The sequence below is a fragment of the Ixodes scapularis genome, unplaced genomic scaffold (genome assembly GCF_016920785.2).
Source record: "Ixodes scapularis isolate PalLabHiFi unplaced genomic scaffold, ASM1692078v2 PGA_scaffold6__148_contigs__length_123643588, whole genome shotgun sequence".
NCBI lineage: Eukaryota > Metazoa > Arthropoda > Arachnida > Ixodida > Ixodidae > Ixodes > Ixodes scapularis.
This window is the reverse complement of record NW_024609881.1, coordinates 111,960,737-112,104,915: the sequence shown is the minus strand read 5'-3', so window position 1 is coordinate 112,104,915 and position 144,179 is coordinate 111,960,737. Positions and strand designations below refer to the sequence as shown.

The 144,179-nt window shown below is 46.3% G+C and overlaps 4 protein-coding genes across 5 annotated transcripts; 1 reads left to right on the top strand and 3 right to left on the bottom strand.

The window, feature by feature from the left end:
• Positions 1-74,036: 74,036 nt before the first annotated feature.
• LOC8032377 (40S ribosomal protein S11) lies at positions 74,037-77,835 on the bottom strand. Its single transcript, XM_029978159.2, has 3 exons — positions 77,769-77,835; positions 76,881-77,075; positions 74,037-74,345 (listed from the first exon to the last, which is right to left on the bottom strand). The coding sequence occupies exons 2-3, from the start codon at positions 77,062-77,064 to the stop codon at positions 74,059-74,061; spliced, it is 471 nt and encodes a 156-aa protein (XP_029834019.1). The 5' UTR covers positions 77,065-77,075; positions 77,769-77,835; the 3' UTR covers positions 74,037-74,058.
• Positions 77,836-78,073: 238 nt separating this feature from the next.
• On the top strand, positions 78,074-111,553 carry LOC8032376 (protein HID1). The gene is made up of 19 exons (XM_029978160.4): positions 78,074-78,297; positions 83,892-84,105; positions 85,207-85,331; positions 85,797-85,841; positions 86,619-86,672; positions 89,229-89,397; positions 89,545-89,599; positions 90,873-91,095; positions 92,303-92,503; positions 95,855-95,945; positions 96,761-96,912; positions 96,996-97,074; positions 97,574-97,635; positions 99,616-99,718; positions 100,263-100,562; positions 103,993-104,081; positions 104,566-104,831; positions 106,833-106,991; positions 110,728-111,553. The coding sequence occupies exons 1-19, from the start codon at positions 78,232-78,234 to the stop codon at positions 110,789-110,791; spliced, it is 2,517 nt and encodes an 838-aa protein (XP_029834020.2). The 5' UTR covers positions 78,074-78,231; the 3' UTR covers positions 110,792-111,553.
• Positions 111,554-117,162: 5,609 nt separating this feature from the next.
• LOC8032375 lies at positions 117,163-122,967 on the bottom strand. 2 transcript variants are annotated; one of them, XM_029978188.4, is made up of 3 exons: positions 122,507-122,590; positions 117,435-119,767; positions 117,163-117,325 (listed from the first exon to the last, which is right to left on the bottom strand). In XM_029978188.4, the coding sequence occupies exons 1-2, from the start codon at positions 122,548-122,550 to the stop codon at positions 117,439-117,441; spliced, it is 2,373 nt and encodes a 790-aa protein (XP_029834048.2). In that variant the 5' UTR covers positions 122,551-122,590; the 3' UTR covers positions 117,163-117,325; positions 117,435-117,438. The 2 variants fall into 2 exon arrangements, with proteins under 2 accessions (XP_029834048.2, XP_029834047.2); XM_029978187.3 differs by lacking the exon at positions 117,163-117,325 and having other exon boundaries at positions 117,393-119,767; positions 122,507-122,967.
• Positions 122,968-129,948: 6,981 nt separating this feature from the next.
• On the bottom strand, positions 129,949-136,850 carry LOC115318458. The gene is made up of 2 exons (XM_029978162.3): positions 136,604-136,850; positions 129,949-132,336 (listed from the first exon to the last, which is right to left on the bottom strand). Exons 1-2 carry the CDS (start codon positions 136,651-136,653, stop codon positions 130,041-130,043), a joined length of 2,346 nt encoding a protein of 781 aa, XP_029834022.2. The 5' UTR covers positions 136,654-136,850; the 3' UTR covers positions 129,949-130,040.
• Between the last annotated feature and the right edge of the window lie 7,329 nt (positions 136,851-144,179).

Genomic DNA, 144,179 nt, shown 5'->3' with positions numbered 1-144,179 from the left:
CACCCCGCAGATTACGGAGATCGCGATTCCAGCCACCTCAATGACCACCCAAGCGTCCACATGGACTGTTCCGAACAACGATAGATGAGTCGGGTGTGACTCTAACCTACCACTGACCAACCAGCAACACATCGAAAGACAAAAAAAATGGCGGGACCGGAAGTCCCAGAGCCTTTTCCAGGCCTCACCTTTTCGAAACGGCAAACACGAAAAGCGGCAGTGAACCTGATTAAAAGGGTTCGAACAGGGCTACTCTACGAGCCACTCCCAGATGACATTCCCCATGCATCGGAATAAAAAGAAAAACTTTAAAAAAGGGGAGGGGGAGGAGAGAGCAAGGGGGGGGGGGGGGGGCGAAAACGGATAACGAAGGAGTAGTATTAGCTCGAGCGGTAAGCGTGGGGAACGGAACATTCTTTGGTTTGGATGACCGGTAGAGCGCCACGGAAAAACCTAGATCTTGATATTGGTTTTGTGGTCTCCTCTCGGGTTAGTGACAAGCCTGGATTCTATAAACCCTACCCCTCCTACAGCGTTTCAACTCCTTTTGAGAAGACACCTCAACTTGAACGTGTTGGTCTATTTGTTCAGTAGTCGAGCTGGAGAAGTTTCCAGAATAAGTAGACCACCTGGTCATGAGACCACCACCACCCTACCGGGACTTAAGCGAATCTCCTGTTCCTCTTCTCCTCCAAAAGAAACGAGTTGTTAATTATCGTATGTGAATCAAGATTTCAATGGGCTCACTTCAGTTATTTGGAATGAGTACATGCACAGATCTAAATCACAGTGGTCGGGGAACCGTTGTTCAGGGTAATTAAGGTATGTTGGGCAGGGTAATGTGGTTGCACACTTACTCGGCTAATTAATTGCTTCTAGGCGAGGACAGAGGCCGTAAGTAAAGCCGTTCTCTAGCCCGTCCATAACACAACATGGCAGGAGAGCAGTGAGCATCTCGCTTAGTTTTATTTCACAGCGTTAATTGCGGGCACTTGCAAGAACTCAAGAGAAGCGGCAGGAAACGTGAAGGCTGTGATCCTGGCTACCTACCATTAGTTGCAAACGATAAGTCTCATGGTCGCTGTAAGAAGCACAGTGAATGCTTGAAGTCGTCGCATTTTCAAACCAGCAGCGTCGAAGTTGACCGTCTGACATTACAATTTTTTAACATAAGAAAACGAAATTAGTCCAAAGAGAGAAGAACTAGGGAGCGTTTTGCCCATCGTCGAAAGTTTTTCGTAGCGCATGTCTCGGAAGGATGGTTTACTAGACTTCTTTCGCCAGCTCCGGATTTTAGTCGAAATAACTGGCTTTCTATTACCCTACCGGGTTGCTTAGCCAATGAAATGGGTAATAACGAAGTCTCCCATGACAGCATTTTGGATATAACACTGTTTCGTACGAAAATTAATAACCTGTCTCGCGACCACAGGACTGGAGTGAGGCGTAAAAAATGAGAGGAAAGAGAAATCGAAGGTCAGTTATAGTTGGGCCCCCGCACAACTATTGAAACATTCCTATATATGGCAATAAAAACAATAAGCGTCACCCTAAGAATTGTTTCGAACAAGTAGTTCTTCAGGTTTCGTTACAACTGAACGATACGACAGCGGCCGTAAAGACCCTAAACAACCTGCATGTATGTTTATTGCTGAATTCAGACAAAACTGAACAGCGCTTTCTCATATAAGAAGGTGCTACATTTCTTATATGCTATAATAACCTCTCTTCTTTAAACAAACACGACCTATTAAAAGGTAAAACATGTTTTAAATTATTGTTTTTCTAGGGAAGTTGCATTTTCGGCTGTAATTTCAAACTTCCTTGGGGAAAACTTTGAAATCACAATTAAGAAAAGTCTTTCATGTGCACTCGATTGTACAAGGCGTTTATTTTAGGTGTGTCAAATTTTTAAGTAAAGGGAGTATAGGTATATGAATGATGTTTTAACTTTGTGTTTATTTTGCCCCGCGGACATTAGATGGATATATAACCATCACTAATATCAGAATAATTAACTAATATTGGTAAATTAACTTTTTTATTTACTGTAATTAAGATATCTATTTATATTAAGAAGTTTGTGGCGGTCGTATGGCACGACCGTTCCATTCTTTAGAATTCGCGCAACCAGCCCGTGTTTTGAGATATCTGCCCTCGAATTTTCTGCCTAATCCGGTTTCTTTTCAACCCAATCCAGCAAACCTACGAAAGTGGGTACTATAACCGAACTGCGCTACAGTATTCTTAGGATACGACAGCCTCAAAGTTTGTAATATAATCATATACCCTAAATACAGGAACTAAAAAATTAATTACCGAATTTGAGCTAACTCGCCTGATAATAGTGATGGTTATATTCCAATCTAAGGCACACCGACAAATAAATTTAAAGTGAAAACCACATTCATATAATTTCTTCCCTGTAAGCAAGCGGCCAAACGTTGTGAGGCTGCTTGCCTACAGGGACTTATGCGAAACACCTCTTCCTCTTCTGCTCCAAAAAAAACGAGTTTTTATAAACAAGCGTTTAATTATCGTTAGCGAAACAATATTGCAATCCTCACACTACACTTATTTCTGATGAGTATATCGGCACACAGTTTAAGTAACTATCGTCGGGGAACAGTTGTTCAGTGTAGTTCAGCCTGTGTTGGGCAGGTTAACGTGGTCCTGCCCCCACCCGGCTAGAAAACAAATCCAGTGGTTCTAGGTGAAAGCGCAGGCAAAGCCGCCCTCTGGCCAGGCCAAAACACAACATGCCAGGGCAGCACTAAGTATCTCCTTTAATTTTATTTCAAAGCACTGATTGCGGACACTTGCATGAACGCGAGAGAAACGCGAGAAGACATCACGGGTTGTGAATCTGGATGCTTAACGCTGGTTGCAACCGGTAAGTCCCATGGTGGGTGAAACGCAGTTTCACCCACCATGGGACTTACCATGGAAACGCAGTTTAAGCTTTGGAGTCGTCGCATTTTCAAACCAGCATCGTCAAAGTTGACCGTCTGACATTACCCTTATTTTAATCGATGAAATAAAATAATTCGAAGATAGTGAACCTAGAGAGCGCTTTGCCACCGTGCAATGCTTTTGGTAGCGCACGGCCGCCTATTCGTACTACCAAACCACGCACTGCCGAAAACGCCAGATTTCACGTGTTCCCACCAAGCAGATATTTTATTTTAGTAATATTTATTTTATACCGAGTTCAAAACAATTTCCTCGTCAATACAATCGTATATAATAACTTTTTTTATTATTATTGGGGGGGGGGCGTGCAAGCGTTCAAATTTCTAATATTTCAACTCTATAATTCGAAATAAAAATAAACTGGGACACTTAAATCATTTCTGTGTCAAGGTGTCATGCTATTGCATCATTTTCACTCCGACCAATCGGCGAGGAGCGTTTTTATCGCTAAATCACAACGTGATGCCATAGCAACCATCACGACAACAAATTATGATTTCGTATGCTCGCGCTTGATGTTATCTGATCTGGATTGAGGTCGGATCGATTACACATTACGCTCAGTGGACGGTGGGTAAGGACTTACTAGGAAAAACAAAAGGCCAGTGAGACGAAAGCTATAGATCACAGTTCTTGGTAGGCTACTGATTCTTGTAGTAGCATACTCAAGAACAGGTCTTGAGTATGCTAGTTTGAGTATGCTAGCTTGAGTTGAGTCCGAGGCTCCAAGAAGGCCATAAACAAAAGGGTGTTTGGCAGACAGGAGGGTTTATTAGACCACTTTCCCAAGAGTCAGATTTGACTCAAAATAACTGAGTTTCTGTTACCTTACCCTAGGGGGGGGGGGGGGGGGGGGGGGGGGTCCCTAGTTATTGAAATGGATAATAAAAAAGTAACCCCAAAACAGCTTTTCAGCATAGCACTGTTGCGTATAAATATCAATAACCTGTCTCGCGACCACAGGGATGAAATGAAGCGTACGAAATAAGAGGAAGTATATAATGAAGGTCAGTAATAGCTGCACGCATGCGCAGCTATTGAAAATTGTACATATGTGTACGTCCATAATAAAAAAGCGCCACCCTGTGAATTTTTCTGAACACGAAGCAATTCAGTTATGGTCGCAACTCAACAGATGCGACAGCGGCCATGAAGACCCTAAAGAACCTGCTAGTAGGTTTATTGCTGACTTCAGACAAAACTGAGCAGCGTTTACTCAAATGAGAGGCTGCTAATTCTTGTATGTGCGAGAATATTCTTGTTTACATAAACACCACCTATCAAAGGGTGGTGATAGTATTAAATTATTTTTTTTTGAGGGGGAGGACCTGGGGGGGGGGGATATGAACTAAACAATTATGAAAAGGCCTCGGTATCCTAACGAGTATATATTGAAATCCGTCTCCTGGAAGTTCGGGTACCTCGTGTTGACACCTAACGGTGGTGCATTTATACTACGAAACAAAATTTGCTTAGTATTGTTAGTTGTGTTCATTCCCTATTGAAAATTCTCATATGTATGAGAAATGGCTGTGTCCAATAAACACATATGAATCATACAAGATATATAAGAACATATAAGAACCATTTACGAACAATATAAGAACTATATAAGAACTATACAAGATATATAAGTACATACAAGCACCATATAAGAAACTTGGTAGAAGTTTCTTATAAGTTTCTTATATGGTTCTTGAATATCTTAGATGTTCTTATATATCTTGTATGATTCATATGTGATTATTGGACACAATAAATTTCTCGTACAAATTACTTTTTTTCACTAGGGTTTGCACGCAACCCTTACAAAATCAAATAAATTCAGCAGTAATATTTATGCGATTCAGCGCACATTTCGAATCTATACCAATAAATGAGGTACACGTTTTAGGCTTATACAATAGGCAAGTGTCGTAAAAATTGACCGTGTACTTTTTTACATGAAGACTGGATTGCAAGAAGTGTAACCCTCAAAATAAGGGGAAAATGAAAAAAAGACACTGATATGCGCAGCATATCACCACACCCCCTAGTAAAAAAAATCATTTGTATGAGAAATTTCTTGTGTCCAATAAACACATATGAATCATACAAGATATATAAGAGCATTTAAGAACATATAAGAACCGTATAAGAACTATATAAAAACTATATAAGAACTATATAAGCTATATGAGAACATACAAGCACCATATAAGAAACTATTGGGAAGTTTCTTATAAGTTTCTTATGGGGTTTTTATATATCTTATATAATTCTTATATAGTTCTCATACAATTCTTATATGGTTTTTATACGTTCTTATATGCTCTTATATATCTTTTATGATTCATATGCGTTTATTGGACACAAGAAATTTCTCATACAAATGATTTTTTTTACTAGGGCCTTGAATATAAAAACATATCTGTCCAACGTAAACCTCAACCTATTCGTACCACCTCACTATGAACGGCCGAGAACTCCACATTTTGCGTGTTGTCACCGAGCTCAATTTTTAATTTAGTCATATCTATTTTATATCAACATGAAAACAATTTCCTCTTGTATACAGGCATACATAACTTTTTCAGGAAGCAAGCAAGCCTTAAAATTTTTAATATTTCATCTCTAAATCTTGAGATATAAACAAAATCAAGCACCTAGAACCTTTCTTCTTCAAGTTGTCACGCTATGGGATCATTTTCACTCCGAGCGACCTGCGAGGAGCGTTTTATTCACATAATCATAATGTGATGCCATGGCAACCAAGACGGCAACACATTATACTTCCATCGTCTTGGGCTTGCTCTCATTTAATCTGGATTGATGTCAGATCGATTACACATAGCGCTTAGTGGACAACAATAAGGACGTGGTAAAAAACAGGAGGCCAGTCAGACGTGAGCTTTGGAGAACAGCGCTTGGTACACTACTGAGTCTTATGGAAGCAGATCTGAAAACTGGTATAATGTCCGAGTTTCCGTGGAGACCGATAGAACTGATTTTTTTGGCGAGTTGCATGCCCCTAGCAGTGGCGACCTGCTGCAGTGGGTCAAGTCAAGATATTAACTCCTTTCTCCTGAATTGGACCCAGGCAGGAAACGATGTGTACTTTGTGTGCTGTGGTGGAGCTTGGGACGCTCATGACATCAAATGGCAGAAGAGCGTTTCCGTGAAAGGGACACGCTGGTGCACAGACCGGGGCAATGTAAGGGCCCTCTTACAACAGATCCAAGTACGTGGCGTCCGAACGCTCTTTATGATGTATCGTCACCGCGGAACCCCAGGAGACTGTGTCGACAAGTTGGCAAGGTTCTGCAGCTTCTTTTACTCCACGAAATTGATTGTGTTCGGGCACTTCGATGGATGCCAAGCTTCCACAAAACCTTCTTTTAGTCAGCGGGAAGCCCTTTGTATCTGTGGCACCTCGCCACGTTTAGAAAAATCTTCAGCTAGAATCGAGGGTGTTAATTGGTCTGGTAAGTGCGCGCATTCTGGAACCGATAACTTCTTAAGATACGATCGTGACAAGAACAACCCGCGGAGTCTCCATTCCTTCTCGGGAAAGAGAGTAACGGTAGGCTGCAGGGTGTCGAACATGGTGTCTCTCACATGCACCGCTTGCAACGATCACATGAGCAAAATGTTCCTAGAAGGTTTGACGCAGCTCAATGCAACACTAGTGAAGACGTTCATCTCACCCGGAGATCCTCTGGAGCACCTCCTCGCTAAAAAAATCGATGTTTTTATGTTTTTACATTCAGTGCAGAACGAGATCCTCGTAAATCTCGATGTAGCGCTTGTCACGGAAGTACGTTCCTCCACGTTTTACGTGAAGAAACCTGAGACAAAGCCTATCAATGTTGGGTACATCCTCGAAGAGTCAAAGTTGTCGCTGTACTTCTTGACGCTATGTCTCGTACTTTGCTTTGTCGTGCTTCTCGTGGCTGATTTAGTGGACGCCACCATGTCTGGCATGACCGTGGCCAACGACATCATGCTCTTTCTGGTTGCGACATTCTACTCAACATCTTGCGACTTGCCAGCAACTTTTCGTTGCTGTACCAGTCGCCGCTTTGTCATCCTAGCTTGGGTCCTCGGCAGCTTCTCACTTTCCGTGTACTTCAGAGGTCAAATTACTTCGTGGCTGATTGCTCGCACACCAGAATTCATTGTCGATGATCCGATAAAACTGGAAACAGCCCTAGACGCCAACGCAATTCTACCATGTGTAACTGAGAACACGATGTCCTCCTTGAAAATTGATGCAGGCGGAACTAAACTCCTGAGTAAAATTAAAAAGTCCCTCGCTTCGCATACGAAAGACACCGTTAAGAGGACTGTGTTTGAATGCCTGAAATGCGCTACAAATAAGTCCCGATTTTGCGTCATAGTGAGGCAGCCTGAGTGTTATATGAAATCCATACATCTCGGACTCACCGAGTCGAAGGAGCCGATAGTAGTAGCGTACATGGCTGTGCATATTCGTAAACATTACAATCTGAGGATGGCTTTTCGGTCGCTTTCTCTAAGAATCTTCGAAACTGATTGGCGTCACATGACCGACATTCATTGTCTGGCTCTTCAAGAAAAACAAATAATCGATTCAATGCCGGAGTCACTTAATTTACTCGCGGTAGCGCAGTTTATATTGCCGTGTTTAGGTGTGTCGGTAGTTGTTTTCCTTCTGGAGGTACTCTTGGGACGATACATCATTCAACGTGCTGGGAGATTGACAAGAGTACGAGTTGCGTAACCTGTTTATGCAGGAAATAGAAACATTTCCCTACCCAGGAACAATTTTCACTTAAAAACTGCTCCGGTTTTTTGTGTATTTGTATGTATGTAATGAAATACCTTTCGATCCGCCTAGATGTACTCCGTTAATTAACCTGAAGAAAGGCCACGACTGTCCATATGTTGCTTTGCTGTTGTGTGCACTTGTACAACACATAGCGTACAAACCATCTTGTAGTTACGTCGTATAAGCTCTCGCGCTGGCTTTGGAAGTGACATGGTCACACGGATATAAAATAAACTTATCAAGCAATGCAAAAAACAGTTTTCTGTGTTGTTACTGCAATATCTTTACTTTCGCAGGGTATTAGTTTGGCACCGGCGTACGCCCCTTATCTCGCTTAGAATTTTCTCGATTGTTTCTGCCACCTAATACTCGCGTCGCGAATACGTCCACTCGTTGGGCATTTAAGAACACTATACGTTCGGCAAGGTGAAAGGTATTTAATTTAATTATTTAAACGACAGTTTAATACACAGGAATACCTTACCCTTACATTTTCTGTCTCCTCGTTCTTATTCTTGTGTGTTAAAACTTCAGTTGTTACTCAGCGCTCGTCCTGTCCACCTCTACTAGACCACGTCCTTAGCGCTTTTTCTGTGCATAAGGTAAAAGTTTGTAAAATCTGAATTGCTACGTGTTTTACTGAACGTTTCCTTTAAGGCCTTCGTTGTGGAGACCAGATCAGGCCGGATGTTTAAGGCCGGACCCGACCCGGTCTGAAATATTCCTGACTTGAAGGTCCCAGCCCGAGTTTGACATTGGTTTGTTAACGTCTTTCCGAGCCCGCGACTCAACCGATAAGTATTTTGACCCGAGCCCGGCCCGAGCCAGTTTGTTATTTGTAACCTGACCCCGACGCGAGCCCGCCCCGAACGTGTTTTATGGCTGGCTGGTAAGATTATCCTATATTGAATTACGCCATATTTGGGGATTGGAATGACCTTCGTACAAACATTAAGAAAAGTGAGAAATCCCAATCTGGAGATCGTTGCGAACTTGAGTTTGAAACACTGAGGTACCCCCAAAGGATAAGAAAGGAGGGTTCGTTTATTTTCCTTATCACATTTTTAAGTGTGCGCATATTTCTTGAAGGAAAATTGTAAATTCGAGAGTGGTTCTACGGTTCAGTCCTCGGCTGACGTTCGAAGCAACACACATTATATCGTGTGTCGGTACCTTTATAAGTGTGTTGCGTGTATGTTTTCTTTACAGGGGAAAATGAGTCAGCCATAATGGGCATCCACGATGTCACCTGGGCTGAAGTACCACCACCTTCTCCGCGCACCTATTTAACTTTTCGGTGCTCTGATGGCACTTGGTGTTCTTGGTAATGCACACTCTCTTCCCCTCACCAGCCTGAAGGACGTGTTTACGAAGCCGACGAACGAGTCAACTAGGCTAAACCCAGGAGACGACAGTAGGACATGTCCGCCATACCGATCGCTGCCTAGACTCACTAATGGCCTTTGCAACGGCGCCGCTCAGGTAGTCGGTGGGGCCTAAAGATTCCTCAACTTGTTTCTACTTAGCGCTTTTTATTTGGCATAACGACCTATCCCAGGGCAAGCCAAGGGCATTTTATTCGTGCCTGTCATAAGCTCTGCATACATACGCTGCGACCTCATAACTAAGGTGAAAGTTGGTATCTTCCACGTTTCGTTTTATGACAAATGAATGTCACGTTCAAGAAAAATTATGCGAGATTATGTATTCCTCAGTGCATAATCTCTCCCAGTTGGTCGTTTCCGTGGCCTTAGTGCATACTGGATTGCCTTTTGACCGTTCCTTGCCACTCAAAAATGTCCGGCAGCTTTTGCTTCGGCATTCGGTTGCGGCAATACCTTGTCACTGTATAAATTATCCGAGGCTGCGTTGACGACAGGAACATGAGAGGAATAAGAAAAGAGGCATACAGCACAGTGCGCTACTATTTAAAAAAAAAATATTGGCTTGCTCTGCATATTTATATAGCCTTGATGGAGCCTCAAAGGGTGATCGGTCTCTTAGCTGTAGATGAGAAATTTAGCCAGTGCAGTACAACCGTTAACCTGGGATTTTCGGCGTGCATCACGCAGTAGTGATTACACTAACGCGTGCCGGTACAAAACTCATCCAGATCGAAACGGACGGGGGCGGTGGGGATCGAACCCAGGAGGTTCCCAGCGCAAGCTTTCGCTCCACGCTCCGAGCTGAGATGCGTTCGCCCACTTGGCCACTTCCTCCCTCTGCCCTACTATTGCAAATAAATGGCTCATATTGGGTCTGAACTAAAGGGCTGAGCCCTAATAATTTGAATATGTGGACTAAATGAGCCTTGCACACACAGGACGGGTGCCCTCTTTCAAGACGTCTTGCTCTTCCTCTCCTTTTATAAAGCCTATTTCTAAGGAGAACACGCCCTTGTATTTCTGCAGTAGACCGCTTACTTTCTGTGTCACTTCTAAATTGAACACTTGGTTCTAGTTCAACTTCAACTCTGCAAGCCAGTACCCAACCAAAAGGCACGCTTTTGTTCCAGGCACGACAATCACTGGCAGAAACCTTTCCGTCCTTCGTACTCTACAACGACGGTCGCCTGTCCCCTTGTCGCTAGCGGTATGCTTTTAACTTGTTTTTAACGTTTTAAATTACGTTTTTAACTCTATCTTACATTACCTCAGCCCGTGTTGTCGTGGCAGTTTGGTGTAGCGTTCTTCGTTATTAATGAGGTACGGCTACCTTGGTATTTATGTGCATGCTGACCGGCCGTCCAGCAATCTGGACTTCCACTGGATAAGGCTGCTGCCGCTCCTTGTTTTCTCGAATGTGGAGCAGTTGCATATGGTCGTGCTCACGCTCTGCCCCTAACACGTTAACCGGCACTCCTTTCCCTTTCATTCATGCTTTGGCTAAGTCGCCGACGTTCTTGCACCAGTGACACCTTTCTTTTCAATACTTGCAGCTGCTGGCGTCGTGCTTTTTGCCGAATCTATAGCAGGTGCCGTTTGACACGGAACTTGAAGGTGTGCTCATCTTATTCCTGTACTGTGGCCGGCCCTTTTTGCTGACTGCGTGGACGCTCTCTGCTGGGACGCCATTTCCGACGATGTGAAGCCCTTGTAATCTTTCTCGGCGAGATGGTTGACTCCTGAAAGCTTGCAGGCGTTCTCGAAGTTCAGCTCTCTCTCCTTAGGCACTGCTGCATGAATTGTCAAATTCCTCAGACCCGTGACAAGCCTGTCGCGCAATGCGTCATCAAGGAAGTTCACGAATACGCAATTGGATGCCAGGTGCCGTAGTTCCACAGCAAACGTCGAAACTGATTCGGCTTTTAGCTTCTACCGAGGATCAAACATTTAAATTTCTGCAATTACTTGGCTTCCTACAGCGAAGTGTTTTTTCAAGACTTGTACCCGGTCCTCGAACGTCTTCTCCTCCGGGGTCATCGGCAGCGGCAGGCCCTTCAAGTTTTATACTGGTGTTTACCGAGGGCGGTGATGAATGCAGACTTCATGACGTTGTTGTTCTTGATCTGGGTCACCTTCCAGTAGTGCTCGAGCCGCTCAACATACGAGTTCAAGTCCTCGTCACCGCCTTCCACGCAGGTATCTAATTCTCAAAACTTCGATATACCCTGAAGCTTTGTAGCTCTTTCGACCCTTCACTTTTGATGGCAGCTATGTGTTTCCCTAATCTTCGTCGCCAGATAATGTGCATGAGACATGCAGCCAGCCGAGTTCCAGGGAACGAAATAAGCTTATTCTTAGAGTGCCGCGGCTTTTCTAGGTTTTCAAGAGGCGTACGATAGCAGCGCGTGCGATAGCGGTGCGTTGCGGCACCATGACACAAGAGTACCGACACACGATATCCTCTGTATTGCTTCGAACATCAGACGAGGGCTGAAACATAGAATCGCTCTCAGACGCGCAATCGTCATGCTTTCAAGCTTCCATCCAAAAGTATGCTCATGCTTACAAAATATGGCAAAGGAAGTATGTACGAACCCTTATTTCTTATCCTTCGGGGACAGCTAGTTACGTTTTGCAAAGTCAAATTCGCAATAAAGGAGTAACTGTTGTGATCTCCAACAAGAGCTCTCTCAGTTTTTTTATTGGTTGTACGAAGGTCCTTCCCATCCCTAAGAATAGAGTAATTCCGTTTAAAATAATCTTAGGAGCCATCAATAAAACACAATCAGGGTGGGCTCGCGTCGGGCTTATGTTACAAATAACAGTCCGGCTCTGATCGGGCTCGGGTCAAAATAATGGTCGGTCAGGCCGCGGGCTCGGAACGACCTTAGCAGACCATAGCTGGACGGGGGCTGGGTTTGGGTCAAGAATTTGTCACGTCGGGTCGAGTCCGGCCTTAAAATTCCGGCCCGATCTGGCCTCTAAAACAAACGTCTCACAGGAAACGTTTAGTGCAACATGTGGCCATTCAGACTCCACACGTTTTTCCTCATGGACCTAAACATCGCTAAGGACGTGGGCTAGTAGAAGTTGGCAGGACGAGCGCTGACTAACAAGTGACGCTTTAACACTCAAGAATCACAACGAGGAGAAAGAAAATTTAAGCGGAAGATATTTTTGTGTACGAAAATATAAATGTATGTTGTTAATCGGCACTCGCCCTGTCCACTTCTACTTCCTACAGTCCTTAGCGCGGGTTATGTCCAAAATGCTGAACCAACTAGCCCACCAGCTCATTTTGTTGCGTTTAACTTTGCCGAGCGTATATCACCACCATTTGTCCTAAAAACGACGCTAAACGTGAAGGCAATTTCAAAACATGCAGCAGCTCGCCGCCGCGGAACGTTATTGGTGGGTCGACCTGTGACGTAATAAAATTGACCAGGCGACCAACGACAGGCGTGGCGATAATTGCATCTTTCGCAAAACGATCAACTGGCAATCCTCCCCTTGTTTCGTCTCGTCTTCGTTTGAGCTCCTGAGATTCGCTGAGGTGCCTGCCTCTTCTGTAGAAAGATACTCGGAACTGCTGGACTAGCAACCATTTACTGAAGATAAACCTCTTCTTCCCACCCATTCGTTCCGAGATATCAAGCTAATGGGTGTGGAAGGAAATCTTCAGTAAATGGTTGCTAGTCCAGCAGTGTGTTTGTCCTCTTTTTTTCCCCTTTCTCTTTCTAACTCTTCGTGTATCTTCCAGCGTTCAGCTGGCATCTTTCAGAAGCATGAATCACCAGCTAGCTCAGTATCGACGACGCACGACGCTGGCTTTGCGAATCGGGGAGATCGTCCGAGGAACCCTTTCGGGACGCCATGTTTTCCCTTCTCTCGTCACTCCCCTTTCCCGCTGCAGCGGAGGGGCCTTGTTTCAACTCAAATTCAAAGGCGTTTTCTTTTTTTTTTTTCTCTCTCTCTTTTTTAAATGCAATAGGGCCATGAAAAAACCGACGTTTTGTTCTATTCGTGATGCTTGAGGTCGGATTAAAAATAGTCGAGGGTTTTTAATCACATTCAAAACCGCTTCAGGTTCCCTTTAACTTACTATATGGTATTCGCTTTCAGAGGTGGAAAGTGAACACCAATGTAAAACCACGTTATCTCACTGGCACTCTGAGAAACCGGGAGCGTTTACGTTCCCGCGAAGTACAGGGAAGAACCAATCTCTGCAATGTATGGGAGGAGGTCGGCGAATGTCGAGGCAAAATAATGGTTAGACCTAAAAACAATAAAAACAGCTTGCGTAGCGGGACTGGGCGTGGTGTTTTACCACGCTCAGTGCAACAGTGCAGGCAGTTTTTTTTTAGTATAAACATATTTTCGGCCTCGATATGTTCGCCGAGCTGCCCCCATATAGATTGCAGTCGTTGGCTCTCTACAAATGGTTCGCGGAAATGTAGACACTCCAGATTTTTCAGGGAGCATGTACTTATAAAAAGAGGATATAATTAATTATGAGCGATTAATAGTGATGTGGCTTAAACATAAGAGGGTTGAGATATCATTACTGGTGAGGAATAATTTTTTGAAAGAAGGTTCTGCTTGCTCGGAACAAATTAGTTGGAATCCTATATGAAACGCTCTCGGTAAAAGCGTTGAACAGACTGCTAAGAGGCACTGTAACTGTCTGAATTCCGATCACTGTGTTCCATCTTACGAGTGGAGTGCACCGCTGCCGATGCCACACACGCAATAGAGTACCACTTCAAGAAGATCTGTTTCCACGAGGAGGAGGAGGATAAGGAAAAATTTATTTAAAAGCTCGAGTCCAAGCCGCCTTAATCTTCTGCACCGGAGGAGGAATCGTCCTCTATAACTTAAGTAAGGGTTGTTCGTGGCGGAGGGTCTCTAAGGCCTCCCGCACATGAAGAAGTAGGAGAGGCCATAGCTCGTTTTGTAGGTCAGGAGGAGGAGCGGCCAAGTTTACCCAGGAGTAGGGGTGGTGGGCAGGGACGTTCAGAGGTGTGGGGTGATTTGCCGAGCTTGTGGCTCTCTGGCAGACTTAGTTGGTGGGCATCTTCGATGGGTATCCCCAGCATACCTGACACGAAGGCTGTCCGTGGCGGCCCTGTATGTCATGATTGTATCGATCGCAGGATAGGGAGTTAGTCTGTGCTTTGCGAATGAGGCTGGCGTCTGCTTTGTTGAAGATGGTGGAGGGTAATGAGAGGGTCCACTGCTGGTGTCGAAGCAACCAGAGATGTTCTCTTCGTTCCTTGTGATTGGAGGCACGAGCTTCTCGGGGGTTGTATGGTTCCGGCCAGGGCTTTGGAGGGCCCGGAGAATTGCTTGCGCGGGCCAGAGCGTCTGCACGCTCGTTCTCCGGAATGCCTTGATGGCCGGGAACCCATTCTAGACGAACGTGGAGTTGAGGGCGGGTGTCCCTGTAGCCCTCGAGGGTAGTGTGGGTGTGATCTGGCACGCCTTAACATTCAAACGATCGTAGAGCAGCCTGGCTGTCGGATCTGATAATGATAGTCGAGGTGGAGTGGTCATGAAGGGTGACGGCATCCTCGATCGCTTGGATCTCTGCCGCGGTGGGGGAAGGGACGCCGCAGTGTAGGCGGGTAGATGTGGAGTGGGGGCCGGTGACTGCAGTGATGACCCGATCTGGTTGGATATGAGCGTCTGTGTAGTATGTGTCTTGAGATAGCGTGGGGAGGTAGTGAGCATAGTTTCGACAGCGCGTCTTGTTTCTATCTGGATCCATGTTTCATAAAATGGGGCGTACTTCTATTCGTGGCATGCCGTCCCATGGTGGTGGGTGCGGAGGGATGGGGGGGGGGGGGGGGGGGGGGGCAGGTGCTCCGTAGGGTGGCCCAGGCTTTGACAGATTGCCCTTCCCTGTTTCGAGGTTGAGAGACGGTGTATCTGGGCCTGGTGATCGGCCGCTGTTTTCTCTCCAAGTATGTTGAAGAGTGCAGTGTCCGCTATTTTGGTATTGGCGGCATATACAGAAACTCCCTGGGGAGTACGGGTGAACTTGCGGAGGGAAGCCTCGATTTTGTTTTTCTGGGTTGTAGTGAAGGTTTTATATGAATAGGCATACATGAGTCGGGTCTACACAAGTGTCACGATCACTTTGCGAAGTTCGCGCTCCCGTAAGTCATGGCGCTGTCGTGTGATACGTCGGAGCCAAGGATGGGCAAAATACACGCAAATATGTATCGAAATACAAATACAAAATACTTCGTCAAAAATGTATTTAATTACAAATCTAATTACATTTCCAAAAAAGCATTTAAGTACAAGGTACAAATACAACAACATGTATTTGGTCTCCTCCAAATACTTTTCCAAATACATTTCTCGAAATTTGTGTCAGCGACTTCAGGGCACCTGCAATGGGTTTCTGGGTATTTCATTTTAATTTTGCATCGCACACTCGGCAGTTACTGTGTGAGGCTCTAGTGACGTAATAGAAATATAATTACAAAAAATGTAATAAGCTTGGACGTAATATGTGAAAAAAGTACACAGCTTCAAAGAGCTTTTTTTGTCGATTACATTTTGGTATAGACCAACAAAACCGAGACGACCAAGACGCGCAGCACTAGATAGAGAATTTTTTATTGTTGCAACTCGCACCAGTTACGAAAATCTGGAGGACCCGCGCACATAGAATGTTCCAGGCAAAAATATGGAGGAAAATCAGGCTGGAAAGCATCACAACTTGTCACAGGCACTTACTTAGCCAGTCTGCCTGTGAACGTCGATTTCGTCACTATTCTTGCCCTGGGCTAGCACCGTAATCACAATGTCACTAAACGCTTGTGCTTGATTGAGAAGCACTGCATTAGGTGCAGAACGTAGTTTTCTTCCTGCTCTGGACAGTGACAATAAATTTGAGAAATGTATTTTCGCCCACAAAATTGTATTTAATTACAATTGTATTTGAAATACCCACGTTTTAGTATTTAAATACACACATCAAATACATTACCCAATTTGTAATTAAATACAAGTGCAAAATGCACAAAGTATTTTAAATACGTATTTCAAATACTTGTATTTGAAATACTGCCCATCCCTGGTCGGAGCATAGGGAGAATTTGCTCCAGTTGTTTTAGAATGGCCTTTACCCAGACCGTGCTTCATCCGTCATGTTAAAAGACGAATCCCAGAATATTGATATGGTTGCGGTGGGGTATTGGGTTATTATCGATACGCAGTTGGGTTAGGTTTCGGTATGCTTCTCCTTTTTTGGTGTCATCGTTGGAGACCACAACATGAGCAGATTGGTCAGGGGAGCAGGTGAGGCCCACACTACGGGCGTGGCTTTGGATAATATCGAGTCTTGTCATGGATAGTTTCCTCTTGTTCTGCTGGGCTGCCAGTTGAAGACCATATCGTCACATCGTCTGCATAAATAGCCTTTTGGAGGTCAGGGAGTTTTGAGAGTTTGTGTGGAAGATCCTTCATGACGAGGTTAAATAGTGTTGGTGATAAGACAGAGCCTTGTGGTGTTCCCTTGGTGAGAGGGTGAGGATTGGATGGGTTACCGTGCGGGCCTATGATTCTAATCGTTCGATCCGTAAAGTAGTGCTTAATGTAATTAAAAAGTCTGGGAACAGGGCGAGTGTCTGCGAGGTTGGGCAGAATCCCCGAGTGGTCTACTCCATCCAAAGCCTTTTTAATGTCCACTGCACGAGCACTGGCGCGATGAAAACTCTTGTTCACCTTTTTACCCCAGGAACATGGACGCATATCAGAGGCCCTTCGTATTTGTTACTTCTTTTTTTCACTCCCAGCAATGGCAGGAAGTAAGGTGCGCCCTTGTTACTCTTCCAGGGCGTCGACGTCATGCTTGGACCCATGACTCACACACCGGGTCGCGCCGAAGCCACCGACTTCAGCGCGCCGTACGACGTGAACTACGTGAGCCTCATGACATGGAAACCCGTCAAGTTTGTAGATCCATTCAACTTTCTACATTCCTTCAGCCTCGAGGTAACTATAGACCGACATGCTGTCTATACAAACAAGTCAGCGTTTGACCACACCACATGTGGGCTCTGAATCTCAGCTGGTAAAGCATATATTAATGCTTTATTTGAGATATTCACAAGAACAAAGCAATATACTTGAAACCTTCGTTAGTGCACAGACGGTGATATGATGAATGAGCATCTTTTTTTTTTTGTTTCTGAGCATACCAAGAGGTGAAGGTGATAAAAAGGGGGCGTGATTGCTCTTTCGTGCGTGATTATTTTTTTACATACATGCATAAGTTTATTGCATATTGAACTAGTACATGAATTATCCAGGCCCACAAAAGCACTTTTGTGCTTGTGGGCGGGACACTGTTGCAGTGGATAGGATGTTATTACTCTTACAGAAAACTAAACAACGTACTGGAATGCTTTCGTCCTAAAAAAAATTTGTTACATGCTACAAAACTCAACAACTTACAAACTCTCTCAATATTATAATTTGAAAATCACAAGATGCAAACACGAAAAACAACGCACCAACTTAAAAAAAAAAACGACTAGAGGTTGCAAATTTGTAAACCAGCAAAGTTATCGCCCCACTCTCTCCGCTCTCTTTTAACAATCCTAAGTGACTGCAAATCCAAAAGTCGATCTAACGACAAGTTATAATAATGTGGAACATAAACCCCTTTACCGTAAATCGTGAAAACTCTTGGCAGAACGAAACTTTCTATTGTCCTCTGGACCCCGTGCCTTTTTAGTGGCTGCTTAAACGTGTATCTGTAGTAATTGTGTACTGAGATGGTATATACAGTTTGTAATCTGACAAGGTCAGTAGCGATCGGACCTCTAGGTCAGTTTTGAGTTCAGCGATTATAGTTCCATTCGCAATGTTTCTTTCTATGTCTCGCAGAATAATGCCTAATTTTCTTTTGTTATAATACGAGCAGAAACCATAAACCTTTATTCCGTATCGTAGTATAGACTCCCCAAGTGCCTGATATGTCTTATATCTAGTACGCGCATGTAATGCAACTCTCATATGCGCATGCGCATGTGAAAGCAGCATTAGGCCTGCTTGTTGCACCTAATGCAGCGCCCACACTAGGTTGGGGCACTATCCTTCAATCAGAGCCAATCAGAGGTCAGCGTTCTGGCGTCACCGCTACCCCTTCACAAGAAGCAGACGAACTTGCGGTCAGCATGGCTTCTTGCTTCGCGGTTCTTTCTTCTGCGTTCTTAATTACCGAGTGATGTCGCTATCTTTTGGCCTCCGAACTTATAATTAGATGCTGGAGACACGTCACGCTCTGTGTTTCTTAATCTCTCGGTGACAATGACCGTTTCCAGGTTTGGCTCGGCATATTTTTCTCCTGGACATTGCTCGCCTTCGCGACGACCCGATTGGACGCTCTTGTCAACCGAATGTCTGGAAGGCCAGACGAGGGCTCTTTCGCCGGATTCTTCTGGGTTTACTTTAAGCTCATGTTTCCCAACAGTGAGTACAATATTACACGATACTGTATCGTAAAGTGACATGACCGTTTCGTGTTTAAAGAGATGACGATCGTGGGTGTCCCAATGTTCTTTCTGGGGTATATCGCCACTTTTCGTGGAACCCAATGCCGGATTCGGGCCATCACGGGAGAAAAACAAGAAAATTGCGTGGGCCAAAATAGCGTACGACTAACTTTTAGACATAATTCGGGTTTTGTGTTCTTGTTGTTGTTTTTCGGTAAATAACGGTAAATTCAAAAATAGACCTGTTGCAAAACTTGCGGCGCCGCGACGGCAGGGGATTTTGGGAACCCTCGGTACAAATCACGGGCTTTCTCGTTGCGCCTCCGCGACCGCGCGCGAGTAGCACCAGCAACCGCCAGCAGCCATCCCGCCCATCCGCCGAAACGTCGTACGTCGTTGGCGGCGCAGTGGCAGCGTAAACGCATCGTGACGGGTGAAGCTAGGGTGCCTCAATGTCTTTCTGTTTAGGGTGATGCCACGCTTTGTAGTACCAGATGCCGACAGCACGCGCTCACGGGGAAAATACAAAGAAATCGACGAAAACAAAATGTCGCCATAGCACAGTCAGCGCCACAAGCCCGTGCAGAGACACGCTCGTTCACGCGCTTCTGAACAAAAAAGAAAAATAAAAGTGTGGGATAAAATGGCCACATGTCTCCACCCTAAGCAAAGCGCACATGAAGGCACCCTAGGTGAAGCTATTCAATTACAACTACAATTCAAGCTATTCACTTCTTTGAATACGTTGTTTGTCGTAGCTTACTTTGACGTCTGGCAATGTCACTTAATCGACTTACTTTTCACCGCAAACGTGGTAGGGTTCGGCTAGGTTCGACAAAGCGTTGGTGCAGCAGACGACAGAGCCGGTACAAAGGACATGGTTGAGATAGGAGCAGCCTCGCAAAATAGCCAACGCGATACCCTCTCTCTCATTTCCGTGTGCCCGTCGCTCGTCCGACTCGGTTCTAGGCCGCTCGAACGTTGTTGCCATGGTAACCTGCGCCTGCTTGAGTATAGACCTTTTCATTTCAGTAGTTGCCTGACCGGCGGGTAGAGGGCGCTGGCGCACTCGCCGCCATTAGGTTGCTTCAATTTGGTCGGTTTCAGTTTCAACGTGCACGCGATTGTGATACTGTTTCATGACACTTTCGATTGATTTTGCGATATAAATTTCTTTCTTGTAGCGCACAGCGAATGAAACAATAGTAGTGGGCCACTTGGCCAACCACGAAGTGGTTTCGAGCTTTGCGATCTTTTTTTACGAACACTATGTGCGTCTGATTCCGTCCATCGTTAATTTCGGCCAGGTTCGGCGGTGTAACAACTGCGCTGATGCACAGGTGGGAGTACCATTGTCCACGGCGTACCCGCAGACACTAATTTCCAGAAGAAAAAAATAATAATAAAGAGCAGGACAAGCTCCGCCTGCAGCGTGCGCTTGTTGCCTGCCGCTGTGCTTTGGCTGTGCGTGCACTGAGCGGTACGGAAGGTAGATAGCTCGCGCTCAAGTCAGAGCTGCTACTGATAACCTTATATTCTAACAGACTATATTTCATGAGTGCTTAGTGAAAAAGCAGGTCGATAAGATGATTAACGATCTGCTCAGTCACCAAGAGCAGATGAACTGACGAGTTTACTGTTCGATGTTTGGTTTCCGTACACCAACCTTTTCTAACTTCGAGACTGGAAACGTATTTTATAATGACTATAAAAGTTTCAAATGATCACGTAGATAGTATAAAAAAGTGATATTGTCTCGGCCTGTTTTATTTAAAGAAATTAAGCGCTCAAGAAATATTTTGATAGACCAGCCTAGGCTGACTAGAAAATTTCTTTAATCAAAGTACTCATTAACAGCATTTCAAAATATTGGCCTTATTAAATAAACGTTTTGTTATATGGACATTTGCTTACAACATTCTCAAGATATGAGAATGGTGGGATAAGTGAATGCCAGACTTCAAATAAAGTCTAATATATATATTCATCTTCCGTAAAATTTGCCGAAAAAAATTGAAGAGCGCAAAAGAAATGATCTCCGATAAGTTTGGCTGAAGTCGAACGCCAGGCGCCACCCAATGGACCTGTGTAGAAAGCTTTTCACTGATTTGAAACGATGCGCTTTGCACATTTTGACGTCGCCCAGCTACTGAAACTAAGCCCTATTCGCCGTCGACAACCGGCTGTACTCGGGTAATTTTCATGCTGAAGGATTCTTTTCGGCGTCACATTTTGTGAATCAAAGGCACTATCAAGCTGTCTGTGACAGTTTCTTACGCGGGGAGTCCAATTTTTTTTAATATAATGCTTAATATAACGTTATATTAAAAAAATGACTTAAGCAACTCAAAGACTATGGACATGGGACGAAGCACGATATACAATTCCGTGGAATTCATAAATAAACCGACAAAGCGAATGCTTATATCGCACACGCGATTAAGAACGTAAAACAGATATAGGTGTGATATTGCGAACAAACAAGTTGCCTAATGTTAAGGTACCATTATTTCTAGCATGAAAAATATGTCAAACTAAACATTTTTTCCTGTGTCTTGTCCACAATTTCCCTAGTGTAATCAAAAGAAACTGTTTTCGATCTGTTGTCAAAACACCATGCTTTCAGGAAAAAACACGCGGCTAATTACGCTGACTGTTTTTGTTTCCTTCCTTGACACCAATGCGCACTCATATATATAATAACATTGGGCTTCCTATTGCAAATGTTTCGCCCTTATTAGTAACCAAACCTGAGTTCTCATAAGTTATTGGCATTTAAACCCTCGAGGCTCTCTTCAAGTCATATATGTATTCAATGTGCGCAAGTGCTAACGCTGATTCCTGTCCCTATAAAGCCTTTTCCCACGTATCCCGCGCACGCCGACGGTAAAAAATTTTTCAAAACGTGTTACAAAATTAACTACAGAAGTTGCGCGCATAATGATGTAATGCAATTGCATGTTAAGTTTAGACGCTTTGCAGCAGCTGTGCATGGACGCCGCCATAACTGTCCGTCAGTTTTTGTTTCCTCTTATTTCGTTTATTTCACTTCATCATTACCATATAGCAGGCCAGGTTATTGCGACGTTAGATTCAACTGTGTCCTTATCTAAAGCATCGGCCTTTGTAGAGGATCATCAACTACCGTTTCAGTTGCTCGGCATCTCGGTAAGCCAAGAGTAGGTCAGCAATGGCGGCTGTAATTTGGCGCGTGTGTAAAGCGTCTATAAGTATCGGACGACACTTTACGGAGTAAGGCAAGAGACGCGGCGAAACGCGGTGGAAAACACGAATTCAACGCATCCGCCAAGGCGCGGACGGGAGAGCGGAGCAACAAGTTGAAGCAACCTAATGGCGGCCGCATCACGTGATTCCAAGATGGCAGCGCCCATGCGGCGGAGGGTGAAAAGGTCTATACTACGTGGTCGCAGGAGGAAAGGCGATGAGTGATTTTGGCAAAGGGTCTATTTAATCCTACCAAATTTTATCAAAATCAAGATTTTTTAAAAAAAACTGGGTTATATTTTAATAAGAAATCCCTTGCGCAACGCAACGAATACCTTTAACTACAGTTTAATTGTGTGTTGACCCGGACACAGCTCACTGAACTGTCGCTAGGCTGCTAGTTTCCTCGCAACCAGGCAATCTCTTGTTTTCTTCTCTGTTCGGTGCTGGGACTTTTTTACATTATTCGGGCACCGAGCTTAGGTTCCTTGAAGATGCGGGAATCCCATGGCCGTGTCCTATTTTCTTCAACATAAACTTTGATAAACTCCGAATTTTTTTATTGGCCTAAACCCAAAATTGATACCGAAAAACACCGAATGTGTGGGAACACTGAAAAAACACCCCCGATTGCAAAGAAAAATTAACCCCGAGAGCACAGGACCCTAAATATTCTGGCCAAATTAGATTTAGCGCCAGTTGTTTGGAACAACCTCGGTACTACTGCTGCGTCACCCTTATAAATAAGAGCAAACAAAAAAAAAGTTTCGCAAGAACGTTTTACGGAAGACAACTCCAGTCCGAGATCAGATTATCATTTCTTATTTTGGGTGCATTTATTGTGTAGAAGAGGTAGTAATGAACTCTTATTATTGTTTAAATGTTTGCATCAATACTATGACAGTAGAAGTATCATATCTTACAACGATATAAATGTTCTATTTCGGAGTTTCGGTACTAATCAGACATTCGCATTAAATTCTCTGCATTGTTTCTATCCGCTACTTTGCGTCCATAATTTCCCTAATCACCTTGATTACGACTCATCTCCTGTCTTCGTTTCTAACGAAGTAGTATTTTCTTATTTTTTTAACATAAGACGGCTATGTTGTGACGTTCAGTTTGACAAGTAATTTTGTGCACCACCCTTAAAGCCATCTGGCTCTTTGTGGGCACTGTAACTAAATAAGTAACTATAAAAATAAATAGTTCATTCTACTATAGCTCGTCCCTGGTGCCAGGTTCCTACATATTCAAGGCCCCTTGGAAATTTACTGATATACCATTATGCAAAGTAAAACTTCCAAATTGTAAGTTATCTAACACCTTTAACGCGTTCCGTTTTACGATGATGATCCTGAACCTATATTTCTTTTAGACTTGTTTGATAAAATGTATTAATGAACAAGTCTTCATCAAGAAAGTCGTAAACGTAGAAAGATGCTTGAACAGCAGTAGGGGCTTCATTACACAACGCTTCGGGAAGAGACTTCCCTTCTGTAAGTTAGATTCACTTGAAAGTGGCTAAAACCCGAAAGAAAAATCAGCATCAGCTTCCCTCGAACATCATATTTCACCTAAACCTCTCGAAAATTCCGAAGTTCACGCTGCAAAAAAAATAGTTCTTTTTTTTTTTTTTTGCGTTGCTTTAACTTTTTAGAAGCTGACGAAAACTATAAATCCTCTCTTCCAAAAATAGAAGGAAAAATCCAAATTATTTCCTCGTTGTCTTTTCACAAAATTAAACGCCACGTTTGCAATACAAAAATAATGCCTTAGAAATTCTAATGACTTTATTGTTGACAGAACCCGAAAATCCGTCTTTTCCTTTTGGCAAAAAAAAAGTGAAAGACGTGTACCACTCTCTGTAATTCCGAATTAGAGCGCAGCTTTTGAGGAGGAGGAGTGGGGGGTACGGAGGGGAGAGTACGCCCCTCGTCCCCCTCCTCCCCTCGCCTCCTCCCCTCCTGCTCCCTTCCCATTTAGCGTAGAAATTTTTCCGCTTCAGCGGGGAATTTTTTCTGGCAAATGTTGGGGTGAATTTTTTCTACTAAATTGAGCGGGGAAATTTTTCTCCTAAATTTAGCGGGGAAATGTTTTCGGTAAATTAAACGTTGAATTTTTTACCGCTAAATTTACCGGGGAAATTTTTCCGCTCAATTTAGCGGGACATTTTATTTCCGCTCAATTTAGCAGAAAATTCCGCTACATTTAGCGGAAAAATTTTCTCCTCCTTCCCCTCCCCCACTTACCTCGTGACCCTCGTGACGCTACCCCTGATCCTCATGACGTCACATGCGACGTCACGTGCGACGTTATTATGGGAAACGTCCCATAATGGAACGCGCGGTTACGCCAACGGCCATGGCGACGGCGACGCCGACGCCGCTCAAGCCGGAAACGGGCACCTAATAGCTGCGTTCTAAAAATAAAATTTGGAGAGTAACTGAGGAGGAGATAATAGTGCACAGGGATATCAGAGCGCGGAGCCCTGATTGCAATGATAGTGGATTGACAAAAGGGCAAGATATAGCTTTTGCGTGCACTCCCTACTATAGTTCCAATAAGAGCTCAGCGCCCTGAAGTCCCCGCGCGCTTTCAGTTCTTCTTTCCCTCCCTTTCTCTCCTTACAGGGGTTTGTCTGGCAGATACACGCTATAGTGGGTAGAAAGTAAAGATTCCCCGTAGAGAATTTATCGTGTCCTCTTGCAACAGCTTATCCCAGCAACAGAGCAACGTGGTTTCGGCTGCTGATGGGCGTCTGGCTGCTCGCCCTGGTGGTGCTAATGGGTCTTCTCAACTGCACGCTCACTTCCACCATGCTCGTGAGAAAGACCACCGACTACGTGGACAACTTCGAAGACCTCTTGAGGTTCCCCAAGACCCTGATAGCCACCGAGAAGCTGACCTACTTCGAAGGCCTCCTCAAGGCGAGTTCCGAATCGCGTGACCTAGCCTAAAATATTTATTTTTAGAGCGCAGCTCTTAGGCGCCCGTTTCCGGTTTGAGCGGCGTCGGCGTCGCTGTCGGCGTAACCGTTAAGTCACGTGAATCCCCAGGTCACGTGGCTCCCCAAAAGTCACGTGCCCCCGAGGTCACGTGACCCCCGAGGTCACGTGCCCCCTCTGAGGTCACGTGACCTCCTTCCAAAGTCACGTGGCCACCCAGGTCACGTGACCCCCCCCCCCCCCCCCCCGAGGTCACGTGTGCCCTCTGCCGAGGTCACGTGACCCCCCAAGGGCACGTGCCCCCCGCTTCTCCGAGATCACGTGACCCCTCGGTGGAGGGAAGGAGCAGGAGGGAGGAGGGGAGGAGGAGTAGCATGCAGGATCACGTGGTGAAGAGGAGGGAGGAGGGGTATACCCTCCCCTCCAGTACCCTTCCCTCTTCTTCCTCAAGAGCTGCGCTCTAATTCGGCGTTACGGGGAGTTGTAAACGGCTTTCATTTTTTATTTAATGCTCAAATGCACCGACGACCATTTAATCGGACTCATAAATTAGACACCAGGCGGTGATCCCGTGTAAAACAGATTCGGCGATTCAAAATGTGTGCTGAAGAAGGTGCGCGCTCAGCAGCAAGGCGGCCACAATGGCACATGATCTGACGCCGGTGCAAGCCATGTATGGACGAGCGAGACGCTGGACGATACGACTTTTGACCACCGTACTTTTTCAGGAACAAAGAGTAGGCGAGACATTCTTGATCGTTTTATCTATCCCCAGTTTCTGCCACCTTGATCTCAAGGTGTTGGACTAGAACCTACCGTGAGTAGTCCTAGCGAGCGCTACAGCTAAGTGTTACTACGGCAATTCCGCAGAATCCAGTCGGAGAAACGTTCAAGAAGCTGAGCAGTCGCCACGAGCAAGTGGTCGGCATCTACCAGGCTGGCCCTGTCCTGGACTCTGTGATGCAGCAGGTGCTCAAGAAGGAGCGCGTTATGTTCGGCACTAGCCTCATGCTCAAGTCCCACATCGCCGACAACTTTGTGAGGACGGGGGAGTGCAAGCACCACGTGACCAGAGGCACCGCAGGCATCGTGCACATTATGATGCTGGTCCGGAAGAGCCTGCCCAGGGAGTTCAAGGAGAAGCTGGACAGATAGTAAGAATTCATGTCGCATGTCGCGTTCAGGAGGTGCCACTTGACCGTAGTCCTCTTTGATCCTGGTGCAAGCACCCTGCTGGGGGTTCACAAGGTTTCTCATTCACAGCTTTAGAAAGAACAATGAAAGTGACTGAGACAGCGTTGGACAGAACTACTTAACATTTGCAACAAACATTTAGATGTTCGTTGCCAATTTTTATGTAGATTTCCGGCATTGGCGCTGACGCCGGGGACAGAAAACTATAAAAACAAAAACTCGCATGCGTACACCAGTTCAAAGGGAATAATCGAAGATGAGACTATAACCTTTGACAGAAGAATACAGGCCGTGAAGAGTCCTGACGACGTTACTGTCGCCCCGAATGAAACGAAATGACGACATTAGCTCATAAAAAAGCCGAAAAGCGAGTCTCGAAGCGAGACACGTCAATACAATTAGCGACGGCTTGCGTTTCTGAAGCTGTCAGTGACGTTGGCACAACGATGTTTATTGGGTATTTCTTATTCTACACGTTAATGAAACGTCAGCGAGGTCACTTTCCCGCAAATTACGGAGAAAGTCAATCGCGGCTAAGAAATAGACTGGTTCCAGAAAACAATGAAGCCCAGAGTACGCTTTGACCATGAAGAATGACGTCTCACTTGCTCATTGTACAGGACATCATCGCATTCTACAGGTCGTCTAATTGTAATCTGAGCATCGTCATTTGCTAGAACTCTTTTGCGGTTCGCCAAGTTTTTTCTGTATGGGTGTTCTAAAAACAAATTGTTAATAGCATCTTCTTTCTTTTTTTTTTTTTTGAGTGATAGGGTCAGTTTTAGACGGCAAGAGCCCTATCGTGCATTGCCGTTTGCCTCCTGTGAACTAAAGTTATTGCGGCATCACGCATGTGTTGAACGCTTGGTGAGATTGGTCTATTGTCCAGGTTGTAAACAAGAACGATCCTGAAGTCTGGTTCACACATTTGTGTCGGTTGCGTTCGCAGAAATCGAAACGACAGCATCGACAAATACACCGGGACAAGTATTTGCCGTGCAAAACGTGGCAAGCGATGCAAGAAACTTCTCGAAGCCATTGTGAGTCACGGTTGTTCCGGTGTTATGGTCGCTACAGTCGTGAACGCTTGTTTCCGTGGTCGCCATCTTGCTGGATGGTGGTCGAAGGGTGGGGAGACACCGAATTTGATGGTACCCAGAATCTGTCTGTCTACCGCTGTACCCGTTAGTCCACTCAGGTTGTGAATTCCTGCCTGTCTTTACAATCCTTCTGGAGTATAAAATAATTCCTCTTTCTCTCTGGCTTTATTTCTCTATCGCTCTCTGTCTCATGCGACAATGCTGGGGGTACTCGTTTTACATTAAGTCCGACCGCAGGCAACGCTACAATCCTATGGACCCAAGTCACCCAACTAATAAATGCCTATACACCAACTCATCTCTGTGACGTCACGACGCGGTGGTGGCGCGTCGGTCGCACTTCCGGTCTTGGGCTGTGGGCAGAAGCCCCCATGCCGGACGTGTATTCCTGCGTTGTTCTGAAAGGAACCAGACAAAAACCTGCCTTCTCGTCAAAACGCCACGACTGGGGCCGTACCAAAAGTGTCGAGAAAGGTTTGAAGGTCACCTTTCACGCGCTCGGTTCGTCCGAGAATCCGGATATGTGCCGTGAAAAGGGAAAAGCAGACGCCGTCAGACGATTGCTTGGGCGGGAAACACTTTGGGTTGAATTCACGGATACTCGTGATCATCAGATTTATTTGTTTTGTTCCAACATGAACGCCAGACGTGAACGCCAGAAAACCGTGAAGTCGTGCGGACCACCTGCGGACTACGTTCAGTGCGTAAGTTCAAACGGCCGCCTGATTGTTCGAACTGTCGTCTGCTCTTTCAAACGTTTCTGCTTGTCGTCTGCTCTCATAGACGACGCCGGCCCGTAGACCTAATCTTGGCCCGGTACTTGCGATAAGAAGTAAGTGCAGGCCTCAAATGACTTAAATTTGAAGATTGGTAAGCAGGCTCGATGTAAACAGTAGATACAAGGAGATGTTGATCATTGTTACCAGTGACCATCACCGACATGTTATGCCTAATTCACTTGGTCCAATTCTGCTTGCGATTTTCAGTATCGACGTTGACCATTTCAGCTACGGTTCACGCTTTTGCAGCCCGAGCGACGTCGCGACTGAAATTTGCAAGAGAAATCTTATCATGCGAATCAGGCTTTACCCCCCATTCACACTGGAAGCGGATCCGCGTTCGCGAAGCGGTTGCGAAAGCGGTTGTATAAAGATCCAGTGCAATTGCACGCGCATTTGATGTCATCAAATGCGCGTGCAATTGTACTGAATCCTTATACAACCGCGTTCGCAACCGCTTTGCGAACGCGGATCCGCTTCCAGTGTGAATGAGCCCTGCGCGTACATACTGCGGCGTCCACGCGGAATGAATCGCCGCATGTCACATTATTCACGCGAAGTTTTGCGGTGTAACGAGCCTCGGTAATTTCGCCGACGCCGCTCAAGATAGTCAGACACCGCCAGGAAGACGTAGGATCAACAATTCGAACGCGAAAAAGGGCCGGGGGACTCACACCGACGCCGACAACATCGCATTTCAAATTTTAGGGGTGTGCGAATACTCGAATATACGAATTCGAATCGAATAGAGAGTTCCCGAATAATTCGATTCGCGAATCGAATTCCTAGTATTCGGTCACTCGAATATTCGATATATTCGGCCAAAGACGCGCGGTCGGCGCGGAGCTGACAAAAAAGCCGTTTTTTCTCCCGATGTAAGCGCCGTGATATTAGACAGACCATGCGAGAAACACCTCTTGGTCCTACCATTCCACAAAAATCTAACGCGCAGGTTAGAAAAAAGAAAATTAACGAACGCCACGAACTTTATAGCACGCAGATTTACTGACGATCGTGACACAATCTTCCCTTGAATCACAACCGAAACAGAGAAGCCGGAATTCCACGCCATGCCTAATTATTTTCACGAGTAAAGCCTCTCGTTTCAAATTGAAGCGCGGACGTAGAACACACTTGCCGCCTTCACAGAAATCGGCGACTGCACGCTCACACAAAGAACGTTAACCACGCCGATGAAACCAGCCGAGTTATCGTCGTCGCTCTTTTGGAACCGCAAGCCGCCGCAAGCGCCGAAAGCCGCAAATTCTGATTCGGAACGAAACGGAACGGAAAAATAGTGTGCCTAGAATTGAGAGGGTTTCCAACCGTTCAATAGCCGCGCTTGAATTTTGAACTGCGAGAAGGTGACGAAAAGACGAAAGCGTCGATCGGGATCGGGCAGGAAGGGCAGGCGTCGTCGCTCTTTTGTTTGCTCGCCCTCTTTTCACGCGACAACACAATCTGCGCTGAAGCCGTCTCCGTAATTTCAGTTTCGCTTGCTCCCTCTTTTAAATCAAGGCTCTCTAAAACAGGATAGATACGACGGAAAAATGGATGCATGGCGGCAGTTAGACGGTGACCTGCGCCACCTAACCACGTTTTGTTTTCTTGCTTCAGATTATATTGTTTAAGCCTGTTTACTCAGATTTAACACCTATCTGTTTATTTATGGGAAATAAAATGCCCGGTGTCCTTTTTCTTCCTTAAAATGGAGACCAAATATCGCAAAATGCCCCTTTTCTGAGATACACAAATATAAAAAAAAAAGTCGCGGTGTTAGGTTGTGCTTTTAACGAGAAAAAAAAAAGGCACGCGTGGCTGTAACTTTTTTTTCTGTGTGTGACGTTTAGGGTAGATAGGTTAAGTTTGCGCCATAAAATTGGATCTTTAGTGCCCAACGTCCAACAGCAACTGCTTTTTTTTTTTCACCAGAACTTTTTTACATTTTTGCTATTGTTCTGTACAAGATGCATATTCTACACCAGGCGCATACTCTGCACATATATAGTCTCATTCGCAGCACACTTTGAAAAATTCCTACAAATAAAATCACTATTCGATATTCGATTCGATATTCGGCTTTTTTTTCTTGATTCGATTCGGTATTCGATTCGAGAACTACTATTCGGTATTCGCACACCCCTAATTTCAATGGTTTGTTTATGGGCGACGGTGAGCTTCTTGCCCACACCCCCATCGCGCATGCGCGGCGCCGGTGGCGTCCGCTAGGGGCGCTCCGGTTTGTTTGTAAACGGACTCAACTGGAAGCATATTACTAGAACTGGTGGAAAAACATGACTTAGTTTTATGTAATACCAGTCAGAAGTGTGACGGGCACATAACTTGGGAAACTGGCAATCTGCATTCAACTATAGATTACGTACTCATGTCACACAAAATATATGGTAATTACAAGTAATGAAAATAGATGAAGAAGGTTCCAAAAGTCTTGGTAGTGATCACAAACGTATTAAGCTGAATTTTGCCAGAGAAGTAAATCCTGAAACTAGACAACATAATTCAAAGCAAACTTTCTGCAGCAACAAAGAGTTGGAAATAGTTGTTGAAAGAATAGAGGCAGCAGTTTCAGGGCACCGGAATACAGATTGGACCTATGAGAGCCTAACTAGGCTTTTTGCTCTAGAACTAGACAAAGTTAAGAGTAAACGAAAGGGGAAGCAAGGACATAGACCAAAAAGCTGGTGGGACAAAGAAGTGAAGCAAGCGATACAAAAACGTCAGGAAGCCTCTAGAGAACACAGGTATTCCAAGCGTAGTGGGGAGTCCGAAACGGAAGTAAAAAGAAAATGGGACAATTTTATAACATGTCGCCGAGAGGCATCCAGTTTGATCAATGCGAAAATTCAGAGAAAGGGTGAGGAATGGATGAGTAATGTAAGTAAGAAAGATAGAAACGCTGCCAAGAAGTTTTGGGAGCACTTGAACTCACTCGGTGAAACAACGCAAGCTAGACAGAGGTTCATACTCTCGCATCAGGGAGATCAATTAGAGGGAGATGATGCGATACAATATATAGGAGCAGTGATGGAGGAGAAATTTCGGGAACGGTTACATGTGGAAGATAGGAGAACCGAAGGAAGTAGCAGTCCAGTTTGTGACATCGCGGATTTTGGACAAAGATAATGGGAAAAGGCGGAACGAAGAGTCCCTAGTGGCACGTCGACAGGCACAGATGGTATCCCTATCAAGCTGGTGAAGAATTTGGGTCCTAAATCTAAGGCAAAACTAAGGGAGGTAGTGAGTACCATGATAACAAAAGGAAATATTCCAGATGAATGGAGGCTTAGTAGGATGAGTATGACATATAAGGGAAAGGGAGATAAGTCTGATATTAGGAATTATCGTCCTATAACCGTGACACCGGTTATTTACAGGTTGGTAATGCAGATTATAAAGAACAGACTGGAGGAATGGGTAGATTGCGAGGGCATACTGGGCGAATTACAGAACGGGTTTCGAAAACAAAGAAGGTTGGAGGACAATTTATTTTCTCTAACACAGTGTATAGAAATAGCGCAAAAAGAAAACAGACAGCTCTGGCTGGCATTTCTGGATATCAAGGGTGCCTATGACAATGTGAACCAAAGAAACCTGTGGGACATAATGGAGAACTTAAACCTAGATGAAGGACTAACAGCACTATTAAGGAACATTTACAAAGATAACAAGGTGATTATAACATGGGAAGGAAAGGCGACAGGGAAAATAGAGATAAGACGAGGTCTTAGGCAGGGGTGCCCGTTATCGCCTTTGCTGTTTATGTTGTATCTGAGAGGATTGGAGGATAGACTAGAGAAGAGTGGGCTTGGGTTCAACCTTTCTTACAGTAAGCTAGGACAAAAAATTCAGCAATCCTTACCGGGATTGATGTATGCGGATGATATTGTACTAATGGCTAACAACAGGACAGAGTTGCAGGAATTAATGAGCATCTGTGGTAGGGAAGGAGAGGAATTAGGTTTAGAATTCAGTAGCGAAAAATCGGCAGTCATGATTTTTAACGAGGATGAAGTTGAGAGGCTGAAGATACAGAATATTACAGTTGAGAGAGCTAGTAAATACAAGTATCTAGGAGTATGGATATGTGATGGTGCAGAATATCTCAGAGACCACGAAAAGTATATAATAGGTAAGGGCAACAGAAATGCAGCTGTAATGAAAAATAGAGCACTTTGGAATTACAACAGGTATGAGGTGGTGAGAGAGATTTGGAAAGGGGTCATGGTGCCTGGCTTGACTTTTGGAAACGCAGTGCTATGCATGAAATCCGAAGTGCATGCGAGACTAGAAATAAAACAGCGCGGAGTAGGTAGACTGGCTTTGGGGGCACATTGCAAAACGCCAAACCAGGGAGTACAAGGAGACATGGGATGGGCATCATTTGAGAGCAGGGAAGCGGTGAGCAAGGTAGAATTTGAGGATAGGTTGAGGCAAATGGACGGGGAGCAATGGGCACGAAAGGTTTTCAGCTATTTATACATGAGGAGTGTAGACACAAAGTGGAGACAGCGCACTAGGAAATTAAGAGGAAAGTTTTTGGGCTATAGCGAAGATACGGAAGAGCAAGTCTCAGTTAAGAAGAAAGTTAAGGCCACAGAAAGAGATTGGTGGCTAGAGGGAATGCAGACAAAGACGGCTCTGGAAAGCTATAGATTAAACAAAAGAGTTATTGCCAAAGAAAGCATTTATGACAATTCTAGGGGAAGCTCATTGCTGTTTGAGGCAAGAACGGGTGTTCTGCGAACCAGAACATACAGAGTGAAGTACCAGGAAATTGATACAGTGTGCACTGCTTGTGGAGAGGAGGACGAGACGGCTGAGCACTTGATACTCTACTGTAAAGGGCTTCACCCTATGCCTACCGAAGACAACATAGATTTAATAAAGTCATTGGGTTTTAGAGACAGCGAAGGGAGAGTGGATTTCAAGACTGTAGAGATTACCAAGCAAAGATTAAGTGAATGGTGGCAGAAATCGAGAGAAAACTAGGTATTTTCTTATCCACTGATGGCAAGGGGGTTTCATAGCCTCACTTTTTTTGCACTGCGGAGTGAATATAGATTTCACATTTAAATATTCTAAGCTTAAATGGTAAAACAAAATGGCTAGGTGGCGTAAGCTACCGCCCGATCCAAAGGGCTCAGCCGTATTCATCCATCCATCCAAACATGAGTTGGTGTATTCCGTTTCCGTTTAGTTGTGGCAGAGTCTACATTGGGCAGACTGGGCGCTGCTTCAATGATAGAGCACGTGAACATAATTTGTGTGTGCGCAACAACGCGGGGGGCCATCTCGCTGACCATTGTGGGCGATGTGGATGCACGAGATTCCGTTTAGTTGTGGCAGAGTCTACATTGGGCAGACTGGGCGCTGCTTCAATGATAGAGCACGTGAACATAATTTGTGTGTGCGCAACAACGCGGGGGGCCATCCCGCTGACCATTGTGGGCGATGTGGATGCAAACCTGACCTGACTGGCACAAAGTTTTTAAGAAAGGCAAAGGAAAAAACGGAAAGAGAGATTATAGAGGAATTCTACATAAAAAAGAAAGAAAACAATTGCGTCAGCGCTCCGTCTTTGTATTTGCTCCAGAGTGAGATGGTGTTTCTGGAAGGTTGGCTCTGATTGTCGCGATTGAATCCGATGTGGTTTGGGCAATGTGTATATATAGGTGACAATGGTGTTAATAAAAACCAGTTGAGAGTGAAGCGCCTGTCCTGTCGTCCGTGTTTCTTTATTGTCCTCGTTTGTTCGCGCTTTTTAACCTTTTATTCAGTATAAAGTACACCGTCACGGCGCGCGTCGTCTTTGTGCGTTCGGTATCACAGGCTAAAATAATCACGCATAGTAAGTGCAACGCGATCCTAAGTTTTTTTTTTTTTTTTTTTTTTTTTTTTTTTAATGCGTGATTGTCGTTGCGCGTGCGCAGGAGCCAGATCCGGGAGAAGTGAAGCGACCGCGCATGCGCAGTGCCGACACCAGCGCCACCGCAGCGGTGTGACGTCAGAGAGCGTAGTCGGTCTATACGTAGCTGCGGCTTATCGTATGCTTCGCTCGTGTATTCTCAGCGTGACGTCCATCAACCAGTGCCACATCTACCACAAGGAGATGGAGTGGAGGCTGAGGAACTACACGCGGTGCCAGAACGAGATAGACGACGCCATCAAGCCCCTGGGCATGAACGACCTGCAGGGAGGGTTCCTCCTTCTCGTCGTCGGTCTCGGCTCGGGAGCCGTGGCCTTTGTCGGCGAACACCTGGCGAGGAATTCTCCCCCGCCTCGCCGAGCAGGAAACGCTGGACGAAGGCGCAGACGCGGCTTGGTTCTGCTGCAGAAAAGGCAGACGGAAGGATGCAATTGAAGTATGATTTAATGCAACGGAGTGTTTCAACGTCAGATTGTGCAATGATGGTTTGGGTCGTCTTTTTTATATGTATGTAAAAAATATATGTTGAAGCCAGGTTCTTGGGAGGAGCATTCAGCTATATAGAAAAGCCGTAGCTAACTCTCTTCCGGAGATATAAAATTTCAAAGCTCGAGGCGTTGAGATTGCCAAGGTTTCGAGCGGAGATTGCCAAGGTCAAGGTCGTCAATTTCACACCCAATTGTGCACGTAGTAATCATTTTAGAGCGCAGCTCTTAGGCGCCCGTTTCCGGCTTGAGCGGCGTCGCCGTCGCCGTCGGCGTAACCGCGCGGTGCATTATGGGTAAATTTCTCCGCTAAATCTAGCGGAAAAATTTCCCCGCTAAGTTTAGTGGAAAGATTTCCCCGCTAAATCTAGCGGATAAATTTCCCCGCTAGATCTGGCGGAAAAATTTCCCCGCTAAATCTAGCGGAAAATTTTCCCACTAGATCTAACGGAAAAATTTCCCCGCTAAATCTAGCGGAAAACTTTCCCCGCTAAATCTAGCGGAAAATTTTCCCCGCTAAATCTAGCGGAAAATTTTCCCCGCTAAATTTAGCGGAAAAATTTCCCCGCTAAATCTAGTGGAAAAATTTCCCCACTAAATCTAGCGGGGAAATTTCGGTCACGTGACCTGGAGGCCACGTGACCTGGGGAATCACGTGACCCCCTCCCGAGGTCATGTGACCTCGGGGGGGGACGTGACTCCCCCCCCCCAAGTGGACCCCCCTCCCCGACGTCACGTGACCCTCCCCCCCCCCCCCCCCCCGAGAACACGTGGCCCTCAGTACCCTTCACTCCTCCTCCTCAAGAGCTGCGCTCCAATTCGGCGTTACAGGGAGTTGTAAACGGCTTTCACTTTTTTTTCTCTCATTATTTTGTGAAAGATTTAAAACATGTACGCAGAATATTAAAAATACAGTAAAATATTTCTATGCGATAAAATTTACGAAGCACGTCCAAAAACACGTTTTAGAGAGTTTTCCAAATCATCTGTAAACGAAGTGCTTCATTGAAAACCAACGAGAAATATATCAAAATTATCATCTTTAAATGCATTTTACGAATATACAAGAAAAATGTTTTGCCAATATTTTAGCTCTGTTGTCAATGCAGAAACGCAGCTCATTTCTTTAAATGTGGCAAAATTGCACGTCATTATCAAGAAAAAAAATTTCTATTTGTACTCTCGTTAACCGTTTACAGTGACTTGAACTAACATTTAACAGCAAAACATTGAGCGGCATATGACATCTTCAAGAAACAAACGACAACAAACCTCCAGCCAAATTGAGCGGAGGTTGCCGCACAAAGTCGGCTCGAAAGAGACATTTTGTAGAACCGACAAAAGGCTGTACAGCACTGCTGCTCCATCGTAGGGTATAGAAAATCACGCTGTTCCTAGCTTAGAAACGTTTTTTAGCGTTGTTTTTTAGGGTTTTTTTAATCTCCTTCCGAGGGCCATTAACTCGCGAATGACTGTTGGACGACGCCACTACAACCAGCAGCTGAGAACTTCACGCACATTAGGTTGCCGTGAAGCCAGAAATCTTCCAACGAGGAAGATCCATCCCCGCGGAAACAAGGCGAAAGACGTGGTATATCGTGGGAGTCGGTACCTTGGTGTTGGACATTGTGTGACGACAAACAAACCAGCTTACCTTTTCTAAGTATCCATGCGTACCCAATGGAGTATAGAGAGAACGTGATAACCACAAGGGTTTTGCTGTTGGGTGCTTCCATGCCAATTGATTCAGTGAGGGTCCGGGTCATACTTTGTATATTTCTGTAAATTATATATACTATATGAAAATCACGCCTTTGGAAAAGCGCTCAGCTATACATACGGGTGTTTCACAAAACGCGAGCCAAATTGTTCCTGCGAAAAGTGCGCATCGCAAAGAAAAATAGCTCATGTAATATTGGTTCCCGCCAAAGGGCAAATTTAAGACAACAATTTAAGGGCTTATTATACAATTAGAGTTATAATTACTTTTAGGATTTAACTTTATGATTATATACTTAAAGGTGCCATTTGAATTACAAACATGAGGGGCATTACTGAGCCTTTTACGGCGCTTCGTAAAACAAAACTCAACTCGGACGTGTTTTGAACAAAAAAACAGGGAGGGGGGGTTAAGAGTCAACGCAGCGAAAAACAAGTATAACGCTAAACTAAGGACACCATAGCTTATTACACCCTACGATAGAGCCGACGTCGTGTGGCAAAGCCCAATAACTAAGGCATGCTAGATCAATTTGAGTGGAGGTTTGTTGTCGTTTTTCTGTTAAACAGGTCATATGTTACTCGATGTTTTGCCATCACAAGTTAATTCAAGTCATTGTAAACGATTAAGGAGAGTTTGAAACAGATAAAAAGTGGAGGTTTATACATAGACGCTTTACACACGCGCCAGACTACATCCGCCATTGCTGACCTTCTCTTGTTCTACCGGGATACCGAGCCGCCAAAGACGGGCGTTGACGAGTCTCCAGAAAGACCAACGCTGGAGAGAATGACACAGTAGAATCTAAAATGGTAACAACCTGGCCTGCTATGTTAATGACGAAGGGAAATAAACGGAATAAGAGGAAACAAAAACTGAAGGTCGGTTATGGCGGCGCCCATGCACAGCTGCTGCAAAGCGTCTATATAGATATATATAGAGAGATAGAGAGAGAGATTGAGATAGAGAGAGAGATAGAGAGAGGGAGAGATAGAGAGATAGACAGAGAGATAGAGAGAGAGACAGAGAGAGAGAGATAGACAAAGAGATAGAGAGATAGACCGACAGACAGACAGACAGACATATAGATAGACAGAGAGACAGACAGAGACAGACAGAGAGACAGACAGACAGAGACAGACAGACAGAGAGACAGATAGATGGACAGAAAGACAGACAGAGAGACAGACAGACAGAGAGACAGACAGACAGAGAGACAGATAGACAGAGAGACAGACAGACAGACAGAGAGATAGACAGACAGACAGAGAGACAGACAGGCAGAGAGACAGACAGACAGACAGATAGATACATAGATAGATAAATACGTAGATAGATAGATACATAGATAGATACATAGATAGATACATAGATACATAGATGCATAGATGCATAGATACATATATACATAGATACATATATACATAGATACATAGATTTTTTTTTATTTTTAATGATATGTGCACATGTGTTACACTTTTCGTAAAATAAGTAAAAAAAATTATTACTACATGCACGCTTCGGTGTGAAATTGACGCCTTTGCAACGTACCATAGTAAAACCTTGGCAGTATCCACGCCTCGAGCTTCGACATTTTATACCTTCGGAAGAAAAATAGCTACGACGTTCGCATATAGCTGAATGCCCCTCCCAAGAGCATGGCTGTAATATATATGTTTTACATAAATATAAAAAAAATATTACCTGAACCATCTTGCACGATCTGACGCGGAAACACCCAACAGTGCCATAGGGACAACTTGCACTGAACAATCTCAGAAGGCGTTTCATTTTATTTTATTTTATTTTATTTTATTCCCATTGGCTGCAAAACGTCCGCTTAGCAGACAATGGGAATTGATGTGCCGTTTCGCTCAGCCACTGGGAATTTACATGCCGTTTCGCTCAGCCAATAGGAATTTAGGTGGTGTTGCGTTCAGCCAATGGGAATTTAGGTGCCATTTTCTCCTGCTACAGACATCAGATAACGTCCGCTAGCACCAATGGGAATTGGTGTGCCGTTCCGCTCAGCCACTGGGAATTTAGGTGGTGTTGCGTTCAGTCAATGGGTATTTAGGTGCCGTTTTTCCCTGCTACACACATCAGATGACACCGGCTTCGCACGATGCGACTAATGCTTTCGCATAAAAAATAATAGTACGTGCTAGAGGTGTCTCCTATATTAATTTTAATACCCTTACGGGAAGACAAGATGCGTTCGTGTATGCGTATTTGTGTAAAAAATATTTGACGGGGCAGTTTTCGCTAGATTTATTTTCAATGGGTTCAACGAGATGGCGACAGCAGCACCAAATGCCCCAACCCAGAGCATTGGCTTTTGATTCAATTGTACACGAAGCAGTCATCCGAGGGGCCAGAAACAGGGGGGATCAAGAAAGAATTATGAACTTTATAGAGACCTTCCTTCACAAGAGAAACTTCCAAGTGCACTTAGGCAAAACCAAAGGACCGTTCGCTCAAAACAACGTAGGCGTACCACTGGGGGCGGTGGTCCCGCCTATCCTTTTTAACATGGTCATGGCAAATCTTGCATACAACCTTGAAGACCTTGGAGTCAAGTTCACTATATATCGGGACGATGTGACCCTCTGAGTCTGGCAAGGCAACGCAAAAGACCGAGAAACACGCCTGCAAAAGGCCCTTGACGAAGGTCATACGGGAGTCCAGAATAAGTCTATCCGTTGAGGAAACCAAATACCCAGAGATAGCGAAAGGGAAGCCAAGGAATCTCGGGATAGGGGTAACCGTTCCCTTGTACGTAGACGGCGCCCGAATATAAAGGCGACCCAGTGTTAAGGTACTGGGTCTCACTAACGACGAAGATGGAGTGGCCTCAAGCTGGCTAAACCAAGTAAAGTCCTCATGGAAACAAGGCATCAACCTCATCAAGCATGTCACCAAAATGGCACCGGCCTCCCAAAATTTATTCGTATCTCTGACCTGCAGAAAAAAGCCCAGATCATATCTGTAAAACACCTGGGCCGGTTTGCTGATCTTGCGGCCGCGGCTGCGGCTGTGGCCAGGAGAATAATTCTCAACATCCTGGGTGAAAGAAGCTTCCCAATACCCGCCATCGCACCACCTATTAAGCGTTAACTATGGGGGGGCTCGGAGCCAACTCTAGGCCACCCCCCCCCCCCCCCCTTGGCCCATTGTTTTCGGGCCGTCCGGGATGCTCGCTTTTTGTGCGCAATAGTTCACAGAATAGGCACCGCGGCTATGAACATCTAGCACAAGCGGACTTAGCATTTTGACGGTCTAGGCAGCAAGGGAACTTCCGAGAATTCGAGGCCTCTGTGACAAGGGGAAGGGACTCAAACATTATGGAGTCTTTCAGTTGCAGGATAAAGCAGGACCAAGCGTTGATTAAATGGTAACCAGAACCGCGCGCAGACGGGCACACCAATATAGTAGACCCTAAATGAAAGGCCAATTGACATTCTTGAATCGTAAGCACAAACTGTGCCTCCAAGAGGCCTCGACCATTTTCTTTTTTTAGTAAAAAACACGCGCTGCTATTCTTTTGGCCAAAGTTCGCCTGACGCCCGCGATCAGAGTGAAGACGAATGGCTTTCTATGCCCATGTCGAAAAGTTAAAAGCTGCTTGTAAAAGAACACATTATATTCGGCTGGCGACGCGCAGAAAACACTGAATCCACCGGACAACGAGGGGCGTCTTCGTCCAGGCGACCCGAAGATTATAGAAACACCGCTCGAGGAATGGAACCACAGTCACGCCAGGCGACACAGTTAAGCCGGATGCGCAAACGTCCGAGGGGTTTCCGTTTCTTCCTCTGGCGGTCTCCGGGCTGGTTTAGTGAATGGGCAGCGCCATTCACCTCGGAGCTCTGGTGGCTGCCCGTTGCAAGGTGCGGCTCAACAGTAGTGTACGACTAGACGAAAGACGAACTGGTCGTTCAAAAACCGATTAGGTTAGAGAAACTGCGCTCCCTTCTAGACTACAGCGTCAGCTGACCTGGGCAAACAATGCTTTGACAACAGATTGAAGCGTTTTACAACAAAGAGGAGGAATGGTAGCCCACGGAGAGCGGTGACGTTGCTTCGGTGTCTCCTAATGGGTGTCATTATGGCCCGACTCAAGAGTGCCGCAAGAAGCACCTGATACGCGTCTTCGATTGGTCAGTAATATTTTAGAGAAGGAAAAGTCTGCCATAAGATACCGAAATGGGTGGATTCAATCAACATTAACCGTTTGTCCAGCAGACACGCGGTATTGGAACGCGCCCATCAAGACGTTTTACGAACATACACATATATAGAAATTCAAACATACCCTTACCAACAACGTTCATCGAAGACAAAGGGCGAAAGAAGAATACCGTCTAAGCATATAATAGAATATGCCAGGTAGGCATCTTTTACACTTGTATCAATCCTTGGTCCGACACGCGGCCTGCTGAAGTTTTCAAGGCGCTCTATACCTGCCCTGCCAACATTTCACCACTGCCCTGTTCAAGTTCAATATTTGCGAGCGTTTTGTTTCCTCTGCAAACCCTATTGCCAAATATTCTTAGATGGCCTGTGAGCTTTCATACGGGGCCTACGCTGTACTGGTATTTTATTCAAAATATGCTGGACGCCAACATAGCGAAGTAACCAATCGAGAGAACTGCGATTTGTTATTCAATTTTTTATGCATGTAAACTAAGTCAAAAGTTCAAACTGTTTTGCTTCACCTTGTTTCGTTGTTAAATATATTTGAGCATTTAGATATATCTATCTATTTATATAGAAAGAGAGAGAGACGTTCATGAAAAATAGAAATTGTGTGTCCCTCTTACATGTGTGTAGTCAATATAGTAATTTTTCCCCTTGTTTTGTTTGACGTTGTTTTGAGTGAAAGTGGTAAGGCAGATGTAATGAAGTAACAATCTTAGCGTATCATTAGATGTGTGAGAGCCATAATTGGACAATCACTAAACATTTTGCTATGTGTTTTTTTTCGATGGTATGTGCTGTTATTCAATGATACAAATGCAATTTTTGAAGTTGTGTATCACTTATGTGCCCCACTTCATGAAGAATGCACCCACTATGCGGAAATAAAATCGTCAAAGCTTGCTCACTGAAGGTCCGATTTCTTATGCGTATTTTTCTCGACGCACTTTAGGCGTGCTCACGCAAGCACTCTATAGGTGCTTTACTTCTAGAGCACTTGCCCCCCCCCCCCCCCCCCCCCGGGAAAATGGGAACACAGACATAAGAGGGCGCCACCAAGACGCCTCGCTGCTAATAGAAGATAAAAACGTGTTCGTGTCTTCGGCTTCCCTTGCACTATATCGGAATAGAGCCTTGAGTACATGAATATTTACAGTCTTCGAACTCCTGTCAGGAGATACCATAGGCCGTACAATTGTCAAACATCGCAAGTAAAAAAAAAAAAAAAAATCTTATAGAGGCTTTATAGCAGGAGTGCAGAGGAGCCGCCATAACCGACTTTTAGTTTTTGCTTCCGCTAATTCCGTTCGCTTCACTTCGTCATTGCCACACCAGGACAGGTTGTTGCCACTTCAGGTGCCACTGGGTGCTTCTCTCCTGCATAGGCCTGTGTGGGGGCTCTCCAACGCCAGCTTCAATGGCTCGGTATCTCGGTTACACAAGAGAAGGTCGGCAATGGTGGCTCAGTCTGGCGCGTGTTGAAAGCGTCCATATGTATAAGACATTTCTTGGTACAATAAACGCATATGATTCAATAAGATCACATAAGAGCATACAAGAACTTTATAAGAACATATAGAAACAATATAAGATTATATAAGAAGTTATAAGAAACTTTTTAGCAGTTTCCTATATCTGCTTATATAACTAACGCATATGATTCAATAAGATCACATAAGAGCATACAAGAACCTTATAAGAACATATAGAAACAATATAAGATTATATAAGAAGTTATAAGAAACTTTTTAGCAGTTTCCTATAACTGCTTATATAACTGTTTTTATATATTCTTATAAGGTTGTTGTATGCTCTTATACGATCTTAGTTACTCATATGCGTTTATTGGACCAAGAAATATCGTTGATATATAATATTTCTTACAAAGGATAAAATGAGATGAGCCAGTCAACAGACGATATGTATCAAGCGGACCAGCCATAGGAGTAACTCCAGCATTGAGAGAATGTGCTTTTCGGTTTGGCCTTGCTATTTGCAATGTGGTGCCGGATTGGCTGAGAAAGAGTAACTCTGGGAAAGTTTATTGCATTGGCAGCAGTCACCTCTTGAAAGTAAAAGGAAAGCGCGCGGCGGAGAGCTATTGCGCGTTGCAATGACATCTCTACGTCATACATTCATCGCCTTACATCATTCTCTATAGATGGCAAAAGGAAATCTCGAAGTTTCCCGGCAAAATCAATCTCTACCACGCACGGTATCAAGCAAACGGCGGGTGCCGCGCACCGTATGCTTGACACAACTCTCCATAGCTAGTGCCACTAAATAATCTTCGCTTCAGAGTAACGACCGTTCAGAGTGACGACATATTGTGGCTTAAAATCATGGTTGCTAGTTATCTGACGGTTTATCTGAAATCACAGGAGACGCTTTTCCGTCCTCCACAAATGTTCAAACAGTTCGCGACAGAGAAAAGCAATATTACATGAGCTTCCTAACACCGAATCTAATGCCAAAGAAGTCGCACTTTTAAATCATGACGACCGGCAGTTGCGTCTGCTCTGCACAACCACCAAAATGGCGGCGCCCACAACAAGTCGGGGAACAGAGCGTCGATACTCTAAGTGGGGCTCATTTAGTTGCTCTATTCGTGGCTATGAAGCTAAAACATTGTCCCCTATATAAGAGAGGCTATGGCCAAAGCTAGAGCCACTAAATGAGATAGGTTTAGAGTATTGGCACTCTGTTTCCCGATATTGTTGTGGGCGCCGCCATCTTGGTGCTTAGTACAGAGCAGACGCAACTGCCGAACGTCATGATTCAAAAGAACGACTTTCTAAGCATTAAATTTGGTGTTAGAAAACTCATGTATTGTGTCTTTGTGTGTATGTTTATACGTGAACCCAAAAGTCAGTCTGCCTCAAAGAGCGACTTGTCTCCCAGCTGCAGATGAGCAATTTAGCCAGTGCAGTACAACCGCTAGCCTAAGGTCTTTACCGTGCATCACACGACCGCATGTCGATAGGATGCTCATCCAGATCGAAACGGGCAGGGTGGGGATTGAACGAACCTTTGATTGAACCCAGGATCCGTGAGTTCTGCAGCGCGAGCTTTCGCTCCACGTGCTCGGAGCTGGTGTGCGCTAGCCCACTCGGCCACCGATCCCCCTGAGTAGAGAAGAAAAATGTATGAGCGCAGCATCAGTAGCGTTGTCTGACAACGAGCTGGAATTCCTGAAGTTGACAATGAGGGTCCAGCGCGTGCCGTAGTCAGCTACCATGGGTGAAAGGTGCGCGTGCGATTGCGTGGAGCAACCAACGAGCTTGAGTATCACCTTAGAGCGGTAAACCGCAATTCGAGGCCTGCAGCGGAAATGGCACACCCAGGTCGCCGCCATCTTGCCTGTTTGCAACATTAGTGATCACGTGACGTCAAGATGGCTGCGCCTAGAGGTGGGCCAGATCCATGGAGAATAGAAGGGTAGGAGAGGGCATGACGTCAGCCGCGTAGCCTCCACAAGCCATGCTCCCTTGACGCCTCGCCTCTTTCGCATTTTCCTCCTTACTCTCACCACATCACGTGACCGTAGCTAGCCTTCGTCTAGCTATGGTGTACTAGGATACACCACAGCGTAGCCTTCGATCTAATAAAACCTACCGGACGGAGCGCGCGCAAGCCTGCAAGGAGTCCTTGTACAATCAACCATCCATTTCACACGTGACATGTCACGCGCACCAATCGCCAGACAGATCTGCGGTCACGCTGGGCACAAAATCGTTTAAACTTTTTATGACTAGGCTTCACCAATATTGCAACGTGCCCCCTCCTAGTACTTCTAACCTCCTTGGCCAGATCAGATGGCCAGATCGCGGCAAGCAGAGGGGCCCTCTGGGGCTGCGTTCCACTTGAATGGATCCGAGTTACTCCGGCAGATCACGTCACGTGACAAGGCTGATAGAGAAACTGGACGCGGGTAGGCTTTCGAACGCCAAGGTACAAAACATTTACCCTAGCGTGGAATCAAGCAAATTTTGTACCGCGGCCCTGCTTACCGTAATCTGCCCAATTTGATTTGGCGCCCTTTTAATGTCACGTGATCACTAATGTGGCAACGGTCAAGATGGCGGCCACCGGGTGGGTGCCATTTTTGGCAGCTGGTTTACCCACGGTTTACCGCTCTAAGTTCACGACTTTAGTTCACTCAAGCTCGTTGGGAGCAACGTGTGCTTCTCTTTCTCGTTTTCTTTGAGTAAAGAAGTTTCAGTTGCGAGTCAGCACTCTGTCCTGTCCGGTTTGTCTCTTCCTTCTTGTATCTTTTGCGCTATTTTCTTCCATTATGTACAACGATTACCAACTAACCCAGCTAGCAACCTTATTACAGTTTCTTTCCACACTTTTCGGTTTTTTACTGGTTTCGGTATTTTATTATAACTGTGCTCTTTCCCGGTTAAAACAACAGAAGTATTTTTTATTTAGTTTGAATCTTTTTCGGCTCCCAGTGGCGTAGGCTTCAGCAAGGTACGCTTGTCAACGATACGATAAGCAGCGCACGTCCTGGCTGGAGAGTAGGTCCTCCTCACTGCGACGCGCAGTTCGAGGTTAAGCCGGGACCTCACATGCAAAGGTGTATACATCTTGTTCATGTTCAAGCAACCGTACGCGGTTACAGAACCTCTTCATTCGCGGTGTCCAATTCTGTGACAACGACCTATGTGACCGAAAATATCGCCGTGGTTCGCTTTCATGACTTTTCACAATTGGTCAAACCACGAGCGTAACAGCATTGTCAAGGCCGGTCGACTTCGACGGCGCTATAGACAATTGCAAGCATGGCGCCACAAGTGGTGCCCCATGCGTGCAAGCGCGTGCAACGCGCGGGTGAACGTAGCTTTGGCAAGCTCGTAATAGCACGGGCGTGCCTGTTCGGGCAGAGGCATGGCGGCGGCCAGCCGCCCTGCTTGCAATCGTCTATAGTGTCAAAATATAATGACTGTTAGCTTCCTCTGTGCTTTTTAAAACACACCATCAACCTTGTCGTTGCCACCGATGATAAGTTGGATGACAACTCGTGGCCTCACGGCGATGCAGCGAGGCCAACGTTGGGCGAGGCAAATTCATGGTGGCGACGTCACGGATGGAAACCGCAAGAGGGCGCCACCGTTACATCTCGGGGTTGATACGGAGTTTTAGTAAATCGCTCCGATACCTCCTATACCCCCGATAACGATGCGATGTAGGCGCCAAGGTGGCGGAGGAGTATCGGGCACCGTTATCGGAGTTATCGGAAACATTTACTAAAACCCTCATAATCTCGTTTCACAGTGAGCCAATAGGACCAATCAAACAGCGTCCAAAATACAACGTCACTGCGTTATTCGTGTTAGTTCTATCATCGCTAAACCAATCCTGTACAAGAAAGACCCAGTGACCGGCATGTTAGCTTAGTATGTACGTTCGTGGTTGTACATGCTGGGGCTTTCGACTGAGCTGGGCATATGACGAAACGAACTATAGAACACTTTATGTTTTTACCGAGAATTTAGAGGCGGAGCTTTTCTGTATGCCTTTGGTTGCGACAAACAAAAATTCCGAGCTGCACATTTCTTAAATCTATGGCGTCATATTGGAAGGACGGCTTTTGCGAGGAAGTGGAAGAAGTGCGCACGAGTGTCCCCGTTCCAAAGACGCACGCTCTACGGGCTAGCTGATAACGTTGCTTACCAGTGACACTATTGCTTACTCTATGAGAACGGCTGAAATTTCAGAACAAGATGGATCACGACACAGCCTCCTCCTTCGTCGCCGACAGCACCGCGGCGAAGACTCTGACGAAACATAAAAAACCATCAACCTCTCAGCCACGTTTGCACCGCTTGCACCCCTTGTCTCACCCGGCTGAAGCTGAGAAACCTGCGTCTGAGGCAGCAGAAGCGCAAGGCACTTCCGAAAAACGCAGTTCTCTCAACCACTCGGCCGTCCAGCGTCCGGCAGCGGAAACTCAGCCTGGGTCCAATCAGTCTTCCGAGGTGCGCGTTACGGTCCATCTTTCAATGCAGGCGTTGTACGGAACGGCGTGGCCAGCGTTCCAGAATATGGAGCGCAAGTTCGTCTACTTCTTGCACGGGTGTTGAGATGATGTCAGAAGGCCAAGCTCTTATTTGCTGATTGAAAAACTTAGTGGACAGACCTCAACGCATACTTTATTAGAGCTGTTGAGCTGTGGCGCTCGCTGCCGAACGACATGACGGCTAGTGCCTTAGAAGGCGACATGAGCCCCGAGGAGCTTTGCAAGAATGCTGTGCGCGTACTCCGCAGCACCTTGCCCCCCCCCCCCCCCCCCCCTTTCTCTCTCTCTTTCCCCTTCCTTTTTTTTTTTTTTTTTTTTTTTGTTTTCACCGTCATAATTTGCAGTATCTATACTCAATATGTTTCGTCGTTTTCTTTCACATTCGCCGTAAATGTGCTTGTATTGCGTTGTGAAAAATGTCGAGTCATTGGTCTGTTCACGCATGCTTGGCGTCTGATATTCAGAAGAGGCCTGTACGACGCGTGCTCAGACAATGATTATAGCAATGTGGTCTAAAAAAATGATATGGTGGACAAGTTTGTAATTCTTCCTTTTTTTCGGGATTTTTTTCAAAAGATTGGTTGCTCTGAAGAGCTGCAGAAACAACCCACTACAACTGAGACCAAGCCACTGGTCGCTGAAGACCCGAAACCAGCCAAGCCAGTCGATGTTATGAAACACCTGGAAGATGAATGGTACCCGGCTGCTCAGGAGATTTCGAGCAAATGGTATGTCAAGCACTCTAGTGCATTCTTTAACGCTGCGACGTACACAAACTTTTTCGTAAATGCGATGGCATTTCTTTCGGCAGCCACAGTTGCGTATGATTACGTAAACAAAAGATGTCGTGTGCTCCCGTCCCAGTTGTTCGAATGCAAGCTATAGTAGTACGCGCTCCATAAACGTCGATCCCTCGTTTCCTCAGAGCGTACGTCTTTGTGTAAAACACTTTCAAACACTGAACACCATCTTAAAGAAACACTGACCGAGTATTTATGCTCGCTGAAGTATTTGTTTGAACATGACCTATTAAGACCCAACTATCCAGAAGACAATCTGCGGTTCGAAATTCGTTTTCTTTCCGCCCGAAAACCACCGGACCAGAATTGGCTGGTTTGAGGCGCACTCACTCTCTTTTCCACGGTTACGTGGCGTTCAAACTATGGCATACCAAATATATTTGTAGTCGTGGGACATCCAAGGCACACAGTCAATTTAAACAATAGAAAATGATATGAGCCACATTTCTATGGCTTCCAACAAGCCGCAAACACGTGAGAAGGACGTGGTGCATGTACCACGTCCTTCTCAATATGGCGAAGTGCCGCGGGATGAACGACGCGATGGCGGCGAACGACCGACCAACATCGTGCGACCACTACTTCGGAACTGTCGTTCGTTGTACCGGCAAACCGATCTTCAAGCGCGTAACATCGAGCGGAATGGGTATGACTGCGAAACAATCGCATAAAAAACGGTGGACGCCCCTTCGACGTCGTCTGCTTCCCAGGCCAGAGAAGCGGAGGAACGTAGAAAACTGGGTAGGGAGCGAGAGCCACACGGGACTTCCGGCAACCCCCTCCTCCTTCACATTTCCCTCTCCTCCTCGGTACGCGTACTCACCATGAATCTTAGTGCTCATGTTTTGGTTTTGGTTTCGGAGAAGTGGATTTTTCTTTCTTTGTAGTAAAGATACGTGACTCTGCAGCAAACCTTTGGTTGAGTATACTGTCCTGACACCATAATAAATCGCCAAAACAGATGTTTTTGGTGTGTTAGTGTCTCTCTAAGAGCGGGAAAAAGGATCGCGAACTGCAAAGTTGGCACGCAGCTACGGCGGACGGACTAATCTTTTCAACTATTGAAGGGGCGATTAACCGGATGACTCTACTGCAAAATTTACATCGGCTACCTCCTGTTCGAAAACCCGAACCCGCAGCGAAACACTGGCCCATGTTCCGTCTTCAGAGCGCACCACCCAAACCAAACCAGATTGTAAGTTTGCGGATCCCCCAAACCACAAACTTCTTGTGAGTCGTGTGACGTCGCAGGCGACGTTTTGTGGCTTTCGCTAGCCGCATTCGGAGTCAAATATATTTCGAATTTCGAGCACCCGCAACGGCTGGACGGCTTGCTTTTTAGAGCGCAGCTCTAAGGCGCCCGTTTCCGGCTTGAGCGGCGTCGCCGTCGCCGTCGGCGTAACCGCGAGTAACCCTCGTAATCCTCGTGAGGGTTACGAGGGTTATTCTCACGACGGTTACCCTCTCGAGGGTTACGAAGGTTAGTTACCCTTAAAAGGGTTACCCTCACGAGGGTCACGAGGGTTATGACAGTTACCCTCACGAGCGTCACGAGAGTTACCCTCAGGAGGGTCACGAGAGTTACCCTCACGAGAGTCACGAGAGTTAACCTCACAAGGGTTACTAGGGTTACCCTCACGAGGGTCACGATGGTTACGCTCACGAGGGTCACGAGGGTTACCCTTACGAGGGTTACCATCACGAAGGTCACGATGGACTGTCACGATGTTTACCATGACGAGGGTCCCGAGGGTTACCCTCACGAAGGTCATGAGGGTTACCCCCCGAAGTCACGTGACCCCCGAGGTCATGTGACCTCTCTCAGGTCACGTGACCTCCTCAAGCCACGTGACCCCTTAGGTCGCGTGACCCCCTGATGTCACGTGACCCTCCCTGAGGTCACGTGACCCCCCTCCGGTCACGCGTGGCCCCCCTGAGGTCACGTGACCTCAGGGAGTCACCTATCCCTCAGTACCCTTCCATCCCATCCCTCAGTACCCTTCCATCCTCCACCTCAAGAGCTGCGCCCTAATCTGGCGTTACAGGGAGTTGTAAACGGCTTTTATTTTTTCCTCTCCAGACCGTCGCCTCGTTGGCGCGTCCGAGGTAACTTACGAAGTGTTCGAAAGCTCCGCTTTCCTTTCAAGTCGCATCGCGGACGAGGAAACAAAAGGGACCACGTCCCCTATACAGCTAGGTCGTCTAGCTCTTCAAACCGCCCCAACGGAACATTGCCTCCCGAAGCGGGTAGAGGAGGCAAAAAGGACTTCGCGATTTCCGGGGCCCACCGCTCGCGATCAGCCTTGACTTAGACCGGTTTTTTTCCCGGGCAACGTGCCGCACTGCCGTGTCCTTTCCTTTTGGTTTGGACCGGCCTTTACCGTCGGCTTTACTCGTACGAGGAATGCAACTCTTTAGATTCGTTCCTATAAATATCCCTCAACTCTCGTCCATTTTTCCCGAATTCACAGGTCCCCGTTTTATGACGAGCACTCCACTCAGGACCGCTTTGGCGCCCGACTCAAGCACTACCTGCGTCTTCCACTGCACATCGGCTCAGATCGGATGCCTCCGGCTACCGCGTCGAACAGCCTGGTCCCTTCCTTCGAAACGACGGGCGCCCACGACACAAACGTTAAGGACGTGCCTGCCTCGGCCCAGATGGACAGCTTCTGGAGCATGTGGAACTCGCGAACGAGGAACGCCGCCTCCAAGTAAGACGCTCGTTAGTCTACTCTTTTACCAAGCTGAAGAAACGCGAGGGATTATTGTGGGGGTCATCGGCTTCGTCAAGCTGTCAATGTGACAGCTCTTTCTTCTGCAGGCCTCCAGCATCATGTTGATAATGTAATTAATGCAGAGGTGGAAGCGACCGCTTCCTCTCATTCTCAGCTGTTCCAGGAGGATCGTGACGTCACAGTCCTCGCTTGATCGCGCCCTTCTTTTCCAAAACTACGGCCATTCGTTTGAGATATCGATTTTGAGTGATGTTTTGGAGTTTGTAGCGTCCCGTTCAACGCTTCCGCGGGTTTACTTTACGAAATAAAATTTTCGGTTCAGTATACTTTTAAGCTCCCGGACTGAGCAAACTGTACACTCGGAACGAGCGCGTTAAGGTTCGTTCGCTCACTTGCGTTCGGAGCGACCAGTGTGCTTACGAACCGATGCAACCAGTTGGAACGACGAGTTGTCATAGCAACAAAGCGCCAAACGGCTGTTATTTCGTGTTCGTTCGCAAAGCAAGGAGTTGAGCCGGGCTGAATTGTTTCGCTGCGTTCGGGAACGAATGGAGCGAGCGCAACGACATACCAATCACAGGTTGAGGTGAGCTCGGCCACGCGCGTTGCATGCCGGTCGCGGTAGATGAAATTCGATTTCAAAAGCGTTTTATCCTTCCTTTAAGCTGGGACTACGGTAGGAGCTACGTACCCGCCGGACCAATCACCCGTTTTTGTCTTATTAAGTTATCCGGCTCTCCGCGCATGGGTGTGGCCGGGAGTGTGATGACGCGGCGAAACAGAAGCGTATAAGCTATAACTGCTTCAACGAGGACGTAGCTTCCACTGCAGTCTCAGCTGAGGGGTCAACGGTGTATAGCAGAACATCGGCTGGTCAGTCTGAAGTAGCTCTTACAGGCCGCGGAGATGTCATGTCTCTTAGCGAAAGCACAGGCGAAGCAGGAGGATAGAAATCGCCTGACGCTATAAATGGCTTGCATTAATGCTACAGCAACAGGCAGCCATTGTAGTGACCTTGCTTCTCAGCGCACTCAAGCTGAATCACGAGCTGAATCATACATTTCACACCACCGAATTCGTTTTTGTCGCGAAAAACAAGCATGAATGACCACCAGGGCAACGCGATGACGTCAGGTGCAAGGCATTATTCACTGGCGGCCTTTGGTGTGTGCGGGACGTTAAAGCGCGCTGACGGCAAGCTAACACAGTTTTTCTTCAACGTGCATTCCACGCCATCAAGATTGTCGGTCCTAGCATCCTATTAAGTTCTCAGCAGGCGCTCTGACTAGCGCACTCAAATGTGGCGTCAACCCCCTTTATTGACCCCTTTGGTGGAACCTGCGGAATTTCTGCAAGATGCCGGACATGTACGCGAGCTCCTTACATTTGATTGTATCTCGGCTGCACGAGCCATCGATGAGCACACGACGAAACCACTGTGGTCGATACTAAAGCCCCTCTACCATAAGAAAATGGGCGCCATTCATTGTTGTGGAAATGCTCAAGACACGTGTCGCGCGCCACTTCTGGGGAGAACACGGCGTCTGAAATCTAGCTCCGTGCTGCGGTGTGCCGCCATGATCTTCCCAAGAGCTGCACGTTGCACGTGTCTCGTGCGTCGACGTACGTACCTTGCATTACCTTTGCAACATGAAGGGTCTTTAGTCAAAAATATATAGATACCCGTCCGCACACCTGCAAGTTCCGTGGTGTCGGAGTGGGTCAAATCTTCTGTCGATCAGCACATGACTTTCGAAATGGGTCTATATTCCGTTTCGCCTTACAATGAACTGCAGAGGATGAGTAAGAACCGTCGAAGCCAATCCAATCCAGTTTTAGTGTCACGTGACGTTCGGGCGAGGACGCAATGGGATACTGCATAGCGCACTCGGCGGCTCATCGTAACGTCCGACGGAGTACAACAGACCCTTTTGAAAAGTGCTCGCCGTCCAGAGGCCGTTGCCTCGATTATCCGAAGCCGAGATATTTTGGCCATCCGCTTCGAGCATGCGTTGGATGCGGGTGCCGAAAATATGGCCGCTACCAGTGTTGCTCGATGTACCTTTGAAAAGGACGGTCCACTGTGTCTCCTTGGGTCAGCTCCCTGCGCACTTCGGACCTGGCGTGCGCCGTGGCCACCATCCTCATCGCGTCCATCATCATCCTGACCTCGTACTTGCTGCTGCCGCCGGTCAAAGCAGAAGGCCCGGACGGGCTGATTGTGGTGTCTGGGCCCTTCGGCCGCGTCAGGGGCCTCGCGCTGCAAGCCAGCGGCCGCAGGGTGTACGCTTTCCTCGGATTGCCGTACGCCGAGCCTCCCGTGCTCGAGCGGCGATTCAAGAGGACCGTCCTGCGGCGAGCGCCGGCTGACGGCGACAAGGAGGTGCGTTCTTTGAGAATTTTATAGGAAAGTTTAGCCCAAAGACGCCTTCGAGCGGTCCACCGCGGTTCAGCAACGCCTTCTAGACAATAAGTCCATAGTACAATAGGGTCCCACAAGGTGTCGCAGCTATCGCTTTGAAAGCTGACTCGCACACAGGCGACTCCTTACGACCTAGTGTGCCTTAAAGCGACATTGAAGTGAAAAAAAAATTAAAAGGGCTCAGTTTCAGAGCGCAGCTCTTAGGCGCCCGTTTGCGGCTTGAGAGGCGTCGGCGTAACTGCGCGGTGCATTATGGGAAACGACCCATAATGCACCGCGCGGGTCGCACGCGTGACCCGCGCGTTGCATTATGGGACGTTTCCCATAATACACCACGCGGGAGGGAGGAGAAGGAGGAGGAGGGGGAGAAGAGGGGAGGAGGGAGGAGGAGGGGAGATGCCAGCTACCCGTTGTGCAGGCAAGTGGTGTCACCATTCATATATCACAGAGAGGCACGTATGAAAACGTGGTGCACTCGTCATTCAAGTGGTCATCTACATGGGTACGGACCTGTGTTGTACCCATGGATCTCTGTGGTATGTCAGACGAAGTTGGTAAATTGTGTGCCTCGAAGGTCGACAACGGCTTGCTCGTGGTAGCTCTGTATCTCTCGCCTACGGCACTCACCAAATATATCGTGCAAGAGAAAGAAGAACTTCATACCAGTCATGCAGGAAAATATCCCATCGGCCCCGAGGAACGTGCTCTTGCTGTTCTGCCGTTCCATCTCGGGGGAGCACGCTCAAGACTAATGCTGAGGAAATCAAAAACGCTGAGCAGTCTTCGACAGCAAGTATACGATGACATCAAGAGTAGCACGTGCTTCGTCAAAGTGTTGACTCTAACGCTGTATCGTCAGGAAACAGCGTCAGGAAACAGCGTCAGGAAACAGCGTCAGGAAACAGCGTCAGGAAACAGGACAGCAGGTTGCACCTGCTGTCCTGTTTCCTGGCTCCGGCGGAACTTAGACAGAGTGGAGCCTCCAGATGTGAGAATGATATTTCCTTTCTCCGGAATGGCAGTGAGCGAGAATATATATAAATATATATATATATATATATATATATATATATATCAGATTGTCTAGCACGCTATATTGCGAAATCGAAATACTTCTAGAGAGGAGGAGGGGGAGGAGAGGGTACGGATAAGGAGGAGGGTCATACCCTCCCCTCCTCCTCCTCAAGAGCTGCGCTTTAATCCGGCATTACGGGAAGTTGTAAACAACTTTCTTTCTTTCTTTTTGTGTGGTTTTCTTTTTACTACATAATTATTTTTAGCAATATTTACGCCGTAAGACGCAATTTAGTTAGGGGGGGGGGGGGGGGGGGGGAGCCCCCCTGTAGGCCCCACCCGCTGTGCTTAGAAAACGGAGCACATTATTTCGGCTCTCATTGGTTTGAAAGATGATTGACGTTTGAGATGTTGGTTGTAAGGTTGTCTCTCCGCGCCGTAATAGTATTTATATTGACAATCATTTTATGCCTGAGAAACAAATAATCTTGAAAGAGTCATTATTGTTTTCAAGAAAAGCCCGAGATTGCCTTTCCGCTTCGGCTTCAAAGGATAACAGACATGGCTGTCGGCAGACAATGGATGAGAGGAAAGTCATTTAACGGGCGCCCGCAGCGGCGAGAAGCCCAAACACCCTTCTCCCGACCGATGGAATGTCCGCTCGTGCGCTTCGCGTTCCTCGCGCGTCCTCGCCACTGCAAAAGCTGTGAGCTGACGACCAGGTTCCCCGAGAAACGCTTTGTGCTACCAGATCCTCGCGCTCGGAATCTACAACCGGGCCCACTATCCGTCGTGGAACTGCCAGGCTTTGTGAGTATAGAAGAGGCTATGCCTCAACTGACACCTAGTTTCCAGCTTCGGAAGCGCTGTACGGCGCTCGGGTTCGTAGCGGGACTGACCTAAGGCGTCCCCCGTCAACTATGTTGCTGGATCTGGTTCGATGTGTTCCTTTGCTCGTGTTGGTGCTGAATAAAAATAAAATGGTTCCCGGAAAAGTGGCCCCACTGCTCTGTGAGTTGTGCAACCGTCGTGATTGAGACCATGGTTTCAATGCCGAGAATCTACCTACACAGGTAAGAATTTGCGAGCTATTTGGTTAGAGGAAATCGGGCGCTTGGTTCGGATATCAAGTTTGTCTATGTTCCCGCCATTTAGCTTCGAAAGGCAACTATCTTTCTAGTTTTCCTGTGCACCTGGCCTGCCAAAGCGAATCTTTTTAGATCACGTTTTAATTGTGCGTCATGAAGTTCACTCGTGCACCTTGCTCGCGAATGACATGCAAAAAAAAAAACAAGGACATATAGTTTGAATTGACTGCATATTTATTTTGTTGCTTTATTTATTCCTCTAGGCGGCTTTTCACCGCACATCGACAGACGCTGACAGACGCTTGCATTAAACCGCGGCTCGTTCGCGATGGAACGCTAGAGCGCCGCTTGCATGGTTCAGTCTTGCGAGCGTTGCAGAAGTTTTTAGGCGGCGGGTGGAAAAGCAGACGTACAGAGGCGGGAACGGACGCCGACGAGCAGCGTTCGTGTCCGCGTCCTTCGGGCATTGCAAACGACGATAGACAGTGGTGAAATAGCAGACGATGCCGGAGGCTGACGCGGGTCTGCTTGCACGGCTAGCAGGCGGTGTCAGACGTGAGACTAGGCGCGCCGGATGTCGCGAGAAGGAGACACTGGTCTCGTCAGCGTGTTCAGCCGAGCAGCCAAACCAATCCAGTAGTAATGGGCGGGGACACTGATATGGGTGGGCGGGGCTTAGAACGTGCCGTGACCTCCATCTAAATTGCGTCTAACACTTAAATATTGTCAAAATTTGTTTTTATTTTGCGAAAAAAAATATTTAAAAAGCGTGCCCCATTTATGCCCTTTAAACAAATAATTTGTTTTTACTTAAGAGTTTTTTTTTTTTTTTTTCAACTATTTTGCAACCTTTGACAAAAAAACTGGCGCCATCTATCAAGCAGAGGTACAACACTTTCAGTTTCCGCATGGCCTCCAATATCCCGAAGTGCTTCGCGCGCGTGCTTCGGGATCTCGGAGGCCATGGTTTCCATATATTTCTTTTTTGTTTGCGCATCATTCGTTCTTTTTTGGTCTGAAAAACTTTTGACAGTGTTATAAACGACCGTTTATTTTTTTTTTTTTTTTTTTTTCATAGATAGTAGGTATACATGTTATCTCGCAAATATCGCAAAAACTTCGCTCTTGCAAAGTGCAGTTTCAGGGTAATCTCATAAATGGCGCCAGCGTGGCGTTTCGTGTTTTTTGTCGTCCTAAGAGATCACAAGGACAGGACTCGGTTCTAAGCGAACGCAGGTGTGTGAACTGGCCCTTAGTCGAACGCTGTCGAAGCAGTGCGTCCCTTGTTGATCTTCTGTGGGTGATGCCTACAACTTCTACCTACACGTAACGGTTTCCCATAAAAAATGACTGAAAGGCATCATCTGTTAATAAAGAATGACTCGGGTGAAATTTTCTTCGTGTCTGATTTGTCTCAGAATTGGTTCAGCACATTAATAGACACATTTAAACTACTAATCATCAAGATTACAAATCACAGCATTTTTTTTCGAAAGTTTTGGCATTTTTGGATTTGGTTTAGAGGCTGAGGCTCGACTGGCAACAATAAAAACGTGACATCAAATGTTTTGGTTCTTAATTTCTAGGCTAGGTGGCGCAAGCTACCGCCCGTTATACAGGGTACAGCCGTACAGCTTGTTCTCCACGGGTTACGAGAAATTTGATGGTGTTAAACGAATGCTGGAAAAGTTCACGTCAGCAAAACAAAAACAAACGCGAAAAATACTGTATTCTTCAGACTGATTACTCGACTGGCAAGTTATGCATGTGACACCGCCCTACTGGGGACTGCGGGCAAATTTGAACGTCATTTCCAGAGTCGCATTTACCTTTTCCTCGGTGACTATTCTGAATTTGGAGACAATAGATGGCATGCCGGGAAGATTAAAGCCCGGGTGATCCTACAACGTGTTTAGGTTGGGTAGCTCGAAAAGAAAAGCGCCTTTAGATCCTAACCCACTCAAAAGTAAACACTAAAATACAGAGGCGCCGTCCGTTGCCCGTCGTTTCAGGTCCTGGATGGCCTCAAGCTGATGCCCGCGTGCCTCCAGTACGCCTACGCGGAGCCCCTGCGCACCAACTCCGAGGACTGCCTCCACCTGAACATCTGGACCCCGCAGGTGAACCGTTGCAAGCCCAACAGGTCCGAGTGCGGCACCAAGAGCGTCGTCTTCTTCCTTCATGGCGGCTTCTTCCAGGTCGGCGGCAACAGGAACGACCACTTGGACGGAAGGTACGAACTTGCATCATCGATTCGGTCGCAACATCTGGGACACCGGAGAGTTTTTATTTCGCGCAGTTTTATTATAATAACAAGGAGGGGAGGTATTCCGGGTCGTACTATACCGATGAAGCTCGAACGTCGACAGGTTATTCAAACCTCCAATCCGCAGGGCCATTGAGGCCCGGGACCCGAGGGTCATAATCATGAAATGAAAGTAATATTAAAATAATTAAAGCCCTTTAGCATTTTAAAGTTATTTCCTTCTATTTTGACTTGGGATTTCTCTTGTAAACGCCTTTTCAAGAGCCTGTAATTCGAACCTGGAGGAGAGCAATTCCTCATATTTTTTGGATGTACGTTTTTCCGACATATCTATTGTTTTCTCGGGTGAATAATTTGAAATCAAGAATGCGGCTTGGTCGACTGGTTGCCGCCATAACTCGACGTTTTTAGTTTACGTCGACGTAATTGATGACTCATTTATTTGTTTGATATACTGGGGGACCTTGCGATCCACAAAGGAGAAACCGAAATATATATCACACATATTTATTATGCCCTCAAAACAATTGAAGTAAACAAATACATGCAATTAAGGGGTTAGCTAACCATATGATTCAGCGATACAAAAAGCAATACACATAACAAATATTTACTCAAGCACTAAAACAACTTGACTAAGCATTTCATTTATACGGATTCTAAATAATTTAGGATTACCCCACCTGTCAACTTGCTCGGACAGAACATTCCACTCAATAATAATTCTACAGAAGAAATAGTGTTTAAAATATCATCCCTGTACTGGAACGGAGCAAAACATTTAGTGTTGCTCGTCCTCTGGGAGCGCGACGTTGAGGGTTGCAGATACCGTTAAGGATCAATCTTCGACATCCTACATTAAGTGAAAACTTTGAGAGAAATCTGAGTAGCAACAGAGGCTTTATTAGGAAAAGCTACCCATCCACATGTATTCCAGTTGGCCACCTTCCCAAAATATTCCCCTTCATTCTTACCACGGCGGCTTTGCGATACACAAAACAAAACAAGAACAAAAAAAAAAACATTTTCACGCGTATATGCAATCCATGCAACGGGTAGATTAATCAAAAATTCTCAAAAATGGCGAAGAACCCCGAGGCACAAGTACGCTCCATTCTTTTTTTCCTCGGGGGTATAACTTTTGTAAAATAAACCCTGGCAGCATATATGTGGTTCTGCCGACGTCCTCGGGATGTCCTAACCTTTCACAGGTGTCCTTTCAACGTTCGTAAGACATGACAAGAAAGCATTCGTCTCCTTTCGCTCTTCCAGGTACCTGGCGGCCCTGGGCGACGTGGTGGTGGTGGTCCCGAACTACCGTCTGGGCGCCCTTGGCTTCCTGTTCGACGGCACGGACGAAGCCCCCGGCAACGTCGGCCTGGACGACCAGCTGCTAGCACTCGAGTGGACGCGCGCGAACATCGGCAGCTTCGGCGGCAACGGCTCCGACCTGACGCTTATGGGTCACGGAGCCGGGGCCACGTCCATTGGCTACTTCCTGCTCAACAGCGGCGGAAGCCGCGGACTGGCCTCCAGCAGGGCCATCCTGATGAGCGAGAGCCCATTCACCAGGTAGGGGCTCTCACCACGCAGATTATCGACTTTAATGCGAAAGCATTAACTTCCTCATAAAGCGAAGCCGGCGCTGTCTGTAACCGTCTGTAGCAGAAGAACGGCACCCACAAGCGGAATTCCCATTGGCTGCGACGCGTCATATCAGATTCTTCGTCACGAAAGCCGGCGGGGCGCTCAAGGTCAAAGCGGACGCGCCTCAGAAATAAAGCACAAAGAAAAGCACAGAAACACAGATGCATCGTCACGGAAGCCGTGGAGCCGGTGGGTGCGCCGCGCCTGCGCGGTGGGGGGGGGGGGGGGGGGGGGGGGGGGGGGGGGGGGGGCGTGATGTCATTGTTGGAGCGCCATCTGAAAAGGGAAGACGTGGCGCACTGCTTGCGGGAATGCGCTGCGTGTAGGATTGCTTTCGCATTCCTACACGTAAGGAGTCTTAAGTGCCTCTGCCGAAGTTAACTCGATAGCATGCAATGCAGAAAATATTATTGTTTGTTTCCTTCTCTCCAGAATCTTAAAGAAATCCAAGGTACTGCATGGTAGCCTCGTCCCACACACCATTGTTTTTTTTCGGCGATACCACAAAGTTTCGTGTCGCTGATGCTGTCCCACTGTACGACCAACACCCCCGACAAACGCCGGCAAGCGCCGACAAACGATCGACGACGGACGAGTTCTTGTCTATGGTTGGACTTGAAGCGCCTCAAGCAGTCCCACCGAGGAACATCTCTCGGAGACGAACTTATCCTCCTCGCCCACTTATGCCCTCAGTTGCCTCTCTTCCCCACCCTTCCTCCCGTTCCTCCCATGGCTCGCTCCGCTGCCCGACTTCCAGAACCTCAAAGCAGAACGTGAGACTGCACTGTGGTTGCCCCGTCATTAACCTTAGACGGGAATGGGTAGTCGAACTCACCACGTCTCGAAAGAAAATCTCTTTATCCGACAGGTTTCGCTTTCCTGGCGACTTTTATTTTAACAAAATGCTCGTATTTTCATGTCTGAAGTCTAGAAGCCTGACCTCAGCCTTTAGCAGTTCCTCCCGCTGAGCGATACTTCGTATAGCAGAGGTGCCTCCTTGAGCTAGGGACTATTGTTTGCAGTATAGCGGGATTGTCGTACAGGTGATTAACATGAGAAACAGATGGGAAACAGAGATAAATACGAAACAACTCAATGCAAACAAGAAACAATAGTCTAACATATCCGAACAACTAATGTGTGCCACTTTTCGAAAAGACATGAATCGATGACATTTCACCAATATGGAAAATGTTATTAGCGCTCGGGAGATGGGAACGGAGGCTCACAGCTTCGGCAGGCTTGCGTGTCACGTCCCAGGGTGTCGCAGATCACAAGTTTGAGACCGCTGGTGCAAATAGTCAAACTTTACGGAGGCGTGCCCATGGTTGCCAGACTAGTGCCTCAACAGTGTTTTCCACCCACGTTGGCCAGGGAAGCTTCTGAAACGTAGCTGCTCGCAAACATACACTGACCAGTCAAAACATTATGAGCACCCACTTTGTACCGTGCTGGTCCACCTTTGGCACGCAAAACAGTTGCAACTCCTCTTGGCATGGAATCTGACTCTACAAGCCCTTGGCCCCAAGAAAATTGTATACCAGATTTGCAAGTACAAGTACCATTATTTTGGTAGGTTGCGAGGAGGTGGTTTATGAGCTCTGGGCTGGCACCCCTTCACATCCCCGATGTGCTCAATAGGATTGATGTACCTCGAGAGTTAAGTCGCTGGCTGGACGTCAACTGGAAATCACCATCATGCTCTTCAAACCAGATTAGCACAATTCTGGCCTTGTGACATGGAGTGTTGTCCTATCTGAAGATTCCAGTTTCGATCGGGAAGACCGAGGCCATGAATGGGTGTGCTGGTCAGCAGTAACGTTGACATAGTCCGCAGCTTTTATATCGTGCTCTACAGCAACCATGTCTCAGGAATGCTCATCAGAACGTCCCCCAAAGTTTAATATACTGACGCCACAGACTACCATCCGAATCGGCCCATGGTAGAGAACGCATAGCACGTCAGCTAGGTGCGCTTATTTCCACAGTCTAGGGGTGGTCATAGCGTTTTGGCTGATCAAATGTGTATAGAAACCCCGACTGCTGCACTTTCATTTCGTGCACCTTGCCAAGAAGCAGTGTGCCTGCTCTATCCGCAGGCAGGCCGACAACACGGTCAGTCACCTGCAACAAGTGGAAAGGCTCGCTTCCACCGTGAACTGCATCAAAGGGAAAGGGTCCATGGTGCGCTGCCTGCGCCACGTGAGCGCCGACGAGCTGATGCGGCCCCCGATGGTGCCGATGTTCTCGGCGGACCCGCTGCCTCCGCTGCACAACTTTGTACCCAGCTTCACGGGCTGGCTGCAGAACTCGCCATTTGAGTTGCGCCGCAGCGTCAATGTAACGTCAACAAAGGTCGGTCGCAGAAACATTTGTCTACATCATACAATCTCTGGAAAAAAAAAACTCCGCGCCGGTCTCGCGACGTGATACGTTTAGACAACGACAGCAATGTCGTGATGTGTTTTCCCGCCAAATCTAGGGGGGTAACTGAATTGATGCATAGGTCACATGACGTAAATTTTCCGCTAAATTTAGCGGGGAACCTTATTTTTCTGTAGGTGCCGTGACGTCAAGTCACGTGACATCAAGTTTCCCGCCAAAATTAACGGGTAAACTGAATAGGTGCATAGGTCACATGACGTAAATTTTTCCGGTAAATTTAGTGGGGAAACTGTATTTGTCTGTAGGGCCGGGGACGTCAGGTTACGTGACATCAAATTTCCAGCCAAATTTAACGGAGAAACTGAACTAGTGCATAGGTCGCATTACGTAAATTTTTCCGCTAAATTTAGCGGGGAACCTGTATTTGTCTGTAGGTACCGTGCCGTCAGGTCACGTGGCATCAAGTTTCCCGCCAAATTTAGCGGGGAAACTGAATTGCTGCATAGGTCACATTATGTCAATTTTTCCGCTAAATTTAGTGGGGAAACTGAATTGGTGCATACATGTGTAGTTTTTCCGCTAAATTTAGCGGGGAACCTGTATTTGTTTGTGGGGCCCGTAACGTAAGGTCACGTGACATCAATTTTCCCTCCAAATTTAACAGGAAAGGTGAATTGATACATAGGTCACGTAACGTAAATTTTCCGCTAAATTTAGCGGGGAACCTGAATGCGTCTGTAGGTTTCGTGGCGTCAGGTCGCAGGCATCAATTTTCCTGCCAAATATAGCAGGGAGCCTGAATTTATGCATAGCTCACGTGCCGTAAATTTCTTCGCTAAATTTAGCGGGGAAACTGAATTGATTTACGCTAAAGCCGTCACAAAACCGGCAGGACAGGCCACTAACAGCTGTCGCTGTACAAAATATTTATTTGGCAAACCCTCCGTCTTTTTACCGCAGAATGCGTTTTAGGGCTAGCTTGCAAGCCTATACAGCGTCGGAAAACGCTGCTCACTTGATAAGCTGATAAAACGGTCAAATCACCTACAGCTGTATTTGGAGGGGACGTCTTCCCTCTAAATTTAGCGGGAGATCTGCCTGAATATAAAGACATGTACAGTCTTTTTCAAAAGTTTAGAACCCACCGCGCGAGAGGCCGGAGCGGGCTCTTTCTTATCGTCGGCGCTAGCTGGCTGCGAGATTTTTGAAAGCAAAAGGGAACTTCACTCTCGCTATTTTACGCCACTTCGTTATCAATTCTAAAGTCACTGGATTAAAGTCACCCAATACAGGGACTTTAATCAAGGTGAGCGTGACGCGAGAGCGAAGTTCCCCCTCGCTCTCAGAATCTCAGCCAGCGAGCGCCGACGATATTGAGCGCCGCTGCACGGAAACGAGACCGTTACGGCCACGCACACGGTGGGCTTTAAACTTTTAAAAAAGACTGTACTTGCGGGTAACTTTGTGGGGCATTTCACACACTCAGAAATAGGGGGTGTAGTACTTATACCCCATGTTCCATATGTAACACACCACAACTGCATTTCGACGTTCAGTTCACTGACACCGAACTGACGGTATACCAACTTTTACGAGCAGTTGATTGCTGTGTGATACAACTTATTAAAATAGCTAATGTAAAACCCGCCGGCAATATAAAGGTGAACACCTTACCTGGTTTCTTGCCCGTTTTAGGCTCCCTTAAGATATATTAAAGGGATACTACAACGAAATTTCGGCGCTCATTTTTTGGTCAATATGTGTTCAAAAGAGCAGTATCACATGGAACATACCACTATCTTGATAAAAAAAGTCACGAAAAGGAATTTTAAAACGAATTAAACGATTAGCAAAGAGCACCTGGTGGATGTCGCTAACGCCTAGTTTGTAATGCTCGTCTAGGAACCTTGACAGCTAGTGACGCGGAGGTTGTCTCATCTCCGGCCACGACGAGAGAAGGGGGGAAGGAGGAACTCCCGTCTTCCCGAGAATCCCTTTTGTGTGTCGCAGAAGTCGCTATTGTCCCCCTAGAAGATTATAGAGGATTAACCCGTCACTCAAAATTCGTACAAAAGCAGCCGCTTCGGTGGCTGGAACGACTAGGCCATCCTCTCGACTTCAGCCTCGCCGTAGCTTTGCTCGTCTTGAGACGACCATACGTCACGATTGCGTTGGATGTCACGTGCTCTAAGCTGGGCCTTCTCCGAGCGCTTGCCAGAGTGGGCCGTTTATAACGAAAAATACAGCCACCAGGATCAAAATACAAACGTGCGATTGTCATTTACGGATATTGTGGATCATATTCAACCTATTTTTGAACGCGACGGGAATATTTCAAATTTCGTTGAAGTATCCCTTTAACTCTCAACGTCTCAAATGGTACGAGGCTCGGGGGTCTAACTTTGCGTTCTAGACCTCTTCTGGAACAGAGCTTGTTCCAAAACTTGCAGGAGCGTCGAAAACGAGAAGAGCGCTGTTCACCTTCATATCGCTCACGGGTGTACGTATCGAAGACTACAGAAGAGAAAAAAAAACACGAAGGTTTTGCAGCACGGCCGACAAAACCTTGAGTGTTTCCTGTAGTCTTTGATGCGTATATTTTAGCTATTTTAATGGGTTGTATCACTCGACCATCAAGCCGATCGTGAAAGTCGGTATCGTCGGTTCCTCGTTAGTGGATGTATAATGGTAGTTTTTGGGGGGTTATACATGGGACAAGGAATGTAAGTATTGCACCCCTATTTCTGAGAGTGCAGAACAGAAAGGTGCGCATGCACTTTGATGTGCGCTCAAAAATCCACAAGACCGCATAGCCACAGAAAGTTGTCGGGCAGTATAGTTCAACGAACAAAAAGCTACCGCGCAAACTAGCTGGTGGTGGTTGAACAAGTTTTAAGACCAAACCTCAAAACTGCGGGGGAAAAAAAAAAAAAAACAGAGGACGACCCAACAACGCAAAGTCCCAAACACGGATGAATTTATATGACAGAGTGTGGACGTTCATGTAGGGTTCAAATACGAAAGAAGGAAAAACAGAGACACCCTTTCCACATAAGAAGTGTACCTGTTTTTCTTCCTCCTCCCTCTTTATATATATATATATATTTTTTTTTTTGGGGGGGGGAGGGGGTTATTGGGGGTAGTTGAAGTCTATAAACCTCAACCTTATGTCAAATAAATCCAGCAGTGTTTGAGACAGTATATTTCAATGACCTCAAGGGGTTCAGTTCATGTGACATGTCTGTGGACCACGAAGGCTAGAGGAGGCTTCGCTCTGCCAACAGGTAAGTGGGCTGCAAGTGCTGCTGGGTCACCTGGACGACGACGGGTCGCACTTCACGTCGCTGCTCGAAAGCCGCGACTTGCTGCAGCCGAGCCTGGCGCCCAGGCTGCTCCAGGAGTTCGGCTTGAACGCCACCAGCTCGACCGCGGTCTCGGAGCACTACCTCCGCGTGAGTGGGACCTTCACTTTCTGCACCAATTATTACAAAATGTGTTCGATCTTTTTTTTCCGGCCATATGTAACGAACAGTCGGTTGCTGGGAAGAAAAGAGTCAAGCACAAGATACTCTACTGATTTCTTAAAGGGATACTTCAACGAAATTTGAGATATGCCTGTTCAAAAATAGGTTGAATATAGTCCACAATATTCATAAATGACAATCGCACGTTTGTATTCTGAGCCTGGTGGCTGTATTTTTCGTTATAAACGGCCCACTCTGGACAAGCGCTCGGAGAAGGCCCAGTGGAGACCCCGTGCCATCCAACGCAATCGTGACGTACTTCGTCTCGGGACGAGCAAAGCTACGGCGAGGCTCACGTCGAGAGGATGGCCTAGCCGTTTTAGCCACCTAAGCGGCTGCTTTAGTACAAATTTTGAGTGACGGGTGAATCTTCTATAATCTTGTAGGGGGACAATAGCGACTTCTGCGACACACAAAATGCATTCTCGGGAAGAGGGGAGTTCCTCCTTCCCTTCTCCTCTCGCGGTGGCCAGAAACGAGACAGTTGTCGTCACTACCTGTCAAGGTTCCTAGACGGGCATTAAAGGCGAGGCGTTAGCGCCATCCACCAGGTGCTCCTTGCTAATCGTTTAATTCGTTTTAAGATTTATGTTCCTGTCTTTTTTAAAAAGATATTGGTGTGTGTGGGACGAGAGAAGAGGGGAAGGAGGAACTCCCCTCTTCCCGATAATTCCTTTTATGTGTCCCAGAAGCCGCTATTGTCCCTCTACAAGATTATAGAAGATTAACCCGTCTCTCAAAATTCGAACAAAAGCAGCCGCTTCGGTGACTGGAACGATTAAGCCATCCTCTCGACGTCAGCCTCGCCGTAGCTTTGCTCGTCCCGAGACGAACTACGTCTAGGGTGTTTTCATGTCCCGCTAACTACGTCACGATTGCGTTGGATGTCACGTGGTCTCCGCTGGGCCTTCTCCGAGCGCTTGCCAGAGTGGGCCGTTTATAACGAAAAATACAGCCACCAGGCTTAAAATACAAACGTGCGATTGTCATTTACGGATATTGTGAATCATATTCAACCTATTTTTGAACACGACGGGTATATTTCACATTTTGTCGAAGTATCCCTTTAATGTGTTCATTAACAACTACAAGTGAACTGTGCCTGAGTTTGACCTTTCTGATCCTGGGCCTCTAAACTCGTCAAACACAAAGTTCGGGCCAAACTTTGACGGAGCGCACCGATTGGCCAATCTCGACCATGACTTGGCGCTTTTTTCGCTGATGTCCAATCGGCGGCTTCGAGAACTTTCGGCTCCAACTTTATATTTGAAGAGTTTAGGGCCCCTGATCCTTTTCATGCCTTAAAGGGTCCCTGCAACCCTCTTCAAGCGTCTACCTTTTTTGCGGTATCCACGTCTCTTGTGGTTCGGGCAACCCAGCGGGCACGGAGAGAGTAACTAAATATCAGTGCGTCATATTTTAACCAAACGACGCGGAAACCTCCTCCTCCTACGGGGGCGCCCCGTGGTGTCGAACGCGCGCGGCATGTGACGAAATCGTGACGTCGTTGGTCGTGGTCAGCCGAGGAGAGAGAGCTGTCCCGTTCCCGGGCAGCTTTCTCACCTCGGCCTCACCTCCTTTCCCCATCTTCCCCTTCCTCCCCACATTCCTCAGCCACCGCGGCAAGGGGAATCCTCCGGCGTGGGGAAAGGGGGGACGGAGGACCAAGGACGTCATAAAGAGAGCTATTTTTTGCCTGTTTTTTTTTTCTTTTTTTTTTTTTGAGATTTTAATAGGCCTATAAAGGGCCGTTCACACTCTTGCGACCGAGTACGACTGAGAGAGACGAGATCTCTTACAGCTTCTTAAATGTTTCTAGAATGAGGGAACACACTGACATTGTGGCGCCATCTATGCGGTGACCCTAGAACTGCCTTTCACAAAAGCGAAGGTTTTGCTTGATTTCCGAGGTCAAATGTGCGTAATACCCATAGAAAGGCTCGTTTATAACATTGACAAAAGTTTTTCGAGCCAAAAAAGAAAGGATATTGCGCGAGAAATAAAAAAATATGCCGGACCGCAGAGTTTACACTGCTTCCCAATAGATGGCGCCAGTGTGTTCTCTGGTTTAAGAAGTTTTAAGGAACCCAGGTTTAAGAGGTCGCAAGCAGTCGCAAGAGTGTGAACGGGCCTTAACTTTAAAAATAAGGCGAATTTCGAGAAAAGAAAAAGTTCGCTAAGTCACAACGTTCAGTGCGCTCAAGATCGGTGTAAATTAAGAAACAGTATAAGAAAGTCGTTGCAGGGCCCCTTTAAAACCTCTCAAGGAGCATGCTTAGCTCTGCGTCCCTCAGTCTCCCGCCTGCGTTGATCGCCAGCAGAGTTCTACCGGAGGCCTACATCGCTGGGCGGGCAACCTTCTGGGAGATATGCTGGTAGTGTGTCCCGTTCGCCACTTCGCCGACTACCTCCGCCAGAGTGGCGGCAACACCGTGCAGCGGTACCTGCTCGCGCGCGGCGGTGGCGGAGACCTGGGCAGGGGGGCGCAGAGGAGCTACGCACTCCAACTGGCCTTCGGAAACCCCATCCGCCTAGAAAGCCACGCAGACGAACAAGCGCTTAGCCGTCGCGTGATCGCCCTTTGGACGAACTTCGCCAAAACGGGGTAATTTTGGGCTCATTGAAAGACGATTTGATATAATGGTGATTAGCTGGCTATAAGTAAAACCACAAAAAAAATATAAAATAAATTTTTTTTAGTATTTAAAGGGGCGGTGCAACGATTTTCGGACTTCGGTCAAAGATTTCTGGAAGTTGCCCCCTGGCACTTCTGAAGTAAAGAACAGAAAACCGATTTCGCCTGCGTGTCCTGGTTTTTGCGTAAAAAAAAAGATAAAGATTGGTATTTCGGGCACCCCTCAACTCACTCCCAGCCTTCAGGGTCACACCTGGTCGCACTCCCAGTGACGTCATTCGGAGTGCTGTGTAGCTTCCCGTGTGCTATCTCGGAGGACGCTTCCCCTCCCTCTCTCTGCGTACATTAGCTGGCGCTATGCTGCAGCTTAGAGCCGAGCGAGGTCACGTAATCTTTCCGCCGTAGTTCCTTCGGCTGCCACTTGGGGCTGCAGGTGGGGGAAAAAGCTCGACTTTTGCTTTGCGATTATGCAGCGGAATCGCGACATTTTTAATGAAGGAAGTGTTTTCTCTATCCTCTGGGACACGATAAACAACGTAAAAATGACGAGATGCAAATTCTTTTAATCATAAAATCGTTGCACCGCCCCTTTAAGAGTCAGAGTACATTCCCCCAGATTTTCCATCGGTGGGCCACCTCTCAACCCTAAGAAATAAATCTGGATTGTGAGTGGCGAAGTCTTCACCTTGTTAGCACTGCACAGACAGTGCCAACATCCCCAAAACGCTAATTTAATAATTCTTAAGAAATGTGACCATGTATGAAAACACCCTGACTGGTGCATACTATTTTATTATATGTAAACTAATGCTTGTAAGGCAAAAATCGGATTATCATAGTATACCACTGCAATTTGCTGGAGGTGCAAGCAGGTGGTGGAAGTTTACTGTGACAATATAAAAAAAAAATTAATAAACTTACCCCGTTCAAGAAAAAAAAAACCTTTGGGCAATTTACGTTGCCACTTCGCACACAATGCACGCGTAAAAAGAAGCGCTGCCGACAGATGGCGTACGCCACGTCGAGGGAGCGCCGCCGATTCGGGTTGATAGCAGACGATCTCGCAAAAAAAACACGAATTTTGGCCGGCGCTCCCTCTATCTAAGCGTCTACCGTCTGCGTAAATTGCCCAGAAGCTTTTGTTTTACAGCGAAGCTGTTTATGGCTAGGGTTCCGTGGATTTTTCGTGGGTGTCAACAAAAACTCGGGTCCCGAATTCGTTGTACAATCGCTTCATTCTATGCAAAAGCTTATACACCTCATAACTTGGATATGTGTTTTCCGTAGATTAATTATCAATAGGCACCAATTTCAAGATCAGTAGGCCCTCAGGTAGATAATAAAGGTTTCTCAAAGATTTGCCGCTGTGCGACCCGCATCGCCCATGTCTACGCTCGCACCGCCCTCTCTTTGTCGTCGTTCTAAGCCCACTTGCGTGCCTAGTTTCCTTTCCTTCCGCTCTCCCGGGGTGGCGGTCCCGTCGCGCGTCTCTACTTTCCGCCGGGTGGCGCTCCCGTCCCGCATGTCTGGTTTCCTCCGGCTCCTCGGTGCGGCGATAGTTCGTAACTCTGTTCCAAATTCTGTGTCACGTCTGTGTCGTCTGCTAAACAGCTTCGCTGGTCATTCTCCTTCACAGAGTGAAATAGCTCATAATTTTGTTTTATAATTTAGTTTTTAAAGAGGCAAGTTTTTTTTTTTTTTTTTATTGTAAACTTTTACCAGTTGCTTGCACCTCTGTAGTAAATTGAAGTGCGATACGTTGAGAAACAGGTTTTTTTTTCGGGCAAAATAAATTTTAGAGCGTTAGCTTACAGGTAGAGTTTAGTGTAGGGTGACCCTGGTTGATAGGGAGATATCCCACTGAAAATGCCTCAACATACTGATCCCAAAATAAATGAGAGGTCAATGAGTTCGCATTTTGCCGCACAGCCGATTTGCCTCAAAATTGATTTAATACATCAATAGGCACATCTAAATTAGTAATCCAAATTACACATTGGAGGAATTCTTTTCATAAAGTTATTGAATTTTCACATTTGGTCCGAGAGTCTCCACTGGCAACACTGAAAATAAGTCGTCAACTGTTGTAAGTGTGATAATATGTGGAATGAATGCTGGGGAAACCCACGCTGGCAAAACAAAAGATATCACGCAAAATATTCTTGTTTTTTGGACTACCTGTTCGACTTCCAAGTTGTGTACTTGTGGCGCCATCCCACTAAAGAACGCGGGGAAATTTGAATGTTGGTTTTTCCACAAACTTGATTTGTCGTTTCCCAATAGCTGTTTTGAATTGAGATATGAGAAATCGCATGCCGGGAAAGTAAAGGCTGGGTAGAGTGGGCTGAAAGATGGTCAGATGTGGTATTTATTTCATTAAAAGGCGCCTCAGTATGTGTTAAATTAATTGTGAACATCAATATGCAACCGCACGCCAGGTTTCGCAACTATGCATGGCTGGTCGTGTCTTGACGTCGCGTCAAGCATGGTAGCGTCAGAGTCACGGGCGTTGACTTATTCCCGGTTTTCATCAACATGGTTGATCGTGCGTACGAGTACCATCGCCGAAGAACTGTGGTTCCCTCAATAGGAAGTATTCACTGGCGGCCATAGCTGTGTGCGCGAATGCTGAGCGCGTGCTGATGGCGAGCTTCCACAGTTCTTTTGCAACGTGCATTCCGCACCATTGAGAGTGCCGGTCTTAGCAGCCTATTGATGTGAGCTCGTTCTGAGCATGCGCTCTAAACAGCACCCACAAATATGGCGTCCAGTAATTACGCCCTATACCCTAAATCTTGTCTTTTCCAGAACGAAGTTGTTTTACTGAGACAGCAGTCAAAAGGTGTGGTGGCACTCTTTGCATGATGCTACGTCAGAGCTTCCGCTGTTGCCAACTGAAACGCCGTGTGTTTTGCGGGTGCATTCTGAGCAGTTGGGCGTTTTAAAATTGAATTGCTTGTGCGGACGAAAATATAAAACTCGGATATTGTACTGAAGATATTCTCAAAAGCATTGGCAATATAATTTAGGTTTTCTGAAACAGAATTTTACCGGACAATCACTTTAATTATGTAGACCGTTACAAACCAATGAGGGGCCTCAGTGACGGTTCATGACACGATTTCTGCTGATGGCATGCGTATCAAAGCATCTTTGTCCACCAATTGGACGGATGCGTCATAGCTGATGATTATGTTAGGCCCGCTTCAGAGGGGACAACTTTTCCAGCAATTTTGAGGTTGCTGATGAGTTGTTCCCTAGTTTTCCCCAGATTGGCACGAATTGCTGAGATCGGGTCCAGCTCGAAACAGGCGAGCAACTCGAACAAATCGGAGACGTTTGAAGCGGCAGCAGCCAATCAGGGACGCCATATTTTCACGTGATGCCCCTGTAGTGGCGATGATGACAGCTAAAGACTTAGTTCTGGCTTGGAATGGATCGTTTTCGGAAATAAACAGTTTCAGAAAAATTAGTTAGTATTCTCAACGCCGTTCAAAGATATAAGAACGCGTTTATAGCGCGTAGCTGGGCGCCTAAATAGTGAAAGAAGAATCAAATTTAATGATGATGATGGCAAGTCGGAGCAATTCGGTTGCTGCGTGTGAACGCGGGCGGCCCGTGTTGCTGGTGTTGCGACGTCAAGTTGCTGGGCGAAATTGCGCTGTCTGAAGCGGGCCTTAAAGCATCGGGCATAGACATTGAACTCACGGGGTACAATCCTTTGTATGCTCTTTGCAGGCACGTTCCCGCACTGAAAGGCGAAACCATCTACGACTACAGCCTTCACATCTCGGGACCTGAAGACAATGGCGGCGCGCTTTCGTTTCGGAAGACTGAGTGTGACTTTCTCAAGGACTATTATTTGTGACCTCAATACTTGCCACAAGTTTTTCAGTGATATACATTATGCCACGGTAATAATAAGAAGAAAAAAAAAGATTCAAGGAACATTCTTAGGTAAACTGTCTTGAGAAAAATACCGGTAGCGGTAAGATTTGCAGAAGTCTGCTTGAAATCATTTTAACATTCAGATGCCTGGGGGTCAATTTCTTCTTTTTTTAATTCAGCTGTGCTTCAGTTGTATCTCGGCGTCAGCAAAACAAAATGCCGCAAATAAATAAATTCAGAAATACTGAGAAGTAATGTTGAATCAACTAACCATTTAGCTATACCAGTGATTATTAAAAAAAAGGAAAACTGCGCTAAGGACAGACAAAGACACCGGAGACCACAGTCCTTGTGGTGTGTTCTCTCCTCCTTATGTCCTTCGACCCTGTTTCTTCTTAATGGTATACCAAACAGCCCATTCGTATCTAAAGTTATTAGGCCTCGGTATGAATAGGTCATATTGATGTTACTGGGGGTTCGTAGTGCAGCACTCTGTTCCCAGGCGAGCAGACAAGCCAGTGCCACGCTATACGACAACCGCCCCGAGTTCCAGCTGCGACTGTGAACTAGTGAAAGTTCGTTACGGACAATTTGTTGGAATTAAGTATATTTGGAGTATTCGTTTAAAATAGAGCCTTATGTCCGAAATGCACCTCCCCCCTCCCCCCTTCCTTCCCCCCCCCCCCCCCCCCCCCAAAAAAAAAAAATGTTTTGCTCTTTGTGCATCGCTGCAAAGCCTTCCTTCTCTGAATCAAACTCAAGTCCAACAAGACCATGAAACAAATTTGAGCTCTATAATTATTTTATATGCCCTGTACAACGCGAAACTGTAAAAGGTCAAAATGCAATGAGTGTTGCAAATAAGAAAGGGCACTGCTTTCCTTTCTGAGGCGTCGCAAGCAAGTATGCTACGCCACTGAGCCTATCCATAAAAATACATTGTCTACTTTGCGTTCCCACCTGTTAGCATCAATTGCAGAACAGTTTTGACGCCCTCAAACACAGAACCAAGTAGCTGGGTGGTTGTGTGTAGATGCACCGGGAACAATACGCTGAGTGATGAAGGACAGTATGAACTGCAATGAATGTACGGAGCCAAAAGTAAGCCAAATTATATTCCACAAAAATAATGTTAGAACAGAATATTATTAATCACTTAAAGGGATGTCTGACTGGAGCCCTTAAGGCCGATATGCGGCTTTCTGCAGGGAAGATCTTAGTGCTCCCCTCCCCTAAGCTGCGAGGGGGAGCCAAGTTGGGGCAAGGTAAAACGTGCAGAGTATATAGGAGAGGAGTTGGCGGGCAAAAGTGGAAAGGGCGAAGTGTACGTCGGCCTTTAAGGTTGTAATAAAAATGCATGATTAACTCAGATAAAAACAAAGCATGTGAACAATAAGTAAGGCTTCCAAACAATCCATTCGAACTCGATAAGGTTATTCCCAAGTTACCATCTTGCTCGTGCTAATTTAGTTTTAATTTACTTAGTTTGCTGTGCCACCACACAGATGGAGTCTATGTCAAGGTAATCACTAAACAGAATTGACATAAAAAATACAAGCTTATACAGCCACCCATAAAAATCTCCCCACAACGCATAAGTATCCTTGCCATATCTAATTAAAGAAAAATCCTCAGAATATTGCATTAACGTGCACTTTGTGTCACTATATAAAAAATGAAAGCCGTTTACAACTCCCTGTAACACCGAATTAGAGAGTAGCTCTTGAGGAGGAGGAGGGAAGGGTACTGAGGGTCACGTGTTGTCGGGGGGGGGGGGGGGGGTCACGTGACCTGGGGGTGTGGTCACATGACCCCCTGAGGTCACTTGACCCCCAAGGTCAGGTGGGGGTCACGTGACCTCGGCAGGGGGTCACGTGACCCCAGAGAAACTTTTCCGCTAGATTTAGCGGGGAAATTTTTCCACTAGATTGAGCGGGGAAATTTTTCCGCTAGATTTCGCGGGGAAATTTTTCCGCTAAATTTAGCGGGGAAATTTTTCCGCTAGATTTCACGGGGAACTTTACCCATACTGCACCCCACGGTTACGCCGACGGCGACGGCGACGCCGCTCAAGCCGGAAACGGGCTCCTAAGAGCTGCGCTCTAAAAAGTTGCTTGCAGTACAGGTGAAGGCAACGCCAGGCAAGGGGAGAAATGGTAAGTACTAGAAAGGCTGGGGAGGGGAGAAACCTCCTTTCTTCTCTAACGTTCCCTGGTGCTCTCTTTCTCCCCTCGCCCTCGATTACCCTCCTCTTCCTTCCTAGTGCTCGCTCTTTCTCTCTTCCCCTGGCATTGCCTTCCTCTGCACTGCACGCTAGTGACATGGAGTTATACCCAAATACTTGTTATACCCTTCATCCTTTTGTCTATCAATCATCTATTCATCTACAAGCCGCAGCCTTTTTGAGATTTTTTGTTGCTACAAGGTAAATTTGTTACATTAGTACCAAGTTCTTTTCATTTTAGTATACCCGGCGCAACTGTGTCCAACATCCTGCTCCAAAAGTACTTTCCCCTAAGCACGCGGCAGCGCTGCGGCGATGCAAGATACGAAAATAAGCGATGCCTACACCGCGGAGACGTCTGTCTTCATTGCAGTGCACCAGTGCGCGGCAAGATTCGCACTCAACGAAACAAACCACGAACGTGAGAACTATTGCGCTACCTCTGAGGACTGTCTTTGATAGAGATCAAACCAAGTTCTGAAAGTTAGGACATGCTTAGTGCAACAATCCGGCCGTGTAGCGAGGCCTCGACTGCTACATGTTCAGTATTAATGAAGTGATATGTTTTGACACAATATTGGACAATATTCATCACATTTTGTCTATTTGTAGCAGGGTAAGCACTTTGGTGTAGCAATCACTGCCATAGCAACCGCCGCAGACGCCGAGCCTTGGCGGCACGTCAGTGTCCACGATGGTTGCTATGGTAACCGCCGCACGTCGTCCGTTTTTATCACCCATGTGTTTGGGGCTTTACACCGCATACACCGGTGACTCAATCGCACCCGCAAAGCAGTTGTAAACGCGGTTGCCTAAAGAGGCAGTACAAAATCACGCGCAGTTGAAAAAAACGAGCGAAAACGAGCGGAATCACTTCGCAGTTGCGATTCGAACACCAGTGTGAATGCAGCCTTAGTGTCAGAGTCGCAGGCTGTTTTAATGCTCCTGGAGGGCAGAGAACTGTTCCCTGCAATTTCAGATAAAGCTTAAAATTACTGGCAACAATGGTATTAAGCAACAAACTGGTCTAAAGTGTCACATCTTCGAAGAATAGTCCGTTTAGTGGCTCTACGAGACAAGTTACAGGCACAATAGCCAAAGGGACGACAGAACCAGAGCAGCGAAAGTTAGCCCCTTTTATTGAGTCACATTTTCAAGAACTGCTTCTTGGAGCCTGCCGCCTTGGTGACCTTGAGCACGTTGAAGCGCACGGTCTTGCTGAGGGGCCGGCACTCCCCCACGGTCACCACGTCTCCGATGGCCACGTCTCGGAAGGCAGGCGACAGGTGCACCGACATGTTGCGGTGCCGCTTCTCGAAACGGTTGTACTTGCGCACGTAGTGCAGGTAGTCCCGCCGGATCACTATGGTGCGCTGCATCTTCATCTTGATCACCACTCCCCGCAGGATGCGGCCGCGAATGCTCACATTGCCTGTCGGGGGAAACCTCCTGGTCAGTTACTGATGCAGACTTCCACAGGTTGCAAAAACAGGACATTGCTCATCACACAAGAATGCTACACAAGTTCGAGTGACGGTGCCTAGCGTTCAAACGCATCCAAAGAGTGCGTAGACACAAAGGCAGCTAGCTGTACATCACTAATCATCCCTGAACACTGATGCAACTCTCGCGTCCCGTGTGTTCCTAACACTGTCCTTTCCTATGCGACATAAAAAGTGCAGCACCACTGCCTTACCACGTAGGCAGTTTTAGGGTCAGGATGTCTACAAAATTGCTTCTCTGAAATACCCCAATTTCACCAAGATTTCCTCAAATACTCAAATTAAATTCGCCAACCGTTACAAAAGGGAATATTGCAGAGGATGGGTACCGGCGACCGTGGTGGCTCATGTGCAGGCTCCATCGTTATTGTTTTTATGTATTTAAAAACTCGTGCACTTTGTTTCAAGCTGGTGATCGAGGAGATGTTAGATTTCTGGGGTAATATTTAGAAATATACCAGTGTAATTAAGAATAAAGAGCACCGATTAGCTTCAATTATTGAATTTTGGGGTTTTTTTTTACGATCAAGCAATTAAAGAAAAGTGCACAGGGTTCGATCTCTGCAGTTCACTGGTGCCAATAGAATCTAGGTTCATTTCAGAGCTCTGGAGCTAGCGCACACGTTTTTACCAACACTACGTTTCCAAGAAAATATTTTCGGAGCAGACTAATTTGCCAAATAGTGAAATTCAAATGTCCAAATTCAGAAAAAAAAAAAAACACTGGTTTACCCGGATTTTCACAAAAAAAAGTCTGAGGACACCTAAGCACCCGTTCTGAGTTGTGAATGCGAAAGCATGCCGCCTGCGACATGTTGCTTCCGCCTCGCATTGTCGAAGGACCTCGTCCTCTTGCCACCCGAGACGGTACAAATCGCAAACCGCTTGCGCCCGCACGACGGCCGAGTGTGCATTCTCGTGAAGTGGCTGCGCCGCACTGAGCTCGGCCGTGCAGCCACTCCGGAATCTGCCCTTGCGGGCTCTGCAGGCTCCGCGGCCAGCCGCCTTCTCTTACCGGCGGCTGGGCCGCAGCGCCGCCATGGAGAGGGCTTCTCTGGTGGCGTTCCTTGGAAATACGCCGAGTAAAGGCCAATGGGAGCCTATCCATCAAATTTCTGCTACAGACTCCTCTGGGACGCGAGAGCTCCACTGGGACACGAGAAGGTGCCGTTTGGCGTGGCTCCAAAAGATTATGACATTGGTTCACTTCATGGTACAGTTGATGCTTTTGCATTGAAAGCTTGCTTGGGCTGTAAATACAGTCAAGTCTCAATGTAACGAAGTCGGTAAAATTCTGAATTTACTTCGTTACATTGAAATTTCGCTACATAGAAATTAGGGGCAAACGTTAAAGAAAGTTTCCACAAATGTTTCTCGGGTGCACAAAACTCACCGAGGATGCCTTTATTCCGCTTGAAAGTAGTCCGTCATCTTTTTGTGGGCCATTCTTGACATTAATATTGGCATCACTCGACGTTCGCAGAGCCACAGTTTGCACTCGACGTTCGCAGAGCCACAGTTTGCATTGAGTCTGTCTTGCTGTGTGCTCGCGAACGGCCTCAAGACATAAGATTGCGTCCACCACTTCACAGTTACTGGGCACATCGCAGGTGTCTTGCTCATCAGGCTCGATGTCGTTCGCGTCTTAGTTCCCACGAACATCGCTAGCTATCGCCTCATCGGACACCTTTCTCAGTCTCAATAATAGCAGAGTCAGCGTATAGAAAGTCGTCGAGGTCGACGTTGTCAGGGGTGGCTCCATTGCCCAGGACGAGAAATGCACACTTTCAGTTAGGCCTCGAAACGAACTATGCAGCGCGAACAAAGCAGACGGACGAAAGGGTGGCGGCTCTAGTGTCCTCTAGTGGCCGTTCTGTGCATCACACTCACCACATTCACCCCGTTTAACCCTTTGCGTTTTATCAGGGGCCTGTTGCAGCGTGTGCGCTTCCCAAAAGTTTTTGCCGAATTGTCCATGAAACTTTGTTACATCGAAATTTCGGCAAACGAGACTTCGTCGCGTAGAGGTAAAAAATGCATGGCGTGCATACACTTGAGACTAGAAAGGGTTATGCACTTCGTAACATCGGGGGTTTCATTACATAGAAGTTTGTTACATCGAGGTTTGACTGTATCAGGAACTAATGGGTTTCACTCAAAAAACGGATGGCTTACTTATGCGGCATAGTGATGCCTTGGTAAAGTGAATGGGGCATAGCAATGCCGCATTCACTTCGCTCCCTTGCATGTTGCTGTGCGTGAATGCCATTCAGGCACCGCACGCCACACCTTACCCCTTTGTTGCACATCCCTACGCTGCCCACATCGGCAATTTTCGCCAACCTAATTTCCTGAAGATTTCCCAGAGTTTTATCGATGTTTTCTTTGAAATTCCCTGACATTTCCCGGTTCGTAGGTAAGCTGTGGGAATAGCTGCCTTCAAAGGAGCAGGTAGTCCAAACCACCTGTGAAAGGGCACTTCTTGTCGATGTAGGTGCCGTGGCTAGCGTCGCGGGGGGTCTTGAAGCCCAGGCCGACGTTCTTGTGGTAGCGCAGCACGCGCTTGGGGTTCCCTTTCGGCAAGGTGGGCTTGCGGTTCAGGAAGACCGTGGGCTGCTTCTGGAAGGCTCGCTCGTTCTGTTCCGCCATGCTGCCGGACGCTGCGGGCATGTTCGAACACGTTGTTGAGGGGAGGACCGGATAACGTACTAGCACCGACGTTCGGTGACAATATGTGAAACCGCTTTATTAATTGGCTGGATCACGACACAGCTGCGACAAAGCACCAAAGCCATAACTGGCATTGCTTGCTTCCGAGTCAAATTCAGCACCCCGAAAGGGGTCCGTCGCAATTTCGCCACTTTCTTTAACTAAACGTTTTTCTTTCGTTGTTATTTTACGCACTCAGAGTTATTCAATCCTGTATTACCGAATAGTGTGCACTCTGGTCAGGATCTTGGTGTTGCCCCGATGCCGTTGTCATGTGCTACAGATTAAGGCATATTCACGGGCTTTTCAAACCCACCACAAAGTATATTTTTCAGTAGCTATGCTTGTACTCGTACGGTCACATTGAACCAAACAACCTTGGGAGGAAGTTCTCGTCAAATGCTGCGTACAAATGAATGATCTTCGTCCAAAACGGGATCTAAAATCCAACCACACCGGTGACTGGTGCACTAGGCCTAAACGCGGCTCAAGAGTCAATCCTCGAAAAATTCCTAGACTAGGAACGAACTGCGCAGCAGATTTTAGGCTGGTCAGTTCGCGATTAATTATGCTACTAATCTTACGTTAGGAGGACCCAAATTATATTTCCTAAGCAAATGTTAGGCGCACACGTGGAAACTCACCGTATGAGGCTTGAAAGACAAGCTGAAAAGAGGGCGCTGTCGTAGATACCGCTGCAGTGTTGTTGGATTTGCTCAGCAGAAATGCCGCTTTCCTTCACCTTTACTACTATATGTTTAAATGCCTTACACTTTCAAAACTAATTGTAATATAATTTTATATTTGAGCTTATATAGTTTTAATTCATTAGTTAAATCGAGCATAAGCGTGCGTAGGCCTAACCGTATGTTTCATTTTTTTTTTGACGAAGAAGAGCCAGAAGAGCAGCGAAAACAGGAAACGTGGTAAACGACACTGGGCAGTCGATGGTCGGCTTCTCTCTGCTGGGTGCCGTGTGTATCTTGTGGAAATGTTTTCGTAACCAGCTCGGTTTTTCTAGCTGAAATACTCGTTTTTGTTTCTCGCTCGGCGGATCACGAGATGCTCACAGCTGTCTAGCACTTGCGACGATCACAGCCGGAAGCCATGGGGAACGCAGACTCCAAGCTAAACTTCCGAAAGGCGGTCATCCAACTCACCACGAAAACACAGGTGCGTGAACCTAAGATTTCCCTGGCATATGCCACGGCAGCCCTGTTTTCGTGCGCCCCGCCGACACCCACGTCTTCGGAACGTGGGCTGGGCGTCATGCATGCGTGCTATTTATCTTATTTACTTTCGGATATACGATCGGCGATAACCTGAACAAGTTGTGCTCGGTACAAAAACGAGGATCTTCGACAGGCCGCCGAAACCGGCCCCTTTACCGGAAACGTCGCTAAATGAACCGTGTGAACATGTGTAGATTTGGGATCTTAAACGATATTCTTCATTTAATTTATTTTTGTAAAGATCTACGAAAAGTTTGGATTTAACAGGTTTGAATGTTTCATCTGCGTACTCCCCCCCCCCCCCCCCCCCCCCCCCCCCCTTAAATGGGTTCCCGCACTGATAACGGGCGATTTTGTCTATTTTTTTTTTCTTCATTACCTTTTCACTTATTCATACTAGTCCCTCGAATTTAAGTACCCTATTTTGAGGGCTACAGCCCGTGCCCGGTGTTGTGCGCAGAAACGAAATTCGATTGAAAAAAGAAAAGGTATTCCTTAGACAGTCCGTACTTCGTACCTCGCACCTAATCCGCTCGTACGAAATTCTCGTACACAGATGAATTTGACAAATGTCTTCTTTAATTAGCCCCCCAAAAAGTTTGTATCGTGCATAAATCATTAACATACCCTGCCATTCACAGAAACCGTCACGTTCCGACATAATGAACAATATAGAAAACAGAAATCCTTTTCTAGTTCTCACCTGTAGAAAATTCCGCACTGCGTAAAATTTCAGCTTTCGTGTAGTAGCAGTAGCGTTGTAAGAAAGTAGGGGATGTGTAGGTTGCGGACTGTGGCCCATAAAATGCGGTACGTTCCCGCTCCGCCCTTTAAAGGCCGACGTACACTTTGCGCTTTCCACTTTTGCCCTCCCCCTCCTATCCTATATCCTCTCCACTTTTAAGCTTGTCCCAACTTGGCTCCCCTCGCAGATTAGGAGAGGGGAGCGTTAACAGGATTATCTTCCCTGCAGAAAACCGAGGTTGTACGTCGGCCTTTAAACGAGTTTTACAGCAGATGTCAGTGTCCAAAGCCGAAGTGATACGCTCGTTGTTAGGTCAAAGGTCCATCATCTGCGCGCGGTTCTCGTAGGGGCCATGTTTCATCACTGCAAAGTCTCCGCTTCGGTAACAGCTGGGTGATTTAAACATCTGCGAAGAATAGAGCCAAGGTTGCTGCTTTTTTTTTTTTTTTACAACCGCTTGTAAAAAGAGTTACAATGTTTTTATTTTTTTTTTTATATATAGAGATTTCTGTACAGCCACTTGTCTAGAAGGAATTCCAATCTGAAAGAGAGATATCTCTGCTGGTAGAATATCTAATTCACGCAAAAGATTCAAAATAAGAAATAAGTTAACCTCATATATTCTTTAACTCATTAGTAAACAGACGGTGCTCTCTGTTTATTGAAGAGTAAACGGGCTCTGCTTTGTCTTGAATTTGTGCTTGTGTGTTCCACATTGTTTTTTTGTTTTTTTTTATTGTAACACATTTTTATTAGATTCTACTCACCCCCGAACTGACAGTGCAGGGGGGGGGGGGGGAGGGGGGAAGGAAGGAAGGAAGGAAGGAAGGAAGGAAGGAAGGAAGGGCTACGCACTTGCCAGACCAATCAGCCGCCTCCTTTTCATCACCTGACCATGTTTTCTGCGTGTGAGTATAAGTGGGAGCCTGATCACGTGGGGCATGATTGGTCCAACGGGCACTTAGCTTCCGTTGCACTGTCAGCTTAGGGGTGAACAAAGTATGGTCGAGCTACGTGCATCGATCATTAATCTTGCTGCCCACTCAAATGTTCAGTCATTGTAATTAGGTGTATGTATGCGCCAGTGAGTGTCTCCTATTATTTTTTTTAAGTAAAGACGTCCAGCACTGGGTGTAGTAAATTGACTTTAATTCACATCAAATATGAATGGGGTTAATTCAGTTTAATGTTGTTTAGTTTTCTTTAAAACGGGGGCAGGGGTCAGTTGAAGGCTCCTGCTTAAATTAAGTGTACACAACACTCAGAAAAGACAAAAGCAAGCGAAGAGTGGTAGACAATGCCGAACTCGCACCTAAACATTTGTTGGAAAATTTCCAACGAAGCAAACACTTGTGTCACTACATATTCAGCATGTGCCCAAGAATGCAATCTTTTTTTGTGTGTGGACGAAGAGATGTTTGTCGGGTACCTTCACCCTCCTCCGTTGTTGGGTAGGCTTCCAGCAATCGCCCGGCAATTTCGTCTGTACTCCTCCCAATAATGTGATCTTTTTGAAGTTGGGATCGCACTAGTAATCCACACAGTGCAAACCACACAAATCTGTTGTTATCTATACCTGTTTTCACCTCAAGAACCGAAGTAAAAAAAGTCCGCTGCCTTGCCGGAGCATTACTACTTCTTTATGCGTAGAAATAAGATATATGCATTTTCATTTTAGATTAGATATTTGTTATCTTATCAAGACCTACACGTTTCAAACGCCAAAAGCATCGCCAAAAGCATCGCTTCTTTCTTCGACAAGCAAATCTTGTGAGAACTACTTCGCGCCACGTATGAACAGTGTGCAAAACTTATTTTTTTCTTGAGGTGAAAACGGGTATAGTTATTTTATTTAACATCAGATGCTGTCTCATGGAGTGTTTGTCTTGATGGCACCCGACAAAAGGTTTTAGTGAAAGAACTTTTTGTCCTGTTTTTGTTTAGTTTATGCAGGTTTGTTTGCTTACACTTGAGTGACGTAATAGAAAACGGTCGTCCGAGAAAATAAACAAAAACTCATAGGTTTGCCTTTTACTTAGAGAAAAAAGAATCAGTATATACACAGGCTGACAATTTACAGAAGAACAAATAAGAAAACCACATTTATGTTACCCCAAAGAAAAAGGAAAAGGCAATAAATGGCGTACCGGTTTCTGAGACGACAATTGAACGCTAGCAACTGTTTCGACACGTAGAGTGATTTCGCAGCGGATGCACAGCTCATCTATTCACGGTACATGTAATTACTGTGGTTCGTTCTAACCTCGCTTCTAACATCTTACCACAGCAGGAGACACGCCATGCGAAGTTGGTATCGCTCCGACCTGCATTGAGTTGTGTTAGTTCATGTTTCCGCCCCCGTAAAGACTAGGCGCATGCTAAAGCAGTCCAACTTTCCACTGTCTAGACATTCATGTGGCAAATCTGACTCTTTGGCAGCTCCACTCCCCACAGCTGTGTGGTAAGGAGAGGAGTGGAGCATGGAAAATTGTAAGCATCGGTGCTTACAGCTTGGCGTTGTCGAGAGAAGTGACAAGAAAGAGAGACGCAGAAAAGCGGAAGAAGAAAGCAGACGATGCGTTAGGCATATTCGTTTTGCCGGAACGCACTGGAGTTCTTGAATTGCTTGCCAACTTCAGTTTCTCTTTATACGATGCCCGACACCTGTACACCTTTCGTTTCAAGCCGCAGAAAAGCGGAAGAAGAAAGCAGACGATGCGTTAGGCATATTCGTTTTGCCGGAACGCACTGGAGTTCTTGAATTGCTTGCCAACTTCAGTTTCTCTTTATACGATGCCCGACACCTGTACACCTTTCGTTTCAAGCCGCAGAAAAGCGGAAGAAGAAAGCAGACGATGCGTTAGGCATATTCGTTTTGCCGGAACGCACTGGAGTTCTTGAATTGCTTGCCAACTTCAGTTTCTCTTTATACGATGCCCGACACCTGTACACCTTTCGTTTCATGCACAATGAAGTTACAAAAATACCAGGTGCCAACTTTGCAAGAGATTCTTTTGCTGCTGCTTTGTGTCATTAAAGTCTAGCCAGCAGTCTGTGCCCCCTGGGACCACCAATGTCTGCCTCTATGCTCCATTAACCCTCAAAAGGAACCGAAAAGAAGAAAAAAAAAGCTTTTTTTAAACAGCCTGGTTGCGACACGCGTGTCAAAAAAATTAGCTCACACGAAAAAAAAAAAATTTTTAGAGCAATATTGGCGGCAAGAGATTTATTCGAAATTCTGCGCACGAAGTTCATGATGTCACGGGTCATTCCGAAATGACCATCTCGGCCGTGAAGGCGAAGCCGATCCACCTCTTCTCCACGCGCCTGAAATGCCGAGAGAGAAAACAAGTGGAGGAGGAGATGACTGCCCACTAATTCGTGTCTCACGCCATCATTGTTGCTCTGAAAAAAAAATTTTTTTCACATAAATTTTTTATTTGACACGTGTGTTCCAACTATTGTAAAATACAGGGCAAATGCCTACTAAAAATTTAGAGATAATCGCGTAAATGGGGGATGGGCGCTTGTCCGTCCATCAATTTTACATATCAATGTACTGTGCATATTTTCTTACAAATTTGGGAATGGGCGCTTAATGTGGACTGGGCGGATGCGCGGTAGCTTATGGTAGACCGTTAAAAAATACATTTTTTGTCTTTTCAGGGGCCCTTTAAAGGGATGCTGAACCAAACGTTTCAGTGTTTATATTAAGTGGCGCACAATCTTTCCATGAGTCAGCAGCCGCAGGTGTGCGCGAGCACACGCAACAAAATTGACGTCATCATATCCCCTATTCAAGCTTATTAAAGGGATGGTGAACCGAAATTAAAAAAAAAAACACTGCAGGTGATGTAGGCGGGACGCCACAATCCCTACAACACTATTAATAAGGCGATATCTCGAATGAATGGCCATATTTTTGGAAAAAGTGTCGAGATTGAACAAGGCCGACGAGGCGCGTGGCGTCAAGATATTTTGTTTCTTCCTCTCTTCGCTTTGCCCCCCCAAGGTGGCGAGGCAGAGAAGACGCGAAGCCGTTCCCTCTCCTTCTTGAAGAAACAAGACGTGAACATATGTCTTAAATGCGCCTCCTTTTTTTGAAAAATATGGTCATCCGTTCGAGATATCGCTGTATGAGTGATGTTTTTGTGTTTGTAGCATCCCGTTGCACGCTTCTGCCGCCGTGTTTTGTGGGATCCAGATTTCGGTTCAGCATCCCTTTAATTAAGCGTTAAAGTGCTTGTGAACATGACAGACCCTTTTCTCGAAATTTATTATCAATCAGTATTGCTTGCAAAGAAACATATACAGTGACAAGCCTGCGAGGTTCGTCGGTGCCCAAGAGTGTTAACGCACTACATCTCGGAGAACATGGCTTGAAAGCTCGCACTGTAGAACCCAAAGGTTCTGGCTTCAGTTCCCACCCTTACCCGTCTCGGTCTGGTCGAGCGTCGTACCGGCGTGTGGTCTTTTATCACTACTGCATGGTGCAAGTTGAAGGCTTTTCAGACTAGCAGCATTACTGCTCTGGCTTACCTGCAACACAATTATTAATTACGGGCCTGGCGAGGCCACGCTGGGCTTGATTGGCAGCACACTCGGTTATTGGAATGGGCACAGAATAAGACACAGTACTGGAATACAGTGGAAAAGGGCCAAAAAGAGAGATATTTTGAGATCTTGCTCGAACCCAGACTTTGTCGTTACGTCGGGTGCACCTGGGGCTAGTTCATTCGAAAACGTGAGCAGGTGGTAATTTCGAGATTCCGTGAACTCCATGCCTGCAGCCGATCGATGCCAAGGACGAGGCGTTCTGGGAGCAGTTCTGGAGCGAGGGGGTGCAGGGGGCCCAGGATGTGTTTGCACTGATCCCTGCCGCCGAGATCCGTTCCCTGCGAGAGGAGGCGCCCTCCAATCTGGCCACCCTGTGCTACAAGGCCGTCGAGCGCCTGGTACGCGCCGCCGACTCGCTCTGCAACACCGCCGCGCAGCAACAGACCGGTGAGTATGGTGCACCACCATATTTCCCATTAATCTGCTGCGTGTCTCTAAACAGTTAACGCTCATTTTTTTAATTTGTTATGCCGAGCTAAGTGCCATATCTTCTGAACTCTATTCTGCAGCCGGCATATAATCCGTGAAAACAGACTTCAGCTGCAAAAGAAAAAGTTTTTCCTCGGCTAGTTTGCACCCTGCGTACAGTTTCCGTATAAAATTTGTACGCACAGCGAACATAGAAAAGTGCCTGCTTTGTTAGCACATAAAGACACTTGTATCATACAGAAATCGTTGGTAACATGGCCTGTCGTTCACAGAATCTACGACATCCCGTCATAATGAACAATCTTGGAAAAACAAATCCTTGTACAGTGGGCGCCAATAGAAAATCCACACCGTGCAAAATATCAACTTTTAAACGTGTAAATTCTGCAGACTGCAGTCTGGGAAATACGGTATTGCAGCTGTGCAATTCTGAAGGAAAAACCCTGAAAACTTCCCATACCTTTAAGTTCCTCAGTCTGAGCTCCTGACAGACATCCTGTTCGTAATTCAGCCAGGGTATTCTCTTCACTCGCACGAAGACAGCCACCGCTTTCGCAGCGATAGCCGCTGTAGGAACTTTCTAGCTGCATTACATGTTGAGAGGAAGGAAGTTAATGTGGGAAAGCGATCTGGGCCTTAGTATGTACACCCGTGAGCAATATGAAGGTAAACAGCCCTCTTCTTGTTTTTGATGCTCCTGCAAGTTTTGGAACAAGCCCTGTTCCAGAAGAGGGCTAGAACGCAAAGTTTAGACCCCCAAGCCGCATGCCATTTGAGACGTTGAAAGTTAATATAGCTTTAGGGAGCCGTATTGCCGGCGGGTGTACTTTCTGCTAAAACCAGTGCGTGTGAATATAAGTTTATTCGTGTTTTTTGCCTTATGATCATGAAGTGTTTATCCTGAGAACTAGCAAACCAAAGCGAAAAAATTTGTTTCTTTGTCTCTTTAGACATTATGTAGTTAAAAGAAAAAAGTTTGTTAACTAACATTCTCGCGTTTTCTTGGCTAACATAGCTTTGATTGTTGATCGTGCGAGTTCGGATTGGCGGTCGTTTCAGTGCTGAACTGCGTGCGTCTGCTGACTCGTCTGCTGCCCTATATCTTCGAGGACTCTGATTGGAGGGGATTCTTCTGGTCCAGCCTGCCTGGACAAGGAGCCAATCAGGATGAACAGGACTCGCAGGTGGGCGGGGCCTCTTGCTAACGACAACACTTGTGGGATCTGTTTCTTTTTTTTTTTTTAATTTAATTTATGGATGGAGTAATGGTATTGGCTTTGCTTAATGAATTGCAACTCTCCAGGGCGCTGTTATATTAGTCAGTGAACACTTGTTTCAGTATGTCAGCATGTACAGTTGAATTAAAAGATTAAGGCAAAAATTTTTACGACTGGTGCTTAGCTTATTTGTTTATAAACTAAAACATGGTTCTTCATGTTATTATGTCTAGATGGTGGGAGGTGGTCAAATAATGAGTGTGAAGCTTGGTACTTTATTGTAAATAATCATTGCTCTGGATGTTGTTGTTTAGTCAGTTGGTAGACGAATTGCAATAGAACCAGTTTCTTTTTATTGTTTTGCCTGTTCTGAGAAAAATCATACACACGAAATTTCGCTCTGTCACTTTCATTTTTTTTGTTATCTTACAGGCGGAAAATCTATCACTTGCACAGTCCCTCATCACTGCTCTCTGCGTGAGTAGATGCTTTGTGATTTCACGTTCTTGTTGTGTTTTCTTAATGCTTGTCTATTGTTCGTATCATATGTCAAACCACTAAGTTTCTATCTAACTGTAGCCCCTTAACTCGTAATAAATAATATTTGATTTGGACTCTATGTTTCTCGAGAACTTTTGAAAATAGGACGTTAATTGCATTCCATGCTTTTTTTTTTTTCTTTTTTCGGCAGTTTATTTGAAAGTTGAATAGTGTTCTTGACTAATTTGCCTTTTAGAATCAGATTCAGATTGGCATTTCGAGTTTAGACATCTACCATAATATTCCCAGAGGTAGCCCACTTAAGATCGAGGGCAAATTGAGTGGAAATAAGGAGTGGGCTAACTTTCGGCTTGCAATCAAGAAAAGTTGAAAAAATGCTATTTTTAGATCATATGTCCCTTCCAAACTTGTGAATGAAGCAAAGATGACTGTACTTCACAGTCAGCTATGTTTCAATTAAATCCCGCCACTAGACGCATTTACGCCGAGGTCATCATTGATCCGAACACCTTGATTACTAGAGTGGGCTATCTTTCGGTGTTCAAAAGGAAATAGCAAATCGAGCAAAGATTATGGATGAGTTTTATCTTTCGGGACTGGGACATCTTTCGGGATTGGACGGTAGGCTTCAAACACAACGTGCTGCCTTTGTCTTTGTATTCCTGCACGTTGCGGTGGGCAAGTCGAAGAGCACCTGCGAGGCTGAAACTCTAGAAAACAGTTCTTATTTTTGTGTTGGGATGCTGGTTTCAGGATTTGCTGTTCTGTCCGGATTTCACCGTGTCTCCCTCAAGAAAGGCTGGTCCGGTAAGCGATTCATCCTTGTTTATTTATTTCTCTTCATCTTAAAGGGGGGGGTGCAACGATTTTAAGATTAAAAGAATTTGCATCTCGTCATTTTTACGGTGTTTATCGTGTCCCGGAGGATACAGAAAACATCTCCTTCATTAAAAAATGTTGCGATTCCGCTGCGTAATCGCAAAGCAAAAGTCAAGCTTCTTCCCCCACCTGCAGCCCCAAGTGGCAGCCGAAGGAACTACGGCGAAAAGCTTACGTGACCTCGCTTGGCTCTAAGCTGCAGCATAACGCCCGCTAATGTCAGCAGAGAGGGAGAGGAAGCGTCCTCTGAGAGAGCACACGGGAAGCTACACAGCACCCCAAATTACGTCACTAGGAGGGGGACCAGGTGTGACCCTGAAGGCTGGGAGTGAGTTGAGACTGCCCGAAATGCCAATATTTATCTTTTTTTCTTTTTTACACAACAACTAGGGCACGCAGGTGAAATCGGTGTTTTCTTCTTTTCTTTAGAGGTGTCGAAGGGCAGCTTCCGCAAATGTTTGACCGAAGTCCAGAAATCGTTGCACCCCCCTTGAAAACTTGTGCAACGCTAAAGAAAAGAGAATAAGGGATGCTGTCTTCCCTGAGGCTGTGAGACAGCGTATAATGAAACAGTAGATGCAATGAAGTGATTCTGATTTAATTTTCCCAGTGTTGATTTTATGGGCAGTATAGTAAAGGAGTCCTATGTATTGAACTTGTATATTTTATTTGTACGGATACCTAGGCATCCTTTTTGGGGCGTTATTGTAGGGTGCAGACGAAATGAAAAATGGCATATCTATAAATCTAAAGCTTGCTCTCAGTTACGGCGATAACCGCTGAGCCTTAACGTTGTGCATCCACTAACATTGTGCATCCAGTAATTGGTGAGCCACACATTGAGAAAGTTATTGTTGCTTAATTTTTTTGGATTCCTTCTGCAGGGACTAATGGTCGTGAAAAGAAAACTAGTGAGGGTTGCATATATATTGCGAACACCATAGACTTATCCTAAATGGTGTTTAACGAAACTGAAGAAATTGTTTTGTACGGCTTGTAGAGGCTTGAACAAGTCGGCTAGGTATTTAAAGGAGCGATGCAACAATTTTTGTACTTTGCGCAAATACCACTTAAAACGGATCCCTAACGTTAATGACCTATGAAACACGCGTTCGTTCTTCACCCCACACAATAGAAGTCCCAGAAAAAAATTTAAGAAAAACGAGCAGCGTTCACCCCCTCAACTCACAGCCAGAACAAGCGGCCACGTGATCTGGAGCCGATTATATGCCGCCAGTGTTGGTCATAGCCACGCGCTGGGGTTGGCAAAGCGCAGGACACGCGCTGAGTTCCAGACATTGTTATGGCTCGGCTGTTGTCGTCGTTGCAGCGATTGGACACGGGTCACTACCCGAATGCTTTTCGAGCTAGCAATTATCACGAGCCCAAGTCGAGTGCCCACGCAATGCTCGGGTCCAATCTATGAACCGCATTCAAATATCGTCACTTGGGTGTACTGCGATCCCCACGTTACGTCATCAAATTTTGCAAAGGAGAGATTGAATGAAAATGATCGCTTTCGTCCTTGAAATTACACCGCAACAAAGGAGTTTCTTGGCCAGTGGCGTTGCGTGTGGGTATCCTTGAGTCCCAGGTGTGCCAGTAAGCTCATGTAGAGTGAAAAACATTCCAATTGAATATCGTTGCACTGGTCCTTTAAAGAACGTCCAGCGCCATGGACGGACACGGACAGATGTTCCAAATCTTTGTTGACTCAATCGGCAAACCTCCAAACTTCCCAGCATTGCTCCTCGTCACTTCTTTCGCTCGCTCGCTCATTGTACATGATAGTTTTTTTTCTGTTTTCTTGTTGACTTTTTTTATTTTATTTTTTGCTAACAAAGAGAACATACCGGTGTTAGAAATGTGCTTTCACAGAACAAATGTTTGCTGTGTATGCCATTCGGTGGCGTTCATTGTGCGGATGCAAGCAACGGACTTTGCGATAGTAAAACATTCTTCATGAGCATTTCTTGCATAAAACAATGAAACGAATGAGAGTATTGAGTGTTATCTATTTCTTGAACAGCCACGCTAGATACAGAAAAATGAGGATTCTTTTTAACTTTTTCTAAAATTTTGTGCTTACCGACCGATACATGGCCTACCCAACATTTTTTATGAATTTCAGGCGGCAGGGGGTGGGTGACGACTTGGGATATGACGGTTCCGGTTCGCCCGTCCTCCACTGGGAGGTGCTAGCTCATTTCTGATGTCTGCACGTACACGTGATACTAGGAACTTTCATTGAACTTTGGTCGAACCTCGCACCAAAAGTTAGAAAAAGTTAAACCTGGTCAAACTCGCATCTGGGCAAATTCGCGACACCCCGCGTTCCTTCTGTCTTCGTTTGTCTTTCGCGGTGCAGGTTTTCTAATGTGTTTGCCAACGCTCTAAACTACCGTCTCAAAATCTCGGACGGTGATATGTAACCGCATGCTCTGCTTGAACGTGCGTGCATGACAGGTGGCATGCTGCTTGCAGGACAAACCCGAAGACCTGCAGTCGCTGGACAGCTGCGAGTACATCTGGGCGTCCGGAGTGGGCTTTGCACACTCGCCACCGCACGTTCCCCAGCAGGACCAGAACCGTACTGAACTCCTCAAGCTTCTGCTTACCTGCTTCAGCCAGACCATGTACCTGAGCTCCTCTGGTGAGCACATTCAGAGATGCAAAGTATATTTAGCAAAAGCTGCCTTTCTTCTTAAACTTGACAGGTGTTTCTTCACTTTTGTAGCTTTGTCCTTGCTGAACTAAAAACAACCAAAGCTGCAATTGTAACCATGCTTTTGTTTTGCAGAGGCTCATCAGCAACCAAACAAGTGGATTCACTTCTTCACATCAGCTGACAACAGGTATGCAGGCTGTCAGTACTGCTCAGTGTTTGAGAGCTTCCTAACTAGAACTAGCTGGTCTGCAGTTAACTGTGAGCAGTTCTGTTACTGCTACGCTCAACCATACACTAGTTTACCCGAAATGAGGGTTTGGTTGTTTTTCTTCTGAACATATAGTTTTAGTATTGATTTTACTACGGTATAGTATTTGATGTGGCTTTCTCAGTACTGTAGTGTACAGCGACTTGTTGTAACCTTTACTGTAGCCATGCTTTTGCTATTCCTAGAGGTGTCTTTTGGTGTGTATTTGATGCAAGCAAACCTTGTGGTAATATCAATATCTTTCCACTCTTCACATCTTATTTATTGTTACCAGTGCTCTACTCTGTAAAGCAGGGATCCTCAATTTTTTTTTTTAAATACCTTTTTTTTAGTATGTTTCCATTCATGCATACACCCCCTTCTTTGGCCTTACTTCCCACTGTCACCATTTTGAGAAGGTACCGTTGCGCACCACCAACATATTTAGCACCCAACTTTGTGCATATCTCGTCTTCTTCGACAATATTTTTTCTTTAGCATCGGTACTATGGGTCATAAAAAAAATGGTGGCAAATTGCGAGGCAATTGTGTTGCATACATCAAACATTCTAGCGTCACAAATGTTTAGAGACATCCTGAGTTTACAGGCACCAGATGCCTACGTTTACAGAGCTCTTCATCAGAGAGTTTAACACGTGCTGTGTGTACACCTGACAGTTGTTCCCATAATGAAGCGATACTACCGCTCATCGGGCTGATAAAACTCGCGATCTTCCAGAGCCTTTTATACTCGCCAGCTCCTCTGCCTCAGTGCGCACAGGTGGTCGCGCTCCTCCTCGCCCACCCCTCTGGTCACATTACCCCCCTTTTTAACCAATCAGCATCGAGCACCTCACTCCTCCTCTCCCACCCACCACCCAATCGGTGTCAAGCCTCACGGCCAAGCTTTTATCTGGGCTTCACGAAACGCCAAATACCTAGCCAAAAGATGTTTCACGTTAAAGCAACGAAAACCGGCGCAACTGCACGATTCCCACGTGTTCCGACGGGCAGGGGCACGTTGGGCCGCCCTCCATTTGTAGTTCTCAGACAACTCGCCAGATGGCGCTCGTTCCCTAAAAAAGGTTCATTTCGAGAAATCCCCAGCTCTCCATGGTCGGCCGAGAAGCGCCACTCCTTTCTGATGTGTTTCTTTGTCCTATTACGCCATGTCTCCATCGTGTAAGGGCGCATGACGCAACTGTATGCGCAGGCACGCGCTGCCGCTGTTTACGTCGCTGCTCAACGTGGTGTGCGGCTACGACCCCGTGGGCTACGGCCTGCCCTTCAACCACCTGCTCTTCTCGGACGCCAGGGAGCCCCTGGTGGAAGTCTGCCTGCAGCTCCTCATCGTCACCCTCGACCACGACTTCCGCTCGCATGCGGGGACGGCAACGCAGGGCGGACTGGCCGCAGGGGACAGCCTTCAAGACGCCGTCAGTACCCCCTTTCTCTACGCTCGCTGCATTGATGCAAATTTTCTCCGGCATTGCTTGCAGTGTTTCGAGCATGGTCTCTCAAAATTAAGCTAAAACGAAGTACAGTAAAAGTTTACTTTTATTATACGAAAGATTGGTATCTTCACTAGGTTACCACTTCGGATACACTGATATGCCTGTACCGGTATTGGGACCTTGCGTGGCAACACCGTGCATGGTCCCAATACGCGCCGAGAAACGGAGGGAGAGGAGGAGGCAAGAGAGGACGTCAGAACACCGAGCTCCGGTTGGAATCACTAGTGGATAGACTTAAAGCTAGCTATCTTTGTCTCCACTGCACTCCGTGAACGTGTTTGAATGCGAAACGACGTTTCGCATTCTATCGTATTCTACGAGTGCAGTGGAGATAAAGGCAGCTAGCATTAGATCTACCCACTGGTCATTCCACCCGGTGCTCGGCGTTCTGACGTCCGTGCGCACTCTGGTTTCCTCGTCTTTTTCAGTTTCTCGGCGCATTGCTTGTGACAGGACTTGGGTAGGCTCTTTTCTCTTTTGTCATCGAGTGAGTTTGGCGAGGTTCAGACGCCGCCCGTGATGGCCAGTGCACCTTCTGGTAAGGCTGACTTTTGCTGATGCTACTGAGGATGCTTTCGTAGCTCCTCCTGTTTGTTTAGTCCTGGTTCCAATTTTGTGCATGCTACAACTTTGTTTTACTGTATTGGTATTATCACTTTGTACTGTAGAGAAATTCAACTCTGTAAGCACATTCTTGCAAAAAAAAAAAAAAATATTATACCATTTTTGCACAATGAGCAAGCAACTAATAAACAAAACATATCTCTGATTATGTGTCTCAAACAAAGCCTCATTGGAAAGCAGTAAAAGAAACTTTAGGCATTCTATTCTTTTTTTTTCTACCTCTAGAGAGAGACCACTGCTGAAGCAGAAAATTGATAAACTTTGGGGGTAGACCGGATAACAGATGAAATGATAACAGGATGATGCAAAATCTACATTTGAGCTCAAAGCCTGTTCACGTTGCATGGCTCCAGATCACCATGCGTTTAGAAAGACAGACTGGGGAAAACAAACACAATCGGATGGTGATATTTTACACTCGCTTGCTGAGCAACCGCTTCGACGCTGCCTGGCACATGTAGGCATACGCTTAAACTGTGCGTGCATATGTGCATGCCCCGTGCAGAATAGCCTGGCCACGGAGAACCTGTTCATCAACTACCTGTCGCGCATCCACCGGGAGGAAGACTTTGGCTTCGTGCTGCGGGGCTTCACCCGGCTGCTGAACAACCCGTTGCTGCAGACCTACCTGCCCAACTCGGCCAAGAAGGTCCACTTTCACCAGGAGCTGCTGGTCTTCTTCTGGAAGCTCTGCGACTACAACAAGGTAACAGCCCCCTCGGCCGCGGTCGGGTGCGTCGTCGGGCTTTGACTCGTGACGCAGCTGCGTTCCAGGGAAGCTCGCCTGTTAACAACGAAGCTGGGGCTGGAATCACGAGATACAGCTGCACTTCAGGGTGGCGACACTTTTGTCATCTCGGTGCTTAAAATCATTGTTGCCAGTTGTTTGGGTCTTTGTCTGGAATTGTAGGAAACGCTTTTCGAGCTAGTCGGTGGAACGTGCTTTTGAGTGGGGAGAATGGAGCACGCAAAAGATGACCACGAAAGAAAGTAGCACACACGCAGCACAGTGCGTTGCCCCCCTCTTTTCGTAGTCGTCTTCTGTATGTGCCGTTTTCGCCGTATGAAAGGTCACCCATTTGAGGCTTTGTTGCGCGTCGCAAGTGCCCTGCGGGGAAGTTTGCGAGTTTGAGGCCTGCGTTGGCACTGCCGAGATGCAGGAAAGCGGCCCCGTTGGAAGTTCGCGTTTACAACGAGCAGGTGCTTGTCGGGGGCAGTGTTCTGAGAAGAAATGTCATCGATCAATCCAAGACACGGAGGACGATCTGGAATTGTAGTGGGAATTTAGGGAACCTAGAAAACAAAGAAAATTTGATGAAATATAACAGAGGGGAAGGAGGTGTACTCATGCAAATGATGAGGATTCAGTGTTTCATGGTGATGTGAGGAGTGTCTGGTGAAGGGCTATGCTAGGTGCACGTGCCCCGTAGTGGCCAAGATGGCCCTGAAGGGACAAATGGGATGGGGAAGAAGACGGCGACAGACCAAACGAGCAGTTAAGTGTTGGGTTGCGAGGTTCGGGAGTTGCAGATCCTGTTCTACCGATGTCTCGGTGGCATCAGCGCCAACAAGGAGTCGCCCGCTGCCGGAAATATGGAGGAGTCGGTCACTCCGCTCGCAACTGTGCCATGGGTTGGCAGTCGGGTCCAGATCTCTGCTTCAGGTGCAAACAGCCTGGCCATTTTCAAGCACAGTGTCCGGGAGGTGGATGCTGGTCGATGCTGCCCCAATGAGCATCTACAACAGTGCGCTGCAAGTGGCGACTACTGCCGAGGGAAAAGAACCTCTCCTTAACGTTACGACTGGGTCGTCAGCGTTCGAGGCACTGTTCGACACAAGCTCCAGCGTCAGTCTCTTGGGTCAGCCAACCATCGCAGCTGCTCAAGCCACAGGCGCCAGCCAAAGAAGGGATGTGTGCACGCTGTGACTGGCAGCAGTCTGGTCCCAGTCCACTGCATCTCTTCGATGCAAGATCCGGTGGGCGGCTGGTTCCCAGAGGCAATGTTTCCTGTGTATGCTTGACCTCTGCAGAGACATTGTGATGCCCACACCTTGAGCGATGCAACCAGGGGCATTACTGCGAAGCTTGCTCCATGGCGCACGGGGCCCTTCCACGTGGTCCAGTGCCTGGGTGCTAACGACTTTGTGCTTAAAGACCCCGTTACTGGGTGAAACCGGCACGTGACTCGCGCGGATCATCTGACACCGTACCTCAAGCCAGGTCTCAAGAGCGGGAGATCTGTGGGGAGTGTCTGGCGAAGGACAATGCTAGGCGCACGTGACCTGTACATGCCAAGATGGCCACAAGGGGACAAAGCAGGACGGGAAGAAGACAAGGATGGACCAAATGGGCAGTTGGGTTTTGGATTGCGACCGGGGAGTGAAGGTTCCTTATAAAGGCCTATTGTGTATCAGGAAATCAAGTATATTGTAGTGCGTAAGATCTATAACTGGTGAGAATACTGAGTTTCGTTCAGAAACACTAGAACGCAGCTGCACAGTGCTGAAGGTTAATTGTCCATCGGGTGGATTAAAGAAATGTTTTACATCCAAGTTGTATGGATGTGTGGTGCTGGTGAAATTCAGGGTTAATAGATCACCCAGAAGATGTTTTGAGAACATGATTTGTATTGATAAAGAGTGGCACCTTGAATTTATGTTAATAAGAATGACATTACAAAAGACAAAAAATAGTACTTTGAATGCTCCACTAATGTTGTTACTCAGTCGAGAGCTGCATGCGACGGGCGTCCCAAAAAAAATCTCGTTCTGACGCGGGCGTGTGAGCACATGAGTACTAAGGTTCGCAGCACCAAAAATGGTGCATGCGCGCAATACGGTTTTCCTGTGGCAGCCGCCAACAGGCAGCAACCCGCACAGTCGAGCTAAAAGAGGGAAAATGAAGACACGTTTGGTGATTAAATTATTTGTCTCGGAAAAGCCAAACTCCAGCAGGCATCCACAAAGACATGGTGGCGACGTAGGCACAGGGTGTCCCATCCTACAGCACAATTAAAAAGTGGGCCGCGCAATTCATTCGGGGATGGGAGACCCTCGAAGACGACCCCTGGCTTGGCAGCCCTGCAGAAGTAACCGCGCAAGAAAACATTTACCATGTGCACAATCAGGTAATGGCAGATGGCAAAACAAAAATCCGGATTACACTGCATCTTGACCGAACATGTATTAACATGCCCAAGGTCAGCGCCAGATGGGTTTCCAGTGCTCTCGTGCAACCAAAAACGTGCTCGCTATACACCACATCCAGGGACACTCTCGATCTGCTCAGGTAAGATCCCGCAGGCTTCTGTGCTCAATTTTTAACTGTGGACGAAACGTGGGCCCACCACTTCTACCCGACGGCGAAGCCCGGTCCAAACAGTGGAAACACAACTCCTCTCCACCGCTGAAGCTCATTCCGTTCCATCAGCAGGCAAGGTGGTGGCCACAGTTTTCTGGGATTTGGAAGACGTGCTACTCAGCGATTACTGTCAGAAAGGGCCTAGCATCACCGGAAACACTGCGCAACCCCCATTCGTCGCCTGCGGGACGCCATCAAGGCCAAGCGTCGCGGTATGCTCCGGAAGGGGGTGCTATTCCTTTAAGATGATGCCCCGCCCCCCATCCCCACCGCGCTGCTGTGGCGATTGCTGCCATCCACTCCTGTGGCTTCTCTGTGATCAACCATCCTCCGTACTTGCCAGATCTCGGCTCATCTAACCTCCATCTTTTCCCCAAGCTGAAAAAAAAAATTTTTTAGTGTTCGCTTTTTTTGTGATGATGACGTCATTGTAGATAACAAAAACCAAACTTCCCTCTCTTTTTTTCTTTTTGAAGGGGTTTAGGCATTGGAGCATTGTTAGGCAAAGTGTGTGGAGCTCAAAGGGGACTATGTCAAAACGTACCATAAGTTAATTCACCTCCGTCGCATCGTTCCGGGTCAGGCCGAGAGCTTTCGGGACGCCCCTCGTAGTCATTCGATTGTCAAAACGCGAAGCAGAATTGAGAACCAAGTTGGGAGTCTTGCATTCCAGCTGGCCTCCTGTCCTTGTTCCAGAAATTTCTGTTCTACGTGTTGAAGAGCTCCGAGGTGCTGGACATCCTGGTTCCCACGCTCTACCACCTGAACGATGCCAGGGCCGATCAATGTGAGTTCTTCTGCTTGCTGGGGCCTTGCGTTTACCGGCTCCTCCACCGCACCACATCGAAATTCTCAGAAAACCCTGCAAAACAATAAGAAAGCGACTGCAGATCCACGTGGATGTTTTTTTTCGTAAGTCCTGACGGCAAGCTCTTCTCTGCTCTGGGTGTGCCGTGGGCGCAGCGTATCGTGGCTTCACCTTCCCTTATCTGCCTGGACGTATTGCACTGCCGCAGGTATCTCCGTAATTTAAACTTTCTGTGGTGTACTGCTGGACAACCTGACAAAGATTAACCGCAGAGTGAATACCATCTGCTCACGTGTGGGACAGGATGCAGGCCACTTTCCGTTTGATTTTTAATGCGTGACATGTATTGTAACGGAACTAAATCTTCGAAATTTGTCCTCTGCCCGTCTACCCATCGGTCACTGTCTAGCAACGGCGCACATCAATCCGTTTTCGAGGCGTAGCAATGCCATTTGAAGTGATAAATGCCACATGCATGTGGCGATTCTGCGTCTCCAGCTCTCACCATATCAACAAAGAGAATGTATGGTGCCCCTTCGAACTATGCGCAGAAGAAGGCTGAAGACAAGAAGCGTAGATGCCCGGCAAGAGCTTTGCAGTTTACTAAAAACAGAGTCCGGGATGCGAAATGCTAGCGAAGAATGAAAAAGTACGAAGAAATTAAATAGGAATAAAAGGTTTACCTGTTCAAATAACATCACAAGCCTTTCAAAACAGACAAATGTACATTAGAACGATTGTAGTTTTGTGCATCGGAAAACTCTGTCCAGAAGTTGCCGTCGATTTTTTTTCAGCCCGCGTGGGCCTTGTGCACATTGGAGTGTTCATCCTGCTTCTCCTGAGCGGTGAGCGGAACTTCGGGGTCCGCCTCAACAAGCCGTACACCGCAAGCGTCCCCATGGACATCCCAGTCTTCACGGGCACACACGCCGACCTACTGGTCATCGTAAGTCTTGTCAATCTTTTTTTTTTTTTATGTGCGTGTGTGTGTGTGTATTGTGCATGAGTTTTGCCTCTGGCCGGTTGCAGGTGTTCCACAAGATAGTGACTACCGGTCACCAGAGGTTACAGCCCTTGTTTGACTGCCTTCTCACCATCATCGTCAATGGTGAGTCAGCGGCGTCCATCTTGACAATGCGCTCGCACTAGGCGGTCGTTATCGCTACCGTGAAGAGAGGTGGAACGCTAAACGTAATCTGATCGACGAAATTTAAGCTAGTGCGAACGTCTCGATGCCGTAGATAATAAATGTAGTTTTCTTTAAAAACATCGCCGAAGTTTATGCTTGTGGAATAATTCGGGCCCTCTACACTCGGCAAACTTAGCCGTAGGTTTTGGGAACCGGACGAAGCTTTGTCGGCATGACGTCATTTTATTTCTGGAGATTTTTTCAGCTCGATGAACAAAAATGTATTGTGGTCCGATTATGAGGGTTCTATGGGAGGGATGCTTTTTTTGTAATTTGGAGCAGCAGTTGTTCTGGTATATATTGGTCATTCCAGGTTTTCAGGCATGTAGCGTGCATACGGGACACACTTTATACTACTGTTTTTTTTTTAGTGTCTACGACTACATTCTCATGCTAAGGGTCTTGTGCCATTTTTCAGTTTCACCATATCTGAAGACGCTTTCCATGGTTGCCAGCACAAAACTTCTGCATTTACTCGAGGCAAGTTGTGTTTTTTTTTTTTTCCTCGATCGTTTCTTTGGTTGAAAAATGCATTATTTGCCTTTTTGCAGCTTCGGTAAGAATATGTAGCCATCAATACTTTAGAGGGACTTGCCTTTAATGTTTAAAGTCACACATTAAAAAATAGCGCCCTAATTGTCTTGTCTTGCATGCTGTGCTGCGGGTAAACGACTGAATAGGTCAGTATTAACGGTCATACCGTATTTACTCACATAATGAACACACTTGTTTTTCGAATGATTGACAGATATTTGGGGGGTGCGTTCATTATGCGGGGTAAAATTTTTGCATTTAGACACTTTGCCCGAATGTTATTTTAGGTGCCAATATGACATGGCAGGTCTTCACTGGCTGAGGTGCACTCATGGCTGGTCGTGGGTGCGCCACGGTGACCATGCTCTATAAATTGCGAACCTTTTTAGGGTGCTTTTGCCGTGCCTTTTGCCACAGAAAAAGCGCCTTACGAAGCTCACTCAGCACAGAGAGCGACGCAGCCGTTCTTAGGCCTTAACATTTTCACAATGTCACTGTCCGAAAGCGGATCACAGACAACGGCGTGCTTGTTGACATCAATGCATCCGATGGATGATTGATGTCAAGTCCAAGTCGTCTAAGACTGGGCAGTTCTCAACCCCAGGTTCGCTGCACCACTCGGTTTCACAATTGATCACTTCCGCAACCACGCAATTGCAGCCATTAGGAGAGCGGCTTGGCTTGGCTTTGCTTGGCTTGGCCTGGCCAATTGGCGGCAAAAGAAAATTGGCTTCAAGACTCGCGGAGCCAAAAATTAAAAGTGTGTTCATTAAGCGTGAAAAAGAAAGAAGTCCTAATAAAGAAGCCCCGTTGTGGGGGGTGCGGTCATTATGCGAGTAAATACAGTATGTCGTTAATTCCTGGCATGCTGGCCTTCCCGTAGGGATGATTGTGTTTACGCTAGTATTAGCCGATCCAACATGATATGAGCAGCTTCTCATTGGGCGCCCTGGAATACATTTGTGCCATGTTATTTCTCTTAGTATCTCTTGAGAAATATAATATTGTCATTCAGTTTTCTAGGTTATAGTACTTGCGAGCATTATCACCGAGGATGTATTTGATGTCAATTTGATTGTGTGTATATATTGTTGACCGTGCGTATACATTCGCCGACCGATTTTTCTTACTTCGCAGGGTCCCAAAAAATGTCCGAATAGCATAGCAATCCGGAAAATGAGCAGATTAATAAACTTGCCTTTATTACGTCCAAGCGGGCTTAAAAAAGCCATTAATAGTGCCTTGCTTCAGGTTACGCCTCCGCTTGCGTTCGGCTTCTTTTTATTAGCTTGAGAATCGCTGCCTTTTTTTATAGCGTTATGGTCGAGTAATCCCTGCGCCTCTTAGCAACGCTTTGCGGCGGTGGAAGAACAGGTGGGGCCACGATGTCCAAGCGAGCGTAGTTTGAAAACACAATTCAATGAGACGAGATGTGAGGTGCAGGTTCACGACTGCAGAATGGCGAATGAACAAAGCAAAAGGGTAACAATGACAACGATAACGACACGCAGCTAGAGAAAAAAAAGAGAAAGACGCAGCATAGCGTCACTTTGTGGTAGGACTTAGCTGTGCTCAAGTGGGGCTGCCAAACCAAGTTAATCCACGTGCAGCCAACGTAGAGTCCAAAATGGCCACCTCTCAATGGCGTTTCCTGTCAATCACCTGTGACGGTTTTGTCCGAAAAATTTAAATTTCGGACTTCAAGCTGTCTGAAATGTCGGTCGTGAATATGCACTATTTCTATCGGGTAGGTGAGGGTTCTTCCTTTGGGTCCGCAATATCAAACAAGTTCGAATTATCAGCGTCTGAAAAATTGGTCAGCGGCTGCACTATTGTTTTCTTTATTGTCTAACAGTGCATCCTTATGTTTTTGCCTGATGGGTGGTGGGCACAAAAAGCGTGCTTGATTGTCCATATTGTCCACAGGCCTTCAGTACTCCCTGGTTCTTGTACTCGAACGCCACCAACCACCATCTAGTGTTCTTCCTGCTGGAGATCTTCAACAACATCATCCAGTACCAGTTTGACGGTCAGTGGGGACATTCGTAACCCCATTCCCGAGATCGGTCGCATTCCGGTCCTCGACGTTTGAGATTGACGCCCGAACGTAATGTCGCCTCTTAATGCGCATTCTATTAACGGCTGGCCGCTAAACCAAACAGTCGTGCATTGGGAGAACGATGCCAAAGTTTGCCTGTAAGGTTGTTGAATTTAGCTGCTTTCAAAGTCACTTTGTGGATACACTGTCTTTCAGGAAATTGGGTGACTGGATGATTGGACTCTGAGGAGCGTTTTGGGTCTTCGACAGATTTTAAGACAGCACAGCCCAGACTGCATTATTTTACTTTTTACTGCCACCACTTTTGTTGCCATCATCTCGAGTTTCGGCTCGTATCCAACGGAGCCCTACCCTATTTTGAGGGGATTTCTCTAAATTTGGGAGGGGGGGGTTGCGCAGCATCCCACGGTACTACTACTTCACTTTTTACTTTTTGAAAATTGTGGAGTTGGGAGGTATTCAATCGTGCTGGTAAGTTCTTGCTCCTCAATGCTGCAACATCTGCTCACTCCAGGCAATTCCAACCTTGTCTACACGGTGATCCGCAAGCGCAACGTGTTCCACTCGCTGGCCAACCTTCCGACGGATCAGAGCACGATCCAGCGTTCGCTCAGCAAACGCAGCAAAACCCAGGAGGGGACGGGGTCCGGAGCCGGAGGGGCGGGGACGACGGTCGAAGAGCACCCTCCCCTACCCAGCGTGCCCTGCAGTCCCACCGGAGAAGAAGCCCCGCCCCTTCCAGAGCAGGCTCCGCCGACCGGCACAGAGGGCGGGCTCAGCGCCACCCTTAATGCCAGCCTGGCTGCTACGCCCCGTGAGCAAAAATACATTTGTTGCTCGTTTTCGTTTGTGATGCGGTCTAGTGGGGAAAGCTTGTGGAACCTGGAATTTTCAGTGTGAAATAGTCGCAAATATCTTTATTCCATTGCGACAGATGCCCCGATTGATCCCATGGTTTCCCTGCAACAGTAATGTGACATGTAAGCAACGGAAACTGACAGGAATTGTTAATGAGTAGCGTTGTGCGAATATTAGAACCTTCAAATAGTAGTTTCGAATAGTGCGCTATTCAATGGTCGCTTTGAGGTGAACTGCGGTAGTCATACTTTTCGAAGTGTTGTTCTTGGCGAGTTAGCCCCATGAGTGTGCTTCCCACCGATTACCTCCTAGCTGCGGGAAAGCAATACCCGTGGAGCTCACGGGCTTTGCGGATATTGCTTCCCTGCAGTGCACAGGTGCTCGGTGAGAAGTGCACTTAACGGAGCTAACCCCGCCGCAATTATGCAAAGGTATTTATTACATTAGGCAGCGATGTCTTGGCAGCCCGCTTCGTCATTTATGCTTGTTTTTATTGTTTTCTTTTTGTCAAATGTGAAATAGACAAATATTTGCATATGGCAGGCAGATTTATAAATCCCCTCATATAGGATAGCTGCGACAAATCTGTCTATTACACGCTGCCGTTTATATACAGTCGAACCTCGATATAACGAACTTCAATGTAACGAAATCCTCGATTTAACAAAGTATTTTATTTTTCATAATTTCTTGCCCATAGACCCCATGTATTTTTAGTCTCTATTTAACGAAGTCTATTTTGCTGCTATTTAAATATAACGAAGCGCCATTGCCATAGAAGGCAATAAATAAATCAACTCTAAAAAACAACTTCGCAAAAAAATTGTGGTTAAAAAAAAAATTATGCGCAAACGCGAGCGCTCTATAGGTTACTTCACGGGGACAGGCCTTCCAACGTTCCTAGGCTGCCCGAGGATGCGGCGCCGGTAGCGCCGGCGAGGCATGCGGCAAAGCGGATTCCGCGGGGCTGGCCAGAAAATGCCGAGCAAAAAGTTAACACGGCATAACTGCATCACCACTGACATTCACTGATCATCATAGTCCACTGTACTGCGGGTAGCGCGGGAGCCAACTTCAGTGGGGGAGCGACGTGATGGCGCGACCGCGCGACCGCACGGGCAGTGCCATCTAGGAGAAGACCGATTATCGTCTTGCGCAAGCACACTGTGGGCGCAAGGGGCGCAACAGGGCAAGTAAACTTGAGTAAACTGTGCGGTCAAGAGTGCTGTGTAGGTTGGAAACATTGGCACCGCCTAAACTAAACAGCTTTATTTTTCAACCGGGCGGTTCACTCACGTGCTTGCTGCCATAAGGAAACGTAAAGTTCTTTCTTTGGATGAGAAAGCAAACGTTTTGGACGCCATCCTGAAGAAACTGCCGAGATCACGAGCACTCGGGAAGTGCTCGATGCAATGGACGTACTGAGGAGGTACACGGCGTCGCATTGGCAGCAAGATGCCGTGCAAGCGCTCTGGGCGCTCGAACGCCGTATGACGCCGCTGCTACTGTCGGACAAGGCGCAAGCAAAACTCGCGGACTACTTTGCCCCAAAATAAATGTCATTTTCGGTGAGTTTTCATACCCGTAAAATGTTTCGGAATTTTTTTTTCGCATGCTAAAGCCAAATTTCGATTTAGCGAAATTTCAATGTAACGAAGTAAATTGTGAATTTTACCGACTTCGTTACATCGAGGTTTAACTGTAGTTGCATTAAAATTAGCTGAGCTTAAAACTGGACAAGTGGAAGATTGGGAACAACCTTTGTGAGTTCAGCAGAGTTTTTGTATGGTGCACCATAGTGGAAGACTTAAAGAAACTTCGATATTCAATTAAAAAATATTCAGCCAAAACCATTATGCACTTTGAACTCAAAATCCCCTATCCGTACATGGCTAGAAAATACATTGGTTGCTTGTTTTCTCTTGTAATCTGGTCTAATGGGGCAAACTTGTGAAACCTGGGATTATTGGTGTGAATTAGTTGCGAATGTCTAAATTCCCTTTCGACAGATGTCCCGATTGATCCAATGGTTTCCCTGCAACAGTAATGTGTCGTGTAGGCAACTGAAACCGAGAGGAATTATTAATGAGCTAAGTGACACCATTATGCAGCTGTCCTTTCTGTTTCTCAAAGAAGTTCAAGTTGCCGGTATTCTGCTGAGGGGTTGGAACTCGAGCAGATAGATGCGAGAGGAGGTGCTGTCGTGCATGTTCTTGAGTGGTAGGACCACCTTGGAACGCTCTCACCCCGCACTATAGACCAACGTGTGTCATCGTCATGCCGCAGCGGTGGCGCTGCTCACAGCACGGCGCACGCACGTGTGCTCCGTATCCGAGGAATCTAGCTTTTGTGCTTGCACACTGCCCACTGGTGTGGCCAAAGTCCACTTGCTTGTAAACAGTGCATTGGGGTATGCTCTGTTCACTTTTACACTTAAAGGGTAGTGAAGACTACAACACAAAATCACGGCTTTCAAACGTATCTTCGCAGTGTGGGTGCTCGCTCTAGAAAAACACGTCTCAAATCAAACAGCATAGGCTATCTAATGCTTGTTTCTTTATTTGTTCCATTCAGACAGTATGTGTTGCGTAGGGGAGCAGAAGACAAGATCGCTCTGCGTGACAAGGCCCTGCAGCCTTCGGTGGCCCGTTATCTTAAAGACGAACGTAGTAGCACAGGGTTTCCCCTCAAAAAGAAATTCTACTGTTGAGATTGGTTATAACGAAGTCAACGGGAATCAGAACTCACTTCGCTATATCCACCATTTCATTATAACCGACTTCGGTTAACGAAGTGCAAAAGCGAATGGGAAATCGTGATTGCTTCGCTGTAGCCGCTATTTCGTTATAACTGACTTCGTTATAACTGGTCTCAACAGTATGTTGTTTTTTTTTGTCGCAAAAATAAAGTATGTATTGATGAACGCGCGATCTCCGCCCAAATCTAGCTGGTCCAGTCCAGATGTCAAAGTTCCCGAATTAGCCGTTGTCTCATTCACAGGTTATAAGCGATTTTTATGGGGAAATGGCCAATGAAGCCCACAAATGCATGGGGATGAATGGGCGTCGATTTCGGACCTCATTTTCCCGTCGAAAATTCCAGAAAATCACATCAATTTTGAATAAGATGACAGTCAGTCCTGCATTTTGGCAACTGGTCCAGACTGCTAGTGTTACATTCGGCAATACATAGTTCATTTTGCAGTGAAAAAGGCGCTGTAATTGTTTCTTTGGGAACATGCCAAATATCAATTACAGTCGTAGTTAGTGCAGTTTGATTAAAGAAAAAGCTTTCCTGGCACCTGTTTGGTGTTTTGTCTCCCCACCGCGCTGTTTGTGGCTTTGCAAGCCTGCCGGCATGGCCTTGAAGAACTTTTCTCTGCGTAGGCATCGACAAGATGACAGAGAAGGAGCACGCCCACCCTCCTTCGCAGAGCCTGGAAGCTCTCTCACCGGAAGGGCAGCCACCCCAGCAGGTCAGTCGGAAAAAACTCCAGGCGCCGGCCGTTGACTCTTTCCTGCCCACGGGGAAAACACCTGTTTGTGTGGCTTTTTGTGAAGTGTTTTTTTTCTAGAGAAACTCTTAAGTTTACAATGCAATGTCATACGTAGGGATGAAGCTAAATAAATGGGCGTTTGATGAAAAAGCAGAGTCTTGAATTCTAACACAATACTATTTAATTTGTCAAACGCAATTTTCTTTTTAGACATTGGTTTAAACCAGCTAAAAATATGACAATATATTTTGAACGGAAAAAGTATTAAACAATTTTGATATGTACTTATTGTTTCCCATTTTCACAGCAGAAAGCTCCGCGAAAACTGAAGTTCTAGCTTGGAAATGATATTGACCTAGCAAGAACTCTAGTCTCCCTTCGTGACTGTAGTGAAGCGCAGGGGTTATCAGAACTGAAATACGACTATCCAGCCTCACATCAGAACCTCTACCCCCATCCGCAGAGCATCGCCGAGACGACGCGGAGAGGCAGCCCGTCTTCTTCCTCGGAGGGTTCGGACGGTGTCGAGGCAGCGTCGTCCGTCTCCGCTCGTCAGAAGCCGCCGCCCCTGCAGCAGCGCAGCAAGAGCGTCAGCAGCAGGGTCCCGTCCTCCGAGTGGCTCCCGACCAGCGACTGGGTGCAGGGCTGGAAGCAGAAGCTGCCCCTGCAGACCATCATGAGGCTGCTGCAGGTCCTGGTGCCTCAGGTGGAGAAGATCTGCATTGACAAGTGAGCCGGTCCTTCCCCTGGTTGCGTGCACTGCGGTGCAGACGGTGGCGCTTGTACTCTTGGTGCCGTGGGCGCCCTTAACCGCGGTTAAAGCCCAACCTGCAAAACATTTTTCAACCGGGGTTCAAAATCCTTTTCGCCACCTTTCCCGCTTCCCCCTCGCCTACTGGTACATTGATGGGGGGGGGGAACTCATCTTGTTGGCCACATCTTGGGGCTGGATAAGCCGAGAGTTTGTCTCGGATCATCCAGCCCCAAGATGCAGCAACAAAAGGAGTCCCCTTGCTACCGAGTTGAGAGTGGGAGAGGGGGAAACAGGAAGGGTGACAAGGAGGATTTTCATCCTCGTTGAAAGATAGGTATTTTGTTGTTGTTGATTACGGGCTTTATGGCGCAAAGCTACTATGGCCATACTGCGCCAAGCTTGTGGGGTATTTTGTAAGTCGGCCCTTAAGTGTGACTGAAATCACACTTGAAAATACTACAAAGGCAATTTCAAAATTTTTTAAAAGAAGGTATTTTTGGATGCATTGGGGTCCTAGCATGCCTCTCAATGTTTTCTAGAATTCTGGGACTTTTATTTCTGTGCCTGCGAATAAATTTGCTAACCCGAAACAAACTTTCGGATTTCTTCTCTTGTTTTGCCTCTGGAAAGGGAGGTGACGTCGAGGAGCACTGTTGGTTTTTGGTAGGATTTAGTGGACGCTCGGCACAGTTCCCACGGTTGACTATAGTGCACGGTGGTCTGGGAAGCAGCGGCCATATTATTTGTCATCGGACTGATCAACCTGGAAGAAATGGACAACAGCGCCGTACTTGCAAACGAGTTTGAGTTCCCGTTGAGCAACTTCGCGCCTGCGGAACAGGAGATGCCTTTCGGGACGCGAAACTCTGGATTGGCGATTTACGAGGGCGCCCCAGGCTGGCCACCAACACCTCAGTCGCCGCCCCAGAGTGACTCTTCACCCGACACCGCCGCAACGCCAGGCACATGTCATTCGTTTGAACCAATCACCTGACAAGGAGCCCGTTGTCGTCATGTGTTGACGTCATGCAGCACACTTTAGTTCATGTTTTTGCCACCGTCTCGTTCCCGGCGCGATTATTACCACACCTGTTCAATTGATTGGTGCGGCGCCGAAACGTCTGTTCGGGCTAGAACTTGGTGAACTGTGTGTGGGACGTGCCCAACGCACATTTTAATCGTCAAATAAAACTTCCAAATTGCCTTCGTGGTCCCTTTAACTGCGGTTAGGGATGCCTGTGTGACTAAGGGATTAGAGCCACTGAAAGCTATGCCTAGACAACGCTGTATAAGCTGCATAGCATAAAAAGTTTTTTTGGGACAAGGTCGTTGGTAATCCACTTGCAACATGATTAGAACACATTTTTGTCAAAAGTTTTGGACGGTGTACACGAGGGCTGGCACCAGTCCTTTTTTTTTATATATATTCATTCATTTGTCTGTGTCTTTTTTGTGCATCTTCACTCTTTAGTCTAATAGTCAACTAACTAGTCCAACTCAATGTTTTATGCAGAACGTATTGCAGTTTTTGCAACATACTTGTTGGAAAGTCCTGGAAGGTATGGCAATGTTCCTCGGGGTCAAAATGCTTCTAAGCTACCGTATTTATTCAAAAATAGGTCGACCTTTTTACGAGCAGACTCGCACGTCTACTTGCCCACACAACCCGATCATTAGGAATTACAACAGTAGCAACAAATGGCAAAGCAGAGACAGCATCTGGATTAAAAAAGACGAGATCTGCACGCATCTCATTCGGTTCCTTACCATCCGCCGGGCCTCTTCTATAAATCTGAACGATTGGCTGTTCTAATGCGTTGCGGGGAAATGCACGCCTGGGCAGTGTTTATCAAAGGGTCAACCTATTTTCGAATAAATAGGGTAGGTGGCGCAGGCTACCGCCCGATACGAAGGGTTAGGCCGACATCCTCCGTCCACCCGTTTGGTAACCTTGCGTCTCGGACATCCCGCGGCAGGGGCCTGACGGACGAGAGCGAGATCCTCAAGTTCCTGCAGCACGGCACCCTGGTGGGGCTGCTGCCGGTGCCTCACCCGATCCTGATCCGCAAGTACCAGGCCAACTCGGGCACCACCATGTGGTTCCGCACTTACATGTGGGGAGTCATCTACCTCAGGTAAGGCACCTCTCACAAATAGCCCGAGCACCAAGAACTTCGGAAACGGAGGTCCGCGCGCCTGCCCTGTGATGTATTTGCACGACGGAGTTTTTCTCCGAGGAGGGAACCAATCGTCGCGGAGCTATCGGTACAGTGTACTAGAAATGGGGGGTAGTGTTGGAACCGGCGTGGCTCCCGCAAGGCGCGTTGAATCAATATTTACAGATGTCGTCACCGGCGCCTGCACCTGAAGGGCGTGCGGTGGGCCCGGGCGCTGTGACAAGCGGGGAATACGAAATGTTTGTGTCACTCTGGTACAGTGTTTGCAAGCATATAAAAAGGAGTCTCTCACGTCTCTGCCCTTGGGAACGATAAAGATTGACGCTTTCCACCCACCTTTCACACGCGATTAGCCTGTTCTGCAGCCCGGCGCACAGCAGTAGTTCCGCCAGCGTTGCACCAGTATTTCACTATGAAATTTTAACGTCTACAGATGTGAAATTTTAATGTCTAGAGTCCGCAGTGTATGCGAAATGGTAGGGACCTCAAAAATCTCACCGGGAAAGAATGTGCCAGCACAAAAATTTGGTGTATCACCAATCACTCAGACTGAGTACAGTGTTTCAAGTACACAAAGCAATTTCCGCCAAACTAGGCGGGCTGACGCATTGCCCCACACACCCTTTCAGGTGCAGGGGACCGCAGCGCCACCGCAAATTGTCGATATGCGCGGCCTCACAGGCTCCCATTGCAGAGCTGCGTTGGCCCCAGCACTACCCCCTAATTCTAGTATACTATACTTTCGAGCCATGTGCTCCCGTCATGGATGTTCCCTGATTCCTCGAAACCAAGTGAAGTCACGGGGAATCCACGATTGGCTCACGGAATATCCATTGCCGCTTCAAAACAACCGGGCCCCCTCCTTTCGGGGAAGGATTACGGTCGGCAGAATCGAGCTGCCGACTTTTCTATTTTCCCCGCCTTTCGTGTGATGAGCCCTCCAAGGTTCCAAATATGTTGCGAGAAGACTTTGCCAACTCAACCACATGCGACTCTGTCGTGTGAATGCTTGCTCCGATTCTCTGAACTGCCCCCCCTTCTCATGGCGTTCCCTCCTTGCAGCTTTATAGCATACTTGGTTTTCTCTGGCAGTAAAGGTCTGCTGTGCGAATACGCCATTAGCAGTATAGACGATTCAGAGTAAATATCGAAAATCAGGTGTTTACAGACGCACGTGCTAAGTGCCACGCACGTGCTACGTGCCACGCACATGCTACGTGTTTTAGATTTTCAATTAAGAAAAATTTACTGGTGCAGATGTCGGCCTATGCTACGTGTAATTACAGTATGTGCCATGGGAAAAGATCTATTGTGTCATCTTTTTAGTGCCGACGGCAGGCTCCTGGTCCCACAAGCGCTACCTCAAATCTTGCTAGCCATCATTCTAGCAAAGTTTCTACTAGTAGGGCTTTCGTATTTCTTTCCAATCATTCCGTGGTCTTAAAATATAGTTCTCTGTTCTTTCTTTTTTTTTTTTTTTTTGTAGGCTAAAGTTTGAGGGCTAGTCTTTCTAAACAAAGTTTGCCATGTGGACGGCTTGAGTTTTCTATCACTCACCTCTAGGGGTGTGCAAATAGCGATTTTTGAAAGCGAATCGAATATGAATTCAATAGTGATGGCAGTGATTCGAACATGAATGTTATAATTTCCTAATTGTTCTTGAAGAGCGAGTAGGCTGTTTATAAATAAGAGTATACTGTCCAGAAGAATACAGTGGAGTGTCCTCACAGTTCCAAGAAATCATTATAAGAGAGCAATCATAGGGTGAAACGACTAGAATTGGAGTGGCGCGAGTAAAGAGGGAGGCAAAAACTAAAACAGTGTGGGAGTCGGCATCTTGAGGATGTTGGCACACACGAGCCACTGGAATCGGACCAGCGCCAGGGGCTTCTACTTTGCTCGTGCGGGCCAGCTGCACCATAGCAGCTGTTGTCCCATTTATAGACAGAGATGTCACCGTGTTATGCTTTCCGAAAACGAGCAAGAGCAATTTTGTGGGAAAGTGTCCAGTTGACCCTGCCTCTAGACTTGGACGGATAAGACAAACCAGTTGTGTTGATGATGATCGTACCCAGGAAGACTGCCGCGGCATACGGAAGGCACGTGACAAGTAGGATTCCGTTTTTTCTGAATTTATTTCTCGTGCAATTCGGAGGGTGTTTTTGTGAGTTTATTTTTTGTTGGGAATTCGGGGTTTATCGGAGTTTATTTTTGTTAGATTCCTAATTCTTTAAAATATTGAGTTTATTTTACTGCGTAAAATTTAAAAATTCGGAAACAAATAAATAATGTTTTCCGGAAGGAACCTCGACGTCTTTTCTGCAGTTTTCTTTGACGCTGTGACCTCGAAATTCTGATTTTTGCGGATAAATCCGAATTGACAGAAAATTTACCAGCGAATGTTTTTCGGATTTATCCGAAAACACGGAACCCTAGTGATAGGGAACAAGTGAAAAGAAGCTTGCAATGCTAATAAACTGCTCTATTCAAAAGCTTTTTGAAAAATATTTTTAATTTTGAAAAATTGCTTTTTGAATCGAATAACGACCCTGGTTATTTCAGAATTAGTAATTTGCATTAACGTTTCTTTCTATTTTTTTTTTTTAGTATGAAAGCAAGTGTTTTAGGTTTTATTTATGGATGTGATTAATCTGGAGTGTCACATTTTACCGTGGAAGGTGTGCCATGTTTGATCTCTTTGAAGGGTTGAAAATGTGTTCAGCAGCTTTGGTTGCCATAACTGGAGAGAGAGGAAATTATACCCTTTTTCCTCCAAATATCCCGCGAAGCTACATTTTTATATATAAACATTGCTGTGATATAATATATATTTTCCAGAAATCTTTGTTTGACCTGACACCTAGCAAGTGCATCTCAGGTGTTTTGCTTGAAAACTTGCAATCCAAATTGTTAGGCATGTGTGAATAGTGGATTTTAAATTTGAAGCAAATTCGAAACGAATACTGTTTCTGGCCAAAACCTTTTGAATTGATTTGAATCGAAAATCAAACATAGTTTCTTAGTCTTTCACTACCGAGCACCATGCGTGAACGAAAAATCAGCTAAACTCGTGAAGGTTGTTCGCAACCTTCCATTTGTCTGCTTTCAAGCTCAGTTACCTTTAATATCACTATTATATGAACTGTTGTATGTAAATATCAGATTTGTCACAGCTATCCTAATCAAGGGAATTTATAAATTTGCTTGCTATATGCAAATGTCCTTACACCTGTTTCAAATTTAACATAAAAAAAAAAAAAATAACGGGCACGAATGATGAATGCAAGCTGTCAAATAGATTTCTTCTTACATTTACACTCGCATGATCGCGGCGTGTTTGCCCCATCAAGTGCGCTTCTCGCCGAACATATGTGCAGTGCGGGGAAGCAATACCCGCAGAGCCCACGAGCTCCGCGGGTGGTGCTTTTCCGCAGTGTACAGGTGCTCGGTGAGAAGCGCACTCAACGGGGCTAACCCGCCGCGACCAACACTTCAAAAAGTATGAATATCGCAGTTCACCTCGAAGCGAATATTGAATAGCTTATTATTTTATATTATAATATTCGAAAATTATAATATTTGCACAACACTACTAACTGTACCTAAGAAGCTAAGAGCGTATCTAATAACCCCTTTTTTTTTTTATTAAAGCAAATCGATGGAGGTGGTAAAAATTGTCTGCATCTCTTTTCAGGAATGTTGACCCTCCCATTTGGTACGATACAGAAGTTCGTCTCTTCGAAATTCAACGACTCTAGTCTCTTCATTTTGTGTCCTGGATGCTTTTGCGACGTCGCGTCCATTTCTATTTTATCAACAAATCTGCAGGCCTGGCCGTGATGCCTTTGTTCTCCCTAAAGGCCTTTTCACACATGGTGCTGAAGAAATGCAAAGTCAGCACTGCATAAGTGCTTAGATCATGTTGCGTTGTGTGTGTATGCTGAAAAAAGCAGTCGCATGTAGCGGAGCACTAATACAGTGCTCACATAGCATGAATTGAGCTCTCTGTTTAGTGCCCCGATGTATGTGTGAACAGGCCTTACTGCACCTCAAAACTGTACCATGTTTTTTTTTTTATAAGAGTCTGTAAAGCCTTGAGCCACTAAGCACTGTACAAACTGAGGATGCACTTTACAAAGGCTTTTTTCGTTGTTTGGTTTATAGTCTTACATTCACGGAAATGTAATTGCTTTGGCCAACGGCTGTTGCGCTTGCTTCAAATTGACCATAGAAATGTCTATTCAACTATAATTTTGTTTCATTAGCTACCAAAAGGTCTGCAAAAACCAAAGTAATTCATGTGAATTTAAATCATGAGCTATTCTTTCTATATTTTATTGTTTGTTTTTTGTTTTTTTTTCTAATTTGGGGAGTAGGCCGATGAGATAAACAGTGTTTTCTAATTCGGAATTCAGAGAACTTGTTTTTGTAAGTTTTTGTTTTTCGAATTTGTCAACCTGAAAAACTGGGAATGGTCCATTTATGAGCATTCAAAAATCTGAAATAATTGCCACAACAACAACCAAAAAAGCTTAAAAAGTAGCTGTTGGCAATTGTTCACATGGTTTATGATTTTTTTTTTTTTTTTTTAGATTTTTTTGTATATTATAGAATACCGTGCATCCGCCCATGCCACACTAAGCGCCCATACCCGAATTTGTAAGATCTGAGAATATATGCACAGTACATCGATATGTAAAATTGATGACCGGAGAAGCGTCCATCACCCATTTTTTCGTGATTATCTCTAAATTTTGAGTGGGCGCTTGCCCGGTATTTTACGGTATGTGATTGTTTCCATTTTTGGCATTCTGGTGTTTATTCTAGACTTTCTCAGCCAGCATATGCGTCCATGTTTTTGAAGGAACATGTTCGAGGGAAATTGTTTGGCTCTACCCAATGCGTACCAATGTAATTTAGTACTATTGGGCAAATATGATTATAATCGCTTTTGCTCTCTTGCATATACCGTAGGTTACAGCGGATCTTTGGATGGACAGAATAAACTGACTATGGCTCTAACGCAACATTTTTTTACATGTCACCTGTTTTCAGCATTTACACTTTGTTCCTTGTACGAGCATGTATTACTGCCAGTACCCGTAATTTTCACTGTTTTAGTGGATGTAAAGTTGCGGGTACTGAAGACGTAAATTTTATGTATTTATTTCGCTATAGAAGTATGGCCTTTCGTGATAAACCTGGATATAGTAATTATAACGTAATGGCAAGCACAAACAATGCCTCCTTTCTTTTTCTAGTCTTGGGCTTTTTACAGATGTTGATCGTCGCTTGTTATTTGATACCAATTTGTGTGGCATGACGCCTGTTTCAGTATGTTCTTTTTGTATTCCTTTTGTCTTGTTCAGTTTCCTACATCTGTTATACGGGCCTTGAGACCCGGCGTTTGTTATCATTCCTCATGCCGATTCTATTTTGCTAGCTATCGGACGAAGGGAGCAGAAACTTATTTATTAAATGTTGCTTTTGAACACAAGTTTTTGGGGGCTTTCTTTTTTTTTTGGTTGTCAGGGAGTTGGCTCGTGTTTAATAAAGCATTGTGGTACATCTTGTCTTATTGTCGTAGTTGTGCGGACATCCGTGGTGGGCAGAAAACCGTTTTGGAGCAAAGGTACAGCACACTTTACAATAAACAAAAACGTGTCGATTGCCGTATTTTTTTTTTTTTTTTCCTGTTATGCTTTTACATTTGAGATTGTTATCAGAAAGTGGCTGTTCCGTGTTGTGTCACGCAAACGTACTGCGGCAGTGGGGTGCTTTCGCATGACGTCCATCTGCCATTTTGATATTAGGGTGAGTGAGTGAGGAATTGGTTTAATTATCGGAAAAAAGAACAAAAAACAAGCGTGATGAAAACAGTCTTTGTGCACTACCGTAATACCCTAAGTCCATCACCCACCCCCCTGCAATTCATTAAAAAAAAAAGGTGGGGGCCATGTGTCAGTGAGTAAGCACAAAACGTTTAGGAAAAGCAAACAAAAAACACCAATTTTTTTTTGTATGTATTTAGGGTGGCTGCACAAAAGATACATTAAACTCAAAACTCGAATTAGTCTCATTGTTTTAAGCAAGAAATGCTGATAAAAGAATGTTCTACTATCGTAAAGTTTCTCGCTCGCATGCATGCGATCAACACCGTCGATCGGCATACAGCACTAACGTTTGTTCCGTGGAAGCGCGTTTCTAACACCGCTATGTCCTCTTCCTTAGTAAAGAAAAATTAGTAAAAAAAAAAAAAAAGGCGACTCGTAAGTAGAAAAATTAACCAGGTGCAGGGAGTGAGCGAGCAGACGAAAGATGTGACGAGGAGCGATGCAAGAAAGCCGGCGATTGCGTTGGGCCAAGTCGGGCATCTTGTCAATCATGAGACGCTTGTGCACCTTTTTTGTTCGGTGCATGCTCGGCGTGCTACCAACGCGAGTTGCGGTAGCGTTGCTGCGTGGCGTGGAATGCACAACCAACATGGAGCTCAAAAAGGAACGCTTTTTAAACGCCTTGTGTGCGGCGTTTCAGCAAATCTTCATTTACCCGTTGGCTTTGCTTTAAACATTGCACAATCTTACCAACCGTGGTCGCGACAAAGACGAACACTGACCTTTCGTCTTTGACCTTGCACTCCGCAGTTACATTCCAGGACCCGTTTTTGTCCGGACTAATTTTTCTTGTAAGCAGAACAGTTTCATTCTGTTATATCCATTGTTTTCCTTTCGCACGCATATGTACCACGACTTCGGGGTCGCGGAAATCGGGGAGGAAATGCGTAAACAAAGAGAAGCGTCTTTCCCTCCTCTGTTAGACTTTGTCACGGACGTCCTCCAACTGCAAGATCCATGGCCGCGTCATTCAGGTAGGATAAATGTTCACGGATCGCGGAGTTCGCATTGGGGTATTTGTAGGGAAGTTAGTCAGCCCCAATGAGCGTCTGGTGTCTTGGCTGGACTTGAGCAATTTAGCCAGTGCAGTACAACTGCTAGCATGGTGTCTTCAACGTGCCCGACGCAGCTGTAATACACGTCGTCGTGATGCGGCATTTCATTGTGACGACAAGTCCGGTCACGGTGACGCTGTGTATAGATGTGACGCCTAGGTTGTTTTAAGAAATGTGCCCCCGGCGTTCTATTGTTTCTATGACCTTGACCAGTGTGCCGGTCGAGCTTGGCGTTGAAGCGCAATGCGTGTTTCATGAAAAAAAGGCTAATCCAAGCTACTTTGCTCATAGCGCCCTCTAGGGCGCTATGGACAAAGTGGCTTGGATTAGTTGTTTTTTTTTCCATGTGGAGCTGCAGCAATAGCACTCCGGTGGCCCCACCTCTCCTTTCTAGTACACTCTATCCGTGGACCAACGGTAATGGTGGTGATGATGATTCACAGCTATCTGTTAGTGTTTTGTTTTGTTGCGAGTGCCACCAAGCACCCCGCAGCAACAGTCTCTACCGGCGAATGCAATGGCCCGATGAGCGCAGCCTTTGCGGCGAAAATCTCGGAGGCCATGGCTACACAGCTTTAGTTCCCTAAATGGCCGCTAGGGAGAGACACTCCTCGATCTCCTCCTCAATAGCCCGACGGCTTCACGGCATAACGAAGAAACCATGAACAAACAAAATGGCAGAATGGGTAGATGGACAGATATTACGAAGGACCATGGACAGTGCTTGGGATCGGCCGGCAACTTGCGCCATCTGCATAATGGTCTTTGTCCAGTGCGAAGATGGGGAGCTTCGGGAAAACACAAAGGACGGGGGATTGAAGAAAGGTTGAGCAGTCTAAGCTCATTACAACAGACCTGGTTACAATAGACATTTGGATATAACATACCGATTTGTGAAGTTCGGTTGGTTTTCCTTTACATACCATTGACTCAACTTCATATCTGCATACAACATAGTCCTTTTACAACAGACCGAAATCTTGGTCAGAATCAAGGTCTGTTATAACAAGCTTAGGCTGTGTCTTGTCAATCCTAGTCCTTGCGAGTCGTTTGGCAATTCGAAAAGAAAACCTGAGCTGCGCCACACCAAGCCCAAGTTGGGCATGCTTGGTTGGCAGCGACGCTGAAAGCTTGCTCTTGTGGCACCTGCTACGCTCACTCTCACATTGACCAAGAGTTTAGTGGCACAAGGTTTTTACCTTCGATATCGCTTTGGTGTCTAGCAAGCACGTGCAACCAAAGCACGACGGAAATTAAGCAGTGCATGCTGGAGCGTGGGCTGGAGGCGGAGCTACTGTTTCATTGCCTCCAGTGTTAACCTAAAAGTAATGCCAGTAGAAAATTTTGGCTTCATTATTTTGTTATTATTGACACAAACGGTCTACTTGCTGCATACAAATTCATTGTAGATGTTCACCAAGTGAACCTTGCATGCTCCCATGCAATTGAGCTTTATAAGTATTAACTTCTTAAACACTAATATAACCTTTAAAATATTCATAACAGATGTGGTTGTCTTCGAAGCTCTGACAGTTCAATTCTTCTATTTCTCAGTCTCTTAAATGCTTTAGAAGACCTGTACTTTAGGGTCAATAAACAAAAATTGCAGGGAACTTCAAGCATGCCCCATTTGACATTACTTGAGACTATGTTCGAAAATTCCTAACTGCCAGGCACATTTATTTTAAAAGTATATGCAAAGCAACTACAGGCAGCAAATAGCCCATAAGCATAGGTACTTCTTTAACGGAACTGAACCGAAATTTCGAGCTCACAAAACAAGGCAGGACTGATAGGCAGGGTGCTGCAAAACCTAAAAACATCACTCATACAGCATATATCTCCAACAGATCGCCGTATTTTTTTAAAGAATTGCGGCGATTGAACACTGCCGACGAGACAAGTCACGATTCTCATTCCCTCTCCTCCTCGCGACGTCTCGTTGAACTGGTGAACCGAAGCAAGGAGGAGTGAAGCGTAGCCGCTTCCCCTCATTCTCAAATTTTCCAGGAGGATTAAGGTGGCGATGCAAGCGAGTTGGTTCATGACTTCTGAAATTGGAAAACAGCGCGCAAAAAGACGAAGACGACGAGAGAAGAGCACAGGTCTACTTGCTGCACGGTCAGTACTTGCAGTTTTTGGATTTACGGCTGCAATTCACTGGGCAACATGTGTGTTGGTGCTACAACCCGCGAACCAAGAAGGAAATCCTGCCATACGATTCCGCCCACTCCAAACTTGTGAAACGAAATATTGCCACGTCATGCCTCCAAGCTTCACTGTACAGGTCCTGTCACCATGCCATGCTTGACAGCTATGAAGCCCAGGTCAAGCGACTTTTAGGAGCAGGATTTCCTCTTTCTGTTTTGCTTGGTGTCTCTCAGACACTCTTGAAAAAAGTCAAGAGCGGTTCTCAGGAACCAAAAGTAAAGCCTAAACAAAGGCCTTAGGTTGTCCCATATTTACATAGGGTTTCACACAATTTAAAAAAAGTGGCTAACCGGTTCAATGTGCCAATGGTTTTTTCAGCGCCTCAAAAATTAGCACAACTTTGCCCACGCGTAAACCAGGCAAGCAGTAAAAAGATGTCATGTACTGTTAAGCATGTCAACAAGTTCGTGGATTGCGTTGTGGGTGTCATCTACAAATTTTCATTGTCATGCGGACGGGTTTACATTGGACAATCAAGACGCTGCGTCAACGAGAGAATGCGTGAGCATGCGGATTCCCTGCGGTCAATGACCGGAGGTCACTTGTACGTACATTGCAGAGACTGCCAGTGTCACCCCGTCTTCCAAAATACCTTAATCATTGGCAGGGGGCGCACAAAAGTGCAAAGAGAGGTGCTGGAGGCGCATGCTATCGAAAAAGCTGGCACGGGGCACTGCGTCAGTCAACCTTCTGTTTATCTTCATAAAAAAGAGATAGATTTTATAGATGACTGGTGAGCGACATGCCATTGGTTGTTTCGGCGTTGGTTGACTGTGTGGTGTTTTCTTGCTTGAGCCTTTTTTAATAAAACTTCAGTTGATAGTCAACGCTTGTCCTGTGCTCTTCTCTCATCGTCTTCGTCTTTTTGCGCGCTGTTTTCCAATTTCAGAATTCCAGGAGGACAATGACGTCATAGTCCTCGCTTGACCGCGCCCTTCTTTTCCAAAAGTACAGCCATCTGTTCGAGATATCGATGTATGAGTGATGTTTTAGAGTTTGTAGCATCCCGTTCAACGCTTCTGCAGCCTTATTTTTGCGAAATACAAATTTCGGTTCAGTATCCCTTTAACAATGCCAGGAAATTTCAGAAACAGACCTTCTCTTTAGGAAACACACGTCAAAGTCCAGAAACCTGAGGATACAAAGAAAAAAAAAGCATGTAGAAGGATTTTTTTTTGCAGCCAATTAAAACAAAATCATTTTGAATAAAAATTATAAAAAAAGAGCCACAAGGAATTTACCCATCTAACGCCTCGATCGACACCTCTCATAGAGGTGACGGGACGATGATGGCTGGTCAGTGGGTTCCTTGATATCGGCCACCTTGAGGTAGCGTCGGATGTGGAGCCAGCTGTCCAAGCCAATCTGATCCAGCTGGAGTCGTCCATTCCCGGTGCACGTAACAGCGTCCTTGACAACACCAGCTGCCACCATGAAGTGCTGGTTCAGGTATACTTTGGCACACCTGACCCGTTCCTTGGCATCTTCCTTGGATTCGGAGGCATACTTCTGCACTTCCCTGACCAAAGCTGGGCTCTTCGAGACGCGCTCAAAGGCCTCGGCATAGCGCCTCCCACGCGAACCCATCACAAACATCACCGCACGGTACAGAGTCGACAAGTTCCGCCGCATCACGTCCCTGACTTTCGACTCGGGACCTTGACAGTGCATATAATGTGCAGAGAGCAGGCTGTGGTTGTCTAGCAGACGTTCAGGAAACTGGTCCATTGCCTGGAAATCGCTGTTACAGTCAAGCCACAGCCAGATGTAGTTGAGAACGTCGCTGTTCCTCAAGATCTGCCACAACAGGTTGGCGTTCAGTTCGTTGAAAGTCCAGGTCGATATGTGCAATCTTGAGATGCTCCTGTTGCACGAGATGCTGTTTAAGAGTGCATGTGTGGCCGCCGGTGAAGTGTGGAATCGGAGATGGACAGACTGCAGGGTTCTGGTAGATGCAAGAAATTCAGCCAGGGAAGTCGCTGCCTCATCATCCATCGGGTGATGAAAGAGGGTGATGTCTAGGCGCTCGAGGTAGTAATAGCGCACGAGGTGCCGATATGCACTTGGGGGCACAGGGATTTCGGAGTAGCAGTCCGAGTATCTCATTTTGGCGAGTCCTGAGCATTTCTCCAGAGCCTCAGTAAACAAATCGGCATTTGAAAAGTCGACTTCAAAGGTCACCCTTCTCTCAGTCCCAGTCTCACGGAGAAGCTCGCTGAACTGGCTGGCTAAAACAGAGTAAATGCTTCCCAGCGTGACCTGCTGGATCGTTCCATTGCACGACAGTGCCTCCAGAAACCCTCTGTAGACAAAGATTTCAGCCAAGTCGTCTAACTGGACAAGGTTGAGAGACAGCTTCTTCAGCGTGGTGTTCTTGCGAACTGCCTCGGCGAATGCACCGTAGCAGGCAACTTCGCCCACTTGGAAGTTTAGTTCTTGAAGGCTCTTGTTCTGACCCAGCATCTTTGCAAGCGGCGTACCATCCATCTTCCAGCACTCGTCAAAAGAAAATACCTCCAATATCTTCAGCGTGCTGTGCCCCGCCACAGCTTCTGCAAGCAGTTCCATCGTGGGATTTTCGAGGCCAAAGCCCGAAAGGTGCAGTTCCTCGAGGTTATGATTTAGAAGAAGACCATTGAAAACATTATCGAGCTTGCCCATTCTTTTGGACCAGGGCCGCATCTTTTGGACCAGGGTCAGGTTCTTCAAGACGGTGTTGCCAGTAAGAAATTCTTGGAAGACCGTTCCTTCCGGGGGTAGCGGACAACTCTCACCCATGCTGAGCTTGGACAGACCGGGTCCCAGGCAGCGGAGCACCAATTCAACGTCTGGCGGTGTGAACGTGTAGGACAAGGAGAGCAATATCATTGCCGACATCCTCTCGAACACACCCTTAAGCAGCTCAGCATCGCAGGCAGGAGCCATGCTCCAGAAAGATACATCCAGAGACCTCAGCGACGGTAGCCTCTCCAGGGAGGTTTCCAGTAGCAGCGCAGTGTCATTGGACAGCGCCAGTCCACAGATGTTCAAGCTTTCTAGCATTGTCCAACGTCTTATGGTGGAGTAGATAATCTCGAGCTCTTCTTCGCTTGTCTCATAACTCAGCGTCAGCGTCCTCAGTCCAGAGTTCTGGCTCAGTGCGTCGCCCAGAGGGAGCTGGGAACGTTCGTTGGGACTGAAGAGCTGTAGGTTCGCAATGCAGCGATGTTCCTTGAAGAGCCAGTGAAGGAGCACCCATCCATTGGGAGGGGTGCTCCTTTCCAACGGATGGAGCACCCATCCCGTTGCGAGGCCGTCAGAAGCCCTGCACTGTGGAGCGACGCTGAGTGTCTCTGGAGCCACTTCCTCAAGCAGCATGCCCACCTCTTGCAGAACATGGTTCCAGATGTCGAGCTGGTCCAGCAGATGACACGACTGGCCGTCGCTTTTCGTACACGGCTTGAAAAACCGGGGCAGATTGGCGTAGGCACCGATGTCGTTGAGAAAGCGGTATGCTTCCTTGGCCGTGGAGATCTCTGGAAAGTGGTGGCTCAAGGCGAATCTCCAGAGTTGCCAGCGGCATTGGAAGACCGTCCTGTGAAACGGACGAAAGGATCACGACAGAGAAGGATTGATGGCTACTTCAGACAATACGAGAGCTCTGCAATCGTATTGCAGAGCTCTCGTATTGGGAATCATATTAGAAATACCCCTTCCCAAATTCCTGCCTGCATAAACCATGAAACCTGCACACAATTCTATTCCTATGCGTTCAGTATGGGGGGCATGTACCAAAGGTTTGTTTACTTTGTGAAGGAAATTTTTTTTGAGGGGGGAGGTGGGGGTTGGGGGGTGGATTATACAGGGTGTTTCAAAAAAATGTTTGCAGGGGCCTTTTTACTGAAAAAACAAACTATCAGTCACCAAACCTTCATTCTCCACCCAGATGTAGAGCTAGCAGTTTGAACCAGATGCTGAAGTTTCAAAACTACCGTATTTACTCGCGTATAGGTCGACCTGTTTTTCAAAAATCGCCTCATCAAAACTGGGGGGTCGACCAATACGCGAATCCCGGTATTATATTTTTCAACTTTTTTTTTTTTTTTCGGGGGTCCCGAAGTTAGGGGGTCGACCTATACGACGTATCGACCAATATGCGAGCAAATACGGTAACCATTATCTTATTCAAAACTTGTGTAAGTGATTTTCTGAAATTCTCAATGGGAAAATGGTGGCCGAAGGGGCCCTCGAACATCTGGACTTGAATGGCGCCAATTTCCAAGAATAGGCCCAATTTTCCCATTGAAGTTTTCAAAAAATAATTTCATCTTTTTATTAAGATAACCGTAAGTTCTGGAACTTTTATATCTAGTACGGACTGATGGCACTATATTTTGGTGAGGCTGAGCGTTCAACGATGCATTGTTCGCTTTTTCAATAAAAAAACACTAATTATTTCTCTCTTTTTTCTTGTGGTGGGAGGGGGGCACATATGCATAGTTAGTGACAAGTTAAAGGCCAACGTATAAAACCTCAGTTTTCTGCAGGGAAGATAATCCTCGGCACTCCCCTCTCCTAAGCTGCGAGGGGAGCAAAGTTGGGGGAAAAGTGGAGAGGATATAGGATGAAAAAGTGTACGTAGGCCTTTAAGAGTAAAGTAGAAGCTCCTCCCACCGCTCTCCCCTTTGGCAGAGCGAACGCTGGAGAGGAGGCCACATCCTCTGCAGCGTTTGCTCGGCTAAAGCGGAAAGAGGTGGGAGGAGCTTCCACTTTACCTGTCACCGAGTAGATCACTGCGTGATGCAGTGTGCAAGATCACAATGCGGGTTGCGTGGTGAGTTTCGGACATACCACTGACTGCCATTTCATTGAATCCGTTTCACCAAACACTGCCCAGTTGAGCAGTATAGAATTTTTCATCTAGGAAATGGTGTTCTTTTAATAATGGAAGAGTAGCAGTGCTATATCATAATTTATAAACTTTATTTTCCTACAGAGTGAGGGAACTAATAAGGAACTTTATTTCTCTGGTACTTCCATTTCTATTTCATCATATTAACTGGTGACTTGCACTGTTTATAAGGCCAATGAGAAATATGAACACAGACTCCAAAATTTTTTTAATCTGTTATCGTCAGTTGCAGTAATGAAGGTATGGTTCTTCAATGGTGCACCCTTGTCCTTGAAGAGACATATCCTGCTTCAAGCACGAAGCCGTCCTCAAAGCTATGACAGTGTCTCTATGTCGCATAAAACAAAAAAAAAAAAAAATAAAAAAAAATAAAAAAACTTCTTTTGTTTTTTGTAGTTAGCGGAATTGTGGGCCTGCTGGCTTTTCAACCTAAGTCCTTAGAAAGGAAGTTATGATCCTAGGATCGAATAAAACACAATCTATCAGATAAACAGAAAAATAGAAGCACAGCGAGGGTTAGTTATCCTTCATACGTGAACAAGCTGGGGAAAGAACAGCCGCTTATCTTACCGGAGAACAGTAAGTTGCATGCCCACTCAATTTTTGTTACGCTGTAATACGATAGCTGCTGGGCTGGTTGAAAAAAACAGCGCAAAAAGGACGGGACACAAAGTATAGAAGGACACAGGACATACGCTGACTAACAACCAAAAGTTTACTAAAACTTCACGCACGCACAGTGGCACGCGCAAGCACATGCTGTTCTTTCTCTTTTAACAAAAATAAATGACGTGAGAAAAAAAAATTCTACAGCTGCACTATCGGACGAGACATCGTCGGCGTTTTTCCCGCATGACCAAACTCCGTCCTCTCTACTACTTTACGGGAATCCTCCTACTCCTCCTACAGCGGCACTAGAAGGACGTTGCGAAACGCGTGACCAAAATAAATAATTAATTTTGACAGCGGCACAAGAAAACGCTAAGATCATGCGTGTCGTTCACCCCAAGTTCGCACCACGTGCAGACCGCGTTTAGGACACAAATTAGACCTTTACGGATCGCATTTATTAGCATTTATCTCTGCCGAAAGAGAAAGAAGAGCTTGTGCTTCCGCGTGCCACTGTGCGCGCGTGGAAGGTCTAGTAAACCTTACATTGTTATTCAGCGCATGTCCTGTATCCTTCTACTTTGTGTCCAGTCCTTTTTTGCGCTGTTTTTATAATGTTATCTTGTCATGCTCTATGATTGCAACCAAACATTTGGCGAAAAGGTGACCGGCGCGAAAATAATTAGGAAGCGAGAGCAAAACATCTAAAGAGCACTGTAATGGTCTAACATTCGGTGAAGTGCAATTCGATGAAACAGCGTTTGATGAAACGGCATTCGAATAAATCTCCGGTACACCCAGCGTGGCACTTACGGTAAGGCATCGGGCGGCAGCGCCGGGCGTTGTTGCGGAGGCATCGTCAACCACTGTGTCGTCAAGTGCTAACTTCCTCATTCGGGACCAGTGTTCGGCTTCGGGACCTTCGGGACTTTCCTGAAACCAAGTTTCGCCGCTGACTACAGCGCCATTCCAGCCCCTGGCGGAACGCCAGGGAACGCCCCTATCGCCCCTATCCGAGTGGCTCGCGTTGTTTATCGCCCCGCCGCCCCGCTTCGCTGCCGTAGGCGGTCGGCTAAGCTAGTCAAATAATATGGATTGCGATAGAGAATATATAAAAGCCCGGCTAAGACAAATCTTTCGTTGTTAATTGCAGTAAGAACCTCCGATGTTGTTGTAGTCAGTCCTTAAAATTCCATCGCTTCCCTGAAAAGCCGCACGAGACTCAAACGGCGCGAAGCCTGGACCACGTGCTCCGACAAAAGTAAGTTCCCCGTTCGTTGGAGGATCAGTTTGGCTAAATATGCCGGAAAAAACGAAATGGAATCGGTGTCAGAACAAAAACAGGATGAATACCGAACGCGGGAAAGTCGAATTGGCAGTGCCTGCGTGACGGAATATTTGATTCACGCGCGCGTCTCTCCCTTCCCTTGAGGTGTTTGACGGGGCCTCCAAATACTTTACCAGGGGGAATACATCCCACTCCTCTCAAATACAATCAGGTTTTCTGGGCTTGGTGAGAGCCATCTATCGTCGGGTAAGTGGGAGGTCTCGGGGGTCTCGGCTATCGGGCGGTAAATGATGATAATGATGGCGATGGTCGTTCTACATACCAAATTCATTGTGTTGGAAATGCTCGAGACACGTGCCGCGCGCCACTTCTAGGAAGTACATGGCGTCTAAAATTTTGCTCAGCGCTGCGCCAAATTACAGTGTAGCCAAATACTCTGCTGCGCTGTGCCGCCATGATCTTCCCAAGGGTTGCACGTGCCTCGTGCATCGACGCACCTCGCGCTACTTTTGAAACATCGAGGGGCTTTAGGTGGAATCAAAGACGACGCCGCCGCGGCCGCCGTGAACATCCACGTGCACATGCGCGTGGACTGACGCGGACCTCCACCGGTGGCAATCAGTTCGTCGAACGACGTTTAATGGACAAATCGTTTCGTCGACACTGCGATGTTTCATCGACAGATCGTTTCGTGGAAACGAGCACCCGCTGGTTTCATCGACAGATGCTGCGACGTTTCGTCGACAGCTTGCTCTCCCAGCTCCGCCAGCTGCACCTCCTCGCGACCTCTGCGCCTGCGCGGCGCGCGGCCTTGCGTTGGATGGATGGATGAAAGATGGCCGACTGGGCCAAGTATGGCGAACCAGTGCGCAGCCAATCTTGCCTCACCGACTTAAACTATCGCAATTTTTTTTCTTCTTTTTTTTTTTCTTGGGGGGGGGGGGGGGGGGGGGCGGGGGCGGGGCACCGATCGCACTGATTTCGGAACTTACGATTTATATGGTTTCGCTCGTGTCTTTGCCCGAACCTTTGGGGAAGCATTGTCAAAGCCGGAAAGTTTTGTTGTCGACCACTCTCCTTTCTCAAATTAGATTCTTAAAACATTCAACATTATGCGCTGCTCTTGAGGGCCACGCTTTCGGCAGCATTCGTGATCGAGGTGTCTGCACGTCATCGGATGCAACCCTTTGCGGGCTGGCCGCCGGCACTCCGACTGTTTCGAAAAAAAAAAGTGGCAGGATCGTTTTCAGAGCAAGTCTATCTTTCCGCGCGTCGCGTATTTTGGCAGAATCCTCAAGAGCCACCTGAACATAGCATAGATAGTCCACACGTCAAAACACTGAAACTCTTTAAAAAATTTGAATGAAAAAAACGAGGCCTGTTTGCGGTGCACACAGCCTTTCTACCGTTGGAAATTGTATAAAATCGGTTTTTAAGCTAATTGGCATCTGGTATTAGCCGCAAGCAATAAACTTTGTAAGAAACTGAGCATTCGGCTACACGTAGTGTACTTTACGGTGATAAAACTCGGTTGTTTTCTCCTAAAAACACCGGGTATTCAACGTACTGTCTTACCAGACCGCATGCGATTTTTAGACTTTAGCATATTTAGCTTCTGGATATTAAATAACACTATAGTTCTGCATATGTTATGTATGTACTAAAATTTTGCATGCACATAAACCACCAATATGTGACCAAAGAACATGAGATTTGGAAGCCGCTCCTTTATGCAAAGAGCTGGGTCACGAACTTGCCCCAGGTATCTGTCTGCTGGCATCGATAAAAGAACAATTGAATGTCGCGTGTGAGGACCAGTCGGCTGCTGCCGACAGATCTCGTCTAGTGGTACTACCGCCTCCAAGGCCTTGCATGTGGCGGCTGCTCGAGAGAAGCTATATAATGCATTAAGTTGCACTTTTGATATCAACTATGGTTTACTTTGTGTAATAAGACTAAACTTGGTGTAATGTTTTATTTATATGTTACCAATTCTCGTGTTTTTCTGTTTTTGCATTGTAATGTAGATTTGTTTAGGTTTACTCGCGGGCAGTGTGCTCGCGGTAGTGCGAGTGTTATTGGTTTTCGTGCTTTGGCTATTTCATTCGATTCAGAAACGACGGAGTTCCGCCGAAATGTTTACATTCAAGTATTTATTTTAATCTGACATTGTTTACAGCCCCCTTATGTAATGTCCTTTTTAAACGGCCCTTAAGGATAAATGACGATGAAACGAGTACGACTAAACAGTTTATTCGCGTATAAGTCGCAGTAGCCAGTAAAACACTGCATCACTTTTCCTTTTGAGTAATTGAGGGTAATGAGCACGCTTAATTTAAAGTGAAATATTAGGGTTGTAATGTTTCAATAAAAGACTGCAAGCTGTATTTTTGCTTCAAAATAACCAATATGAAGAAAAAAATCTGTGTTTTCTCCCTTTTCCGCAATTCACCATTGGATCGAAGTTTCGTTTTGCGCCTACGTATATTTTTCTTTACCACTTTTCTTCTTCCAGTAACTTTCGGTTCCATAAACGGGCATTGGAACTCGCACATATCCGAATAGGCCGCGCGCGAAGTCCTGCGCGCTCTTCCTTATTCCATGTGACACGAATGAGAACGAGAGGATAGCGCAGTTGCTCACCTTGGAAAGCAACTGCGCTAGGCATCGTCTTTGTCATCTGTTACAACCGCATTCCTTTCGGAACAGCAAAAAAAAAAAGTTTGTCGACGAAACGTTTTACGGTGGTGCTGTCGACGAAACGTCACAGTGTCGACGAAACGTGTGTCCACGAAAAGTTGTCCACGAAACGTAATTCCACGAAACGAGTTTCGACAAAATGATAGGGACCCGACCTCCACTCCGTCAGGGCTGGATTCGGCGCTGTAGGCGTTCTGTCTAATGTAAATGAGCGGAGTGGAATGTATTCCCCCTAGTAAAGTATTTGGGGTTTTCGATCGCGATGTTGGATCCCTTTGGTATGAATAAAACGGCAGGAGGGAGTTACCCCGCCTCCAGCACTAGCTTCCAACCTTGGATAGGGCTATCTCGCGAGCCTCGACCGTGCACGTGCAGCTAAATCGCAGCGAAAGGTCGGTCGTTCAGAAGAGAGGCCCTGCTATTCTTACTTTGTCATCGGTCTTGTATCTAGGGGAGGGGCTTATGGGGGTGGCCAGCTTTCTCCTGCCCACACACACAAACAGAAGTGATCATCCCAGCCGACCCCCCCGCCTTCCTAATAAAGATGCATGGCTATGCCATTGCTTGTCAGGGACTATAATATATTTTTTTTTTTTTATTATTATCATTTCGTGTCAATTTTCCGCTGGTCACACCAGAGATCTTATATTATGGATTTTCAGTGGGTGCAGTTCAGTTTCCAACGTCAGCGGGGATCTGTAGCATGCACTTCATGAACATCTGCAAGGACGACGCTGAGGCCCATCGTGCAACAAGTTGAAGTTACATAGACGAGATGCCAGCCGAGGTGGCCCTAATTTAATGGAGGGAACCTACCAACCGTGGAATTGCATGTGAAAAATAGTTAATTTAAATTCAGTTTCACTCCCTCGGTCGAATATAAAGGCGACCTTTCAGTGTCTATTTTGCATTCTCTAAGTGTGCCCGGTTCTTAGCCAGTTAAAAGTATTGTATAGTTCTTTTGTAACTTCTGTAGTCTCTTCTGTCTAGAGTTACATGTTTTGGTTTAGTCTGTACCCGAAGTTTTAGTATAACTTGGCTAAAGATACAGATAAGTCTAGGTGATGACTGCTTTCTCATGAATCGGGAGACATCTTTCGCGAGATTTGTAATATTACGAACAGCTGATCTGCCGTGCAAGATCCCCGATGTAACCAGGGTTCTTGGCCTCACAATTTCTTTGACAGGCTTTGCTCCTCGAGATGTGTACATCATCTGTGAGTGTACTGCCGGGCATGCTTCAAGTCTGCGCCAATGTTACCGGCTTAAGAGCATGGGAAGAATTTTTATATTGTCACAACGTTGTGTATGTTTACTTACTCATGGTTGTGATAAAACAGTTAATAAAATTGTGTTTCACTGTCAACAACACATTCCTGAAAGCATTGCACTATGCTGTTGTATATTCCTGTCAATGCTTGAAAACATGCAAGCAACCTTTTTCTTTTTTATTAATTTATGTGTGTCCAAGAAATATTACGAAACAAACTTTATTCAGTGAAGTCGCAATTAAACACTGACAAGCATGGATTACTTTTCCAGAAAATAAAAATGGTTCTAATCATGGCAACATAATATGTGTCACTGGTGCTTTCTTTGTTGCGCAACATTCTCCTCATAAAAGACCCGCACAGGAAAGTATGAATCAAGTCCCCACCCAATATTTGGAAATCTTGCATGTGAATTGGACATCTTCAACCTGAAAGAAATTAAGTTTTCATAACTGCTTATCCAACTGAACAATGTCATGAAAATTCGACTAAAATTATGTGCATAAGAGACATTTATGCAAGAGATTTAGCCTAGGCTAGCCCCTCTTTCTGAAAAAATCTCATGGCACAATATTTGAAATCCCAGAAAAAGAGTAGTTCCATTAATCGGCAGGAACAGGTCCCAGTAACTGCAACCTACTGCCTCGGCGAAGTGGGACGAAAATAAATCTAACTTTCACGACTCACGTGAAGGAACTTTCACAACTCGCGTGCTGAACGCAAGATTACAAACATTACCCACTGCAGCGATTCAAGAAGTCTACTAGGTACGCTGAAACGAAGTGACTGTAAACACTCCAAACTCGCTTCCACTGTGCATATGTTGCCGCTATTCTCTCGCTTATTCATCTTTTTATTAAAGGGGCCGGATGTTTTACTCTGAATGAGGGGAAGACGGGACAAAAAGAAAAAAACAAACGCTAAGGTGTCCGTTCTTTGGTCGTCCTGTTTTCTCCTCATTGTAGGGCTTGCAGAGTCAGATCATTGCTATCTTGTGCATTTGTTTCACTGTCCTAAAATTGTCGTCGAGCCCTTGACAACCAAAGGGTAGGCAGATTTTACTCAAGTTGCGTGTATTCTCTGAGGCGAAGCCAGTGTCCTTTGAGGTAAGGATTTCGCAGCTTTTGTGATGTCAGGAGCTGAGCCATTCGCACATCCGAGCCAAAGAAAGGCTTCGGTTACTGATAGGTTTGAGCTTGGCGAGAGTTCCTCGGAGAGCCGGAGCCGGACATGTGTTTCTCACGCAGTCCATGGACAGTGTCGTCATCTTCATTTTGCTTTGGAATGCTGTAGGCCTGGCCCCTGGCCGTAGTGGGTTGTCGAGCAGAAAGAGAAAAAAATAGGAATTTTAATGCCTTGACAAAACAACAAAGCACAGAAAAAAAAAGATAACTGACATTAGAAAGGGGAAAGAAAAAGCATAAAATTTCAGGGTGTCTCGACCCACGAACATGAACACTACACCCCCCCCCCCCCCCCCCCCCCCCCTGGCTACACCACTGCCCCCTAGTAAGTGGGTAGGAAAATAACTGCCCACGTAGATGAGCATTTTGACCGCAGCAGTATTTGCAAGTTTCAGCGAATATAGGGGGTGCTGCGGAAATCAAAAATAGCAGTCAAGAGGGTGATCAGTTTGTCGTGGGCATCATAATTCATTGGAGTCGACATGTTCTCCGACAGATCATACTGTGTGATCAACTTCAATAATTCATTAATCCGTTTTTTAAGATGAACGGGCAGCTATACTTTTCACCTCAAGAAAAACACAAGTTTTGCGCATTGTTCATACGCATCGCGAAGCAGTTCTTACAAGATTTGGATGTCGAGGAGAAACGCAATGCTTCAGCCATTTGGAACGTGTGTGTCTTCATAAGATACATCTAATCTAAAATGCACCAACGTATATCTTAATTATCAACATAAAGGGAGAAATTAGTAATGCTCCGTGAAGAGTCGGACTGTTTTACTACAGTTCTTGAGGTGAAAACAGGTATAGTCGAACATTTGGAAACCCCTTCAGCTGCAGGCCATGCAATGAAAGAATGAAAACTATCTGCACTGGCACAGGCGAAAGAGGAATCTGCGTTTCAGCAAGACGAGCCTTCCGACACAAAGGAAAACAAGGGAAGGCTTCGGTTACTAGTGCATCATTGCGCCACGCCAAGCCCAAGCGTGCAGAGTTGGGCAACCGAAAGCGTTACTTAAAGGATACTTATACTGCACGAGCATGCTTGGTTGGCAGCGACGCTGAAAGCTCGCTTTTGTGGTACCCGCTACGCTCGTTCTCGGATTGAAACGGAGTTTAATAGCACAAGCTTTTTACCTTCGATATCGCTTCGGTGTCTTGCGAGCATGTGCAACCAAAGCACGACGGAAATTAAGCAGTCCGTGCTGGAGCATTGGCTGGAGGCGGAGCTACTGCTTCATTGCCACCAGAAAGCAATGCCAGTAAAAAGAAATGCAAAATTTTGGCTTTTTTTAATATATAATATTGAGACCAAAGGTCCATTTGCTGCGTCCTAGTTTATTGTAGATGCTTCACCAGGTGAACATTGCATGCTCCCACATAACTGGGCAGAAGCTTTACAAGTATTAACTTCTTAAACACTAATATAATCTTGAATATATTCCCAACATATATGTGGTTGTCTTCAAGGCTCTGACATTTAATTGCTACTATTTCTCAGACTTCGAAATACTGTAGAAGACCTGTACTCTAGGGTCAATAAACAAAAATTGCAGGAAACTTCAAGCGTTCCCCATTCGACATTACCTGAAAGACCACCTTCAAAAATTCCTAACTGCCAATAATACTTGTGTGAAAAATCTCCCAAGCACATTTAAATCAAAAGTATATTATGCAAAGCACTACAGGCAGAAAATAGCCCATAAGCATTAGTACTTCTTAGAAATGCCAGAAAATTTCAAAAACAAAACTTGCCTTTAGGAACAGCAAGCATCTACAAACCTGAGGATATATAACAAAAAAACACATAGAAGGTTTTTCTTTTTTCTTCCAGCCAATTATAACAAGAAATCATTTTGAATAACAATTTAAAAAAAAGAGCTACAAGGAATTTCTACACATCTAACGCCTCGATCGACGCTTCTTATAAAGGTGACGGGATGTGGATGGCTGGTCAGTGGATTCCTTGATATCAGCCACTTTGAGGTACCGTCGGATGTGGAGCCAGCTGTCCAAGCCAATCTGATCCAGCTGGAGCCGTCCATTCTCGGTACACACAAGAGTGCCCTTGACAACACCAGCTGCCGCCAGAAAGTGCTGGTTCAGGTAGTCCTTGGCCCACCGCACCCGTTCCTTGGCATCTTCCTTGGATTCGGAGGCAGACTTCTGCACTTCCTTGACTAAAGCGGGACTCCTCGAGACACGCTCAAAGGCCTCGGCATAGCGCCTTCCACGCGAACCCATCACAAACATCACCGCGCGGTAGAGGGTCGATAAGTTCCGCCGCATCACGTCCTTGATTTGAAACATGAAATCCGGGAAGTCTGAAAAATCTGCAGAGAGCAGGCTGTGGTTGTCTAGCAGACGTTCAGGAAACTGGCTCAGCGCCTTGAAATCACTGTTATTGTAGAGCGACAGATAGATTTTGTTGAGAATGTCCGTGTTCCTCAAGATTTGCCACAACAGGCAGGCATTCAGTTCGTTGAAAGTCCACCTTATTATGACCAAACTTGAGATGCTCCTGTTGCACGAGATGCCGTCCAAGAGTGCATGTGTGGCCGCCGGTGAAGAGTCAAAGTCGAGACAGAGAGACTGCAGGGTTCTGGTAGATGCAAGAAACTCAGCCAGGGCAGTCACGGTCTCGTCATCGATCGGTTGATGCAAGAGGGTGATGTCCAAGTCCTCAAGGTTGTAATAGCGCATCAGGTGCCGATATGCACTTGGGGGCACAGGGATTTTGGACCCCCAGTCTGAGTAACTCATTTCAGCGAGTCCCGAGCATTTCTCCAGAGCCTCGGTAAACAACTCGCTGTCGGTCAAGTCGACTTCAAAAGTTACCCTTCTTTCAGTCCCAGTCTCACGGAGAAGCTCGCTGAATTGGCTGACTAAAACAGAGTAAATGCTTCCCAGCTTGACCTGCTGGATCGTTCCATTGGACGAGAGTGCCTCCAGAAACCCCCTGTAAACAAAGATTTCGGCCAAATTGTCTAACTGGACAAGATTGAGAGACAGCTTCTTCAGAGTGGTATTCTTGCGAACTGCATCGGCGAATGCGTCGTAGCAGGCAACTTCGCCCACTTCGAACTTCAGTTCTTGGAGGCTCTTGTTCTGACCCAGCATCTTCGCAAGAGGTGTACCGTCCATCTCCCAGCACTCGTCAAAAAAAAAGACAGACAAAATCTTCAGCGTGCTGTGCTCCACCACAGCTTCTGCAAGCAGTTCCATCGTGGGATTTTCGAGGCCAAAGCCCGAAAGGTGCAGTTCGTCGAGGTTATGATTTAGCAGAAGACCCTTGAAAACATTATCGAGCTCGCCCATTCCTGTGCACACCTTTTGGATCAGGGTCAGCTTATTCAAGACGGTGTTGCCAGAAAGAAATTCTTGGAAGATTGCTCCTTCCTGGGGTACCAGAAAACTGTCATCCACCCTGAGCTCGGACAGACCGGGCCCCAGGCTGTGGAGCACCAATTCAATGTCTGGTGTTGCAAACATGTAGGACAAGGTGAGCGATGTCAGTGCTGACATCCTCTCGAACACACCCTTGAGTAGCTCAGCATCACAGGCAGGAGCGATACTCAAGAAACATACGTCCAAAGACCTCACCGACGGCAGATTCTCCAGGGACGCTTCCAGTAGCACCGCAGTGTCATTGGACAGAGCTAGTCCGCTGATGGTCAAGCTCTCTAGCTTTGTCCAACGTCTCACGGTGGAGTAGATCATCCTGAGCTCCTCTTCGCTTGTCTCGTAACTCAGTGTCAGCATCCTGAGCCCAGAGTTCTGGCTCAGTGCGTCGCCCAGATGGAGCTGGGAACGTTTGTTGGGACTGAGGAGCCGTAGGTTTGCAATGCAGCGATGTTCCTTGAAGAGCCAGTGAAGGAGCACCCATCCGTGAGGATTGCAGTGGTCCGTTGCGGGGCCGTCAGAATCCCTGCACTGTGGAGCGACGCCGAGTGTCCCCGGAGCCACTTCCTCAAGCAGCATGCCCACCTCCTGCAGAAACTGGTTCCAGATGTCGAGCTGGTCCAGCAGGTGACACGACTGGTCGTCGCTTTTCGTGCACGGCTTGAAAAACCGGGGCAAATCGGCGTAGGCACCGATGTTGTTGAGAAACCTGTGTGCTTCCTTGGCCGTGGAGATCTCTGGACAGCGGTGGCTCGTGGCGAATCTCCGGAGTTCCCAGCGGCACTGGGAGACTGTCCTGAGAAAGGGACAAAAGGATCGTGACAGAGAAGAACTGATGACAATTTCACTCCTGTAATGGCCACTAGGCACACAGTATGAATAAATAAATTAAAAAAAAATAGATATCTGCAGGCTACAGCCTTTTTAGGTAGATACGAGTTTCCGAAGCGGTGGCATAGCATAGTGGCAAGGTGTCTGCTTCATACTCAAGTAAACACAAGTGCGATCCGCAGTGTGGGCCCTACTTTTTTTCTCCATTTTCTCAAACATTTTGCTTTGTCGAGGCATTTGGCGATATTTACGGCATTTCTTTTTTACAATGAATGTTGTTGACGAAACTTAGCAGAACTAAAAAGTATGGGACCTCCTTTCCAGAGGTGCAATTGGGGACAGTGGGACTTGGGTTGCCGGCTGGACGTACAGGTTAAGTTTTGTAATAGACCGATGCCACCAAGCGAACTGCGCAGGCGCGCGCATTCCGGAAGTGGTGCCGCCGCCATGCTACTTGTAGTCAACCCTTCCCGGCTTCCCGGCTACATAGGGCTGGGCGTACGTTGCATCATCATAGATTATCATTTGGCACGCCCCGGTATCACCTTGATTCTCTTGCATGTTTTTGCTTCATAAGATTGTGTTGTTTGTGATGCCTTACTTTCCTCAGCAAGAGCAGAAAAAGTTTCAGTCCTCTTATCGCTTTAGAATCGCTTTGTCGTCTGCTTCGTCGTCGTCTGCTTCTTCGTCTTCGTGAACGCGCGAGCCCACTGCCGTTCACGGGGTGATTTCACTGCGGCCGCGGAAAAAACAAAACAAAAAAACGACGGCGCCACTACTCGAGCATTTCGACTCCTCGGACGTCTCGATTACCTTGCAAGCAAGTGAACATCTAGTGCAATAGCAATGAACAAGAAAATTCGAATCTGATGAAAAACTGAGCTTGGTGGTGCTCAGTCTTGTGCATAACGTTTAATCAGCATAACAGGCTGAAGTTGAGCAAGTTGGTACATAATTTAGGTAAATGGTCAGCTAGAACGAGAGGGAGAACTGTTTCTCCCTGTCTGTGTTTGTCCCTCTCGTTCTAGCTGACCATTTACCTAAAAGTTTAATCAGCCATCAAGTAAGAGGAGCTAAATAGACTTTCTCGGTCAGCGATAGTTTTCTAAAAGTTGTTTCATTCTGGTTGACAGCCTGTGCGACAGAGTACAGGTGAACAGCGGGAGAAGCCTGCACACAAAGAACTGATCTACAGAAAGGCCATGCCTGACGCACCGTAATAATTGGCACCTATCAAAAAGAAGCAACCATGCCAGATACCTGAAAGCTTGGGGTGGAGATGATTTTTCGTGCACAGTTTCTATTCGGTTTTATTTTGTTTGCGCAAGATCCGAACGCTAACAGTCGCCCGACAGGGAAGGCTTTTTTCTGCGGTCTCGACTGGTGCTAGTGCAGAATGGATCAGTAACACCAGCCTAATAGACCACCACAAAATGGATGATGTTCGTTGGTTACATTTTTGGCGGTAAGCACGTGTTGCACTTCTAAATTGCATTATGTAATCTTTTCACGTTGGTATGAAAACAAAACAAAAAAATGAAGGCTGCTTCCGAAAAAAAAAGTTGTTTTATATCAAGTGGTGCATATCGGGAATCGTCGCTCTTTTTTAGTGATTGTCCTGATCTTTTCAAGCACAGTTGTGCTTGAAACATGTCGTCGCAATAGCAGTTATAACCACCAAAATACACCGAGTAAGAAGTGTATTAAAAACGGCCTCCGCAAAGCAGTGCGGAGGTCCTATTTGAGATAGACCAACGAATAGGCCTCTACGGAGCAAATGGTCAGATTTCAGCTTACGGAACACTTCGGCACGCCCAGATAGGGAGGTGCCCCCGCATGGTGGCGGGGGTGATCTCCAGGGGAGCCGAGGGATATAAAAGTGATCACTGAGCGGCGGGGCTGGATGGTTCATGGTTGCCATTCAGTGACCGTCAGACCCGCTGTGAGACGCACTCATGTCTTAGTAGCGGAGCCGGACAGTGAGTCGAGCACGTGTGTACTTTTAGTACCGGTTGGTTTTCCCGGGCCGTTCCACTGGCTGTACAACACAATAGTTGGTTTCATTTATATCCCTTTAATTCCAATTGGCTTTTTCCTGAAATTTTCACTTGATCACATGATCCTATTCATTTTTATTGGAATTGGGTTAAGCCTGCGGTGCGAAAGCGGGAGCGGGCAGGGGACAAGTTTTTCTTCAATTTTCTACAAGAGCCCCGACTTCAAATCTGTCAAATCTGTATGTCTCGTGCCCTGTAATCTTACATATCTTAGCTGACGTGCAATAATTGGATATAAATTATGAAGCAAATCGCGAAACAAATCGTAAAACGCTATTTTTCCTGCCACTCTGTCCGGCTCTGTCGACCTTTCTTTGCCATGCTTCTGTCTTGCGGGAAGACATAATATCCGAGGCCTTTCTGCCTGGTACTGTTATTATAGCTCCGTGGCATACAACATGTGAAGCCACCGATTGAAAACCATGAGTCAACACCTGGCTAAAAGTCTCGTGCTAACCCGAAAATTTCCAAACGCCGGGCGCACAATGCGCGCCGACGCGGCCGGAAAACTGGGGAGAACTACAGGTACCAGAATGCACCGCGGCAGTGGTGGCGTCGCGCAACTCCTCGTGAGATCGGTCTATTAGCAACTGCACACTGTTGCCGTGAAGCGGCGTGAATGCAGGCAGGGGGGTGTGTTAACAAGCTCCCCAGTGATACATGCGCTGTTTGAAAAGGGTGACCCAAATGGCATGAGCTCTAAGCGTAGTGTGTATAGCCATTTCTGGCTGAACTGCACTACGTAGTGCATATAGTTTTACTCTTACCTTATTCAAAAGTTACAATTGGTTTTCTGAAATTCTCAATGGGAAAACGATGGCCAAAGAAGCCCTAGAATATCTGGAGCTGAATGGCAGCGATTTCCAAGAACAGGCCCCATTTTCCCAAAGAAATTTTCAGAAAATCATTATATCGTTTGAAGAAGATAACGGATAGTTCTGAAAATTCTATATGGACTGCTAGTGCTATGTTTGGGCAAAGGCCAAGCGTATGGCGATGCATCGTTTGCTTTTGCAATAAAAAAAAACATGCTGTAATTTTTTTTTTTTTCTTCTGGGAGGGGGGGGGGGGGACATTTGCATAGTTGGCGACAAGTTATAAAGTGGAAGCTCCTCCCACCTCTTTCTCCCTTGGCAGAGTGAACGCTGGAACTTAGGCAAAATCCTCTCCAGCGTTCGCTCAGCTAAAGTGGAAAAAGGTGGGAGGAGCTTCCACTTTACCTGTCACCGACTATAGATCACTGTGTGACGCAGCGTGCAAGATCAAAATTTATGCGGCGAGTTATAATATTTTATTGAATCCATTTTAGTGAACACCACCTAGTTGAGCAGTATAGAATACTTGATCTAGGAAATGGTTTTCTTTTAACAACGGAAGACTAGCAGTGTTATATCATTATAATTTATAAACATAATTTTCCTACAGGGTGAGAGAACTAATAAGAAACTTTATTTCACTGTTACTTCCATTTCTAGTTCATCATAGTAACGGATGACTTTCACTATTAATGAGGCCAATAGAAAATGTGACCACAAATTTAAAATGTTCTGAAACCTGTTATTATCAGGTGCAGTGATGAAGGTATGTTTCTTCAAAGGTGCATGCTCGTCCTTGAAGAGACATACTCTGCTCCAAGTACGGAGCTGTTACCTGTCGTTATGTCGCATAAAAAAAAAAGGGAAAACTATGTGTCTTCCCTTTTTGTTTTTTTGTAATCAGCAGAACTGTGGGCCTGCTGGCTCTTCAAACTAATCTCTTAGAAGGAAGCTATCATCCTAAAATCGAATAAAAATGCAAGCAAGCAGATAAACACAAAATATAAAAAGCGCAGCGAGGAATTGTTATATCCCCTTTCAGGAAGTACCTTTCATGCGTAAACAAGTTGGGGAATGAAGTGGGAACAAAGTGTGTGGTAGTGAACAGCCGCCTATCTTACCTGAGAACAGTACATTGCGTGCCGACTAGTTTTGTTATGCTCTATGATTCAGCAACTAAACATTTGGCGAAAAGTGACCAGTGGGAAAACAATCCGGAAGCGAGAGTAAAACATCCAAAGGGCACTGATATGGTTAAACATTCGGTGAAGTGCAATTCGACGAAACGGCGATTCGACGACACGCCGTTCAACGATACGGCCTTCGAATAAATGTCCGGCACCCCCAGCGTGGCACTTACGGTAAGGCATCGGGCGGTGGCGCCGGGCGTTTCCTAAGTTGCGGAGGCATCGTCCGACTTCCTCATTCGGGACTTTCCCGAAACTAACGGCCCTATCAATGACCGAAGAGGCAAAGACGGCGTGGAGGATGGAGGATACTGTGGAGAACACGAACGAAATAGGCGCGCACAAGAAAAGCGAAAGTGAGGGATTTGAGAAAATAGGTATAGAGAAGACACAACAATATATTTATATGGGACGGAATGTAGCGCCATCCCGCTGTGAAATTTATTCAAGCCAAAAATCACTAAATGTGTTTGGCGGAGCAGAAGATATGTTCTTGGAATAGATGTAGCAGTAGTAGTAAACACAGTAAACATTCGCTGAACAATAATAATAATTAGCCATGGCGACGTTATTACCCATGTCCAAAAAATTCCCCAAAAATTAACTTTTTTTTTTTTTTTAGAGAGAAAAAAGGGGGGAGGGGGGTACGCCAGAAGGAGGCAATTTTTTTTCTATTTACTTTACTCTATTTTTGCTGTTTCTTTCTGCCTGTGGACAGAGATCCATGCGTGGTGCCCGGCAGAGGCTATGAAACTCTTAGCATTTGGTGAAGAATGCATTATTTTCTTAAGAAAGCACAAAGTAAAGCAAAGCCAGAAAATAATCACGTAGTACGAGAACGTTCCGAGAACATTCCGGGAGTGTTCAAAGGAATATAGGCAACATTCTTGGAATGTTGCAGATTTATGTAAGAACATTCTATCAACGTTGTCAAATGTGGCGCAGGCACTTATCGCTACATTCGAGGAATGTTTTCAAAAGGACATTCTTAGAACGTTCCGAGAACGACACAGGACATTACCAGGTCATTCAATCAACATTCATATATCTTAACAAGGTTCTAAGAGTGTTGTCAGAACATCCAAAGAACTTCTGCAACATTCTTGAGAAGTTGCAAATTTATGCAGGGACATCCTTTAAGTCCCCTCAGAACGTGGCGTGGGTACATCACTACACTCAAGGAAGATTCTCTGAGGACTATTTACAAAGATTCCACAATTACGGCTTGCTCAGGCTACAGCCCCAATGAGCCGTACTATATATATGGATGTGATAAAGCTCCTCACAGGGCGATCAATACTTTTTAATCCAAAGATATTTATAGAAGGCGCAAGCACAAGTAGCCGCTTTCGTTCAAAATGTGCTGCATACATAACCGATTACTCACTCCGAGCTTAAAGGGGCACTGACACCCCAAAGGTCGTATTTATTTTTATTGTCTAAAACGATGCAAGTTGCAGCCATAGACACGCAAAAAAAACCGCATCGCGAAAAAAAATTTTCCCACGCGCACGCGCGCCTTTTTATTTTTGGCGTTTGATTTTCCCGCCTCTCGCCTCCTCGCTTCTTTTGATCGGTGACGTCAAAAATCAGGAAATTTAGAAGCTTTGTAGGCGGCATCTTTATAACATTTAATGACGGCAATCCTAAAACATGTTTTTTAACGCAATTGCGAACGCACTACGGCCCTTCTTTTTGAAATACCAAAAATCGGGAGTTCGTTGTGGTGCCGTCTCCTGGATTTGTATCCTCCAACGGAAAACAGGCGACACCGCTCAAAACCGGTCCGCCGTAGAGCACTATATAGCTCCTTCGGAGCAGAGTAGCGCAATCTAGAACGCCGCCTCTCGGCGACTAGCGGCGAACGCCCGGAGGTTCCAACTGCGGTCAGAAATGCATGGAGAACGTGAGAAAATCGTTGTTTCTTCAGTTTTGTGGGAATGTACGGAATCGCAATTGTTTTTGACATAATAATGGAACACTTTAGAATAATTTGCGCTAAGTTTTGTGCCCCGCAAGGATCTGACTTTTTTTTAAAAAATTGCCTGAGCGGCATCATGCAGCAGACGACACGGCGACGTCACACCATTCACGTGACCCGCTCCCCCAACCCGAAAAGCCCATCTCCGCTGCGAGCAAAAATCGTCTGCTTCAAACGCCATTGCCTTGGAAATTGCCTTCTCAAAATTTGCACACGCATCCGATATTATTAAAACTTTGATAAAGTGTTTAGCGCTTTACTAACTTCACGACAGGCTAGTTTTGAAAAATGTGAACTCGCCGTTAGTTTTTTAATCAGCCGTGTTATGTCGATCTCCATGTATTCTCCCATAGGGCGGGCCGCCTCCTGGAACCCTGAGTACCACGTGACTCGCGCCGAGCCGCTCTGTCGGCCATGTTGTCGGCAATACACGGGGTTCAAAGGATTGCGCTACTCTGCTCCGTAGGAGCTATATAGTGCTCTAGTCCGCCGCAACGCCGGCGCTAGCCGGTGTAGGACGCCGATCTCACTACCCCTTCGCTTCGACTACGGTAGTGGTTATGGCGTACGCCAAAATCAATACCGTAGTCATTTCGGCGTACGCCATAGTCAATACCGTAGTCTTTTTCGCATACCCCAAACACACTACCCTTACGCCAAATTCAATACCTTGAATAACGTCGGTTCAGCAGGGGTTGAGCCAATCCGTATTTCGCTAAAACTGGCGGAAGTAACTTTCTGCAGCAAAATACCCTGATTGTTTGTTGTTGTTTGTATGAGCAGCGGAACGCGCGCGGCAGGCGTTGCTAATTTTGATTACCGTTGATACGGCTGACGGCGCACAGAGCTGAAGGGCACAAGCAAGGAAGCTTGGAGTGATTCTGTGTCAATGTGATTTGACGTCGCTTCTTTCTGTTTCTTCAATCATGGTGCAAATGCAGGTGCCCGACTTCCGAACGATTCGAAGGCAAGAGTGGTAGCCCGCGTATCCGCTGGTCTTTCAATCGCATGCCCTGTCGTCATTTTGGGCACAGCGGAAGAAAATAAGACGCTCACTATTTTAAATAGCGTGCGATCGGCCTGTCTAGGTTTTGGCGACACCGTTTCAGGCTGTAGATGAGAAAATTTAGCCACTACAGTACGACTGCTAGCCTGGGGTCTGCCTCACAACAGATCGAATCGGGTGGGGGTGGGGATCCCTGGCAGTGGGACCTTTCGGCGTACGAGTTGCGGTGCGCTAACACGCTCGACCTCCGATACCCCCTTGGGTCGCAGCGCTTGCTGAAAGAAGTTTTGGATAGTTTTACGCAGATTTTGCAGTGCGTACGAGACGCACAACTGCTACGTACTACGTCCTAGATGCCCAAACTGAGGATCGCTACTTGTGCGCGGCTCTCGTGATCTGGGGAACAGCCATGAAAATGTTGCATTGAGAAGTACGAAAAAGTAATATTATAAAAATAGAGTATTTAAAACTGGCTTGCATTGTCACTGAACATATGAAAATAAAACTGATTAGGAATGCCGATCAGATCGGGTGGGAATGTGATATAGATCTTTAAATAGGCTCGGATGGTATCGGATTATGTGCGAAGTTGCGTCGGAACAGGTGGGCAGGGTTGCTATATTCTCCAGGGTGTAGCACGATTTCCCCGCGTGCACAATCCCTTTCGCAGAAGCCCCGCGTCATTAGCCCCGCATTTCGAAAACCCCGCGTTCAATTACCCCGTCCCGTATTGCCCCTGTGCCATAAGTCTCGTTTTCACTGCCCCCGTTGCACCCTCTTTGCGCTTCAACCATCACTTTTCCATGTCTTAACCTAAACTGTTGAGGGTCTACAGAGGCTATTTTAAGTTAAATAAACAGCAATATTATGTTAACTTGAACCGCTAAAATCTTGTAATGACGTACTGTGGCCAATTGCATAAAACTGGATAAACAGCGATAAACTCCGCGGTCATAGGGGCATACTAAGATGCAGAACTATAGACTTTATCTACCTATATGAAAATAAATATATTTTAGAGCGACGTACGACCTGCACTGGTGCTTAATTATAGATACATGATAAGCGTGGCGCCATGAGCTGCAGGTTTAGAGTTTTGACAGAATCAACTTCGTCGGAGCTGCGAGCTCGCGCGTGCTTCAGAGTTGACAAAAGCTTTAGTTCAATGCTTACAAAATCTGTGACTTTAAATAAATATTTTGACATTGACTGATATTTTCTGTTTGTTCTAAATTCCAATGTCACAACACATGAATGTGTACAGCGTACGCCTGAAGGAGGGGAAGCGTTATCCAGTTATTCGTTGCTTGAGTTCCGGGAACAGCATGATTATGTTAGGCAAGCTGGAGTGCAGGGTTACTCTCTCTCTTAGTTAAAAGTAGAATGCACCGCCATCACGCTGAAGACCGGGCCACTTGACACGGGGGATTCGCGTCATGGGCTTCTGAAACTGGGGGCTTTAGAAAGCGGGGCAAAAAGGCAGGTGTGTTTGCCGCGGCGCATTGGACACAGGGTTTTCGACATCGGGTGCTTTCGAGCACCACCCATTCTCCATCCCCCACATAATTCAAACTCGTTGCCCCCCATCCCTGTTCCTATATTCTTCCAATGTGGCAGGTCTTTTTTTGTGTGTGTGTGTGTGTGTGTGTGTGTGTGTGTGTGTGTGTGTGTGTGTGTGTGTGTGTGTGTGTTTAGAGCTGCAGTTTTCTATACTTCATCTCCCCTTAGCATGGACTGTTAGCCAGATTCTACAAGTGTGAGCTAATTGCTTTGGATCACACCATGGCGGTTGCACGAGTGCTCATTCACTGCAAGCGCTGTGAAGGCAGTCGAGGCCATACCACCTTGTGCTTGCGCAGCTTTTGCGGTTTGAGGTCCTTTGTTTTGGCCTGTTCTTTTGTCTCTGGGTTTCATGTTCTTTTTGTTTCTTGTTTCGTGTGCTGGATATGGTTGGAAGTTATGTTACGCCTAGCAGTAGGATCTTTTGTAAAAACATCGGTTTGAGAGTAAATGGTTCTAGTACCTTCTTTCTTTTCCTTCTGGCCGAGCAATGAACCTTTTGTAGAAACATTGGTTTGAGAGTAAATGGTTCTAGTACCTTCTTTCTTTTCCTGTTGGCCGAGCAGAGAGGGAAAATGGTTTCCTCGTGCCGACTTCGGGACAGAAGATACCCACGATGGGGACATAGGCAAGTTTGGGGAAACCGTATCTAGGTCACAGCGGCTCAATGGGCAAACAGGATGTGGCTCACGTTTTGCGTGTGGAACAGGTTAGAGAGGCCTGGTGCGCGCATTGTTTTCTAGCCATTTATTCTCTATCCCAGTCGCGTGTCTAGGTGGCAGCACGTATTCGCCAAAGGGTGGATTGTGAAGGAGGTTTGGACGTGTATATAAGGCGGTGTTTGTTGAATAAACTTCAACCTGTGTCCGAGACTTCAATGTTCATTTCATTTTTATTTTTATTTTCCTAAGTCTCGGGTTTACTATGTTTGTCATTCACCAGCTCGCCTGTGTTTTCTCCCTTTCTTCACTGAATAATGTACTGGTCAAGAATTATCTGGTCTTACCCAAAGTCGAAGGGAGACCAGTGAAGTTTGAGGTAGACACAGTAGCTTACCACCTTGACCAGGGCAAGACCCTATAGATGACGCGTTGCTGACACATGAGGAAGTTCTTGACCCAGGGATGAGCAGGCACAAAGAACCCTCGGTGAACCTGGATCTGAAAAAAGATGAAGCACTGCGCTTTTTGAAGGCCAGCCCTGTTCCTTTTGCATTGTGTACCGCAGTGGAGGCAGAACTCCGGATGCTCCAAAGCTAAGGCATAATCGAGCCAACACAACAGTGAACGCGGTTGAAAAACTGGCGGTAAATCTGATGCGGGCTGTAACAGATTTTGTGGTGAGCGTGTTTGGAGGCACCACTTTTTCAACACTGGACCTCACTAATAATAATAATAATAATAATAATAATTTTTATTTGCATAAGAAAGTTTGCCCACTCAGCGGCGTGCGAGGCTAGACAGAAAGGTTAGTACCCTTACGCATGTGCACCTGCTAGCCCGCCGCTGAGTAGGTGTAAACATAAACAAACTGTAGTCGTAAGTACAACACATATACACGTATGGAAACAATGAATAATCATAACCCAGAGGGGAAAATAAGAAAACTCGCTGTGCCCCAACCCACCGCCACGCAGACCACAGCATAGGCCCCAGCCACAAGGCATTCCACTAGCTGTGTGTGACAGTGGAGACAGCAGATATGCTCACCATGAACACCATCAAAGGACGACACAGAGTGAAAAGGATGCTCTTGAAAATTTCGGCTGCCGCGGCAATTTTCCAGCTCTGCAAGGAGACAGTCCTAGCAGGAAAACTTATCATGAAATTTTACCTGGGTAATGTTGTTGTGACGATCTGGATAGGTCATCAAGATAAATGGGCACCGTGCTCAGGAAAGACATGTCAACGTCATCAGCATCCATGCCAAAACTACTTCTTTTATTTCGATCATGAGTGCTCGCACGAGCCACTTCAGAGCGATGTCTCTTTTGCAGCTCGTCACGTGCCAAGGTTTTTAAGTGCCGACCTGATATCACGCTGCCACGCAACAAACACTAAACAAACATTAAACAAATACTGCGTCGAGCAATATGCACATGATTAAATAATGATATACATATGACGTGATAAATGAGAAAAAAACATAAAGTTTACAGTAGTGTTGACGATTGGGCTAGTTGGTCATTCATATTAGCGGAAAACAAACAGCGCAAGGACAAGGACAGAGTAGAAGGCGGTGTGTGTCTACCGCCTTCTACTCTGTCCTTGTCCTTGCGCTGTTTGTTTTCTGCTAATAAAGTTTACAAAGTTCAGTCCCCAGGTAGAGGCTGCACAAATTTGACGACCGGCTTCAGTTTCTCCACATGCACAACATCGCGGCCAGTACCGTCCACGAGTTCAAGCTCGTAGTTCACGGGAGAGAGCCGGCTCACAATTTGGCGAGGGCCAGTAAATCATAGTGTTGCCTTGACTCTGATGAGTGGGCTCTCCTACAACACGAGCTAGTCCTCAAAAAGAACATACATGTGCCACTGTCAAAGTCGCTTTCTTGCTTTTCTTGAGCATGCTTGATTTGTCTGGAGGTCAACTTCCGAGCTGCGTACCGCTGTCAAATGTGACACCAACGTTGGTGCTGAGGGTTGACAACTTTCCAATGTTCTGAGACAGAAGTCCCCTGGCATAAAAAGGCTTGATCAATGGAAAATCGGGTCAGTGCCCGCATTGCTGAGCTTAATTGTCTTGATGCCCACTGCAGCACCAGAGGTGATGTAACAAACTACTGATGACACCTTCCAGGCAATAGGGGCATCAGGTTTTCACTTTTCTCCGTCAACAATGCAACAGACTCAAAGTGCCGTTGCCATTTCAGAAATTCTTGGGTCAGCTCTTGCCGGCATCACGTGACAAAGTGGCCGCTTCTCTTACACGTGTAAGAGAAGCGGCCACTTACACGTGTAAGAGAAGCGGCCGCTACGTCTCATGTACATGAGACGTAGCGGACAAACTTCAGGGTATTGGGACGAAGAACATTGAAAGTCTCGCGAAGTTTTTGACACATGCTGAAGCGACGCATGCTGCTTCTTTTACTTCTCTGTTGCAGAAGGGTGCTGGTGACGATTGCTGTCGTCAGCGTTCCGATGAGGCAGTGGCCAGCACTGCTTCGAGAGCAGGAAGGAGCGCGCTTTCTTTGTCCCTGCGCA

Coding starts and splice junctions, on each gene's coding strand:
- LOC8032377 (XM_029978159.2), bottom strand. CDS start 77,064: ATGGCGGAACAGAACGAGCGAGCCTTCCAGAAGCAGCCCACGGTCTTC. Junction 74,346..76,880: donor CAAGAAGTGCCCTTTCACAG/GTGGTTTGGACT, acceptor TTCCCCCGACAG/GCAATGTGAGCATTCGCGGC.
- LOC8032376 (XM_029978160.4), top strand. CDS start 78,232: ATGGGGAACGCAGACTCCAAGCTAAACTTCCGAAAGGCGGTCATCCAA. Junction 86,673..89,228: donor CCTCAAGAAAGGCTGGTCCG/GTAAGCGATTCA, acceptor TGCTGCTTGCAG/GACAAACCCGAAGACCTGCA. Junction 97,636..99,615: donor AACTTCTGCATTTACTCGAG/GCAAGTTGTGTT, acceptor TATTGTCCACAG/GCCTTCAGTACTCCCTGGTT.
- LOC8032375 (XM_029978187.3), bottom strand. CDS start 122,550: ATGCCTCCGCAACAACGCCCGGCGCTGCCGCCCGATGCCTTACC. Junction 119,768..122,506: donor CTGCCGCCCGATGCCTTACC/GTAAGTGCCACG, acceptor TCCGTTTCACAG/GACGGTCTTCCAATGCCGCT.
- LOC115318458 (XM_029978162.3), bottom strand. CDS start 136,653: ATGCCTCCGCAACTTAGGAAACGCCCGGCGCCACCGCCCGATGCCTTA. Junction 132,337..136,603: donor CCACCGCCCGATGCCTTACC/GTAAGTGCCACG, acceptor TCCCTTTCTCAG/GACAGTCTCCCAGTGCCGCT.